General features: G+C 41.9%; 2 protein-coding genes and 1 long non-coding RNA gene across 5 annotated transcripts; 2 read left to right on the forward strand and 1 right to left on the reverse strand.

The window, feature by feature from the left end:
• Positions 1-19,566: 19,566 nt before the first annotated feature.
• Positions 19,567-24,134, reverse strand: LOC131578438 (uncharacterized). Of its 2 annotated transcripts, none has more exons than XR_009277497.1 (3): positions 23,267-24,134; positions 22,640-22,767; positions 19,567-21,888 (listed from the first exon to the last, which is right to left on the reverse strand). It is a non-coding gene; the product is annotated as an uncharacterized LOC131578438 (long non-coding RNA). The 2 variants fall into 2 exon arrangements; XR_009277496.1 differs by having other exon boundaries at positions 19,567-21,907.
• A 476-nt stretch (positions 24,135-24,610) lies between these two features.
• BOD1L1 (biorientation of chromosomes in cell division 1 like 1) lies at positions 24,611-61,555 on the forward strand. Of its 2 annotated transcripts, XM_058837107.1 has the most exons (25): positions 24,611-24,962; positions 25,370-25,494; positions 26,746-26,936; positions 28,092-28,694; positions 29,159-29,302; positions 30,637-30,806; positions 31,648-31,771; positions 32,098-32,242; positions 32,902-32,977; positions 33,852-39,969; positions 42,063-42,121; positions 43,550-43,619; positions 46,105-46,148; positions 47,038-47,125; positions 48,175-48,254; positions 48,884-48,968; positions 50,001-50,074; positions 51,395-51,470; positions 51,551-51,585; positions 53,518-53,563; positions 56,426-56,460; positions 56,565-56,649; positions 57,087-57,240; positions 58,880-59,023; positions 60,183-61,555. In XM_058837107.1, exons 1-25 carry the CDS (start codon positions 24,768-24,770, stop codon positions 60,289-60,291), a joined length of 9,075 nt encoding a protein of 3,024 aa, XP_058693090.1. In that variant the 5' UTR covers positions 24,611-24,767; the 3' UTR covers positions 60,292-61,555. The 2 variants fall into 2 exon arrangements, 1 of the variants encoding a protein (XP_058693090.1); XR_009277495.1 differs by lacking the exons at positions 51,551-51,585; positions 57,087-57,240; positions 58,880-59,023; positions 60,183-61,555.
• Positions 61,556-79,312: 17,757 nt separating this feature from the next.
• NKX3-2 (NK3 homeobox 2) lies at positions 79,313-80,882 on the forward strand. Its single transcript, XM_058838042.1, has 2 exons — positions 79,313-79,851; positions 80,276-80,882. Exons 1-2 carry the CDS (start codon positions 79,455-79,457, stop codon positions 80,752-80,754), a joined length of 876 nt encoding a protein of 291 aa, XP_058694025.1. The 5' UTR covers positions 79,313-79,454; the 3' UTR covers positions 80,755-80,882.
• The last annotated feature ends 22,822 nt before the right edge of the window (positions 80,883-103,704 follow it).

Below are 103,704 nucleotides of genomic sequence, written 5' to 3' on the forward strand. Positions count from 1 at the left end.
AAATAAAAGAAAAAAAATAAAAAGGAAGGAAATAATCATTTTGACAATCTGCCTAGGAAATTCAGTCAGAGGTGGCAGTTGTAGCTATGTGGAAATCCTGGATGAATGCAAATTTCTGCTGCATGGATTGGCTCCACAGTACCTGCACGTCTCCACAGAAAGCTCAAAAGTTTGTTGCTTATCTCCACTGTCTTTGCTGGACATTTTGCACATATATCAGGATCACAGTGCTACTGTGCTCAACACATAGGTGTAAAACCTCTCTTAGCAGCAATAATCATTGTGTGCATGCTACATGACATAAACACACAGCCTTGCCCAGGAGAAATAGAGATGCCCAGCTGCTGTGAAGTGAGCCCCTTAGAAAATACTGACTTTGAAACAATCAGGAATACAATTGGTTCTAAGGCTTAAGAAAATAAACAAAATAGGTTTATCTGCTGCCATTTCAGTTTTGAGATAACATTTTATCTTCTGGAGATGCAACCAGGAAACAGTGCTGTAGGCCAACACCTGGACTGGCCCCGATATCAGTTCATCTCTTGGAACCTTTGTCTGGCAGATGCTGTAGAAAAAATACAGTTTTGTACCATCTACCTCCAGCACATGCAGCTGTGGGTTCAGTGGAGTGGTTCTGATTTACTGTGTCTGGCCAGTGAACAGTACACTGAGCGGGGCAAGTCTCTGCAGCCAGGCGAGAAGCAGGACAGACAGGAACCTGGTGAGGCAGATCATTCTCAACAATAGTCTCTAATGCAGAATGAAGTGGCAGAAACTGTACATTATGGACATTATCATCATTATCTCTTGCTACCTCTAATAGGTTCTTACATCATTTTGCTCATTTTTATAGCTTGCTGGCTCAGAACCGACATTCTCTGTAATTCACTGGAAGAAATGCTTGATTTCAGCTCCCCTTGTTCTAACCATCCACAGAAAGGATGAAATAGGGATGTGACTGTTGGAGTAGATCACCCCTTTCTTGCGTAATTCAAACTAAGAAATTTCTAAAGCATGGTATTGTTTACACAAAAAGGGATAAAGGAAAATTCTTTTTACATTTCTTTTGGTCTAGCCTTTTTTTTTTTTTTTTCCATTTATTTCTGTTGATTAAAAAAACAACAGAAAAGAGAAAACTAGGTAAAGCATAGTCCTCATGGAGCTGCTGGATTCAGCAGAAAAAAAATTCAGAAGACTATGTAAAATGGTTACACAAATTCCTGAACTACCATCTGTAGGATTTTCCCAGAAGATAACTGATAGTCTGCCTCTTTCAAACTGCCTCAGGACATGAAACAGAATGACACCTCATTATAGAAATGTCATAAATTGTTCCAGCATTTTTATCATATGAATATGAAAGCTCTTCAATGAGATGGCTAACAACAGGTTAGCCATCTGTGTTATGATAGAAATTCCTCTGGAAATACAAAATAATTTAAAATCACCACTATTCCATGGTTGTGCCAAGAGCCTGCAGGGGGGCAACTCTGGAGAGCAGGTAATATGTGCTACTTTCTACCTCCTTCTTCCCTTACTGTTTTTCCCATGTATTTGCTGACACAAGCAGAGCCCTGGGTTTCAGCATGATCTGCAGGGGTGCACACCCCAAGGAGGAGGCTCAGGGAAAGCAGGGAGATCCCAGCTTGGGGATAGAGGGAATGAGGGGAAAGGGGCATTGTAGAGCATGGGTGAGGGAAAGCAGAAGCACTGGGGTTGCAGAGTGGGAGCCAGGCTGGAACATAAGAAGGCATGGGTGTGTGGTCTTGAGGGAGGAAAGAAAAGTCTGGAAACCTGGAGCAAACACGGGAGCTCAGTGGGAAAACAGGATTCTGCATGAAGTGTCTGAGAGCTAGGTGGTCTGAGATGAAAGAGAAGGAATCTGCTGTGCATACAGGAGAAAGCAGGGATACTGCCAACAGAACACTCTGCCATGGAAAATAAAATTTAGCTACTGTCATTACTGAAAGAGGCAGTTTCAGGTGTCACATCCACTGATGTCTCACACTGTTCAGTCTTTATTAACCTGCCCACACTCATTTCTTTTTATACCCCAGTCATACAGGTATTTCTGAGCGTTCTGTTGGACCTGTCCTTATTATACTCAATAAGTATTCTTCAAAAGGATTGTTTGCCCTGTTGTGGGAGAAAAAACCAACTCACTGAGGAATGGAGCTGAGTTTTCTGCCTCATTTGATCTGTATTCTTTTCTAGACTGCGTCACTCCCTTTTTTTATTTTTTTAAGTACAGCCAATTCCTTACAGTCTCTCTTCCTTAACAATTTTTCTTATGCTGTTTATTACTGACAGTGTTCTTTGCTGTGTCCCTCTAGTCTTGCTTTACAGCTGGTCTGGGCCAGTGTTGTTCCAACTGTTCTAGCTGACGTCCTGGATGACATGGCAGACAGTAGTCAAACATCCCCTGAAATACCATATACACATACATGTATATGTGTTCAGTGTTTGGTTTTGGTAGGAGTTTATACATCATCTGTACATTCAGTTATGCCTCTTAGACAAGTACAAAGACTTGTACTTGAGGAGGAAGATAGTAGGTTTGGGATTATCCTCATCTGCTGTGGGTGCTTGGTCTAATCTTAGACAGGCTGCCAAGAAACCTCTATTCACAACACAGTCAACATAACCTTTATCTGTAGGAAGTTCTGTTTTGCTGCAGACATAGAAACCTTGCACGTAGTTCTTATCACAAAGCTTTTGTTAGCACTGTGTGTAAACTGAACCACAGCCATCAGAGGTCAGAGCATAAGATCCAAAGCCTTGAATTTTATTTGGGCTTCTGCAGGTTGGTTTGGGGAAGAGAAAAGACATTATGTTGTGTGGGTTCATGTTGTTTTCTGCAATGTGCTGGAATGGTCAGAATGCCAATCTTCTCCATGCTTCCTATGTATTTATCAGAGATAACATCCTGCTACACACTGCTTCTTTTATTCTGGGGTTCCTGTATGCAATGAAACAAACAGCAGCAAGGAAGCACAGATATATCTGCCAAATACTGTTTTCTTCTTCAAGTTCTGGAAAAGTTGTATTTGATGAACAAATATAGATGTGGTTACTACTTTAGGATCTTTTATTTCATTTGAGAGCTGTAAGTTTATGTAAGAAAGTGTTTAGGATCTGTAGTTGACTTTTTTCTGTATGCTTGGCAAAAAGAGGCAGCCAAAACCTCATCGTTTCCATTTCAGTTCTCCCTGTTAAAGTGGGTGTTGAAAACTTGGTTTTATATCTTGTTATTGACAATACATTAAGGTGACACACCATTGGTATTTTACTCATGAATACCACAAAACCAGTGGAAGCACATTTTTAAACTGGTGGCTTCTCACATCACTGGATTTCTCTTCTAATACTGGAACGAACTCCTGATGAAAGGGAGGCACTTATGCAGTTGCTAGACAAGAGCCTGCACCTGTACAAAGCAATTGACCTGCATCCATATATTTCTTCCAGATGCCAGTAAATGCACCGGTCCACGTGTATTTTTCTTGGAGTTACTGATTTTTTCTTGGAGTTTCTGATATACTATTTTTCATAAATGAAAATATCTATGAATCCTCTCTATGAATCAATCAGCTATATTTTAAGCCTCAACAGCGGTACAATGTGATAGATAAAAAACCTTGCCACTCCAATTTCTTGATCACAGCTGACTGTCTTGGACAATGCTGTGAGAAGAAAACAAAGTGTTCCTATTTTATAATAATGCCGTGGTTCTTTAATGACAGTGCAGATTGTTGCTGAGAATCCTCTTTATAATACTGACTTCATACAGCTCTATCTTAGGATATGTTTTTCAAGTCATGATTATCTAATCAGGCATTCATTCAACATGAACTTTTTCTTCACACAAAAAGATATAATATTGTACAGTTTTAAATGAAACATGGAACTGCAACCATGTATTTTACTTTTGCTTGCAATGCCAGAATACAGTCATGCTAGCTTTTCAAAGGAAGCACAAATTAAAAATGCATATTATGAAAGACATAATATGTCAAAATGGCACAAAGCTTCACCACTTGAATAAGCTAAAGAATTAATTTAATATATTAAAAGGAAACTACATAAATTACAACAAAGAAAACATTGGCAGAGTAGCAAATTCAGTTTTTCATTACCTGCTGTCCTACAGAGATTGCCTAAAAATGAAGGATTCTATATTCTTGTTTTTCTACTCTAACTCACCATCCACCCCACTCACTTAGAAATCACTTTTAGTTTAAGAAAGATATAGTGGGGTGGCAGATATAGTTCACACAAGCCTATGGGTGAGCTGTAATGCAGAGTTGTTAAATCTTAGGAGCAACACTGCACATTACAACCTCTGCATCACACAGCCCAGCACTGAGACTGCAGGGATGCTGCAGGGTGAGAGCGCACCAAAGGTACAGTCCTGTTTAAAAGTACTTCACTAATACAAATTACAGTGAAACAGAAAAGATAACATAGATTACCCTGTGACACATTAACAAAATTTCCTACAGCTGTGGTTTTTTTAAAGGGTAAGCAGAATCTGAAATCTGTCACGCTTTTAAAAGATGAGAAAGGGCTAAGGCATCTGCACATGTACAGCAGGTAGCTAATTTCAGCCATTTTCCCTACATATATTTGGGGAAAACTAACATAAGTATAAATAGCAGAATCCCCATTTTGGAAGCTTTTTCCACCACAACAAAGTGTGTAATAACACTATCTCATGGGCACTAAATGCACATAGGACATGTGAAGAAGCTAGAGAAAATAGTTGAAGTAGGAAAGCACACTGAGTTTAACAGTTGTTTTCCTGACCCTGGATCCCATTCAATCCATTAAGTAAGGGCATAAATAGTTAAATAATAGCACCCTCTGAAGCCTCAGGTGCTCAGCTTGCTCCAGAGTGACCCAGAACAAGCTATCTAGCCAATGGCCATTTACACCTTCCTCCTGCTCTGCTTACTGAAATGTTTTTCCCATTGATAAAGGCAGTTGAGCATGATTTTCCATGCACCTGCTTTGGGGACTTGCACAGCTCTGCAACCAGTTCAGCTACACAGGAGGAAGGCTATAAGAAACTTGGGTTTCATAGTTTAAATTTTTTAAGAATTCATTTGGGTCAGGTGAGATCAGATCTCATCCTAAGAGAGAATGAGAGTGAGCAATGGTGAGACTGAACAAGATACAAGTATTTAGGAATAATAGACTTTGTCCTTACAAAGAGGAAATGATAGAGACAGAAACTGCTTTCTGCTGGAAAAAAAAAAATGCACTGCATATGCAAAGCTGGAAGATGCCTAGGGGAAAAGACAAAGTTGATATCAGTGTGAGTGGCATCTTGGGGAAAACCCCAGCTGACAGAAGGAGGCTGCATAGAGGGAAGAGTGCTGGGAACTACTAGACGATTGACTGCCACATATGTGCTTTCTGGTGATTAAAATAAGCCATTTAAAAACAGACCTGCCTGAAAAGCAAAAAAGTAAATTACATTATACTGGCTGGAACAGCTACCAGATGGTCCAGTTACCAGCAGCTACTAGATTTTGTTTTTGTTTTTTTAAATACACACATGCAGTCACACGAGCAAACGCTCATGGGCCAAACTGGACTGTAAAAGCCATCTGGCACTGCCTGTGCAAGTTTACTACACTGAAACCTCATTCTCTCTGACATTATTTGTGGTTAGAAGACTAATTCCAGTTTCAGCCAGGCAACTAGACTGCAATCTGGAGCACAAGAATCAGAGGGCAACAGAAACAAAGAGGGAGCCATAGGGTGGACTTTCAGCTGTGAAGAAGCAACTTCCAAAAGGAAAATGAACTTCATTCTCTCAGTTCCTAAAATGAGTAATGGATAGTAAAGAGAAAATTTCCTCCATTCTTTGCTATAAATCAAATACTGTAAAATACACATGTACTCCTTTATATATGGCAGAGCTCCACAATGCTTCTCTAAATAGAATTTGTATTTTTTGCAGTTGCCTACTGCTTTCTTCTGTCTTCTCCAACTCCTGTCCATTAGGACATCACAGTATTAGGTGAGTCTCTATTCTCTATTAACTCATCTATACTTACAGTTCAGTTCCATTTCCCTGCTCTGGTATATTAAGTACGATCAGCTCCAGGTACATACTAAAAATAAATACCTGCCACCATGCACAAATGATATTTGATATTTGATATGTCATCACAAAGCATTTATAAAATATGCTTATAGCACTCATCATATTAACTATCTCCTATGCACCTTTTTTCCTAACTTTTAAGGAAGGTGTTTAACAATGAGTATTTCTAAAGAATTTCATTCTGGTAGTAACTAGGAATTGTTTTATAAAACAATCAAGACAATAAGAAAAAGGTGAACACGTACCTATCGTTGCACTAGAGACAATGTCCTTGCCCTGAGATCTAATCTGGTAAATAACTCAGACCAGTCAGAATTCAGTTTAGTTTCATTAAATACTCTCCATGGCTATAGAGCTAGTTTTCTACCATATTAAAAGCTACATCTGCATGATATCTGTTATAGGTACCTGTTCCCTCCCAGCTGAGGATGCAATACCAGTGCTTCACTAATGGTGCTAGACCAATGTCCAGAGCCCAAACTGAGATTCAACACACAGTACAAACACAGCCCAAAGTAAATGCTTGGCCCATGTTTACCTTCCAGTCCTCAAAATTCACTCACAAAGCTGTGGATTATGTGAACATGAACATGAACTATTGCTGATCTTCAGAGCATCCTGACAAAGCTCAAAGCACTGCAAACAATGGCCAAGCTACTAACATTGCCATACAGGCCACCTGTGAGGGCAGAGATGCTCAGGTTTATTGAATTCATCTATATAGACTTTGTCTTGCTGTACTTCACAAAGAAAATGTAAATAACCTAAATTGTGGCTGAGCACATTGGATGTAGTTTGGTTTGTTTCAAATATTCTGAGATGGCAGTTTAGAACTCTGAATTAGGAGGTTATAAAATTTATGAGTCTTCAATATGAGAAAAATGCTTGTGAAGGAGATAGTAGAAGCTTCAAGCTCCCTCTTGTAAGTCTTTGTAACCAATTCAAACCAAAATGTTCCTAGGAGAGTACTAAGTCAGATAAAATGTTATAAAAGGCCAATTGTCACTATATAACTCATTCTTAAAATAATTCAAATTACAGATAATGCTCTGGTCACAAAAGATGACACCTGCAATGCTTCTTAGCCATTTTCTCCTCAGAAACACTCTAGAAAAGTAAAGCAAATAACTAATGTGAAAGCTAGGATAGCTCACTGGGATTTCCATAATCCCCTTTCCTTCCCATCTTAAAAGCATTGTTTTCATACTTTAAAACATCTGCTAAGGAGGCTGATCCACAGAGCCTTCAACCCAATTCTCTCCAGAGGTCAGGGTGGGCACAGTCCCACATCTGATTAGTATCTATATTTTAGAACTGAGATATCAGCTATATATAATAGAGTAACTTTAAAAAGCAGAAATATCAATATTTTGATTACAGCAATTTGATTATAATCAGGCTGTAGGTATTTCATTTTACAGCTGTGGAAATATAAGCTTTCATTATGATAATTCTGTGGAATTTTGAGGGAAAGATCTATTCCCCAAGGACCTGTGAATCTTTTCATTAAATGTTAGACCCAGCCTCTGAACTCTAAAACCTGAAACCCACTAAGCCTTCACATACACTTATGATGCCTTTAATGGAATTTTGCTGATGGAGGATAGCTCTTCAAAACTTCATGTGGCAGGACCAGAAGTTGACAAAGGTATTTATTTGCTTGAACTCCTGAGAAGCTGTATACAAAAATTTTCATGAGTCAGACCAGAATTTCTCAGCCCTCTCCCAGTCTCACCACAAACAAAAAGTGGGCTGGAGGTCTCACTTCTTCAACTTGTGATAACTCCTCTCATTTAAAAAATAAAGTTTGCAGGAGATTTGGCGTATTTTGATGATATCTGGTTCATCTGTGCTCATTTTCTGATCACACAAACATTCCTTTGGATTTTTAAGTTTTTGACAAAACTAATCCTTGGGGTGCACTGATAGACACATATAACTGGTAAGCCCTAAAAGATGAAACCTGAGCACATTTTCCCAAGGAGGCCATAATCAAATGTGCCATAGCACAGAATGCTTCGTTCCTATAATCCTGGAATCCCTGGTTATTTGATACACAACCACCTATTTAAAAGCAAGTGCTCCCACTAGAAGAAAATACTAGTATCCACAGTTAACCTACCCTTCTGCAAGCACCTGCCTTGTCTTTTCTACTTGCAGCTACACGCATTTTCTGGAGGGAAAAGAAAGAGTTAAAAGAAAAACAGCCTAATCTCCACTCACACATTTGTCAACTTCCCCAAAATAGCTGCAGAATTTAAGCATAGTATGCCATTTTCCTCCCTGACAGGTTAATCCGTTTATTATTCATCCATTTAATGAAAATACCATGTCTCCATGCTAAGAATAAAACAAAACCTCCAACAATACTGGTTCTCTTTAAATCATATTAATAATCTTGCACAATTTGATTTGTCTTTGAATTCAGCTTCATTTTTAACTCCAAGTTAGAAGCAGGAAACCTATTTCTTCAGATTTCATATTGCTGCCTCTAGCCACATTTATGGAATGTTTTCTGCAAAATTATCAGCATTTCATTACCTGCTTCTGCAACAGCCATGTATCTACTGTGAAAAGGTCAACCAAAAGTTAATGAACCTCATGCTTAGCCAAGCTGCTCTTCTCCAGTGGGACAGAAATTTTCATGAAACTCTGCAAGGCTCATCTTGCAAAGTTTCCTGAATATGCTCTAAAAAAAGAATACTTAGTAAGTCATGGAGCAAACCTGTCTCCTTTTCACAGGCAACTGGCTCCATTAAGCTTTCTGCAAAAACATGGGGCTTGAGTTCAATGGCATTACTTCTAAACACAGCAGTGTTTTGAACCAGTCACATAACTATTATGACCATGTAGCTATACAGAACAACCATACTCCTTTTCAGAATTTAATTCTTCTGCAGGATTCTCTGTCTTACCTGGAAGCACCACTTTTAATACACAACATGTGGGTTTTTTTACAGATTCATCATATTAGAAAACCAGGTTCATGATCCATTCAAGTAGTATGCCTAGATCTTTCTCTCCTTCAGGCATTTCTTCATGATAACTGCTTCAGGTACAGTAGAATTGAATAATATTTAATTTTGAACTAATGAATGTCATCTCCCTTAACTCCAGTCCTCATTTCCGTCCTGTACCCCAGCCCTTTTCCTGTATGAACAGTGTTGCCCAACTCCACCCAGCCAGCATGGGTCCCTATGTTTCAAAGAAAGCATTAATGAAGGAAAGAAATAGGAATGGTCCCATGAACAATATTTTATTATCTCTTTGGTACTTCTTTCTCCAGCACTGATGACTGTTGCCACGATCTCTGCCTTCCAGATCCTTCAAGTAGCCTCTACTCCAGCAGCTTTCACTTCAAGACCATGTCAAAAGTTTGGTTTATCAAGGGGTGACATGAGAGAAGTCCAGCATAATCTATTCTTTTTGAGCCTCTTTTATTATACCTCACTTGTCTTTCTTAGGTCTGAATACCAGAGGAAAACCGGTGGTCATTTATTACACATTTATTTGGAGCTCACAACACTGAAACATCTTTGTGGAGCCTGACACTGTCTCAAAAGTGAAACATTGCTGTGATTCAGATTTTGAATCCAATCTACTGCTTAGATAGAATATGCGCCTGAACAAATTGCTGGGAAAAAAAGATGATGACAGGATGATGATGATGAGGATAAGGATTACTAATTTTTTTAAGACAATTTCTTGTACCGAGGATGCCATTTAAAAGGAAAATGCAAAATTAAGAGAAAAAAATAAAGCTTGAAAGTCAAAGGCAGTTGTTTTGGGATAGCTCTGCTTTGCATTACAGGCAAATTGTTCCAGTAAGAAGAGGAATTTTTTTGTCTTTTACTCTCAGAGGAAATTATTACAGCACTAAATGTCTGTAAGCAACTACAAATGGAACAAGACTGTAGCTGAAGGATTGTTAACTCAACTGAATGCAAATTCTGCTATACTCTGTGGAGTCTGGATTTCATTCCCTGATAACCAGAGTTCCTAGTTCAAGTGAACTTTGATTTCCACCTGCATCAACCACACAGTTCAAACAATGCCATTTTCAAAAGAGACTATGTTGTCTAATGCTTTCAGCTCACAATTAGGAGCTGGTGTCTCCCAGCTAGATGAGGTTGTGGAATTATTATGGAATAAGAAAGGTATTTTCTGATAAAAAAAACAGATTAGCAGCAAGGGAAAAATGTAGTAGGACTAGATAGGTAGACAGGTAGGTAGGTAGACAGGTAGATAGATAGATAGATTTAGATAGATAGATAGATAGATAGATAGATAGATAGATAGATAGATAGATAGATAGATAGATAATTTTTTTAAGAGGGGGGGTGGAGAAAGCCAAGTAAGTTTATAGAAGCTGTAAAAGCTTCTGGTAACCACTAAAAAAAGACTAGGCAAATCCAGAAAAGGTCAAAAAAATCCATGGTGTTTCTCATTGGCCCAGGGATGGTAACCTTGTCTATTATATATGTCCTGTCAGTGCACCTCTCAGTTATTGGTCATTCTTGGATCTGAATTTTTTTTAAAAGGGCCTTTCTCTATCTTGTCTTTGAAATGTCCAGATTTCAGCCTAGTACAAAACAAGAAGTTAATTTGGAGTGGAAAAATGGTTCCTTCTCCAGCTGCATTACCAAATCCCAATCTCAGCCCTCATGTAGGCCTCCCTGTGGCTTCAGCCAAGGTCACTTTTTCATGGTTTTCCCAACAGTAATATAGGATAACAGCTCTCAGAACAACTAAAGGTTAAGTGTTGTCTGAAGCGCAATTTGGAAACGACTAGGACTTGGAGATGGCCAGGACTTGTAGAGGCCTTGTCCAGGTTCAAGGCTTGAGGCATTGCAGAGGTCTATGTGCATGACCACAGCAACAGCACAGGCTGGAAGGGACCTCCAGCAGGCTCCAGACCAATCTCCTTATCTAAACTGGGTCAGCTGTGGGATCAGATCAGGTTGCTCAGGGATTTAGCTACTTGGGTCCTGAAAACCTCTGAGGACAGAGACTGTAGAACCTCTCTAGCCAAAACGTGTATTTAAAACATCTGTTGTTCAGGTGCTGCCTCAGAACAGCAGTTATGCCAGGGCTGAATATCCCACTGGTTTTAAGTCAGCAACCCTTCCTACTTATCTGCCTTGACAGGAGTCATCACCATGGCATCCAGGCACCTGAAACAACTACCTAAGGAACAATACTGAAATTGCAAGGCAGATCCCAGCACAGCTATGAGAATTCAAAGACAACACAATACCCAGTGCATCTGCAGGCTGCCAAGGACTAACAGGATGCTCTCATTTCTCCCTAAACATGGGTGACCCCACTCCTGCATGAAACCTCCAGCTGCCTGCCTGTGGTGAAAGCCAGCAGCACTTCCAGGCTGCCAGCAGATGCTCACTCATCGTCACAAGCAGCACAGAGATACACCCAAGTGTAGCTGGAGCAATGAGGCAGGCCATAAACAAAGCAGGAGAGATTCTTAAAAAAAGCAACTCTCTTTGAGAAGTTACACTCGAAAATGTAATGCTCTGCACTTTTTCCTTATCTGCTGCTGTAACTACAAACTGCATAAAGCTCTCACCATACGTCTTTAGCTGAACAAAAATAATGTTTCATACTCTGCTTTTGACCACCAGAATGAATCTGTACAGATTCATTTGTTTGGGTGGACTGCATGCCCTCAGCATAATTATTTAACTTAACTGTAACTTAATTTCCTAATAATCCTCATCAAATTTCCTCAAGCTGACAGAATACAGACTGTATTTAAATATTTATTTATGTATTAATGTATTATGTTTTATTTATTTATTTATTTATCTAAATAGCAAATTCTAGGTATTAGTAGTCCAGAGAAAGTGGCAGTTAAACAATGAAAAACCTATTTTTTCTTGACACTGCCAATAGACAAGCAATCATGGTATTTTAGTTTGCTTATGTATCTCAGATAGGCTAAGATCAAAATACCTGTTGTGAAAAGACTTACATATATGTCTATCTCAATTTCCAAGAGAAATTCAAATATCCCACAAAGCTAAGGAAAAAAAAAATCAATATTCATTCATTTTCATATGAAACTATGCTGTAAGATTTTGGTATGCAAAAGAGGTCTCAGAATGGGGCAGGGAGAGGGAATGTCAGTACTGAAAGAACCTTATAGCTGCTTTGCCATACTGCACTTACACAGCAGAGAGCTCAAGGACTTGCTGACCTTGGGTACAGATACTGGCCAATTGTTCCACAAGGAAAGGACATTGCATGGCTTGGACCTAATGAGTAAGGCAAACATTTAACAACAGGCATGGAAAATACCTGCTTCTTTTTTTGTCATTTCATTACCTGTTTACAAGATTAATTTAAAATATTAATAAGTAACATTAAGTCTGGATGTTTGAACATGAAGTTTATGAGGTCTGAGTCCTAGCATATTAATTAATGTCTGTGGTTCACAGTAAAAGATATGATACATACAACTCAATTTATATGGCTAAGTTTTAAATTGTGGGAGTTTTTGTCTGTAATTGAGAGCTGGGAATGGGAAAGGAACAATTAAGACTTATAAAGCAACAGGCTTTCTAAGTTCTGCTTTTAGAAATACTTTGATGACTAAGTAAACGTCCAAATGTTAAGAGAGATTTGGAATGAGATCTCGCCCCGCTGCTAGTCAGAGCACACGACGCAGGGCAGAGGCAGCTCTTTGAACACAGAGTTGGTGCTGCGGGGGCACAACTTCCCCAAAGTTCACACAGAAAGTAGAGATTGCCACCTCCTGGTCGAACCCAGGGCAGCGCCGGGGACTGGCACAGACATTCAGGCTCGGCCGAAATTATGTATGGGGACCTTATAAATGCCTCAACCACGGAGGCAAGCTTCAAACTAGAGCCCTTAAATACCAAAGCTAATCACTGATGGATGATCCGAAGGAAATCAAGTTACATCAGAGCAATGTCTCATACTTTAACTGGGAGACCAGGCGGCATTATGTTATGCTGCTAATTCATTTCCATACTGTCAAGAGAGAATGCTCAGGGAAATACTTGTTTTGTTTTCTTTCTGAAACAAAACAGTCTATTCCAACAAGACATGCATTGTACACACTACTAGAAACATATAAAAATATAAAACCTGAAATGTAATTTTTTGTATTTTTTTTCTATTTTTTTTTTTTCCAAAATGATTTTGGATTTTTTCATTCAGGGTTGAACTGAAAGCAAAATGTCACGTTTTTCCAATCTGAAAATGCAGCCTGGTGTGCTCAGGGGCAATGGACACTGGACTTGGCCTCATTTGGCTCTGAGAACACAGTCAAACCAAAGTTAAAACACATCTGGACAGAGATTACTCCCGTACTGCCCCAAAAGACCTTGTGTGGACTAGCACCATGTCATCAGCATCCAGCCTCTGCATTAAACCACAGTGCAGGAACCATGCTGAACTCCCAACTGTGCTAAAAAGTCCTTCCCTTTCTCCCACAACTCAGGAGCAGCTGGAGATCAGCCCTGCAGGAAGGGTCTGGGGGTGCTGGCCAACAGCAGCTCAGTGTGAGCCTCGGCTCTGGCAGCCCCGAGGGCAAAGCCCACCCTGGGGTGCATCAAACACAGCACAAGCAGCCGGTCAAAACAGGCCACTGTCCTGCTGTGCTCAGCAATGGGGGGGCTCGCCTGGAGTGCTGCCTGCTGGGCTGGGGCCACCATTGAAGAAGGATGCTCAGGTCTCTGAATGCATCAGAGGAGAGGAACAAAGCTGGTGAAAGGCTGGAAGGAATGTCCTGTGAGGAGTGGCTGAGACTCTGGACTTGTCTAGTTTGGAGGAAAGGACACTGAGGGGCAACCTCATTGCTCTCTGCAGCTTCCTGAGGAGGGGAGATGGAGATGCTGATCTCTTCTCCCTGGTATCCAGTGACAGGACATGTGGGAATGGCTCAAAGCTGGGCCACAGGAGGTTTATTCAGCCAGCATTTCTTTACCAAGAGGGAGACCACCGGAACAGGCTTCCCGGAGTGGTGGTCAATGCCAGAAGCCTGTCAGAGTTTAAATGGCCTTTGGACAGTGTCCTAAACAATATGCTTAAAAACTTTTGTTCAGCCCTGTACTGGTAAGACAGTTGGAGAACAGGTTTTTTGTTGGTCCCTTCCAACTGCAGTATCCTATTCTATTCTAGTCTGGTCTATTCTATTCAGAACTGTATGTTAAGCAAAACCAGGAATTCCCAAATTGTCAGAAAATAATTTATTATTGTGAAAATAAAGTTGCTGCAATAATGTTCAAAGTGGAAAATAACTTTGCTGCAGGCACAAGCATATATACTGAACCTACTGGTCCCTCACTGCTAACTTGTATTCATGACTTCTAAGCAAGTTCCTCATTTTGTAAGTACATTACTTCTTACAGGTACATATTGGCCATTCACTCAACTACTTTTTTGCACTCTCCTGCCCTCCTTCCTAGCCAACAGAATTATCAACCACTAAAGAAGCTATTGATGTTTGTCTTAGAGTTGCCATTTTGCAGCAAGTGGTACACAAATCCCAAACTGGCTATTATATGTGTTGTTGACAAAGGCATAAGAATTATGCCCGCTTCAGACTTTTGCCAAAACACACAAAGTGATCTGTTGTAAAGGTGAATTTAGGGCTGAGGAAAGCTGGATGAGCTCAGTGGATTACTGCCTATCTCTTCTTACAGAGAATGTGGGAACACCTTCCTCAACAACAAATTTGTCTAGATATTGGAGGGAATGTGCCCCTTTGTATAAATGTTGGAGAGCTTCTTTCACTAAAGATAAAGTTCAAATAACTGTGGCTATTGAATTACACAGGTGTCCTCAATGGCAGACTTTGACACAGCATCTTGGAGAAAACACAAGGAGAAAGACCTAAGAGAACTGTCATCCTGCAAAAACATGTGGAGACCATTGTTATGGACTCGAAGAAATGGAATTATATGGTACTTGTTTGGGAAATAAAGACACTAGATTGAAAAAAATATCAACAGAACTAAGCCTGTACATCGGCAGAAGAAATAAATATTGGCAATAAACAGACCTGCAAATAGTTTTGGTAGAGGCTGTATGCCTGAACTGTTTAAAGCTTTTCACTTCATGTCAAACAGCAGGAACTGTGAAAAGAGGGTTAAATGAGAAAGCACAAGGAAATAAACAATTGGAAAGTTTTAATGAGTTTTTCAGTCCTTTAAACAACATGAAAGACTGCTAGAGATTTACAAATGAACAAAGGCAAGATAGAAAAGGAAATCAGGTGCATGTTAGCAGAGATAAGAGCAGCATGCAGCCAAATAGCAAATACTTAACGAAAATTTTCACCTCATTATGTTTAAACCACCAAGAGAAACTTTGCTCTTTTACACTATCACAATATGAAAGCTTAAAGTAAAATTGTGCTTTGAGACTTTAAATAGATCATGACTCCCTAGCAATTTTAATTAAGATGCTTCTGTTTATATAAATGTGTCTTTGGGAAGCTCATATGAAGAATAGAATAAGCCTAGATAAATATATGGAATAATTTTGGCTTCTATAACTTAAGTTTCTTTTGTCTGCCTAGGAGCAAAAGGACCCAAAAATGCATAAAATTAATATTTTTAAATTACCAAAATCCCTGTTCATTTAATATACTATTTGCATTTTCCTAGCTTGCTCACATGCTAGTGCAAATAGCCATCTTAAATAGCATCGGAAGTACACAAAGCATTATCTCAACAGAATGTAATTGTGAGAAGCAAATTCTAGCTGCAGTTAAACTGGAGTTTAAAAAGAGTATGGGGTAGAGAGAAAAAGGGGGAGGGAGGGAGGGGAGGAAGGAAGGAAGGAAGGAAGGGAGGAAGGGAGGGAGGAAGGGAGGGAGGAAGGGAGGGAGGAAGGGAGGGAGGAAGGGAGGGAGGAAGGGAGGGAGGGAGGAAGGGAGGGAGGAAGGGAGGGAGGAAGGGAGGGAGGAAGGGAGGGAGGAAGGGAGGGAGGAAGGGAGGGAGGGAGGAAGGGAGGGAGGAAGGGAGGGAGGAAGGGAGGAAGGGAGGAAGGAATTCTTAGACAGCAGGCTCTCTTTGCTATTTTGTAACAGGATGAGATTAGCTTTACAGAGGAAACAGGTATTGGAGGCCCCCCCTTCCCAATTCAGTCTGCCTGGTTTAATAGCAGAGGAGTAATCTATAATATATAATCCCAGGAGAATCTAGAAATACTTTCACCTGTCCCAGAGTTTTCGATTACTTGTCTAATAAGTTATTTTAATTCTTCCCTCAGGCAAAGTGAGAAATTTGGCATATGGCAACACTGTCCTTCCCTTCTCTGCTACATAAAGTCCCACTCTGATTTACATGCAGTACTCAACCACCACAATTAATGAAACCCTGTCAGGAAAAGGCATAATCTAGTGTGAGGTGCCCCCCGCCCAGGGAGGCAAAGATTCAGTTTCAGATAAGCATTGTTAAAGTGAGAGGCGTGGCTGTAAAGCCCAGCTAGTGTGAATTCTGAACTTCTGCCTCGGGGGCTGGGCCCTGTGAACCCGGGAAGAACTGCCCCACCTCAAATCCTCGTGGGGTGTCAGCCCAGGAGTTCTGATTGGGTTTGAACCCCTGGGCTTTCTCCCTTGCTGTGTTCCCAGTGGTCCCTGACCTTGAACTCCACCCTAGTTCTGTCCCTCAAAACCCATCACTCTGCCTCTGTTCGGGGCTCTCTGTCTCTGAGTTTGCTCCTGCGCTGAAAAAATGGTTTCATGAGCAGAAGCCCACCTTGTTGGTGTCCCATGCTGGTTCCTGGTAACTGTAGCTTCTCTGGAGGTGATGCTGTGGCTGCAGAACACAACAATCTAGTGCTACAGATTTTTTTTTTTTCCAGGAATGGTATTCACAAACTTTCACTATTACCAGCTTTTACTGAGTCTGAAAGTTCATGTATCTTTCTCCTGACTCCCTTTCTCTCTCAAGATACTTTATTGCAGGCTTGTAAAGAAAGTTCTGTAATGCTGCATAGGATTTTAGTTTATGGGTAGTGATCGTATTTTTTATCATCTTGTCTCTTCAAACTCTTCAACAAGAGATAAATCACAAATTTGGCTATAACAAGCAAGTACAGAAGGATACTTTAAATAGATAGAAAAAAAAAAAAATCCAAATTTTGCCAGGGAGATCTTTGTATTAGTTCTTAAATAAAACTGATATTAACAATTACTCAGTAATCAAAGTTGAAAAAATATCTTCCAAGCTCATGCCAGGAGAGGCACAAAACCAGGATATAGAGATTTGTTCTATTCATATGAACAGACAAATTTTGGGACAATCTAACAGACTGATTTGGAGGCAGTAGTCATGAGAAGCTCCTTTCCTCTTCAGTTTTCTCAATGGCTACACAGCTTCAAGTTCTCGCTCCTTTTTACTTTAGAAATCAAGAAAGGAAGACTGAAGTAACCTTGTCTAATGTGGGCAATTGCTCATTCTGTCTCTGTGGAGGAAGAGTTAGAAGCTAGTGATTTTTTTATTAATGGACAGAAGTAAATACAATCAAAACTCTAGAAAATTTCAGACTGTTTTCTCACAAGAGAAATAAAACAGTCCTGTGAAGGGAATTCAGACTTATGGAAAGTCAAAGAAACAAATTTTCATCTATTCTCAACACCCAGAATGAGAAAACTGTCACCACTTTAGATCATTTCCTTTGATGCCAGCAGCCCCGGCAGGACTAAAATATTTTGTTCTCAGTGATAAACACTGCAAAACATCCCACTGCATGTATCACCTGAGGGTAACAGAGCAGCCTGAGGTCCATTGAGAGTTGTTGTTTCTCAGGTTAGACACCTCAGCTACCAGCCTCTGAACTTGACATACATGTTTTCAGCAAGCCAAAAACCACCTGGTCCCCCTGCAGCAATGCAGCAGCACTCCCTTCCCTCTACCAAAGCACCCACATTTCTAACTACAAATTAAATCCACTGAAGTGCAATGCTGCTCTCTTAAGAATTCCTTTTACTAAACAAGCTCTAAGACATTAATAAAGCCAGTCAGGTGATGATCACTAACACACAGGAGGACCTGTATAAAGGACCTGTTTGTGATAGCCAAAGCACAGAAAAGGCTGCACACCGTCTCCTCTCAGAAAAGGCTGCAGCCAAGCCAGCTGAATCCAGCAGAGCTGTTTCAGCCACTCATCCTTCTTCCAGTCAGCATATCCTTAAAAAGGGGAAAAAAGGCTCTTGCAAAGTTGTCTTCTTCCTTTACAGCCTCACTAGCTCCTTTTTACTAAGCACAAATGTGTTTTTACTAATCCCATTGCTGAAGTGAACATGACACTTCTCCATTTCAGGAAGGTTTAAAACCTTGCAAAGAGCAAATAAAAGCTAAAACCCCAGGACATTCTGAGAATAAATTTTAAAAATGCTCTCCTCCTACTGTAGGATCAAAACTGGGATGCGTGAATATTGGGGCTTAGCATTGGTAATATTGTTAATACTTTTTCTTGACCTTCCATTCTCCTCTGGTTAAACAAATTAAATAGAAAACCTTGCATTTCTCACACTCTCCAGCATGAGTCTGGGATTGTTTCCCCCTTGTCTGACTCCTATATCAGTTCCTATTCAGAAAGCAGCTGGTCTCTGAATAGATTCAGAGCTGGTTATCTCCACACACAATATATCATAGTCGATCCAGGTTTCAATTATTTTTTTCCCCAGGAAACAATTATTTCACTATTTGTCAGTCTTTCTCCGACCCCTGCCCCATAACTTTTGAAACGGTTGGCCAATTTTAATGAAATCTGGCAAAAAAGCACAAATCTTTAAGACATTAAATTCATATCATCTTTGTGCAAATCAATAGGTGAGCAGGAAAGATTATGAGCCAGCATTATTATTTCTGCTGTTTCACTGAAGATTTTTTTCCTCACGTTTTCCACATTCTTCAAAACAAGTCCCCAGGGCTGTCCTTGAAGTGCAATAGCTTAGGGGTACTCCTCTGGGTAGGTAGTAAATCTCAACTCCTGTTCAGACACTCCACCTGAATTTACAGTGGTGCCAGCCTCAGGTGGGTAAGACACTCCTCTCTGCCCCCTCGACAGAGAGACAGGCAAGGATGCCAGGCATGCTGCCGGGATATCCAGTGGGATCTGCAGCACACTGGCAATGGGTGCACCTTGACCACACCTGAGCCACTGCCTCAATCTGCAGCCACACCCTGCAGGGTAGGGTTTCACCTACGACACCTTCACACATGCCTCTTCCACACACCCCCACCCTAGCAGTGACTTTGGACAGCGTTCTCTTAATGCTCAGCAGTACCAGGAACCAAGCATGGAAGGTAGGTCAACAGCAACAAAACGACCCATCTCCTTCCCTCCCTCCAGCCCACCTCTCCTAAAATAATGCTGTTGAAATATGACTCACCATTCCTATTCCTCCGGACCCTTGGCATCCCCAATGCAAGAGAAGAAGACAAAAGCCAAAATTATTGTTTTAATTTTTTTTGTTATTTTCCTAAATAACACTTTAAAAATTTTCCACAGAAAATACTATTTTTGCACTAGATACAATAACCCTCATTTTTATTTGAGGATTACAACCAAGGTTGCAGAAATGATGGCATGAGCAATTTTGAGCACCCTATTATTTAGTAGCAAAGTCCTGCTTTGATCCATCTCCCTGCTGACTTCAATGGAACTGCACTAGGTATAAATTAAAGCAAAATTCAGTCCATCAGCTCTACTTTAAGCTTCATGCATTCCATTTAAGCAATGCCTCCACCTTGATTTCACCTTGCTGTAGTCAGCAAAGAATGCTGATATAAAAGGTGCCATGCTTTTGTGTATCCACTCACTCTGCTTTCATGTTTAAGCTGTACCATTTTACCTTAACATTAAAATTACATTTGGGCAAAAGTGAAAGAGTGTAGACAGAGTGTATAATCTCTTGTGCTCTTTCTGGAGAACAAGCTTCCATTAAGTTTTTCTCTGTCTCTCTGTACACAAATTGCAAAAACATGTATTTTCCAGTCAAAAACAAACACCAAAGTAAAAACTCTATTAAATAAAGGGAGCACAGTAACTCATTCTAGCATTTTTCATCAGAATGGAGAAATAAAGTGGTATTTCTCCAGCATGCAGGAACCTACATTTCAAAAAAGAAAAAGGAAAAAAAAAAAAAAAAAAAAAAAGATATGCTGAGATCATCAATCACATTAGCAGAAATTAGATGTCCAGCTGCCTAGATGCCAATAACATTACATCCATTAGTCATTATTTGCTTGTGAAGAGGTAAGAAAGCTGTAGTGTGCCTGGCCCTTCTCTCATTGCCATGAAAGGGAACAGCACAAACATTGCATCACCAGGCACAGCCATGGCCACATAGATGGGCTTTCCTCTCACAGGCAGGTCAAGGCTCCACCTCCCCTTGAAGATTCCTTTCTTGGTTACAACAAAGAAAAACCCAACAAATCGAGTAACACTGTGTATTAAAGTTGTAACATGCAATCTTTTTTTCCTCTCAAAAGTCACCCTTTAAACAGGCTCTACTCATCTCACAGAACTTGGGCATCCAGAAACTTAATTTCTTGGCCTTGACAAAGACATAAAACAAAAAATTAGGGAGAAGATGCATGGTTATACCTTCAAAATAATGTACTTTAAAAAGCATTATATGCAAGTCTGGTGTCACACTGAAGTTCTGAAATTAGAAAATATAATTCTAACATTTCAGATAAAGTTATACTCAGATCTGTAACTTTAAGTGCTTCTGCCATGTTAAGCTACATAAAATAAAATGAGTTAATGTCTCTGTATATCAACAAAAAAGTATTAAAAAATACAGTTTGATGAAATGTGACTTAGAAGACTTCACAACCTTTTCTCAAACTTTAAATCAGACAATCTTCCCAGCAAATAAAACCAGTTATATTAGCTACTGAACATGAAAACTTTAGTATTTTTACAAAGCACTTCATTCTATCTATTTAACTGGCCAATTTGAGAAGCCACCAAATGTCCGTCTCTACCAAACTTAACCATCACTGGCAACAATTATTCTGCTCAGTTCCAGTGGAAGAACCAGGGTCTCATGGTAGTTTTAGTTTTGATCAAGGAATCTCTTTAGAAGTGTCCAAAAAGCTTTAGAGATGTCAGTGCAAGGTCATGACAGCCTACTACAAATAAACGCTTTCCTTTCATCACTTTAAAACATGTTGTCTAGTCACCATTTTCATTTCTGTAACTGCCAAAGGCTTGCCTGTGGAAAACACTTAGGACAGGCAGCCTCCCACTGAAGCAAAATACATTCGCTGTTCCACAGATAATTCACTTAAGTCACCAAGCTTCACATTTTACACAGAGTCTATTTGCCAGCCAAACAGAAAATATAAATACATGTTCAAACAAATAAAAACATGACCAACACCTGGAAGGAAACATGGTTACAAAGCCAGAAAGAGCACTTCAAGCATGCACTACAAATGTTCTTATTTACATACCAAAAAAAAGGATGACAGAATCCTCCATATATCCTCCACATATCCTCCAGTCATGGCATTCCAGTAACATTTTATCTACCACAACTATTTCCATGTAAGGATATGGACATCGCTCCAGTCACATCACAGCTGAAGGTACAGTCTGTGCCTTGGCTATATTTCAGTCTTGCAACTGTAGCTTTTCATGCTGCAGCTTAGCTGAAGCCACATATGCTGTTATTGATGAAGCATAAAACCTCAGCAATGTTGGCACCATTTCTCTGCTGCTCCAAAACAGAGTGGACTTGATTATGATTACTAGTGCTGCTCCTAGGCATAAGAATTTTTCCTTTTTTAGAAAAATCCCATAACAATAAGCATCAGAACATCTGAGGCTTTCTCTAATTAAAGACAATCATAAAAGTATACTGTTTATGCACAGGGAGAAACAAAAATTAAATATGCATCAGACAATGCACATTCATCCAACAAATCAATTCAGCAGTCACAGTTCTGGGGTTTATAATAAATAACATACCGATAAGCTACATGCTAAAAGACAATAAACATCAGAGAATGGAGCCACAGCGGTAACACAGATGCTGCAAGGCACAGACATATGTACCACATAAGTATTATTATATATTACCACACACACACACATATATATATACATATATATGTGTGTGTGTGTGGTAATACATATATTACCACATATGTAGAGGAAGAAGCAAGAAATTCATCCAGGACAGATCTCTTGTTGGTGTCAGGCAGCTTTAGAGCTTATACTATCTAAGAATCTGCTCAGGTGTTTCAGTTATTCCTGGTGAAAAGTCTTTATTTTTACTAGAAAACTCAAAATGTTACTAAAGAGCTCCCCTTTCTGTCTACCCTTATCTGTAAAAGACTATGGTGGTTAAAGAGGGACATCACCTTTGTAAGCTCAATACTGATAGCAATATTTTATCTTAGGAGAGCACAGAATTTTGCAACAGAGTTCATCAGAGGAAGGGCATCTCCTATCACTACCAAACTTGTACAGATTAATCTTTGATTCCCATGCAAAGTGAAGGACTTTTACCTTATATTTTTACTTTTTTTAATCCAGCTGTCACTTGGATTTCAGGTACTTCATAAATTCAGATTCATTATCAGCATACATAGATCGAACAGTTTTTGAGGAAAAAACTACACAAATAAAGTGTTTCACTGAAAGCAAAAACCAGAAAACATCAACTAACCTGTCAAGTTCAGTTACCAATTTTATCAATTATGGTATGAAACCTCAGGAGTGTTTAAGTTTATGAACACTCATAGAATCAGCTGACCATGTTGGCCACTCTAAACTTGATGCCTGTGGTAAGCATCCATAGAATAAGATTTCTGCAACATTGTCTAAAATAGAAAGAGTGAGCTGTTTCCAGTGCTTTATTTTTACTTATGCTACTACGAGTAACAGCATTTCCACATTCATCATAGTAGTTTATTCCTATTAAGCAACAGAATTGCTGCTTCAGGTGTGGCATAATCATGTCATTTATGCCCCCAGTTAGTCAAAAATGAGACAAAAGCGGAGACAAAAATATGTTAATCAGAAGTCACAAGTTGTGCAGCTTGCTGACATTTCAGCAATGGCTGAAATAAGTCCTCCCAGCCTTGTTCTCATATTCAGGGACAAAAAGCAAGAGCTAGAAAGAGAAAAAAATACCTTCACAGTCCCCAGTATCCCAGAGAGCACGCACATTCTGGGCAACAAGAACCTTCCTTGAATTTTGTGACTTGTACTTTCATGTACTTGTCCAGCCTCCTCCTGCAGCCTTGTAAATTTTTTGTTCCCACAATATCATATACATCTCCTTTCCATTTGTCTCACATTTCAGTATTTCTTCAGCAACTTAAGCATTGCCTGAAGTTTAGGAACTGCATCTGGAACTAAGAAACATGTGTTACCTACATTATTTAAAAGATACTAGGAAACTTGCTGAGACTTCTTGTATTAAATGTATGCCAAAAATATTTTTAAATTAGACTGTCTTAAAAGAGACTGCAAAAGCAACTGTAGTCATAACCTCTTTCTAAACGCATATACCAGGGGCTGCAGGTTAAATTGCGTCACACAGTGCCAGGTCCGGATGCCTCAGCTAAAGGGATGGTGACTCAGCCACCTCGCTGGGCAACCCATTGCAATGCCTGAACACTCGAATAATGAAAATATGTTTTCTAATAACTAATCTGAACCTTCCTTTCCTCAGCACATTGGACAATTGTGACTGTAACACTGACACACGAAAAAAACCGGCCAACAAGGTAACCAGGAAACAAGAAATGGGCTGAAAACATTTCTTTTACAAGCGTACATGAAAATGCACTGATAAGTAAAAGCGGCAAGCTTAAATTCAAGTAATTCAAGTATCATCTTTCAGCCGCCTCCTCCAGGGGTGCGGCGGAAGCGGCCCCTGAGGCCAGACGGGGCGAGAGGAGAGGCAGGGCCCGTTATCGGCCAGGAACAGACCCCGGGCGTCCGGAGTGGCCCGATCCCCATCCCGATCCCGATCCCGATCCCCATCCCCATCCCCATCCCCATCCCCATCCCCATCCCCATCCCCATCCCCATCCCCATCCCCATCCCCATCCGCCGCCGGTGACCCCGCGCAGCCCCGCCCCGCGCCGGCCCCGCCCCGCGCCTGAGGGAGGAAGCGCGCGGCGCCGCCCGCACCGCGATGGCGGCGGGCGCAGGAAGGGGCGGGCCGCAGGGCGGGGCCACGGGTCGCCGCCGGGAGCGCAGCAGCGGCGCAGGGCGGCCGGGGAGAGGGGCGCGCCCGCGGTGCCCGCAGCGCCCAGCGGCGGCCGCGCCGTACGGGGGACCGTGGGCGCGGCGGGCGGGGGCCGAGTGCCGCCGCGGCCGCTCCCCTCCCCCGTCCCCCCTCGGCCCGACGGATCGGGGCCGCACCGGCCCGGGGGCCGCGAGCGGCTCCGCCCCCTCCGCCCCGTGCAGGGCCCGCGGCGGCTGCGCGCGGCCGCGCCAGTGCTCGTCCCGCGCCGATGGCGCCGCTCTCGGCGGCGGCGCCTCCGCCCCCCCCCGCGCCGCGCGCCGCTTCCTCCCGCCGTCCCCTTCCGCTTCCGGGGTCAGCGCCGCCGCTGCTCGCTGAGCAGCCCCGTCCCGGGGCTCGGCCGGCACCGCCGGCAGCAGCCGCCGCTCCGCCGCCCCCATGGCCACCAACCCCCAGCCCCCGCCGCCCCCGCCGCCGCCCCCTCAGCAGCCGCCGCCGCTGCCGGGGGCCGGGGCCGGCGCGGGGGGCGGCGCGGCCGAGCCCGAGCTGGTCTCCATGATCGTTAACCACCTCAAGAGCCAGGGGCTCTTCGACCAATTCCGCCGCGACTGCTTGGCCGACGTGGACACCAAGGTGCGGGCGGGTGGGACCGGCGACTCGGGTGGTTCCTGGCGCCCCGGGCTCTGGCGGGTCGGGGATGGGCCCGGCCCGGGGCAGCGCGCTCGGCGGTGCGGAGCGGCCGCCGGGCCCGCGCGGGGCTCCGGCTCCGCTCGCGGCCGCGGGGGCGAAGCTGGAGCCCCGCGTTCGGCGCGGAGCGCGGGCTGGCCGGTCCTGCACGCACGGTCACACACACCTGGTTCGCGCAGGGGCTGGCGCGGCAGCGTTTAACGCGCTGCCGTCGCCGCAGGGCAGAGGCTGCGCCTGCAGAGGAGCACCGGGGGGATCCGACGGGGCTCCCAGCTGTGCCAGCCTGGCCTCCGGGAGGATAACAACCGCTTACATGATCCTTCCGGTTCAACCTCTCTGCTGTTGCTTTCTAGCCTGCCTACCAGAATTTGAGACAGCGCGTTGACAACTTTGTTTCCAATCATTTGGCAACTCATACCTGGAGTCCTCATCTCAACAAGAACCAGCTGAGAAATAACATTAGGCAGCAGGTTCTCAAGTAAGTGATAGCTCTGGGGTTTCTCTGAACATGCTTGTGTACTCTGATAGGTGACAAAGGTTCTGGGTCAGTGTGAAATGGGCTGCTTTCTTCAGCGAAGCATCTGAAGAAGTTGGGTTGTTTTCCTATCTCAGTGTTTAAAATGTGCTATTACTTGAGGTAGTAAATCACCATTAGTATTGGTCAGAATTAGTCTGCAGATGTTCTTTGATCTGATCCAAGCTTATGTAGGGGTGGAAACCTTGATTTTGACTTGAGATGTAACCCCCTAGGTAAAGACAACCTTTACTTTTTCTTTTAAGGGAGATACTAATAAAATTGCAATTATCGTGTTTAGAGCGAAGGAGAAGCATTTCACTAACTAAACTCTGCAGAGCATAAAGCTAAAGTCACAAAATACAAAAAAGAAAAAAATTTAGCTGGACAGAGAAGCGGTTTTAAGAAGTGCTGTTATGTTAAAATTATGCCAGACACTTTAACTTGATATTACATTATTTCATGAAGGTTCCTCCAGTCTTTTTTCTCAAATCTTAGACTCATAAGAAACATTAGAAAATTTCTTCAAAGTACTATGAGTCTGGCTATTAAATTGGGTTAAACCATGGATTTGGGAACAAACTTAATCAGCTGTGCTATGGTAGTGCCATTGATAACTTGTACTGAGGACTGTTTGGTTTGTAGGGAGGGGAGCAGTTGTTCTTTCTTGTTAAAGAAGCAATGAGGACAAGAGGTAACATATGTCTCACAAAAGTCTAGAGGGATCTAAAGAGATAAGCTTTATAGCTGTTTGTTTTCTTTTCTATTTTATTTTACTGAAGATTAAGTCCGTTCTATAAAGGTGTAGAACTTGCCACCTTATACTGGGCAGAAAGTAACTTCGGGTAGTGATGAGTAGTTTAGTAGTTGTTTATGCCTCATGTCTTCTATAATTCATCTCTTTTTTGCTATGATAATTGTTAATACAAGTTTTCTTCTAAATTTTTTCCAAAATACTGTTTTTGCACTTAGATAACACTTGGAAGTGTAACCATTAATGATGTAATAACAGGCTGCTCATTGTATTAATTCCCTGTGCTTGGATTGTTTTGTTTCTCTAGCACTTTTTATCTTACGGGTGATGCACAGGCTAAATGCATAGCTCTGGGAATGCTCAGAAAACATTGGTGCTTCAGTGGAGCACAAATGATCATATTTCATTAAAATGTTCTTGAAAACTAATTTTTCATACTAATTTATGTAACTTTGTTTCAGGTCTGGGATGTTGGAATCGGGAATTGACAGAATTATTTCTCAGGTTGTGGACCCAAAGATCAACCACACATTCAGACCTCAGGTGGAAAAGGCTGTCCATGAATTTTTAGCCACATTGAATCACAAAGAGGAGGCAGGCCCCAGTACGTCTCCAAGTGAGGAGAAAGCAGATGCTTCTGTTACAGTGCAAGGTACTCTACCATTACTCTGAGCAGTCTATTAACGAAAGAATGGGGTTTGAGAGAGCAGAATTATAGACTAGGTTTTCTTCCACCATAACACTATTAGTATCAGTATTAGCAAGCTGAGGTCCAGACAGCATGCCTGAACACTTGTCTCTTACTCTATGTATAAAGGTAGAACGCAAAAGAGATGTCACGCTGTTATGACTCTTTCACTTCTGCTTGAGATTATGAGGGATCAGTTTACTATGGGGAGAAAAATTGGTCTCAGTATTATAGGATCAGATAAGATACAGGTGTAAGAGAAGAATGATGCAACTTTTTTGTCCATCAGTAGAGGCAAAAAAAGTTACTCAAGAGACAGTTACCTGTGCAGTTACTGTGTGCCATAAAATTTGGATGGCCAAGGTCCTATTACCTGTATCAACTTCTAAACCCTCCTGCAAGTAACTGTCCATTCTTTCCTGTTCTAAGAGACTCCACAACCATCCATCTATTTGGAACCTTTATTTAAGTCCAAGCCTTTTTCCTGTGAGGCCCACTTCCTTTAAAATGGGTTAACAAGCCAGCTGCAGTTCTTAGTGCTAGTCCAGTTAACTCTTAGTCATCCATCTTCAGAGCTGGTTGTAAGATGATGGAAAAGTGATAAAGTATTTCTGATAGTCCTGTTGTTATATAGTCTATGCTGAGTTGATTTTCCATGACATTTATGGAGGTACTAGACGTGTGAGGACCCGACTTTCTCCTGCAGTGTATAAATATATATCTCTATATGTATATATTATATATGTATGTATTTGACCCAGAGTTGTCGTCCTACTTAGGATGTTGGTAAAGTTGAACGAGGGCTGTGTTCAGATGTCCTTCCCATTGACAATCCTCACTTTCTCTAGGCTGACCTCAGTAACAGTGGTGTGTCACAGAGCAAAATGAATCCGTAGTAATCATACGGTGCTTGCTGCAGGAATGCAACGTCTTGGAGATTTTTGTTCTGTTCTTTTTCTTAACCAAAATCTCTCAAGGCAAAATTAGTCAAATATTTCAGTTAACTGTACGTATTTTGTAGAGAGTGCTTACTCTGTTTCTTTCGCTTGTTTAACCTTCTGTCTGAACAGAAGTACGGAAACCATGGTGAAGTAAAATTGTTCTTTTTTGCTATTCAAGGTGTCTCTGCTACAACTCCAAGTGCTAATGTTGCTAATGATGCAATGTCCATTTTGGAAACAATAACTTCTCTTAACCAAGAAGCAAATGCTGCCAGGGCTTCAACAGAGACCTCAAATCCCAAGAACAATGACAAAGTTGCAAAAAAACTCTCATCTCAGCAGAGTGTGGATAGTAGCACTGATAAAGAGAGAAATGCAGAGGACTTAACAGACAGAGAGAAAACAATTTGTGACCTTTCTGGAGAAGGGGCTGAAACACTTGCAAAGTGTGAAGATTTAAATGAGCTTCCCTGCCAAAGTGAAGAAATGAAAAATTCAGCAAAGGATACTAATATTTTGACTTTTACACATAAAGATAGTCAACAGGAAAGTGAAGATGTAAAGAGCAAATTATTGGATAAATCTGACAAGAAACCAGAGATCACTGAAAGAAGAAAAGACAAGAAGGAAAAGCTTGAAAAGAAGTCTGATCATTCAAAGAAAAATGATGATACTACAAAGTTAAAAGAAGAAAAGCAAGCAAAAGAGTCGGAACCAGTAAAACAGTTAGTTCCAGAAAAAAATAGCAATAAACATAGAACATCTGAGAGCACTAAAGAAGGTATGGTGTGGACAATGCCCTTCCTCCAAATATGGATAAGGATTGAGGTTTCTAAGTTTATTCAGGAGTTGAATCAGTATATTTGGAATGTAAGTTTTCTGCTAGTTCTGGCAAACTGATCTGTTAGTGACAATTGGACTTGATCCATCTCTCTTAACTGAGGTACCTGAATTAGGAGATTACCTTTGACTCCTCTGGTGTGTGATTGGTCATCTTAATCTGGCAAGTTCTCTCAGCAATTTCAGTCCTCATTTAAAGTTTATAGTTCTACCTCAGAGTGATTTTTGTTTTGAATAAACCACAGTTAGCCTGGTTATTTCTTTAGTGTTATACTTTTGTTTTCTTATTTCTAATTCTTTACATAGTATTGTTATCAATGACAAAATTGATGTTTTGGTAGGAAAAGTTTCACAAACTCAGTTTGCTGCCTTACAGCTCTTTGTTTTTACTTTTTCCTTTGCAAGATATGTTAATAGATTCTGATATGGATGTACTCAGTGACATCACGGTCAGCTCTGTCCATACCAGTGACCTTTCTTCCTTTGAAGAGGAGAGCGAAGAGGAGCCTGTAATTTCTGACAGTACTGAAGAGGGGGAGATCACATCAGGTGGTAAAATAATTACATTCTTAATTGGCAGTAAAGGAGTATATAATGCTTTTGAATATACCATGTCATTAATTTGAGGGTTTGCAATATTGTACCTATCTATGAGAGAGACTTTGAATGTGAACTGGATAGTATTTGTGCAGTTGCAAAAGATGAGTAGTGGAGTTATTTTTTTTGAATGTTTTTATTCATGTAATATAGTTTGGTGTATTTTAAACGTTGTAAATCTCTTTTTATGCTACCACATTGCACAGATGACAAGAGCATTTAATGGTGAATGCCTCTGTTCTGCAGGGTTTTTTGCCCTCTTGTCTGCCATGAACTTGGTATAACACTGGAGTGCTTTGTGATCCGGGGTAGTGGTTGTAGCTGACTTTGTAGATCAGATTGGATTTAGAGCTTTTAAGATTCAGGAACTTGGCCACAGTAGAAAGAATAGGAATGGATCTAGATTTAAAAGTTCAGAAACACCAAGTTGTTTCACTGACTGTTGCCTTCTTGTTTCTCCCTGTCTAGTACAGACTTCAGATTCTGATTTCTGCAGTTAATAAAACTTTGCACTTTATAATGAGAATGCCTTAGTACCTAAATGAATTCTCTCTAGTATGCTCACAGCTTACCTTTTCTGTTCTAAAAATATAATTTAGAAGCACTGAATCATTTGTGAATTCTCTGGCTTTGAAACATGACAGATTGTGTTCAGTTATGACTAAATATTTATGAAATGAAAGCAAGCCTTAAGTATGTTTCAGGAATACAAATAATTTGTACAGTACTGCTCTATTTATAGTAATCCTGATAAAACTGAAATAGATTTATTTATTTTTACTTGATTAATTCTTAGATGAGTCTAACCAACGGTGTGGTTTTTGTATGTATTTCAGTAAGCCAGCTGGTTTTTGTGTACTCAAATACTGTACTGATATTTTTGGTGTGGGGGAGAATTAAAATTTAATACATAGTGAAAATTGCATTGACTTCTCATACATACCAAGCTACTAAATACTGTATGTAAAGGGGCAGTAGGATTACAGGCAAGAAGGGTAAGCCTCTTGTTGTGTGTCCTCAGTTTTTGTGTCCTGGTTTATTACCAGGTTTGTGTCATGCAATTTTTTTGGCTGAATGATGTATATGAACGCATCAATGCACTTTCAGTTTTTTTCATAATATAGTTATATTTTGACACTAAAAGGATTTAATTTTTTTTAACTGTTTATGATTCTAGAGTAAATAATTGTTGATACATTTTGAGTAGCTTTGCCTTCTCACAAGTTATATTGAAAGCACTGCCCAAATTTATCAATCTATCTCTACGCTCACCAACCTTTCTTTAGATGAAGAGGAGAAAAACAGTCAAAGTAAGACAAAGCCCCATGTGAACGAGCTGAGTGATGGGAAAGCCAAGCCTGTGCGCCATGCTTATGTTCGCAAGCCTTTCCTATACTCCAAATACTTCAGTGATTCTGATGATGAAAAAACTGTAGAACAACGCCGTCAGTCCATTGTAAGTGTGGATTTTGCTACTGCTCACATCCTGGCGCATGTGGTGGGGGCGGTCTTCAGTTTTTTCTCCCTTCAGGGTTTTTTTTCTCCTTGTACTACAGCTGCCCTTTCTTCCATTTTCCATCAGGATGGCATGATCTGCTCTCCAGCACAGCACTCTGCTCTGCTTGTAACAGTTTGAGGGCTTCTGACAGTGAAAGCAATGACAGTTTTCTCTCTTCTTCCTCTCGCCCTAAAATACAGTGACAATTTGGATGAAAAAAGTAGCCTATATCTACTTGTAGCCTGTCTTCACTGGAATCTTTCACAGTCTTTCAGGCTTGTGTTGAGTACTTCAGGCTACCTCATTACCCCAACTCTTTACAAATGTAGTCCTTGCTGACCATGAAATCAGTAGTTTGTAGCAAGTCTGCAGTCACTGAGAATGGAAACAAGAGATTTAAGCATGTGCACTGTTCTGTGGCAAAAGGGCCAGCACAGAGAAGAGGGAGTAGCAGTTCTTTTAGATTTTCTCCCTTGGCCAGATACATATATTCATAGTTAGACATATAATAAATATGTATGTGTAATATATACATGCAAATAAAACATACGTTCTTTGAGAAGGTTACATAGCTTCAGTCTGCAGTGTTGAACAGCAAGGAAATCTGGAACTCAGCTAATTTAACTTCACAAAAATATTAGAGGATTCCATTAACTTTTATATGATTTCTAAGGTGTATTTATGTTTTAGTTTGCCTTTAATCTACAGTGTTCTGTTTTCTATGGGGTTTAGACTTACATTTGTAGTCAGAGTGCCCTTTGAACTAATGATAAATTGTTGTCCTTGGTTTTGTATCTAGGCCAAAGAAAAAGAAGAGAGACTCCTTAGAAGACGAATTAATAGAGAGAGACTTGAAGAAAAACGTAAACAGAAGGCTGCGGAAAAGACAAAATCCCTTAAAACTGGAAATCAGAATGCTAAAGGTATGAGAAGAAAAGTTGTGAGTACCCCACACCACTCTGCTCTCACTTACTCCCCGTAGAATAAAACATTCAGCTTTGAATAATGCTCATACAGATCTGTAGTTGTGTCCTTCCCTTAATAGTTCAACAGTGATGTAAGAGAAAAAATTATAATGCAAAGTATTAATTCTTCACTTTTTCATATATCCATTACACTCTTTAAGCTCAATTAGTACCTAACTGCTATTCTGTGCTACACCTTAGTACTCTCTTACTGCTTTCTGTCATGTTTATAGCTGAAATACTAATATAATGGTGTGTATTTCATCATTTGTGTGTTATTTTAGGAAAAAGTGGCTTGCATTTAGAAGAACCTTCATCAAAAAGTCTAGAGTCAAAAACTACTGGTACCAGCATTAAGGATGTGCTTAAAGAACAGAAATTTTTGGAAAAAAAAGTGGCCCTGAGCAGAAAAAGGAAAAGAGATTCAAGGTATTTATGTATTTGCTCAAAAGGACTTAATGTTTTGAATACTCATTTTTGCAGAGTGGAAAGGTTCTTTTCAACTTTGTACTTAGCCTTATGCATTTAAACAATTTTTTTCTTAGAATATTTGCATAATATTGTTACTAATGAACATGAAATTCAGGCAGAAGCATTACAGCTGGTTAAATATCTTGCAGCTCAAACTGCAGTACCAGTCTTTGTGGTTTTTCATAGAATGGTAATAAAGGCATGAAAATGGAAAGCTTTTACATGTTAGTGCATCTAATGGGGAAGTCAAGTTGTCTTCATCTTTAGATTTATTTTCATGTAGATACGTACCTGTGTACATAACTCTACATGGAGGTGAATATGGGGCAAGGAGAACTCTTACCCATTTTACAGGGACAACAACAGTACTAATGTCATACTGCTTAAAAGCACTGGTATTCAGCGTGTTTTTGAAACTGATATATAGATATCTATATAATTTTACAAGAGAAAAAAGCCTGGGCAAATTGGTTAGTCAGAAGTTGATGATCACATTCTGTTTCTGTATTTTTAGTGGGCATTTCTCTTGTGTTCAGCTTTGAAAGCAGAAGGTTTACAAAGTTATGTTAAGCTGGTACTGATTGTTCTTTGTTAAATTGTCCAAATACCTGTTTCAGGCATGCTGAAGATAGCTGCAGAAAGAAAAATGAGCCATCTGAAGAAGATTCTAAAGAAATGCAAAAGACAAATGAGGTAGGTGTCTCTTAAGTATAAATCTTGCCATCTTCCTTTTAATTCTGATAGTACTCTTCCATATGTCCACACCAAACTGCATATAATTGCATTTGTTCTCACTGTTAAGTTTTTCCCTGCCTGTTGTTTCAGTTGTATTAATGATCTGACATCACTGTAGTAATGTTTTCTGAATTTCAGTAGCCACTGAAATATGGCCTGTGTATTCAGTGCTGATGCAGTTTGACCCCTAATCTGTGAAGCATACTGGGTTTTTGACAAGAGTGGTGTCTTTATATGCAAAGACTTGAGCTTGATCTGTTTAAACCTTACACTGGAAAGTTAAAGGAAAACTGACTGTGCTCCAAACACAAAAGGAAAAAAAAAATTTATGGGGAGAATTTTGTGAATAACATTGTTTAAATTAAAAAAGATGTGAGTGGAAGTTCTAGTAGAAGTCTAGATGTATCTTTTTTAGGTTTTGGTGTGTTGTTTAGTTCCAGTTTTTTAGTTACACCAAATATGTTTTACCAAGAAGCATAATAGCTATTTAAAGTAGCTTAAAGAGTACTTGAAATTGTGATTGTCTGGTCAAAAACCTTTCTTAAGTCATTTTAGAAAAATTGCTTTATGAAAAAAAGATAATAAAGTTCAGACAGCTTAAGCATAACTTCTGCTTTAGATTTTTCCACTATAGCAGATAGCTGAAATGAAAATGGCAATTTTCATTTCCCAACTGACTATAGTTTAGATGAATTTTTATTACAATGGTAAGTGTATTCCTTAGTGTATTGGGTTTTTTTTCAAGAATTTGTGCTTGACAGTTCTGTTCAGGCACATAAGTGAAGGAACTGTGTAATATGTACTCATGTATATTTAAAAATCTCTTTTGTAGACTTGTGAAAAAAATTCTTCCAAAGAATTGAAGCACAATCATGGAAAAAATGAAATCTCTAAACAGCTTAGAAGACTTTCAGAATGGGGGCATTCAGCTGAGGAAAGCAAAAGTGATTCTAAAGCAGAAAAAGAGCATAAAAGAAAAACATCCACTTCTCTTCAGACTGAAGGAGCTCAGCAGGACAGTGAAACAAGGGATCCAAAAAAACAACTGGATAAAGCAGAAGTCAATACTGAAGAGCCACAGAAGCAGAAGTCCATATCTAAGAATGAAAAACACCCCAAAAAAGATACTGACACAGAAATTCAACATATGAGAAATTCTGCCAAAAAAGAAGCCAAGTCTTACAGAGATAAGAATGAAAAGGAAAGAACAGCTTTAGAAGATAAAATTTCTTTAAAGCACAAATATAAAGGAGATGGTATTCACAAGTCAGGTGAAGATGGTGAACTTCATTCATTTGAGCGAAGTTTGAAAGGAGAGGATGGTGGCCAGAAACATAATCAACAAATAAAGGTTTCCTCAGATGACAAAGGTGAAAAGAAAAGTAAACACCGAAGTGAACGGAAAGTATCGGTAACAGGAAAAGATGGAAAAAACTCTTCTGAATCAACCTTAAAAGCTGAAGAATTGCTGCGGAAAGAAAACAAGAAAGACAGACATCTCTCAACAGACAAACCAAGAGCAGAATGCAAAACCAAAAGGTCCTTGAGTGATTCTAAGACACAGAAGGATTCCCTAAGTGCCTCAAAACAGCCTGGTTCAGCATCACACAGAAGGAGCGAAAGCTACTCAGAAGATAAACATGAAATAGAGTCAACTAACTCTGATAGTAATGTAAAACTTGAAGACGGTGTTCATAAAGATAGACGAAGATCTAAGAGCCTTGCAGAAGACAAGATTTTGTTAAAATCCAAGTCAAAGAGTCACAGTAAGCAGTTCAAAGCATCTGAAACAGAACAGGAATCAACAAAACAAGACACTGGACAGAAACTAGACAAAGAAAAGAGCCTGGAAGACAATGATTCAGATAAACAACATAAATCCAGGAATGAAGATAAAGGTTTGGAGGAGAGTGGTGCTGAGTTACAGCTTGCCAGTGGCCCACAGTCAACTCAGGGATCACAAAAAGACTTTAGTCACAGAGTAAAGTTACATTCTGGGGAAAAAGGGGCTGTAAAAGAGAAATACAGAGGTGATAAAGATTTAAGTAATTCCAAACTAGAAAGAAGGTTCTCTGCTGAAGGTCATAAAAGCAGAAACTTAAAGCACAGCAACAAGGAAATAAAGAAGAAGGAAGAGAGCATCAAATTGGAAGATAAAGATACTAAAGAAATGGACAGTGGGCATGAAAGATCTAATGTCACAATGTCAGCAGAGAAAAAACAAAGCAAGAGAGTATCCTGTGAGAATAGAAAAGGCAGTATATCAAACCAAGATTTGCTTAAGGAGGAAAAGCAATCAGCTAGCATAACTGAAAGCAGACAGGTTCCAGCCCCTCAAAAGGCAACTGTGAATAATGATGGCTTGCATGCTGGTCATGAAGAAGAGCTAATGGAACTTGATTTGAAAAAAACAAAAGTACAGGAAGCATCTAACATTAACGGAAAAAACATTCAAAACTCTCTCCAAGCCACAGATGCCAAGTGTGCAGTAAAACAGAAGGGATTTCGTTCTATTTCAAATAAGGAATTAAAACACAGCCTGGCAGATCCTATAGCCCATGAATCACAGTTTCTGCCTGCAGCTGAAAAAACTGTTGAGCAAGATTATACTTCTAATAAACGACTTGGTGCCTTAGACCCTTTGTCCAAAAAAGCTTCCATGGCTCAAGGACCCAGTAAACAAGGGGCTTGTAAAATGAGTACTGTGTATGAAACAAGTGGTAGAACCTTAAAAAATATGTCCACTAAGGATCAGGCTTCAAAAGAGAGCAGAAGACCAAAGAATTTTAAGACTGTGATAAATTCTAATTCAGATGATGTTCCTTTAGCAATTCATTCCTCAAGAGAAGATGCTGCTGATGCAAAGTCCATGGATACAGATATCTCGGATTTTACAGATTCTTTAGGTACCGTGTCTAAAGAATGTCACAATTCAGATGGGACATCCTTATTGGAAGATGCTTTCCTTTTGAAGAATGATACAGCACAGGTTGTATACATGGAGCAAGATAGTGCAGTGCCGAGTTCTGTCATGAAAGATGATGGTGACAACACCATCATGGCAAACAGTATGGAAAAAGTTAATGAGGTGTCCCAGCCTGATGAACAGGCAATGGAAGACAGTACAGCTGGGTTATGTAGGCAGCTAGATTACAATGAAGCAGCAAAGTCAGAAAGATCTCAATATAGAGAGTTAAAAAGAAAAGAGCAAAACTCGGTAACTGAAGATCATGGAGAGGTAACAACACAAGAACTTACCTTAAGAAGAAAAGGAAAAGAGTGCTTGAATATAGATCCTTCCACAAAGGCAGAAAGAAGCACCATGAAGGATAGTGTGGAAAAGAACAGGGTGCATGACACTGATGATATGATCCAGTCTTCCTCTGTTTTAGTGCCTGAAGGAGTTCCTGAGGAAAGTTGCAAAGGCTCTGTTACAGCCGATGGCCAAGAAGGGACTAATGTGGTTGGCATGGAAGACAAAAATGAAAGTAATGCTGTAGGTACCAGTGCAGGAAGTAGTAAACTAAGTTCATTGTATAGCAGCCCGCAAAAAACTCCAGGCAGCATGATAGGAACTAGCACAGAAAAGATCACTGAGAGCACTGCAATGGCAACTAGTACAGAAGGAGGGAGAGCTGAGGGTACATCACATTCTGGAAAGGACAGTGATGCTACAACCACTTGCTCAGCAGAAGAAAGTGAGGTGACAGTGATCTGCACAAGCATAGAAGCTGATGAGGGTTTCACAACAGCCACATGGGTGAAACATGGTGAGGGCTGCAGTTTTATCGCAGAAGCAGATATTGGTGACTGTACTGTTGCAGCAGCTGAAGAAGGTGGTGGCAGTGTTGTCACTGAAGGATTAGCAGAAAGTGAAAGCTTCCTAACAAGTACAGGAGAAGAAAATGGTGACTGTACCATGGCTGATGCAGAAGAAGGTGGTAAGGATTCAGTGAACCTAAGTGAAGTGGAAATTGAAGACAGTGTGAATAGTGCTGGGACAGAAGAAAAAGATGATGCTGTGACTAGTGCAGGCTCTGAAGAAAAGCAAAAGACCTCAACTTGTGTAGATACAGGAAAATTTGAAAGTTCTGTGTCCTGCTTAGGTGAAATGGAGAGCGATGGAGCTGTAACTAGTGCAGGGACAGAAACAGGTGAAGGGTCAACCAGTGGTGATAATTTAGGTGAATTTAGGGGCAGTGTGACAGCTGGCCAGGTAAAAGAACATGAAGGTACTGTGACTTGCACAGGTGCAGAAGAAAGAGGTCATAACTTCATCATCTGCTCTGTGACTGGTACAGATTCCCAAGGAGAAAACACTGTAACTGGCGCGTGTATTGCAGTGGTCACAAACAACAGTGCCACAGCTGGAACTAGTGGTGACAAATCTGAGGATACTGTAAATGGTGAAAGTGCAGTGACCAGCACAGGTATAACCCCAGAAGATGATGCTGAAATTTCAGCAGTCTGCACAGGGCTAGAAGACAGCAATGAGGGATTTGTAGTTTGTTTGGAAGCTGAAAAATGTGAAAGTCTAATGGACAGTACAAGAGCAAAGGAAGAAGCCAGTATCACTACAGTCAGTGTAGGTCTGTGTGATGATGAAGGTTTTGTGACTAGTACAGGCTCCAAAGAAGAGGATGAAGAAGGTGAGGACATTGTGACCAGTACAGGAAGAGGAAATGAAGAAAATGAGCATGCTTCTACTTGTACAGGAGTGGAAAGTGAAAGTGCACTAATTTGTGTAGGTGCAGAAGAAGGTGAAAGTTCCATTATCTGCATAGTTGCTGAACAAATGGAAGCTGAGTCAGGAGTGGCTGGCACAGATACAAATAAGCTTACTGTTGACAGTATGACAAGTGCAGAGAAAGAAGCTAATTGTGGCACAGACTGCAAAAACTATAAAGGCATTGTTGAAAGCAGTGTGACCAGTGCAAGTGCTGCAGATGAGGGTGCCTTAGCTGCACAGAAAGGAAAGCATGAAGGTACCTTGCTTCCCTCAGATGCTGAGGAATGTGAGCATCCCATGACTAGTGCTATGGCACTGCAGGATAAGACACAGTTTGGTGCTGAAGACAGGCATGAGAATGCCATGACTTCCTTTGACAGCAGAGAACTTGATGCCTCTATAAGTAGTGCAGTTCCAAAGAAAGATGAGACTTCTCTTACTCCTGCTGACAGAGAAGTAAAAGTAAAAGGTGATGTCATCTCTACCAGCACAATGGAAGATGCTCCTTTACATTCAGCCACAGATGCTGAAGAAGGTCCACTTGCTGTTGCAAAAGTAAATGAAAGTGGGGAAAGCTCTATGATCGTAATAGACACTGAAGACACAGTGCCTATGCCCAGCACAGCTACAGAGTTTAAAGAGTGTGTGAATACTTCTAGCAGTAAGCAGGAGAAAGATGAGTGCACTATGATTTCCACAAGTATTGTGGAGGAATTTGAGGCTCCCATGTCAAGTGCAGCTATTGAATATGATGGTCAGCTGCCATCTGTGAAAACAGAGGAAACAAATGACAATGCTATGGTGTCTGTAGATATGGAAGTATATGAAGTTCCCATGCCTAGTGAGTCCAGCACAGGAGGAGATGATAACGGTGATGATGGAAGTCACCCAACTGCTAGTGGTAAGGAGGAAAAGGATGAGTGTGCTATGATTTCCACAAGTGTTGTGGAAGAACAAGTAATCCTAATGTCAAGTGAAGTCACAGAAGAGGAGATTCAACATATCTCAGACACAGAGTCAAAAAATGAAACACTAATGATCTCTACAAGTACAGCAGAATGTTTTGAAGCTCCTATGTCTAGTGTAACTATGCAAGATGAAAACAAACTCACTGCTTCAGAAACAGAAGGAAGATATGAAGCTGCTATGATTACTACAAGCATGACAGAAGAATGTGAGATAGTCCTGATCAGTGCAACACCACAAGCTGAAAGTCAGCTCATTGTAGCCGGAGAGGAAGGTGCCATTCTCTCTCCAAATGCATCAGAGGAATGTAGGGTGGTAGAGACCACTGCAACTGTAGATGAACAGTTTGGACTAACTGCTTTCAATGCAGATGGGAAAAGCAAAGGTTCTGTGATTTTTGTGGGAGAATGTGGAGCTCCTGTGCTGAGAGTTGCAACTGACAGTGAAGATCAGCACACTGCTTCAAATACAGCAGATAAGGAGGAGGAGGGGGCAGTGATCACTCTGAGCACAATGGAAGAATGTGATAGTCTGTTCACCTTTACAGTCATAGAAGAAAGTCAACTTGCTGCTGAGAGTACAGAAGTAAAAGGCAAAAGTGAAGAAATTTTTAATACTGCTAACCAGATTGAATGCATCCTTTCAGCTACAGCCCCAGAAAAAAGCAGGAATTCTTTGCTTATTGGTAGAGAGAACGAGACACATGAGAGTGGGGTGAGGACAGAATCAGCAGCATCTCAGGCCACAGTGACAGACAGTGAAATCACAGAAACAGATGAAAATGCAGTGAACCTCATGAGTGTTGATGAGGCTGTTTGTGTGGAGATTAGTACAGAGACTGCTGAGAGTCCTTCCCCAGAGGCAGGTGAGGACGATGAGCAAGTTGAAGATGTTCTGCATGAGGATGTTACATCGGAACTCTCTAGTACCATTTCAGAAGCAGTGGGAGAGAGTGAAGCTGTAAAGAATGTAAACTACAAATTAAATTCAAACATGCTTTTAGAAAGTGACTTTTCTGAAACAAGGACTCCCCTGCCTAAGACACAGGCTCCTTCCTTAGTTTCTGCCAATGAAGTGGCTGTAAACACCAACCATGGTGATGTAACAATAGAAGCAGAACTAGGGGAAAAAAGGGACCTCACTTTGTTGCATGTAGAAAAGCTACATGATAGTGATGACAAAACCAACTTGATCAAAACAGATGATACTGGCATTGAAGTTACTTTTCAGAAAAGTAATGCAACCTTTAATTCAGGTGAGGATTTCTTTTTTTTTTTTTTTTAATTCTTCAGTTTATAAGTTGTCATAAACAGATTCATTTTACCATTATTGTTAGAAAAAATTTCTACTGTTCAAATATACCTCACTTTTTCATTAGTTGCAAAATGACTACTAATGCACTTAAGAATTTGGTGACATAAAGAAGGATCTGATTCTGGACAAATGAGCAACTGAGCGCAATTACCTGATTTGTGTTGGAAAACAAATAGTAGAGTGCAAAAAATTTCTAAAAAACATTGACTTAAAGTTGTCAGCTTATATATAAAGTTATTTACAAGGGGCAATTATTGTGGAGGTACATATGGGTTTTGTTATTAATATGTTACGAGATTCAAAAAGGTTTTTTAGGAAAGAGGGTGCATTTCATTTTGACACATGTTCATCATTTTAGAAAGGTAACTTCATAGTGATTTTTAAGGTTGAGACTGGTCATCATTAATCATAACTGCACATTTTCTCTGGACCATTATTTAGGGGTCACGTTCAGATTCACTGTATTACACTTAATTTTGTCTTGTGAATACACTTGAAATGATTCTGCTTTGTGTTACAAAGGACTCAACCAGTCATCCTAAATAAGCACTTTAAGTGAGCGGTAGATGACTATTTTAAATAGAGCATGATTGTATATGACATTAAGGATATCATATTGTATATTCAGATCTATTTTTTACACTAACATTTGAAGTGAATCTGCATGGTTGCTGGTTCCTAAAATACAGTGTAATGAACATTTTACTATTTTTGACCTTGCATCTCTTTGACCCTCTGAAGTAGCTAAAGCACTAATTTTTTTTAAAATTTATGAATTGTGTAGATGCTCTAATGAAGTCAAGATTGTGACTTCATTGTAAATTTTGGGGAAATTAAACTGTAGAAAAATATATTTATGCCACAGGAAGTGGAATGATGCTGATCAAGTACTATTTTTTAAGTATTTTCCTTTTCTTGTCTGTCTTTGCTATAATTTCAAAAAACATTTTGTAATATGGGTTTAGGTCCAGTTTCTCAAAGACTGGCTTTATTCTCTAGTTTTATTGACATTTTGGTTGAGAAGGCTGTCTGCAAATTTTGGCATTTTAGGAATTTTTCTTGGAAAGATGCTGGTTTAGTAAGCTTGAAAAATGTTATTTGCTGTTTATATAAGAGGCAAATAAGCCATGAAAGTATAAAATGCTGTACAGTGAAGTATTCCTTTCTCAGTGCTTGCCTCAATCCTTGTTGTCCATTGATTTAGCTTTTGTAAATGGTAATGGTACTTATTCTCTGAACTGCAACCATAATTTAATCACTTCACATGCATTATTGGTGAATTATCATGTTGTAACTATTTATTTTTGTTTAGGAAAAGCTGTCTAAACAGACTTCTGAAATAGGTTTCCAAAAATGCTGTACAAGTGACGTGATGATGCTGTTGCCATGGCCTGTTTTTAAGATGTTATGAGCATACAGTTGTTCCCCTGGGGAATGAAATGGGAAGGGGTTTTATGATTTTCTGAAACCACATTGGTGCTAACAGGAACTACTGAGTTTTCAATCTCCATAGAAATTGGACATTTTCAATGATTGTGGTTCTAGAACTGATAGATTTAGACCTAATTATCACCTAAAGCAAAATATATCCTTAATATTAACTCTTAGCCCTGCATTTATTAATACAGGAGGTAGTTTGCTGTTTGGAATTTGATCTGAAAAATCTGTTGATGGTTTCTTTTTGAAGGAAAAGCAAGAAGAAAAAAACAAAGTTAGAATTCGTAAACAAGCAAGGAAAAAAAAATCAAAGTCAGAATTCATAAGTAAGCTGTGGTAAATCCTGATACCCAATATTTTCCAAGCCTTTTGTCCTTAAGGAAAACACAGCAGTACTTGTGTTCTTGCAGATGCCAAGTCCGGGTTTTATGCTCTGGTTTGCTGTAAACAGACTGGCTATTGTTTCTGTTGTCCATGGGAAAGGTTTAAATTCATGTGCTGTATTCATGAGGTAGTACCGAGACATAACATTCTACTGTAGCATGAGATAAATGCATAATGTAATCTGATAATTTTAATATATTTGTATTCCATTAGGCAATAATGCAGCCTTACCAAAGTCGGCAGAAGTAGAACGTACCTTGAGAACTGACAAGGTATTTATGTTATTTTAAATTTTTACTGCACTGTTTATTGCTCGTTCATATATCTTGCTAGGGTTTCTTCCTGTACCTTTTGGTTTTTGTGCAGCAAAAATGGAGATTTAAAAATTTAAACTGGAGAACTTTGAAAGAGTAATTTTTCAGATTATTCAGCTGTAGATTTTTGAGCAGCTGGCTTTTAAATTGTGGGCTGTCCATGTTATTCTTTGTTAGGAATAATTCCCTCCTTCAGCCCTACTCCTTCTGTGGCTGAGACATTGAAGTTTGTTTTTTTAAAAATTGGTCATACGGTGTGCATGTTGCTTGATAGTGCTTGTAAAATAGTCACCCACACCCCAGATCTTAGACTTGGCAAATTTGGCAAAATTTTGGCAAAAAAAGGTTTAGTCGTTTGAACCAGTAAAGAAACCCACCCTGCTGTGCATTGCGTCACATCACTTCCTGGCCAGTCTTCCGACTCCCACATCCATGTGTGTTTGAGCAGCACTTGCTGCTGTTGTGTTCTGATAACTACAGCCCATTATCTGCTGTCACAGAAGAGTGGGGCACCCTGGATAATCCAGGGTGTTTGGGCTCGTGGTCACCTATAGCTTGTGTAAGACCAAAGCTGAGTCTGTGTGTCTGGGCTGTGTTCCATAGTAGGCAGGATTCCACATGGTCTAATTCTTCATTCAGATGCGGGACCGCATTCATGTATTTTGCCAAGCTTTGAGAATAAGATTTTGAGGGATAACATGGTTCAGAGATTCAAGCATCTGTGAAAGGGTGGACTTCAGGAAAGTGGAAGTCAGCTTCAGTCTGTTGGGAATTACTGATAATTCCACCTGCAAACAGGTGGGATCATTGTTTACCTGCATAACATAGTTCTAGAGTCAGTACAGCCATAATGTGGAACTGTAGCTGAGTTTACAATGTTCAGATCTGACTTAATACACTTAGCTCCATATAGCATTATTTATGCAATGGTAACGTTGAGCTGATCTGCAGCTTCTTTTTTTTCAAGAGAAAAAAAGCAAGCAAATCTAAAAAATCCACTCAAAACACAAGTTGAAGGAAGATCATTGAACCACTGAATTATGCACAGCAGATCCCTTTTTTCCTTGTATAGATGAACATTTCTAGGCTGCAGCTTGTATTTGGAACTCCGAATCTGTGTTGCACCATGAATTTATGAAATCTTTTCAGCTAATTTTTTCAGCTAATCTCTGGTACTAATGTTAAGTCTAAGGTCAAATCTAAATAGTGTACTGTTGAACTTGGCTCTGTTCCTTCTTAATGTATCTACTGATATCTTACTAAGAAAGCTTTTGAAAACTGTTATAGTTCATGATAAGACAATGTTCATCATGACATGAAGGAATGGAGTGAGATATACTTGTTCTGAATATCTGCAATATTTGTTTCTTTTGATTTTGTGTTTAGTCACAACAGCCTGAAAGTGCAAGAAATGAAGAGGGATGTGTGGATCTTCAAACTACAGAATTGCAAAAAGGTGATTTTTGTAGTGATAGCAACTTGCTTTCATGCTAAATGGACTATATACTTATGATGGGAGCGTTGCAGATTTTTTTGTATATGACGTACAAAGGAATTGAAGAAAGCCTTCAGAAATCTTTAAATTTATCTAGGAGCTCAGGGGGCCTTGAATTTGGTTTGTGGAAAAGGAACATCAGACTTTTCTTTCAATATGATATGCTGAAAGTAGTAAAGGATTTTAAAATTTGAGATTTAAAAAAAAGGTAGACTGCTAATATTCTACTTAAAATCAATAAATAAAAACATTTGTGCAGGAAGAATACAGAAATTTCCCCAAGGAATGGCTTTCTTCCTTATGGCTTCAAAACATCCTGGTTTTAGGTTGCTGTGACAGGCCTTGTGAGGATATGAAAATAAGTACTATATGACAAGTCACAGAGACATTAGAGAAAATATTTGGGGTTTTTTGCCTTCTTACCCTTCAAAAGATTAAAATAATTGTGGCCATCCACTCAAATCTGAAGAGCAGTTATAAGTAGGTAATCATCTAGTTAGAAACCACAATTAGTCTGCTTGGATCTGCCCTCAGTAATTCCTTTTCCATGTACTTAAACTAATCTTCAGTGGGACCAAAACTAAAAAAGAATCCATCCAAATTATGCATTGCAATTGTTTGGCTTTCCTGTTAAAGCAGAAACAAAAGCCTGCTTTGTGCCTATCTTGATGGATTTTGTGCTCCAGATGCATTACAAAGATGTTTACACTACCAGATGAGAGCTAATCCGCAGTTATTGGAATAACAATCAGAACTAAAATTAATCCCAAGGGGTTCCAGTGTTACTGCTGCGTTTATTGTCCAGGGAGGTTAAAGATGCATTTCCTCTAACAGAAAGTTGCAGCTGAAAGTCTACGTGCTATGATGGGACACACTGTTAAGTTCACTTCTAAATTTTTAGACATACCAAATAGAAAACAAAAACAGCAGTAATGTCAGATGTGAGCATTGGCATAAAACTTTGGAATTCTCTTTTTATTCTCAGGGCAGGTCAGATTCAGATACCTGGTTATAAGTTGGTTTGTATTCAGCTGAGTGGTAAGAGACATGCTCTGCTCACAAGAAAGCAAATGTAAACCCTAAGAATTGATTAGAAGAATGTAGACTTCAGGAGAGCAGATCTAAATTTTGAACAGGTTTTTCTTTACTGTGAGGTTTCTTTGAAGAGTCTTTAGAACTCTGCCACTTCCCATCACTCAGTCACCCAGACAGACAGTACTTAAAATGTTAAATGTGCAGATTGAACTGGCTGAGATAATCTTGTTTCTTGTAAAATGTTTAACAAAAGTCCATTTGTTGTGTAAATCATGTTGGATATGACATACTGAAGACTAATGCTTTGTAGATCTTGGTAGAGAGGTTTTTTCTCGCCCACAATAATCTCTTATATGTATATAAGCATGCATATATACATACTGCTCAACATACGTAAAAGGAAGTTGTTTAAAAGACAAATGTGTGTCCTGTCATGAGTATGAACAGCAGACACAGTAGTTTAGTAGTCCAAGATTCTTTGGAATGTAAACAAATCATTGCTGTTTGAGTGGGTAGGAACTAGCTCTTCATTTGACACTGCTTTAAAAATTGAAAGATGTGCAACTCAGCAGTATAGCTGTGGAATAATCATTGCTAAAACATGGAGATTTAAGAAAAGAGCTACAAAAGAGATAAAACTGGATGTAAAAAAAATAAAAGTGGGTTTATTTGATTTTAGGTTTGTTTTTGCTGTAGCTGAAGGGAAAATTGGTTGGAATGTTTTACTGGCTTTTTTTAATCAAGGTATTAATTTGGTGCTGTTGTGAATCAGATTTTAAGAATACTCAATAGAGCAGCTTCTTTATAATTCTCTTTGTGTATTGAAAGTTACAGAATTCTTTAAAAACTACAGACCACTCATCAGCTCTCATAATTCTTTTCCCTATTTTTGTGATATGGAAGGCTGAGGCTTCACTTCATCAGAGTTAGAGTATAGTAGAGTTTAGCAGCTGGACACTTTCCTTATGTGTATTCTGTCAACTTCAGGTCTCAGTAGTACAATTATGCTAACTTCAGTTCTTTAGTAGCATCATGTAGCTTAATCACATTTTACTTCATCCCATGATCCAGTATCTAAGATTGTGATGGAAGAAATTCTGATTCAAATGATAGAACTATATTTGAACCATCAAAGTTGCTATAAATTTCAAAGATAACAGCCCCTTCATTGCTGTTATCTTCAACCATAAAGTGATTTTCAGTTATCCTGTGCTCAGAAATTCATATTCTTGTTTAGTTGTGTGGGTATATTGGTAAAGAGAAGATTGGATGCCTCTTACTTGCAACATTCGATGTAAGTTTTACATAGTTTCAGGTTCACTGGAATCCTTTGAGGGAGGTGAAGTAGAGGATACTGTGATACTGTGTGCTTGCTTAGCTTTTCTAATTGTGTTAAAATTATTTTTAATAGATGTGCTGCAAAGGAATATTCCTTTAGAAAGAGAAACTTCTCATGTAAGTACTTGCTTTTTAGATTTATTATCTAAATCTGTGCTGCTTTTCTCATACTTGAATTTACTTCTATTTACATTAAATATTCTCTAAAGGAAAATACTATTTTTGTATATGCAGCGCCTATGTTTGTTGAGATTCTGCAGCTGTATAGGTTGATGTCTAATTATTATTTCAGATCTATCAGTGAATAAATCTTGTATTTTTGTTCCACAGTCTATGACTATTTCAAGACTGTTAACTGGCAGAAAAGAGAAGTTTGACCTCCATGAGAGTAGAGGAAAAAAATAGGGATTATTCTTGGAGGTTTTGATCACAATTAGAAACCTATTTTAATGCAGCATGCTGTCTTTCACAAGAACTTATAAGAGGGATAACACTGGCAAACTTGGAAATGTAAAGTGTACCTTATGGAACAAAACCAAGACATTTAATAGGTAGCAGGCTGAAATGGTGTTTGTGGTTGCTTAAACTTGGATAATAAATTTATTTATTACTATATTGAAATGCTGGCTGGCCACATTTCTGATGCTAATGAGACAATTCTATTGTTCTTGCATGTAGAAGAATGTCCTTCAAATCCAAAAATATTCTGTGTGATTTACTGTGATGAGCTACTTTTAAAACATATAGTAGGGTGCTTAATTCTGAGTCTTTTTTCAATAAAAATATCAGTCAAAAATTCTGAAAATATTGCAAGTTTGAAGTTTTTGGTTCTGCTGTTCTGTAGTAGGAAGATTACTTGAGTTCTAGGAATAAATTCCTTTTGTAACGGCTGTTTTCCATTTTCATGTATGTTGTACTTGGAAGTAGCAAGTAGGGAAAAGTTTCTCCCTTCCGTGTTTAGAAACTTAATGGAAAAAAAAGAGTTCTCTTTGTGTTTTGTGTGTAGGTGGAAAACTTGGCTATTCAGACAGCCAAAGAAGTTAGATCTAGAGGAATGCAATGTAAATCTTCAGAAACAATGGATAAAGAAAAACGTAAGTGATACAGAAGTACACAAATTTGTGCAAAGCTTTTCTGTGGCAAAACCAGTTTCTACTGTGGTTAGGCCATAAAAGGGTATGTTTGAGAAAAAAATAGGGGAATAGGGGAAATTCCAAGCTCCAAAGCAGTTTATATTCCCAAAACAACTTCTAATATTACAATTAATATATTTGATAAAATATTATAACAAATTTCATTACTGCACAGAAGAACATTATAGTTTTTCCCATCATTAGTGAAGAAATATGTTGTTTTGTCTGTAAAATAATTACTAATTTTGTCCCTTTAAGATGAAAGATAAGTAAGGTAATCATCAGGAAAATCTAAACACTAGACAGACTTTATGGGGATGGATGCTTCCTTTTCTTAGGTTGGAAAGAAATAAATTTTAGCATAGCCTTTCATTTGTCTGGAAGCAAAAAGGGAGAAGGAATTTAGTCCATTGAATGGCATAAACATTTCTAAAATAAATTTAGATGCAGTTAACATTGAAATAAGTTGGGCAATTTGTTGATACAGTAATTACAAGACTGACAATGTAGTACCTCTTCAAGTTCTGGATTCAACTTCTTTTGTCTTTTCAGTATTAGAACAATTTAGAAAAACAGTTAATATCATTAATAATAATTTTTTTATAAGAGCTTTTATTCCTCTTCTAAGAATTTTGACTTGATGGAGTGATTAAAAGTCATGTATTCATTAGTGTCCCACATAGCATTAACTGCTTTCCCTATCTCTGGGCGAGTTGAAGTTGAGATTGGTGTTCAGTTTCTTGATGTGTTACCTACCAAATTTCAGTTTTGAGCTTATTTTTAAAAGCAAACACCTGTAATGTACAAGAAACACGTAATTCTCTTTTGTTACTGTGTTGTCCTCCCTTTTCAAGGAGTGATTAGAGTAACTTTCTGTTCATATCATTGTAAGAGACTGCTTTTCAGACTTTTGAATCTCAGTAACAGTGAGCTGGTATAAAAGTGACAGGAAAATATGACAAATGCAGATGACACTTTTTTAACACTTCAATTGTCACTTGCTTTTGCAGGCAACCAGCTGATTGCTCAGGATGTGCTAAAAGAGGATGAACAAAGTCAGCATTCCAAAATGAAACCTGATAACATCAAGGTATTTTCAAGAACTCTTCTATGTTCTGCAATTGTAAATAAGATGAAAATATTAGTCACTATTTCTTTGAGTTTATTTTGGGAGGTGTTTCCATATTTAAGCTACTTTTGCATTGTCTTGAATACAAAAGAACTTAGTGGATGATACTTTGCAGTGGGAGAGACAAAAAAATAAAAAAGGCGGGGATCTGTGTTGAATCTCTGAGGTTTTGAAAACTGAGAGGACTGAGTTACACAGCAGTTAGGAGTTTGGGATCTCATGGAGCATTGTGCAATGCCAGCTCTCCAGTCAGTTCAGTGTCTACATGGACATACTGATCTGAGATCTTCAGGGGAGTATATTGCACTTTACCTGAGTTCTGACTTTGTACTGATTCCTGCTAAATCAAAACAGGAATTAGGACAAAAAAGATGTTCTTTTGAGGAGTACATGGAGTATATTTGGGACTGTCTCACCCACTTATTTGTGATGAAGCTTCTCAGCATCAAAGCTTTTAAGAGACAGTATAAAATCTTGATGTGTGAAATAACTACTCATATATTGGGGTGGGGTGGTTTTTTTAGTGTAACTGGCAGTGATTTTTAATGTGTAGTAAAACATCTTCCCTCTCTTGTTTCAAAATAACGTAGGAAGTTATTTCAGGTGATGCAGCAGGAGATTCCAAAGAAATTGATGTAACACAAACACCTCCTAGATGTACTGTGGAAGAAAAAGGTAATTAAACTGCCCATTATAGCAGATGTTCTGAACTCATACTGAATGTTCATTTCTTTTCATTTGAATGAATTTTGAGAGAAATTGGGAACTTGATTCTAGCAAATATACTTGCATGTATTTTCTAGTTGATTTCTGCTCTATTACTGCTATCAAATAATGCATTAATCGTAGTTTCTTTAATGGTGAGAAAAGTTTTGATATTTCTTCTGTTAGCACCCATTTTTTCCATTATTGCATCAGTGTATATCTTGGGTAGGAAAGCTAATGGGAAATAAACAGGTAGGTGGGGAAAATAGAAAAATCAGCATTGCTAAGAATGTGCATGTGAAAAGAATCAGCGTGTGGTACGCTGATTACGAGAACATCTCGTAATTCTGACCACAAGCAAGAGCTGTCCTATGTAAAAATCCATGACATAACCATCAAATCAGTTTTGTTTCTGTAGAGTAACCAACCAGAAAAGAGTGCAAGTTGCACTGTTGTAATTGACTTAATTGCACTAAAATAAATAATAAAAGATGGTGTATCCCCATTATTAATGTGACTTTGATGTTACTTCAGTCTGTCTTTGTGGGAGCAGTCTGAGAATATTCCCTGATGTTAGTGTGACCTGTTAATAGTTTTGTTTCTCATGCGAGCAAGTTGACAAGTCTGAATCTGTTCTGCAATGTGCTTGCATCTTCAACTTCCTGTTTCATGGAACATGTGAGAAAATCAAACGGGGCTTGTATTTGTCCTACCATTTTATAGTGTGTCACAATTATGAGCTTTTGTTTTTACCTTAAAATAGAAGACCTCTCTAACTCACCTGGTGTTAGGGAGATGTATTTTGGCAGACCAATACACTCTTGTTACAAGGCAAACAGTGTTGATTTCTGATGGGTGTTTTTATGGAATTTTGGGATAAAAAATGTAGTAACATTTTCAGTGTGGAGGCTGTTGCTTTTACTATATTTCTTTTGCGTAATAAAACAAAGGTATACCATTTCATTTTTTTTATTTCTTTTTTTTTCTTTTGTCTGCATGAAGATGAATTTAACGTTGAACAGGAAATGTCTGAAAAGAAAAAGCACAATCTAGAATCAAATGAAAATTCTCCTGAGGTGAGTGGTCTTACTCATGTTAAGTCACTGAGATAGTGCAGGTTCACAGTACTCTGTCTTTGCAGTAAATAACTATTTTGTATTTTGTTGACAGCAATATTAAAATTGTCTTCACCTACTAAGAAATAGTTGTTAAGATTTGATTGGAACTGTAAAGTACCAAGGATTTACGTAGCTGTATCACAAAGTATAAACTCACAGACCTTAAGACATCAATGACTTGTTATCAAAGTAGAGCTAACCCCCTTCCTTGGCTTAGTAGTGCTTACAAAATGCCAAGAAAGCAATTATATTGAGTTCTGTTGTATAGAAATCAGGTTTTCTGACAACTTTGCAATTGATGCAGACAGTTTAGTCACCAAAAAATACAACTTGCCTTTAAAAAAACAATCTTTCTCAACAATTTTTGAAGTCTTTATATTATCTTCTAGGCATGTACTTGAGATATTCTACAGTACAGGTTGTAAACAAATATCTGAAAATGTTAAAATTAAAACTGATGCTGGCCTCTAGAAATAGGCACTGATCTCAGGTGTTGGGTTTCATCATTTGGGGTTTTTTGCCTCAAATTTGGAAGTAGAAGAAAATTTAAGAATGAATTTTTATTTTTGTTCACTCAAGGCTTGAGTCTCTAAGAACCATTCTGGGGGAAATACTGCTAAACTTCAGTAAATGCTGAACAAGGCATTTAATCTTTCCTTGTATGTAAGAGAAAGTCTCTTGGGGATTTCGCAAACTGAGCATCTGACCATATTTTTTACTTAAAACTTCTCTTTCAAAGCTTAAAACTTCAAATGAAGTTGTTTTTGTTTGTTTGTTTTTTTCGTTAAAAATCCTGTTTTTATAAAGAATATCAGCAATCTGTGTATTGGGATAATTAGTATATGAACTGTTTGAAGCACTTGCTCAACATAGAGGATGTAGCCCATGCTATGTGGCGCCAGGAAAAGGGGCTCATGGGATGTAAAGTCTGGAGTTCTTATATGGGGAAAGCCAGCAGCATTTGTGAGACCTAGTGATAGAGATTTTGGGGCTAAGGGAGCAGAAGGCACTGCATTCTCAGACATGCTTTGTGCCTGAGCTAACCCACTGAGAATTTTGTATTGTTGGGAGTTGTCTTGTTTCTTTTCACCTATATTAGTTGATTTCATAACAGGCAGTCTCTTGCTATTAAATTTGCCTTATCTATTTTTTAACTGGAAAGTACTACTTCTGCCACTGTCACATTATTAATTCAGTTAGCAGTCTTCATATTGTATTGCTCAAATGCCAAATGTCAGTTATAGTAAGTAAAATATTTTTGTCCTTTGTTTTTAATAGGAAAATCAGCCTGTGGTAGTGAAACGCAAAAGGGGAAGGCCTCGTAAATACCCTCTTGAAGCAGTACAACCTGGTGGTAAGTACTGCATAATTCCTGTGTGGAAAAACAAGGATAATAATGACATTCAAGTTCTGAACTCATATTTCTTCCCTCAGGTGGGGAGTCAAAAGCTGATATGAGCACTGGGAATGTAAGTGCCTTTATTTTGTTTGGGTGCATTTAACACAGTATTTCAAGAGCCATTTATCTGTTTAACAGTTAAGAGCATTTCAGAAACATCTTATGGAAAACTTGATAATGGAGTTCAGTCTAAGCAAATGAAAATTATTAATAGTATCTCTTAATATAGCTAAGCTTTTTAAGCAAAATATAGAGTTAAGTCAGAATGTGGCAAATTACCTGTAAGCTTCACACTTAGTTTGTTTAACACAAATGTAAGTGTTACTAGCTAGCAGTATATATACACCTGTGTGCAGTGTGAATTTTTGGTGGTGTGCATATGTGTCTTTCAGTTTGTGCTGAGAGTAATTTTGAAAAGCAAGGGTGAACTTATTTCAAAAACAAATTTTCTTTCCTCTACTGAATGTATCGTAATAATAGCACATAGAATCCTTTTGTAGCTGTAAAATAAAATATTATATAAAGCAGTTGTATTACATATATATTGCAACATAACAGTTCATGCAACTAGAGACATACTGTCTCTAGGTGACATACCTAGATGAGTAACCTAGGAGTTCATGAAACATGTCTGTCTTTTAAAGCTCAGTGGTAGTTTTACTTCCTAACCCCTGTGAAGGATATTCACAGCTAAGAAAGTGGTCTGTTGGTTTTGCTTCTCCTATACAGCTGGATGACAGCACAGGGCAGTGATGGGTCAGGCATGTTTGTGGAGTACTGCCAGTGGGATTTATTCTGGTTAAAGGCTTCTCTCTAGGAAATTCCTCTGTTTTAGAATCAACATTATTGCATAGAAAAGGGGGGAAACTTCATTTTAAAAATGAAGTTGTGTTGAAACACAGATTTTTCTTCCTGCTTGCCTGGTGAGGCACCAGCTGGTATTGCTGTTGAAAATCTTGAAAATTTACCTAGTTTATGGATAAAAGGAATTACTGTCTCTACTTGTTCTGTCCTCATATTTTAGGCAGCCCTTTGAGTCCTGTCCCTTCTTACAGGTTGGCTTGAATTCTGTTTCAGAATTCCTAGTCTTAATAGATTTTTTTTTTTTTCAGTATTAACTTAATGAAATATAGTTTGAACTGGTATAGATTTTGGTATTTCATTTCTCTATTTTGGTGTTGTGGGTTGATTTTTGTTTGGCTGGTTTTTGGGGTGGTTTTTTGCCCAATTAAGGATTAAAATTAATTTTAAAATCACCCTCAGAAATAGATGTACCTTGGCATCCTCAGTACTGGAACAGAATCATCTTGTTGTGGTTCAAGTGTTTAAAGGTCTTGTACTTCCTGGTGATGAGTGAGTGGTTGGTGTCAGCTGCAGGCTGGCTCAGGGAGGAGTGATACCTGCCCTACATGTGAGACAGGGGCTCTCTAAGGTGAGATGCCTTTGCATGACAGTTTCCCAGGGCTGCTTTGGGAACACCTTGCTACTTTAGAGGTACCATAAGCATCCTGGTGTAGTCATTCAGTAGGGAAAGCACTGAAGTTTTTGGACAATTGTCATAGGATATTGTGTAATTATATATAGTTTTTTCTGCATTCTGAGTAAATAAACAATTTCTGTTGATTTGTAGTTCTGTAAATCTGTATGTGGGATTACATAAAGTGACTGTACTAAATATATTCCTGATTTAAGTATCAACAAAGAAGTTTGTTTGACTGAAACTACTTTTATCTTTCATGTCTTTTATTGCAATGACTTTAGTGTCAGGTTACTGAAAGTGCTGTGATTTGTTTATGTGTTGATTTGTTTCAGTTACCAAAATGGAAAAATGCATCCTACTCTTAAACTCAGTACAAATTTCGTGTGCTCATTAGTGTTCATGTTTTCTAGATTTACAGATTCATTCTACAATTAATGCAAGCCAGTTTCTGTGATTATGTAACACAATGCCGAAATTTTCTGATTTTCTTTAAATTAAAAAAGCCCACTTTTTTAATTTCAGCTGCAGTCTTCTACCTTTGCAAGTAGAGGGAAAACACCTCAAACGGGTAAGAAAACATATAAATATATGCCTCAACATATAAAATGAAAGATGGAAGAAATAGAAAAGGGTTTTCACAAAAATCACATGGGTCCTTGTTCTTCCTGACATCATCTCTGGCAGTCAGTGTCATTCATGAATGAAAACATCTGAAGAAAGAGATGAAGTGAAAACTTGTCCCTAATTGCTACCAAGTTTTTCTTTTCAAAAAAGAACAGCTTGGTAAGAGCTTAGTTCAAAGATGCAGCAGCACTGCTCAGTGCTGAACAATGCATTGCAGAATATACCAAATGATTGAGTGAGGCAGAGCTTCAGAGGAGGGTAGGTACCCTTATCAGACTGGCTCTTGGCGACTGTTTCCCATTCCTGCATGTTTTCTTTCATACAGTGACTAGCAATCACACTTACTACATTACATTTCAAATTTTGTTCAATTAATTGTTTGATCTGTGGATATGTATTTAAAGATCTCAGGGATATCTTGAGGGGATATTTCTTTCCCTTTTCATGGCTGCTGTAAGAACTTTGGAACACAGTTGCTTAGCTTGACTCAAAAATGTACTTTAAGTGCTTCAAACTAAAACAGAATTAAGTGAAATATCTTTTTTTCTATTTCTCTTTCATTTTTCTTGTGTATAGAATCCAAACTGCACTGGTTGTTTAAATGTGTCTTTTTAATTATGGACATTCATTAAAAAAACTTTTAAAACTCATTTTAGGAAGAAGGTGAACTGAAAATTAGGTTTAAAAATGGTTTGTAAACAAATGTGCAAAAAATCTGAGAAACCAATTCTTCAAAACAAATCTTCTGGAGTTTCCAAAAGCTTAGGTTTCTGCAGATAGACTAATCTGGCTGCACTGCACATAAAAGGACTGTTTCCTATTTTCTTCACATATGTTAAAATGTCAGCTTTAATCCATATGCTTCAGAATTGTCTCTGGAGGGTTAGCTCGTTGTGTGGTACTTGACTTCTGTGAACTGCAGAGAGAATAGACAAGAACGTGAGCATGAAATCCAAGTGCATTCTGCTTTGCTTTTTATTCAGAAGGACACCTGACTGTGTATTTAAAGTTCGAGTGTGTTATGTAACATTTCTGTTTTCTGGGTAGAAGGCTCTTGATATCACAGCAATGTTAAGAGGAGCATATAAAGTGGAATGTACTGTTGAGTTTTTCATCCTGTATTGGCATTCATGGGCATAAGGGGTTGAGAACCCCTGGCAAGGAAAGGAAAAGGAAACCAAATTGAATCCCTCTGAGCAGTTCCCTTATTCTGATAGTTTCTGGGTGATTTGCATAAGGATTTGCAGTAAGGACAGACCCACATGTGGAGCAGGATGCGGAGTTTATTTCTGGTCACTACAGCACATGCAGTTAAGTGACATGTTTTCTGAAGGTATCATCCTCCCATAACACTGACACTTGAACTTGAAACTAATTACTTAGCACTAATCAACAGTTGCTGCTTTAAAATTAGTGTGATTTTTAGATACTATGTCTTACTATTTTTATATTTATCTTTAAGCAAAAGTACTACATTTTCATCTTACAGAGGGTTGTCTGTTAAAGGCATGTCATGGATCTAGATGGGATTATTTTCAGTCAAAAGCCCCTCTGCTACAAATTTACCAAGATGTACCAGAATTATGAAGTATCTCTTTTGAACACAGTAGAATTAATACATGCTGGTTGATTATGTATATGCTTATGTTGTATGAAGAACCTAGTAGAGTGGACAGTCCTATGCTTTATTTCACTTATTTCTTAAATACTTAAATATATTTACGTTTTACTTAATTTGCTTTTGTGTAAAAGTTTTTTCCCATAACCTTACAAAGGAGTGCCAAAAAAGTTTTGTGTGAGTTTTAGAATGTTTCTGCTCTTTGAGATCTGATTTGGATCCTTTGCATTGACATTCTTTTGTTTGTTCTCTCAGTTTAATTGGTGAGGATGTTAGAGTTTGTGTCCTCTTTTATTTAGTTTTCAGAAATCAGCAATTTTATGGCAGGAGAAAAAAAATATGAAAACTTGCCTTTGTTTAGGTTGCTTCTCTTTTCTATTGCTAAGGATTTTTATCCTTGAGGTGTTAGAGAAAATTTTGTTTGACAGAGTTCAGAAGCTTTGTAAAATAATCTCTCTCATCTCAGAATTATGGTAGAAGTGGTAACCATGGAGAAGAAGCCAAGTTGAGACGTGGGATGTAGAGTTAAAAATGTATTTTAACAGATATGTGTAGGCTAGCCTGTAAAAATTACTGAGTTGAAAGTAAGAAGTATTTCAGCAGAGGAAATCATGTCATTTGCATACTAGAAATGTTTTAAATAGTGTCTTTTTGAGCTTCATCTCAGTCATCTTGGTGCTTTAGCACGAGCACAGTTAAGCACTAGAACAGATCACCTGAAGAGACCATGTTCTTGGAGACTTTCACAATTGGACTGAACAAGTATGTGTGTAGTATTGTGCAGTATGATCAGATCAATTAATTTAGCTGTGCTTTGAACAAGAGATTGGACTAGGTGACCTAGAGGCCCCTTCTAAGCCAATTTTTTCTGTGGTTCTGTAATTGGTTGACAGTAGCTAAAGAGGATAAGTAACTTCTGCTTTTCCATTAAAACAAAATATCAAATCTGCAACAAAGCAATAAATACTGTCAGTGATATAAAGCCCTAGTACTTGCAAAAAAAAATTAAATCATTGTCCCAGTCTCTGTATATAACAAAACTATTTTCTAAATTAGAGACTTCAAATGCTTTTTGAGCTACTGTGATATTTATGCAAAGTTGAGAGAGTACACAAGAACTCGCTTTTAAATTGATTGGTGAAAGATTTGAACTTAAGGATCAACTTTTGTTCTTTCCTTTCTTTTTAGGCACAGACATATCTAATAAGAAAGAAACAACAAATGTAAGTGTGATTTGTAAATTTACAAGCAGTATATAATGAAAAATGCTTGTCTTCTATGTAAAGTAAATAGTTCTTGACTTACATGGTTCCATTTTTTTTTTCAGGAAGATGAAGCTGATAAAGTAGAAATGGTTGTGCGTAAAAGGGGAAGAAAGCCTAGGCGTTCTCTGGTTCAATCAGAGGAAATGGGTAAAAGCATGAGAAACTGTGCTGTTTCCAACAGAATAAGAAAATACTGCTGTGCTTTTCTGTTTACTAATAGCAACAAGATAAGCTTTATTCAATTTTCCTTTCTTGGGGAAAAATCATTGAGTTACAGCTAGTGTAAATATTATGTAAATATGTGTAAATTGCTGTAATCTCATGTCAGAATTGCTACATTCCAGATGCTTCTATAAAGCGTCATGAATTTTCTATGAATTCTGGCTAGGAGCTGTGTAAGTAAACTGTGGTGAATGTGTTAGCAAGATTAAGTCAAACAAGTGTGAATTAAAAATGTTGAAATATGAAGGAAATGGAAAATTACTTACTGAAAATGGGTGTTATGAGTAGAATACCTTTTCTAAATTGAGTGTTTGAGGCCTTTTGGAAAATTATAGCCTATGTGTAAAATTTTAAATGGACAGAAACACTGGAGCCAGAGAAGAAACGTCGGAAATTAACATCTTCTGAAGATGAACTAAAAGAGCAAGAGGAAGGTGAGGAAGAGGATGGTGAGGAAGATGATGATGCATATTCTGGGGCCACAACTAGATCAGCCACAAGATTAGAGGCTCAAAGGTAACTGTGTAGAGACTCAAATAACAAGCTTCTTTCTACATTGTTCTCAGTTGTGGGGTTTGTTGCAGGGAAGAGGTTGTTGCTTCCTCTTTTTGCCTTTTTCAGTTTGTTTTAAATTGATAAGAGCTTCCCAAATAATTTTGATTCTAATTCTAGTACTAATTCTTCTAAGAATGAAGAGACAAAAGGTGAGGTTAAGGGAAACTGTTAGGGTCTCAAAAGGCATACTTGAATATGTAACAAGGTAAGAATTGATGCTGTTGGCACTCTCATCCTGGTGATGCCTCAGAATTTGAGTCTAAGGACACTTGGTTACAAAGGGTAAAATGGGACATTGGAGTTGACAATTCACCATTTGGTATTTGGTGTTGGAACAAGGTGAGAATGTAATTATCCCTGTCTGTTTCTTTAAGTACTGTCCAAGTTAAATACATTAATGTAGAACATTTAATTTCTAGTATGGTGATCTGCAAGCTTGGAGAGCAATCTTGCTGTGAAAAACTAGTGTGAGTAGCAAGAGTTCTGTTTTCAGGAAGCCATTCTTCATCTGCCTTAGCACTGGTCAGCCTTTTGTAGGCATACTGAACTCTAGCAGAGCTCATTCTCTTGATCTTATTGTGGAAACAGTGAAATATAACAGCTATAATTGATTTGTGTTGCTGTCTTTCAGAAAATAATTGGAGTCCAGGGGTTTTTTTTTTGTATTGGTGGTGGGACTTTCAATTGACCATATCTGCTTCCCTCTTAAAGATATTATTTGTTATATTGTATATATTATATGTTAGTCTTTGGGCAGTACTTGAAGCACAGTTGCCACTGTGCTTTTGAACTGAGAATTCTGGAACTGAATCTGAAAGTAGTGACATGATTCTTCATTTACATAAAAACTGTGAAGTTTACCACTACCACTTAGTAAACAACGGCTTTGTTTTGGTAAATGCAGAGTGACTTCCTTTAGTCTCACATCATTGTTAGCTATAAAAGGTTTAGGTGTTTGTGGGTTTATTCTGGTTGCTTGTGGAAAATCTACTTTTTTTTTATAGATTTGGGGTTGTGTCTCAGATTTCTAATGCTACCTTTCTAACTCTGATTGCAACAAAGCATCTCTACCTTAAGGTGCTGCATACAGTCTGCATTTTATAAGTAGCATTTGGGAATAATTTTGTGGAAGAAGATGCTTCTTCATATTCAGCATTGCTGGATTTCTCTGACTTAAGTCACCTGTTTTCTAAACTATGAAATTAATCACCAGTAACGAGTTTTTCATGTTTCTGAACTTGCAGATAGCAAAGCTTATATGAGTGAATTCAGACTATGAGATGTTCTTTCAAACATAGACTTGCATACAAAAATTATAACAAGATTTGGAATGGGTTGCTTTGGGGTTTTTTTGTAAATATCAGATACTGTCAGTAAAGCGGCCTTTTGATTCTACATTTGATACAAAAATGCACAACTTGGCATTGCAATGTGTCTTGAAGCAGGCAAATACATTTTTTTCACTGTTTCTTTTGGCAACTTTGATTTGCTTGTCACAAATACTGTGCAGTCTTAGTTATCTGCACTTGGAGTGCAAGAAGAAATTGACTCAGTAAAAGTATTTTCTTATATATAAATTCATCATTCTTTTGTATTACAGAAAACAGTCCAGCAAGCCAACCACACGTGCAACTTCTAAAGGCAGCAGTCCAAATTCAGTTTCTCCTAGAAAACAACAGAAACTAGCAGCTAAAAAGAGATCTCCAAGTGATACAAAAATTAATAAATCTCCTTCATTGACACAGTAAGTATTAAAGTTGAATCTACTTTGAGTATTTGTTTTGGAAGCCACTACAGTGGTCTTTCCCTTATATGTAACGTACTGCTTCAAAATCTGAACAGCAGACTAGTTTTGTTCTGTTCTCGTGTGATATATAAAAAGCTTTTAAAGGATTTTCTTCTGTTTACATTTTTTCTTTTTCTTCCTTTATTTGACATTTGGAAGACTAGATTTTTTACTTTATATCCTTGGAAACCTCTTGGGAGAATCTGAAAATGCTGTTTAGGTAGTATTTAACTTCAGCTGTGATTCTTTCTTGGGTGGGGGGTAAGAGCATTGGTAGTTCAGGTTAAAGTTAGATACAATGACACAATTCTAATGCTTCGAAGATCTAAGATCAGCTGATAAAAAGAGGATAAGCTCTGAGAGCCCATACACCAAGTTTTAAATATGTTTCCCTTTCCCTCCTTTCCTGTTACACTTTTTAATTGGTAAAGCTGAGGTCACAGTGCAGAATGCCAAGGGAATAAGTAATAAATGTGATGCACAGTAAGTAATATACTTGCTCTGCATCTTGTAGTTTACCTGTAAAATGTTTTGTATTGGTCATTCTTTCTGAAATGGAAATTTCTGTCAGTGTCTTCAGGCTGAACCTGGAGAATTGTGCACTGATGGGTGTCACAGTTCACCTCAGCTCCATTATTTTGTGTAGTTATGAATGGCCAAGAGTTTAAACCCATTTACAGTTATTTGCAGCTGAAATATGGTGAGCCTATAGATGGGAGTGTGAATGCACAGGGTAAGTGTATGTGAAGTCTGCCCTTTACTCCCTCTTGTGTATGCAGGCTTGAGACACTATTGCTGCTATTCTGACTGTGTGAGATGGGGGAAATGAAGTCCATTATGTTTTGTTACAAATCCACAAATCTTTCCAGAGAAAGAGAAGGAAGGAGAATTCTATCCCCAAATTCTACATATGGAGCACTCTCCAACACACAGAATTAGTACCCCATATCCTATTAAGAAGTGTGTTTTAGTAGTAAGCTTTTATATAATATATCAGAGATGGACAGTTCATCAGAGATGGATGGTTTCATTCAGCCCTCTGAACAGAATTGTGCCTGACCACTCTTTTCTTTACAAGCTCTACCATTGTGAAAATAATGATTAATATGCTTTTCAGGGTAAAGGTGCAGTCAGCCAAGCGTAAAAGGGAGGAGAGCCCAACAGTGGTACGGAGAAAAGGCCAGCAGAAAACAGAGGAGACGCCGTTAAAGAAAGCAAAACGATAATCTTTACCAGCCAGTACTGTTCTTGGAAGAGTCAAAAGGAAAACAAACATCTGTGCTTCTATTTTTTTTAAAGCAAAGGGATTTGCACGTGCTTGTTTCAGAGCTCTAAGTTAAACAATGCAGTACTTTTAAGTTACATTTTAAACAGCTTTATAAACTATTGTTTATACAGAATATTATGTACATTTATTTCAGATGAAAAATAAGTTTACTTTGTATCTGAATGAAAAACAAAGTAGTTATATATTTTATCACTGACTTGGAAAGTTGGAGTTTCCCAATGTGACATGCTAATGCAGATGCTTCCAGCCCATAAGGCACCCATGTGCCTACTAATACACTTTGTACATAAACTTGTAAAAATAGGTTGTATTTTACTCTGTGTATGAATTTAATCAATGATGGACATTTTATTTATTATATGGAAAGCATTGGTCTGTAAACTTTAGTATATACCTTAGGGTTTTTTAATTATATATTTTACATTCTATGCAGATGTCAGTAGGAAACTTCCCCTCCGCTCCCCCAGGGCTGTCTAAAATCTGAAGTTCTCTGAAATATGCTCAGACAGTTGGTAAAATATTTTTCTCGCATGCATTAAAGTAGTTTAGCATAGTGAAAGGGACTTGGCTCCTTTCTGTTCACATTTGTGACAAAGTATGACATTTAAAATGTAATCTTACTAGATTATATTTTCACTTGTAAATTTACTACCAATTAATAGTCCTAGGTTAGATTTATTTACAGTCAACCAATACCACCCTAAAATGAAACAGTTTTATTTTGCAGCTAAACACCTGTTCTTTCAGTATTTATCTTTTTCAACAAAGAGGGACCCATTGAAATCAAATATCACTTCTAACTATAGAGCTTCAGCATTTTATGTTACATTTTATACACAGGTATTAAAAAATAGAAGCTGGTTTTATTGCCAGAATCTTTTTTTAATGTATATTAACTCTGGTAAGAGCAAATGTTCAAGTGAAGTTGTATATAAAGTTAAACTTTTCTTATGATCAAATGTGTCTCTTGTTATGATGTGATGAATTGCCAAACAATCTGAGATTATTTTAAGTGTTTTGTTGATATTCTGGTTTATAATTAAAAAATATTTTGGGGGTTGGAATTTTACTTTTTTTTTTCTTCATTTCTCTTTTTTTTGTGAGTTTTTTTTTGAACTTGTTGTAAGGCAGATGTTTCGGTCAGATATTCTGCTAGGTTTCTTACTGAGATTTTTATATAAAAAATATAAAATGTTTGCCAAAAACCTGAGTTGCCATATTTTATTTTCCTTTAATTGTTTTACTGTGGAACTTGTCTTTACAAATGTGTCTGGTTGGAGTCATGTCTATAAGCTTTACCTGGTTAGTCTTTAAAAAATGTTCACAGGCGCTTATATTTTATATGCGCCTAAAGTAGGGAAAGTGTGTAACTGTTTGCCTGTCTCAGTACACTATAAAAGTGCTCACATAATACTTTTCCAAGCAAATTAGCCTGAAAGAAGGAAATATCTTAGCTCTGAAAATTAGTTCATTTTACTTTCTACTTAGCTGCCATATTCACACATACCTTGCTAGCAAACTGACTGATCCATTCCTGTGTTACTAATACTGATGTTTATGCACAGTTGTAGGATAAGTTGAATCTTCCCTTTTTCCGGTTTTTTCCCTTTGCCCCCTGCAGTATGAGTAGACCAAAGTTGTATATTTTGTCTCAGCCTTAGTTCTGTAAGGCTAAAGAGGCTGAACTGCTTGTTTTTCCATGGGTCCTTTCCAGAATATAGGTGGAGTCCTTCCCTGCACCTGTTCCATTTGTTTCCTTACACCTGAATTCAGTAGTGAAGTACTCAGGAGGAAGCCTCACCACTGCACATTATTATCATTTATTCTCTCTGCTGTTAGTCCCTGTCCTGCCCTGGGACAGTTGGTATTTGCCTGTTTCACAGGCAGAGCTCCTCTGATGGGTTATGATTGACAAAGCTCTGACTTGTGTCAGGTCCTTTTTACTGATCTCTCAGTAGACAAACAGAGCTCTGAAGATCAGTATCAGTCTCTCAAAGCTAAGCTCCTAGGAGCTGGCCTACTGTCCTTTTCCCTAGTGATGGATAACATTTAGGAATAACATTTGGGAACATCTTGTCTATGGAATGTATCTTTGATCATTGATTAAGTTATTCTGTGAAATGAAAGCATTAAAAAAATTATCTTTCTGCAGGACAGCCACTTTTAAAGAGAGGGTGAAAACTCCCAATTCCACAAACTTTCAGCTTATGCATATTTCACTTGTTGCCAGCTTCTTTCTTGTCAACAAAATAGACATTTATGCTAGGCCACATAACTGACAATCCATATTGGGAATTTTTTTAATTTTTTTGCTTAGTAGTTTCAAAGTGTCATGTAAATTACTATTGCACTTCACAGGAACAGTACTAGTCTGCTGTCATTAAGTTAAACATGAGAGGTTCAGGCTGAACATAAGGAGGAGTTTCTTCACTGAAAGGGTGGTTAGGCATTGGAACAGGCGAGTCACCATCCCTGGAGCTGTTCCAGGAATGACTGGACATGGCCCTGTGCTATGGTTGAGTTCACATGGCAGCGTTTGATCAGGGGCTGGACTCCATGATCTTTGAGATCTTTTCCAACCTTCATGATTCTATGACTGAATGTTCACAACTTCCAATTCTTTTGTACCTTCTGTCTCCCAGAGCCCTTCCGAGCACAAGACAGGGAGAGGAAGAAGAATCAATTTTCCTTGGGTGCAGCAGGAGTCACATTGTGGCAGAGTAGTAGAGAGGAGACTTGGGTACAAGAATTCTGATGCTGGTTATGTGGATGATTATGATTGGATTTATTGCTGATATAGTATCTAAATATTGCCAGTGTAAGACAAGCAGGTCTGAAGAGTCTATAAGCAGGAAGAGCTAGAAATGTTTACAGTCTTTGGGTTTACTGAATGCACAATTACAATACAACAAGCATCTCTGGAACTACTTTAGGATTTTATCTCCTTATGTCACAGTTCCTCCTGTAATTCTCTCCTGGTTATCATCTTGGGACAAATCATATTGCCCTTCAAAGACAGTTGCCAAGTGGGAGAGGGGGGAAGTGATCTTTTGCCACAGTCACACACACCCATCTTCAGAAGTTAGGTTTGTACTGCAACTTGAATATTGACATATGTATAAAATAATGATACTTTCCTAGCCCATGCAAATTTAGAGAGATCAGGAGAAAAATACCGTCCTGCACAGTGATTAAACAGAATGTCCTGGAAGTGTTTCATGGAGAGATTTGCTCAGGGGCTTTTGGTGCAATAACATGGCTAGGATTCAATCTCAGTAAATTTCTAAACCGCTTGGCTGGTTTTTATGTTTTAGTGGCTGTTTCTTCTCTTGGAACAACTTCATTTCTCTGGATATTAAAATACCAAGTGCACAGAGATGTGCTGGTGGAAGACTGAGTTCAACTTCTCACAGAGTTGTACAGAACAGGACCTTGAGTCCTGCTTGTCATACCTGAGCTGCCTGTCTTACAGCTGGCTGTTAGCTAATTCCCACAATTTCTCCATATTTCTGATGCCTTCTACTTAAAGGCTATTTACACCTCTTAACTGTCTTCAACTTGAAATACTATATAGATTTTGAATCACACAAATGTGTTTTTTTGTGGTTGGTTTTTAAACCAGCTAGAGGGTCACCAGTTACAATTTTGCAGTTTTCATTTTTAGGTGGGGTTGACAAGCTTGTAAGTCTTGCAACTGGTGAAATTTCCCTCTAGAGCCTGATTCAAAGTCAGTAGGTACACTCAGCAGCTGAGGCAAGGCTTTTGCTGATATTGGCAGATCTCTGGGTGCCTCAGCTTTCTATTCCAACAGCTTCTCTAGTAACGCATCTACTTCTCTCTTGAGGGAGCTGGGGGTTAATCTGGGACATCCATCCCAAATACACATCTACTCTTCCTTCTCTCTCAACCAATGTTCCAAGACCGTCCTACACAGAACAATCTCTGTCCCTGATGTGGCTGCATAAGGTCCTGATCCACTTTAATCTCTCCAGAAACTCAGGGACTCAGTAAAAATTTGTCGCATAACACTTGGCAAACAAGAGCAGCAAGTGCTCCTGGTCACAGTGACAATCAGCAGATGTCCACCGTGATGCAAGTCCAACACCAACTTGGGTGTCTACACCTAAAAGTGGCCTAAGTCTGATACCTGTGTCAGGCTCTGCATTAGGAAAAGATCATTTGCCACCACAGACTTTCGGTACTCCCTTGCCTTTGGAAGAGGTAGTGGCACCTCTGCAACGCTGAGTGTCACTGGTCTGAAGGGAGAGAGTTGCTGCCCTGAATCTGGGATGCACCAAGTCCCTTTACAGATCCTTCCAAAGCAGCATTCTATTTCCTTGGAGCTGTACCTGTTTATATTGTAGAGTGAAAGTAACTGGTATACTATTATTCTCATTAAAATTTTCAATTTTAAGGTTTAATGGGACCATCTTGACAAAGGTGACTGCACATTCATACAGCATACACCTACTTCCAACTCTTGGTAACTCTGGTATCCTCATAACTGCCTACTCATTCATTTTGTATAGAGCTCAGAAGACTCATACCTTCAATTTCAACAACCTTCCATCTATTTCATTTGCCTGTAGCTTCAGTTTGGAGGAAATTGCCCATGTCAGCCTTCTGCAGGTCTTGGCAACTTCTTAAAGATACTGTGCTCGCTTCTTCCAGTATATTCCTTGTCCCAGCTATGTATGTCACACTCCATTACTTCCATCAGCTTCTCAAAAATCTGGGGCCTGTTTCAAACAGGGTGGGTTTTTTCCTACTAAAACATGAAAGTTTAAACATCAAGGAAATTCTATCTCCATTCTAGTCTCTGTTTCAAAATGTTTCACCAAAATTCCATGAAAGGGTATTTCTCATTTAAACCCCCTTTCTCCTTCAAATCTCAGCTTTTTAGTTATCCTTGCTGGCTTTGTGAATAAAGCCCAAAAGAAAAACATAATAAAAATAAATGTCTTGCTGGGAGTCCCTGGATAGTTGTATTTAAAGCTAGGAACATAACACTCTTGCCAAACAACTGGGAAAGAAAAATATGATTTGAAATGGCCGTAACTTAGTAGGGCAGGAATAGATTTTTGGCACTGACTGTCAGAGGGGTGGGGTTGCATGGTCAGGCTGTGATTGCAAGGCACTTTTCACCTTCCCTTTTCTGCCCCTTGGCCAGTGCCTTTCTCCATGCCATGTTGAGTTGTACACAGACTACTGGATTGGGGATCTTGAAATTATCTCTACAAAACAAAACTGCAAATTGGTTTTTAATGTGATCATTTTATTAAACCAGCTGCTGATGAAACTGGGTAAATTCTGCTGCCTGCACAAAGATGTCCATGTGGCAGAGAGGGGCTGTGAAATCACCTCCCCATTGCACCATGGATTTGAGTGCCCCCGTGTTGAACAGGTGCACCATTAACTTTCCCATGGATTTATGGTATCTCTCTATCAATAATTGTATATTGTATAAATGAACAGTGAGGAAATTTGTGGGGTTTATCCTTTCTAGTGACAAAACAAAGAGGCTTCTTGAAGGAAGGATGGATTATACATCACCAAGGATGAGGTTCTGTTTTTTATTTTGTGTATTTGTTTAGAGTTGACAAAAAATTATACTGGCTACTGAAAGGCGTGCATCTCTGCCCTCACCATCAACACCTCATATCAGCAAGCTCAGGTCCCCTGAAATGTAGGAAAGCTGCCTCAGAGCCCTGGTCCCTGATGTCACCAAATACTCTGAAAATAACTATCATCTCCACTGGGAAAACATAAATCTTTTTGTCAGTTTGGAGATCAAGTACCTGCTGCAGTCCTGGTGAGCTCTGTTTGGGGCTTTTCCTTGTGGAAGGACAATGCTTACATGTGGCTCCAGCTAAGCCCTACACAAAGTGCAGCTCTTACCCAGCTTAACTAGCTGGTAGGAATATAGCTAAAGTAGAAAAAGCTCTACAACATATTTCAGAATATTTTGGACCCTTGCAAACCACATGAATAGACCAAAATTGAGCCATATTTTTAAACACAGCTCTTTTGCTGATCACACAGACTGCACAGGCTCTGGCTGTACCTCTGTCCATGTACTGAGGATGTAACTGAGAATGAATAACAGAGGAGTATCAAAGCTATCAGTCCTACTGTCAACTGGAGAGCTCAGCCCTCCAATGATGTCTTTCTCTTCTCTAGATTTCATTGTAACATGTCACACATGCTGTGCAATGATTTATATAAGTCAACATACATTAAAATGAATGAATTAAGAGGAATACATGAAAGAAAAATGCTCTGTGATCACATTCATGATACCCCAGCATCAGTTCCAGTATATAAACTTGAAAATGTTAAAATTAAATAGTCATTCCCGCTTTGGTGCCCAAAGCAAGCAGGGATTTGGAATGTGACTTTCCTTTCAGACAATGATAGGTTCACTCTGCTCTTTTTATATAAACAAGGGCTAAGAATTGCTCAGTAATATAGTGCTTATTTAACTCTATTTATTCAGGATTTTTCAGGCTAAGTAAATATGCAATATAAGGCCATTTAAAAAAACAAAACAACATACAATAAAACTTCTTTCAACTAATTTTGAACTTAGAACTCTATGTGGCCCTCAATGACAGGAAATATCCTCTTGGGGAAGCTCTAATCAAAGTAAAATGGTCATCATTCACTCCCAGTAAGATGCCACCTCCTTTTCTGGATCAAAGGAGGGCCTAGGGATGAAGACTGTCATGAAAATGGAAAAGAGGAGCCACCAGATAAAAGCATGAAGGGTCACTGAGCCAAGGAATGCCCTGGAGGTTGTGCCCTTTCCACACCCTGCTGCTGACCATGCTGGGTGGAACAGGACCACCAGAGAGGGGGCTGGAGGCTGTGAGAAGTCGATCCATTTCTTTATGAAGGCTTGGCACCAACACCTCTGGAAGTCAGCCACAGGATAGCCACTCTCATGGGGGAGGAAAAGACTGGCTGAAGAAACCTGAGCAGATTGCTCCAGGTTGTTCCAAGTATGTGATGTCTAACCAGATCCCACAGATACCCAGTGACGGCAAAACACACCGCTCCCATGTCACTCAACCCTTGCTGCAGATTAGATTTAAAGAATTTTTTTTCTGACCTGAAGTTCTCAGTTGCAATTTTTTCCTTTTGTTCTCTGTATTACCATAGCTCTTTACAGTAGGGTCCCACCCCCCTAAGACCTGCATTTTGCTTTATCTAGTTTTGGTACTTTTCTGTTTTCAAAAATCAAAGATGTATTTGTTCTCAGCTTCAAGTGGCTCACACAGTTTCGTTTCCTCTTTTCCACTGGGAAAAAAAAAAGAAAAAAGAGCAGCATGAAACCCTCAGTTTAAGCAGAAGCATAAAGCAAAGGTTTCTTCTGTTCTGAAATAAACATTTAAAAAAGGACAGAATTCTGCATTTAAAAAAAAAAAAAAAGTAAGGTTGGGATATTTTTTCACTATAAAAGACCTATGCTGGGGGCGGTTTCGTACAACAGCTTCAGATTTTTGCCCCGCAGTCACAGGAATACATTGCAGGAATACATTGGTTTGCCTTAGCCTGGAGCTAGCAGACACAAGGATGCTCTTCAAGTGCATCCAAGAAAGAAGAAAGGCAGCTGTGCCATGTAACACATGCACAAAGCTTTGCTGCTACAGACATATTGTGACATTCATTTTTCTTGCATGAACAAAATACTGTTCAGTTACCGCTATCACCTCGTGATGGATGTTCATATGCTTTTATTTCCAGAACTGGGGAAGTTTTTCTTCTGAAAACAATAGGCTTAGTGTGTAAGTGATAAGCACTTAAAGTACAATTGGTAATTATTTGCTATGATAATTATACACCACAGTGGCAATAGCCCAAAACTGAATAATCCACCACAAGTGAACACAAAGGCAAGTAGATGCTACCACAGTAAAGGATGCAGGGATGCTCTGTATTGAGGTACTAGATGAGGCAGAGAAGGAAAATTCTTCCATTCCTTCATAGTGGTCTTCCTCCCAAGAAAGTAATCAAATGGGAAAGGAAGGTATTCCACCTTTCCAAGTAAGTTCTCCAAATTATTTTCTTAAGATTTTTCCACTTGATCTCTTGAGATAATGAGACTGTTCAAAGACAAGAGTGAATAGGGGGCATGCTTCACAGACCTCATTCCTTTATTCCTCTCCATCTTTTTTCACCTTTCCCAAATTTTCTCAGCTTTTATCACCTCTTTATTTTAGGGGGGGCGGAAAAAAGGAAAGTGACCGGCAGCTCTAAAAGGAAAAGGGTTTTCACTCAAGGCCATCAGTCTTAAACTGCCCTTCTGCACCATGTCTTCAATTCTCAGGTACCAGGGAAGAGCCAGTGCAAAAGACTCATTGGACCAGTATTTGCTCTGGGCTTGCCCAGCACCTGGAGTATTTTGTCTTTGTCTAGCTGGGATCTAGAAAGAGTGAAAATACTAAAATCTGCTGACAAAAAACTTCCAGCCTATTCCAATAATCTGGCCAGAATTATCAAAAGTGAGAGGTGAAGATCCTGGTGCTGCAGAGATCCCATTTGCCAGTAAGGGAGCCAGCCCAGCAGGGCTGGGGTCTCATTCGGTGGCCTTTGAGATTTTCCAACATTCTCCTTCTGTAAAATGCACACCTAGAAGGCAGGTGAATAACCTGTCTAATTGCAAAGCAAGGCCAGACTCTGGCTGCTACAGAAAGGGACGCCTGCTCTCCACTCCAAACATCAGACCCTGTGCTTCTGAGCAAGTCACTCAGTTTTGGGGGGCAAAGAGCGCAAATCTTCTCTAGAAGAGCAATTGCTGGGTTGCAATTTGGTTGGGAAAAAAACTGTTTTCGAGGCACAGAGAGTCCTACGATAGCCACTAGATGGCAACGGGTGCCTGGCAGGTAGGCTGCGGGCACGGTGCGCACAGGCAGGCGCGGGCAGCATCCCTCTCCTGCCGCCGGAGCGCCCCGAGCCTGGGGCAGCTGCGACAGGAGCCACAGGCGCTCGACAGAGGAGCAAGGCAGGGCTGGCGTGCCATGGTCCTGAGGCCACCACTCCTGAACAGGCCGAGCCACCCACCCGCCGGCTCCTCCTGAGCTGCTGCTCTGCACAGCACAGGCAGGATTGATTCACCACTTTGAGCAGAAACACCTTCCTTCAGCTCTGCATCCATGAGAATGCTGGGTAGCATACCATGCAGAAGTTCAAATCCATACAGCGTTTTGTCTCCAGATGCAATATTAAATTCTATATAATACTGGTCTATAGGCACATCAAACTTCTTCAGGAACAGTGTATTTAACATTTTTTTTCTCAAGTGTAATGAGTTAGATTTAGTGGTTTAATAGAAGCCATTCATTCCATTCCAATTCCATTCTGTTTCCTTGCTTAGGTCCTTCTCATTTCTCTCATTTTCCAGCTTCCCCTTCCTAGCACTTTTCCAGTTCAATTCCCACCATCCTCACTTCTAATTTCACTTTCTAGTCTTTCACTACTCAGTGTCCATTTGTTCCCATCCATGCACTTCAATTCTTTCACAGGATCCCTCTCAGACCTTAGTTCTCTCTTACTTTCCACTTGTCCTTTCCCTTTTCCCTCCCCTCATCAGTTTGTTGTATAACCTTGAATCACATATAATATGACCTCTCCCTCTGCCCTTGTCCTTCTTTTATTTCTTAAAAAGTCCTTTCTTCAGCTCCATTCCTCCCTCCTCTCAGTCTTCTTGGCATGACCAAGAGCTTTAGTGGATGAAAAAAGTACATGGATGCACTGACATTGAACCAGGTTAGACTTTACCCAGAGTAACTCTACCTGTACTAGCTTCTCCAAGTCAATATGGTGAGAGAAGTTGTGCAAATATCAAATAAAGTAATCATAATCCCCTATTCCTTAGCCATCCTTATTCCTCATTTCTTTCCATTAACTCTGATGTGTCTGGAATCACCTTTTGGATTTCCAAGATGTAGGAAAAAAGAACTGGGACAGACTCAATATTAAAAAGCAGCTAAGCCAGAAGTTGGGAAAATAAAGCCTGTTCTTCAAGGAAGTTTTTGAACACTCTCTGCCTCTCAGAGAAAAAGCACAGGATTTTTCTATCAGCTGGGGCCCAGAAGCTGGAGCACATGATGAGGGATATGTATCTAAGCTAGCTACAGCCAGTAACAACCCATTATATCCATAAACTGGTCTTATCATGAGTCTCAGGATCAAGACTTTCTGAAAAGCGGTTTATTCAAAGCAAGAGTATGGCACTGCCATGCTCACAAGTACCACTACCACATACCATGTCCAAAGGGCTGGGGCTGTTGGAACAAAACAATGCACAGATCCTTGCCATGACATTGATTTGTCTTTTCAGTTCCACAGCTGCTAAACTTGCCTCCTCCTCACTGAAAGGATCTCACCATCTCATTATCCAGGTGTTCTGACGTTTAAAATAGCCTCTGTAAAAGCAGCCATTACCTTATATCAAAGCAGGTACCTGAGCTGCCTGGGCCTGTCTCTGAAGTCACCATGAGGGAAGGAGCCCAGGAGCTGTAGTGGTGCACCTGGCTATATGCAGGCCAAGGAGCAAGGCATTTGGGGTTGGAAGGTGGAAGTTCTTCCATATCCTTCACAGACTGCAGGATGTGCACTCTGCCCTCCAGCATGCTGCTGCTCTTCCAGAGCCTGCCAACAGCTCAGGGTCAACATTCAGCTCTTTATGCTTGCAGAGGTTTGTTGCAGCTAGATGTTGAGGAGACACTAAGATCAATGAAACCCTGTGAAAGAAGTATTATTGTAGGTGAAGGTCCTTTGCCTGTGGGGGATTTTTTTTCCCTGCATGATATCTATGGGTAAAGTCAGAGGTATGGGTATCCATGACTGATCCATAGATATATGTACCGTCTGTGTTTGGAATGTTCAGTCAGCCAGACCAAACCACCACAACAGTACAAACATCTTGGACTACAACAGCTTTGTCACTTATTTTGCAGAAGACTGTACTGCAGACATCTTTTTGGAGCTATAAATCATAACAATTCATTTTATCGAATTGTATTTCCTGATGAGGGAACATACCTGGTGTAAAACAGTCTTTGACAGAGAGGTGTTGCACAAAGTGTACAGTGTGTGAAAGAAATACAGACACATCTGAAGTCCTCCAGAGGTATGAAAGGAGAGTTGATAGCAACATTTTTGACCAAAGCCTGTGTTTTAATGCTTCCTACAGGCAGCAGTTTACTATGGTCCTGTACAGGGTTGGAAACCTAAGAGTACATGGATAAAAGCATGTTAATCAGCTCTCATGAAATACAGATTATACTATAAAGCACCAGAAGGTCACACCACAGAGTACCCTCCTTCCAAAGCAGGGAGACCAGAAAGCTCTCATTTGTCCTGCCAAAAATAACCTCATCCAGAGTGCAGGATATCACAGTTTGCCATCTTGGAAATATTCCTTCCAGACTGCACTCCTCTACTCCGTTTCACTTGCAGGCATATGTCTGCATCCTTTAGTTGTGAAAAACCTGGAAAAATAAAAGGGTTTTCTTGATTTTCCAAGGAATCCATAGCTGATGTTTTGTCCACCTACATTTCTGTCCATCTCTCATCACAAGAGTTTTCCACTAAGTCACAGGAATCCTTTAGTACTGGTTACTTTTCCAACCTTCTCATTTACACTCGGTCATGTAGTGGGTAGGGTACAAACTGCTTTTGTATTATTACATGTTTTTATTTGTCATGTCTCACCTGCTCTAAATTTTTTATTTTCTATTAGGTAAATCCAAAACCATGCCTAGAAAAAATTCTAGAAATAGATACTTCTATGACAAGAATACCCTAAGAACCTGTTCAGGAGACAACCTAAAATTCAGAATATCTAAAATCAGGCAAAAAAAAAAAAAAATTACTGATGAAGAAAGAAATTCTGAGAGGACAGAATTTATCATCATAAGGAAAAGATGGTGCTTATTTGTGGTCACCCACAACCAACATGTTCAAAGTCTCTTTCCTTTAAGGAACACTCAGAAAATGCAAACAATACTTGTATTGCCTGCAGACAACTTTTGTCACATTTGATTTTCTGGTCTGTAGTTTTCAGGCAGCCAATTAAATCTGCAGGTGTACTGAACAAAACAGAGTCACTGATTTATTTGTGAAGTTTATGTAAGTATTTTTATTCAGAGCAAGCCAAAAGAATTAGTGATTTAATGTAAAAGCTGTGTTTGGATGAAACATATAGTCACTGTACATACAAAATCATTGCCAGCGGAAACAACTCACACAGTGAACCTGCTAATTGCCCTAACTTCATAAACTCAGCCCTGGATCCAAGCTCTCCATGCTCAAGCTGCTTGGCTTGGCTGCTCCACCGCAGGCAAGGCCAGGGTTGTGAGCTCGCAAGGCAGCTGCAGGCACAGGCCCCGGTCACACAGTGTGTACAGCTGGGGGTCTTCTCTCCACCAGAGCTGTCACAATGCCCCCAGAGAGGGGGTCCCTTCAAAAGACAGAGTCTCACATGGAGTGAGACTCTTGGTCCAAGCTGCCTGGCTTTCTTTCTTCTCTGCTGGGCAGCACAAGGGACACTCCTGGGCCCAGAGCCATCACTCGGTGCAGCTGCTGGTGCTCTTACACCTCTGATTGCCCTTCCAGCAGAGAAAGCCAATCACATAGGCCTGGGTCCACAGCAGGACGGATACTCCACAAGTCTCATCTCCACAACACACCATGTTTGAGACACTTGAGTCAGTACAGGAGCTCCTGAGTCAGGTCTGCTCCTCAAAGCAGCATCCCAATGGCCAGCACTACCAGCAGGAGACTGCCCAAAACACACACAGAAATGCCACATCCTACCTCCATGGTTTACACTTCCTATTCAGTGTGAGGAGGATGTGAAACAAACAAGTCCTTGATCTCAAATTCTGAAATTTTTGAGTAATTGGTGACCTGTCTAAATTTATAACTGATACGTCCCAAATGCTCACAGATTTTAGCTTTGGTGGGTGTCTGCTCCTGATATGAATAAAAAGAGAGAGAAATATTAATATAAAATTACTATTGACTTGCTATCAATAAAGAGGTGACTTTCTTAGACTTTAGAAATGTAAACAATGCCAGTACCCTGAGAGGCTCACTTGATTTACCTAAGCACCAGAAGCAATAAAAATATTTAAATGTTACTCCAATGCAGTAATTGGTTTAGTTACCAGCTTAGTCCATCATATGTGAAAAGTGAGCTCAACTACTTCAAACAAAAAGTAGGAGAATTTATTATTTCTATACAAGTGGAAGAGCAGTGGTGAAGGAAACCCGGACTTCATATGATGTTGTACCAAATAAACATCAAATGATTAATCTGTGGTAGAATTCTTAAAAGCCTAGAGACTTACACACAGCAAATTCATAATATGGTGAATAATCATTAAAATGTTCTACTAAATAATAAGGAAAAAAATCAGAAAAAGTAGATATACTGTATGGATGGCTAACACATACAGGATATAAGTATTTTGATCCATTTCTACTTCCATTTTTCTATCAGGGACTACAAATAAAACAGATTGAAAGCTAAATACAGGGTCTACAAAAGCTTTACTTAATGACTGTGAGAAGCACCTGGCCATTTGCATATGTGGGTTTGGTTTTTGTTAGCAAAACAAGCTAATCTCATCTAGGTTGTATTGCTCTCCTACAGATAACTACACCAGAAAATAAGGAATATATAGCCATTTACATCTTTAGTAGGAAACCTAGCATAGAAATAAGGAGAGAGTCAAAGGGAAGATCTACTTCAAAAAGTACTATTTCAAAAAGTAGTAGATCTACTTCAAAAAGTGGTGCCAGAAGGCAACTGTGGGACAGGGCTCTCAGTGTGTACAGAACTTGTTGCCTCCTGGCACCAAGCATCAGAGACAACCATGCAGCTTCACTCCTTCCTGAGAGCATGATGTGGTTAGACAGCCCATATGTATTTTCCTTTTCAAGGTCTTGAAAGGAGGGATAATTCAGGAGAAACTGCCGTGCAGTAAAATGAAATGTTGGTAGGTTTATTTTCATGCTTGGTACTCTGCATGCCAAGCCTTCACTTGTTAGTGTAAAGATGAAGTAACAAGAAGGAGATTTGGGTTGATTTTCCCAGAAATATAATCTCTGAGCAATAAAACTGGGAGGAATTGTGTATATACACAACCAGAAAAATTCAAGCATTCTTTTTGGTGTTTGGTTGTAAACTCCTGCAGGAGTGTTTTTGTTTGAGCCTCCCAGCCCTAAAGGACATGGGCTTTTCCCCATATAAGGAATGAAGGGGATTGTAAAGCAGCTATTAAAACTTACTGAGCTAATTTGCTAAAAGGTTGTCACATTAGTGAGAATAAAGTTCTCATTGTCAGCATTATATTTGCACATATTCAGTTGAATTCTAAAAATCATTCAAATTTTTCTCTTAATTGTAGAAAGTATATTCTTCTCTCACTCAAGTTCGGAAACATCTTACAGCTGACATCTCAGCAGCTACACAAGATCCTGATGTCAACTGCAAAAAGCAATTTGAAGAGTGTAGCAGTTACTTTTATGAGGTCCTTCATGAAATACATGGAGAAATCTTGACAGTAATGTGATTTAGAGATGTACAGCTCTCACCTCTTGTGTAGTTAGAGTTAAATTTGTTGGAAGTAAACTGTTATTATTCAAGAAATAGTAAAAACCTGTTCAAAAGCAGATGACCTAAGATTTTCCTGCAAAACCAGGAAGTTGTCGAGGATATGTTTATGTGCCTTTGTTGCGCAGCCAGAGAGCAGCACGGCTGAGGTAAAAGCCATGAAAGAAATCTTCCCCATTACCAACAAGGGATAAAAATTCCTTATAGAAGGAAGCCCTGTTTGCACCACTGCCATCTTCCACCTAAGTCCCTGGAAGACCCAGCAGGAGACTCAGCAAAGATTTGCATTGCTCTGAGTATATCAGGAGGCAAACTAGTTTGGGGAGACAGCATGTGTCTAGAAAAAAAATCTCCTCTAATAAGGTATGGCAAAAGTAATACCTACCACCATGCAGGCACTGGGAAGTGCTGCCAAGAGGGCTACAGTGTGTGGTAGCCCCTGGCCATGAAACTCTTTGGCCTGCCTTAGAACTGAGAAGAGCTTGGAAGGCAGAAGTGGTACTGTGCTTGCTTGGCTGTGCCCCAGAACTGGCACATGGAGATTACACCACTAATTATTTTCCCATACTGGGCAAATCCTACCCTGAAGGAAAAGTTATAACGTTTCCTTTTCCCAGTGCAATGTACTCCCACACAGGGGATCATCTGGGTCTTTTTATACAACGTTACATATTATGTAGAAAGTCTGTGCTCTTTAAAAAGGCTTTTTTGAGGTTTTGCAGCCACCTTTCCTTGTGCTTTCACATGCGATAAAAAGGCTTTCACAAGCTGCCCGTGTGCAGAACATACCCTTCCCCATTTCATCGTCCCACATGTCAGACGCAGTGCTTCTGTGGAAGGGCTGCCTCTCTCTCACCTGGCAAACAGAACCGCTCAGGTGGCTGAGAGAAGCCACCTCACGCTGCAGCCAGGCAGGCTCCCCTCCCGCCGGGCAGCTCACGCCGTGGTTTGTCCCTGGACTCCGGGCAGCGGGGCTGTGCGAGGCACCCGTGTCTCGGTACGTTCTTGCCCTGACCGCCCCAGCCCCGCTGCCACGGGCAGCCGGGCAGTGCGGGACCGAGAGCAGCCCCGAGAGCAGCCCTGAGGGCCGGGCAGTGCGGGGCCGAGAGCAGCCCCGAGAGCAGCCCCGAGGGCTGGGCAGTGCGGGACCGAGAGCAGTCCCGAGAGCAGCCCTGAGGGCCGGGCAGTGCGGGGCCGAGAGCAGCCCCGAAAGCCGGGCAGTGCGGGGCCGAGAACAGCCCCGAGAGCAGCCCTGAGGGCCGGGCAGTGCGGGACCGAGAGCAGCCCCGAGAGCAGCCCCAAGGGCCGGGCAGTGCGGGACCGAGAGCAGCCCCGAGGGCCGGGCAGCGCGGGGCCGAGAGCAGCCCCGAGGGCAGTCCCGGGCCGGGCAGTGAGGCCATGCCGCCTCTAGGTGGGGCAGCCCGGCCACCGGCAGCGCCGGGACGGCTCCGCCGCTGCGAGCGGGAGATCGGAGCGGCCGGGCCCGGGACAGGGAGCCGGGGCGCTCCGGTGGGCGCGGGGAGGGGCAGCTGTGGGGCACGGCGGGTTTGGGCTTTCCCCCGCTGAAATGTAATACACGTCTGTGAAACGGCGGATCCGTGTGTTATGGCACATCACGGTGTATTAGGGCTCGTGGCCGCGTCCAGACGGCGAGGAATGGGAGGTGCGGAGCCCTTGTCAAGGGTGGAGGCAAGCTGGGAATCGTGCCCCCTCAGACATCCCCGTTCCAGGCGCTGCCCTGCCTCCCGACCGCGCTCATCATGTCCACTCCGAGCCTTTTCAGCGAGGAGAGTTTGTGCCCGATTTCCCCCTGTGGCCCCCGCACGCCGTGGCCGAGCAGCCCGTGCCCTCCGCTGCAGCCCCGGGGGCGGCCCGGAGCGGCTGCTCCAGGGTGGCCAGCGCCGTGCACTGCCGGGCCGCCGCTCTCCCCCATCCCTCCCTCCGGCTGCCCGTCTCCTCGGCGGGGTTGGGGGCCGGGCGAGCCGGGACCACCCAGCTGGCCCCCGGCAGCCACGGCCTCGGCACGCCGGCCCTGCCCGGCCTCCCGCCGCCGCTCCTCTGCGCCTTACCCCCGCTGCGGCTCACTCTCCTCCCGGCCTCTTCCCCAGGCATTTCCTCCGCCAAACAGAGGTTTTCTGATCAAAAAGAGGGTGCAGAGATCGCCCGAGTGGCGGAGGAGAAAAAGAAAAAATAAGAAAGAAAAAGAGAAAAGGAGGTGTATGTGTGGGGGGAGAGCTGAGTACATTAGCAAAGAATTACAGCCACTATCAACCATGAGCAGGTATTTTCAATAGTTTGGGTACGAAATTCTGTAAATCGGGGTCTTCGTGTGCTGGAAGTCGCTGTGCCGGAGCACGGCGGGAGGCTGCAGCGGGAGAGGCTCGTCCTCCTCGCCGCCGCTCGCCGGCCCCAGGCAGCCGCCCGCTTTCCTCGCTCTCGGCCGCACCTGAGCAGAGCCCGACAAAAGAGACTCCCTGACCGGAGCTCCCCGTCTCCGCCGTGCCCCGAGCCCCCTTCCGGCCGTCAACCTAAACCACGACTCCCACGACCAGCACCTCCAGCCTTTCCCCTTGGAAGAGCGGAGCCCTTCCTCTGTCCCCGCTTCTGAGGCTACTCATCTCTTCTGACATCCCAAATTTCATCTCTTGGCCGTTAAGCAGCCTTTAAAATACTCTTGCAAGGCACCTTTCCTTGCCCCCTATATATCTCCTCTTAAGTGGATTTCTCGCAGCTTCCTAGATGCTTCTTGTTTACCTCCAACTCTAAAAAATTCCCTTTTGGATATTTTTTTAGTGTATTGTGACACCGAAGTCTACGGTGGCAAAGTGATGGCTTTCCTGGGGAAAACTTAGGTAAAAGATGAGTCCAAGGAAGGTTATTAAAATGGTCTGGGTTTATGCAGAAAGATAAAGACAGTTCCCGCTTAGTCATGCAGAGGTGCTCTCCAGCTTCGTGCTGTGTATGAAAGAGTGATTATTTATTTAATTGATTTATTTTAGAGGTAAAAAATATGATTGAAAACATGTGATTCGTGTCAGAGTCGTTGATATTCAATTATTGTCGCTTTGTAGTCTACTGCAAACAGACGTTCATCTCTGTGAGATCAAGTAGGGAGGTGTTGGAGGTGGCCACAAGCTTGTGTAGAAGCCCGGTGACACACAGGGAATTTAGTTCATGGAGAAAAGAGGGTTTGCGGTTATCTTTCATATATGTTTTATCTCCTTATGTTGCCACGTTCTCCTAGCACAAAACACCCATGTTCGTGAAGCACAAGCGTTTCATTTCTCGCGTACCTGCTGGATACCCTTGCCGGTATTTTTGTTAACTCCAGTAATACCAGTAATATTTGAAAAAGAGAAAAGCATGATGCTTGGGGGCATATTGTGGTTTTGACAACGAGTCGCATATATGCAATTCACATGCGTGTAATAGTTTCCAAAGCCTTCCTGTGTAGGGCCGTTTTCTTTTAGGGAAAGCGTCGTTTAGGGAAAAGAGTTTAATCTGCGAGAAATTGCTTTCCTAATACGGGCTTTATAAGCCCCATGGACAGAAGACCGTACTTAATATAAAGCCGACCATGTTTTTGAGCAAACGCAATGGTGAAAAGGTCGAGGCTGATTTGCGTTTACCCCGACAGCGCGGGCGGCCGGGGGCTTGGGCGCTCACCCCGCCGCACGTACAGCCCCGCACCGGCACGGCCCTCAACAGACTCAAAAAAGGCGAGTTCCGGGGCTGTTCCCCAGCGGCACGCAGCGATGCACACAGCAATGCACGCAGCAATGCACGCAGCAATGCACGCCAGACCGCGGCGTTGGTCCCGTCCCCGCGACTTTTCCCGTCGGGACTGGACCTTTCCCCGGCTCCAGGCTGCAGCGCTCTGCTGAGGCGCGGCGAGGAGGAAACACCCGAAACACATGTGAACTACGATCCCGCACTCTCCAGGTGGAAGCCGCCGCTTTCTGCCATGGAGAGGGACCGTCCCTTCGAGGGTCTCCTCGGCCGGGGCCGGCGCGGGCGCCCCGCGGGCCGCAAGGGGTTAAGAGGCGGCGCGCCCCGGCGCGCGCCCCGCGGAGCCGCTTCGTCCCGCGGCGGGAGCCAATGGGCGGGCGGGCCGCGCGGGGGCTGCCCAATGGGAAGGCGCGGGGCCGGCGCTGTCAGGCGGCCGTGAGGGATGGCAGCGCCGCCGGCAGAAAAAGCGGAGGGCGGGCGGGGGCGGGACAGAGCGGGGCGGAGGCAGCGCCCGTGCCGCCAGGGACCCGCGGCGGCGCCCGGTGCAGCGCGGTGGCCCCGGTGGCCCCGGCCCTATGGGCGGGCGGGCCGGCAGTGGCGCAGAGAGGCTGCTCCCGCTGGCGCCCGCCCTCCCGGCGGCAGAACAGGGCCCGGCACCGGCGCGGCGGCGGCCGGCGATGCGGTCGCCCAGCTGAAGGTGCGGCGCGGTCCGCTGCTCGTCCGCGGGGCTTGCCCGTCGCCGGGCCATGTCCGTCCGCGGCGGCAACGCCCTGACGCCTTTTTCCATCCAAGCCATCCTCAACAAGAAGGAGGAGCGCGCCCGCCACGCGGCGGGGCGGCCGCCGCCTCCGGGAGCGGCCGGCGGCTGGCGGCTGTGCGGCGCCGCCGAGGACCCGCCGCTCCCCGCGCCCGCCGCCCGCGCCCCGGCCCTGCGAACGCCGGCGGGCTGGGACTCGGACTCCGCGCTCAGCGAGGACCCCGAGGGCGAGCGGCGCTCCGAGGAGGAGGGTGCCGGTGGCAGCGCCCGGCCCGCAGAAGCCACGGGCGGGGGGCGGCCGGCGGAGGAGGAGGCGCAGCCCCCGGAGGCGGCGGAGCGGGACACCGCCGGCCTCAGCGACAGCGAGATGTCGGCCGCCGTCTCAGGTAGGGGCGGCCCCGATGGCGGCTCCTCCGCACCCGCTCGAGGAGGGCGGGAGGGCTCCGGAGGGCTGGGAACGGGAGATGATCGTGGCTTTTTGCCGGCTCCCCGGGGTTGTGCGACAGGCTCGGTTGTGCCGGGTGGGGGAAAAAGCCCGAAACGCGTCCCGCGGGGCGAGGGAGGGCGGATCGGGGAGGGCCTTTGGCCAGGCTGATCCCGCAGCCCTCCAGCGCGCCCGACGCTTAAAGGCGAGCGAGAAGCCCCAGCTGCCGGCGGCGGCTGTCCCGGCGACGGGACGGGCAGCGGCTTGGCGGGCTCTCAACTCTCCCCGTCGCTGCGGACTGGCCGCACGGAGCGCGCCTGGCCGCCCGTGCGCCGCTGTCCCGGTGCCTCCCTGCCCTGACCGCCATGCTCTCGCCCTGCCCGCAGATCGCAGCCCCCCGGACGAAGAGGACGGAGCGGGCAAGTGCGGGAATCTGCTGCCGGGGGAGGAGGAGGCGGCGGCGGCTCCGAAACCGCGGAAGAAGCGCTCTCGCGCAGCCTTTTCCCACGCGCAGGTCTTCGAGCTGGAGCGGCGCTTCAACCACCAGCGCTACTTGTCGGGGCCCGAGCGGGCCGACCTGGCCGCCTCGCTGAAGCTCACCGAGACGCAGGTGAAGATCTGGTTTCAGAACCGGCGATACAAGACCAAGCGGCGGCAGATGGCCGCCGACCTCCTGGCAGCCGCCCCCGCCGCCAAGAAGGTGGCCGTCAAGGTGCTGGTGCGCGACGACCAGAGACAGTACCACCCTGGCGAGGTGCTGCGGCCGCCCTCGCTGCTCTCCCTCCAGCCATCCTACTACTACCCCTACTACTGCCTTCCCGGGTGGGCTCTGTCCACCTGCGCCGCAGCGGCCGGCACCCAGTGAGAGGCACACATACACACCCCCCTGGCCCCGACACCCCCACCATACACACTGGCAGCCAGGAAACCCATCTTCCCTCTGCCACCCCCCCATCCATCAATCCATCCGTTCAGCTTCTCAAGTCCAGAGCCTCAGCTGCAGCTCTCAGTGCCTCGGACAGTATTTATTATTATTTTATTGTTATTTTTATTATTAATATTTTTGGACGGTTCCTCACCCTCTCCTCTTTCAACATAGGACTTCTCGGCCACCCCCACCCTGACCCTCACCCCGTCCCCATTCCACCAGCTGAGGACTCTCGTGATTCGGCACAACTTGTTCATGGTATCCATGTTGTCAGTGTATCTGGTGTAGACTTTTTGTTTGTTTGTTTTATTTTGCTTCGGATCGGTAGAGACTCGATCTTGTGTGGAGAAAATGAGAGAGAAAACAAAGGAGAGGAAAAAAAAGTACAACCCGCAAAACCAAATGCAGCTCAAAAGCAGAGATCAAGGACTCCCTCAGTGGATTGTAAGGAAGATTATTTTTGTCGTCTGAGTCCTTGGTCTTCCAACTTGTGGCAAACTGAGTGTGCCTTGTATGGTGCTGAATGTATGGAAGCCTCTTTCAGGTCCCCCTGCTCTTGTAGCCCATGTTATTCCTGTACTCCATGATCCCTGGCAAAGGATAAATATGTCACAAAAGGGTGAGACTTATATTGACTTTCCTGACTTCTTGTTTTCTTTTTTTCCTGAGATCTTTCCGTGTTCGGGGAGGGAGGAGTTATGGATTTTTCGCACTTTCCAGATGTATTAAAGTTGTTGTTATTTTTATATTCAATGTGAATATTTCTAGTCAGGCTTTTTAAAAAATCGATGTAACAGGAAACTTTAATACCATCAGTGCCTTTTACAGTTCTTCTGCAGAGCTCTCCTCCAGGGGTGGGGATTTCTGATCTGCTCAGCAATGTAATTATGGTCTCTTTCTTCCAAGGTAGCTCGTTGCTTTTTTTTCCCCTTCTTTTTTTCCCCCCTCCATTTCTCTTTTAATGGCACTGTGCACTCAACTAGATTATTTACTTCAAAAGAATTGTGAATGTTTGTAAGCTACCCGCTGTACTTGTTTTGTTGTTGTTTTTTTAATTTATAAACTTTAGTTTAACACTTACCTCTGCTGCTTGTGTCGTTCCTGAGAGCAGACATGGATTTCTCCAGTGATATTTTTTCCCCGCAGCAGACCTCATAGCTCAGACCACATCCCTCCGTTTCCCACTTGCACGGTGAGGATCGTGGGGCCTGATGGAGTGGAGATCTGGGCCGCCTTACCCGGCTGCACCGCTCAGCGCTGATGCCCGTTCCCTCTAGGGGAGGCGGAGGGGACCCAGGAGCTCTGGCCGGGCGCCTTAGTCCCTTCTTTGGTAACGCTTGTCCCGGATGGAGTGATCCCCGTGTGCCGGAGAGCCGGGATCACTGGCTGAATTTACGGGTGCTGGTAGCGGTGAGGACGCAGCGCAGTCGGAGGAGCCACTGGGACCTCGAACTGCTTTTCCCGGTCGATAGCGGCCTCACCATGCAGGCTGCGCCCCCCTCTATCGCGGGCCGTGCTTGTTTAAAACCTTGGCAGACCCTGGGGAAAGTGTGTGGGAAGGTGGATTGTTTTCTCTCTGCTGGAACGTGGCAGAGAGACCGGGGGCACGGGCTCAGGATTGAGTTGCAAGAGGGGGCCGGCGACCTCGACGAAACTGCCCAGGCCGTCTGTGTCGCGACACAGCCGCGATAGCCACTTGGGGCGGCCTCCCGCCTTGCACTGAATCTCCTCCAAGCCTCTGCTGCGAGCCCGGGCCCTCGGCGCTGTGCTGCCGTCAGCTGCGGTCCTCGGGCGTGTCGGCCGAGGCCAGCGCTGCCCGAAGGGGAGGGCAGGCTGCCGTGGGATGGGCGGCTTCACCCGAGGGGGCCTAGGCTGGCCTGTGGCTCTCGGAGGCGCCGGACCCGGTGATAGCTGCAGCTGTTTCTCTGCCCCGATGGAGCCCTGCCCGGACCACGCTCACGGGCGGCCGCGTTGCCTGAGCGCCGCCGATTCCTCATCTCCTCCGGCTTCTTTCCTTTCCCGCTGGTTAGCTCGGGCTTTCGCTGCGGCTCCCGGGTATGGAGTGGTTTGCAGGAAGCCCCTGCTGCCCCATCGCTTCCCTGCCGCTATGCTTGCAAGCCGCCCCAAGGTGCAGCCGGGCTGTTTCCCTGTCAGCCCCTCGCTCCGGCCCTCCCTTGCTGTTATTTCGCTTTCCTCAGGCTCGGGCACCCCGCAGGTTAGATGTCTCACGGCTGGCACCTCCAGCAGCACTCGGCGGCAGTGGCTGCCCGTGGGCTGCCCCAGTCCCAGCACGGGCTGGGGACGAGCTCTCTGTTCCCAAAGCCGACAGCCGTCGTGACACCGGGGAAATACTTTGGGTTTGGTTTTGCTCTGCCGGGCGCGTTGGCAGTCCTGCTGCCGAAAAGCGTGCTCCAGATGTAGCAGTCCCTTGGCAGATACGGGAAGATTGACATTTATTTGGCCAGATCCCGAAGCTCCTGTCCCTTTCTTTTTTTTTTCTTTTTTTTTTTTTTTTTTTTTTTTTTTTCTTTTGGTAACTATTTCCTTCCGATATTCCCAACACTTTACTTTCTGGAAAACTGAAGCTTTTGGACTGCAGAATCTGGACCCCCGTGCACTTAGGGAGGTAAAGAGATGCCACTGCTGCCCCGCAGTTTGCCTTCTCCTGGTTCCTGGGGACGTTTCTCTGCCTGCAGCCCTGTACAAGACACCGAGCCGCTGACTATCTCACCTCCGATGGTACCTCCACACCAGCGGAGGTTTTGTCCCCAGCGAGGGCGGCTTTTGGCAAAGCCGGCTGTGGTTCCTATCGGGCCCCCTGTCCGAGGGAGCGGACTATTGCTAAGACTAATTTTTTTTCCCCTTAGGTCACCGTGTTGAATTATTTTGATTCGCGCTTGTTAACTGATGTAGTGCTCTAGGGAACCGCCTGATATAAAAGGGAAGTGATGGTTATTAGAGATTCCTTGGGTTGTAACATTGGGTAACAGACAGAATAAAGTGTCAAACTATTTTGCTATGAGCCAGGTAAAACTAATGTGCATTTTACTCGAGATAGAAGTTGCTGGAAAAGCTTATCCGAGTAAAGTTGTCCGGAATTTTAGTACTGGTGTTTAATATCGAACATTTATGCACTGATATATTATGCATCTTCTTTTGATGTTGACAAAATCTGGTATTTGAGAAACGTCAGTATTTGATATTGGGAAATTTAAATCGATAATTTAATGGATTTTTTTTCTGGAATTTGAGGCGTTTCTATTACTGTTTTTCCTTATAATTTTGATTTTTCAAATATAAACTCTCTGCATCCTTTTTTTTCTTTATGGCAAAATCCCCATTAACATGCGTGTAACTGTACTGAGGCCAAAGGAATTACTCTGTATTTTTGGCGTTTAAGTCATCAGCAAAACCTGGGCTTTAACATGCTCTCTTCACACATCCTCAAACACACATTCAGCTCATCAGCACTTACACGGCTGCTACGTAAAAATAATCTCCCTAACGAGGTGTCCCAATTTCGGCCTTTCTCACAAATCCCGAATTGTACAGGGGCCGTGGGAATAATTTTCCATCTGACCATGGGCAAGCTGTAGTCTTAAAAGAAAATTCTTGCAAAGACAAGGGGGAGAGGGGGGAAATACCGCAGCTCCAAGAAATTCGATTGTTGAAATGTAATGTAAATTGTGTATATCTTTGCATATGTCTCCATTGGCGCTTGTGTTTGTGTATTAAACAATCGCACAGGCGCAGGGTCCAACTCTGCAGCCGGGAGGCTGCCTATATTTAGCTACCTCCCGCTCGCTCGCAGGGTAATAAAACAGGAAACCACGTTGATTTTCCCCCCCTCCTCACACACACATTCACACAAACACACTCAGGTAGAAATCAGCGACACTTTCCCGGGAGGAGGAGCAGCAGCAGCAGAAGATACCGGGGCACAGACAGCCCCCCCGGCAGTGCAGCACCTGCCCAGCCTCCCAGGGGCTCTCGGGAGCAGAGGCCAAAGGTGGCCCGAGGTTAAGGGCCTCTCCCCGGCAGGCCTTGGCAGGCTTTTTTCCGCTCCGTTTCTCCTGTCAGTGGGACGGCGACGCGCCCCGAGAGCGGCCCCGGCCGCCTTTCCAGCGGCTCTCCCGGGTGTGCAGCACCAAACCAGCGGGGCAGCCGCTCCTCTGGGGCGGCTCCGAAGACAAAGTTGGGGTCCTCCTCCGGGCGACCAGAAAGCCAGAGCCCGCGGCTCCTGGAGATCCAGGGCACTGCCGGTAGTGTCTCCATAGAGCAGCCTGGCTCTTCCCGAGGTGACGGGAAAAATAAAGGGCAGGTCTTTTTGTCCCGGACACATAATCGGGGATATTACCTCTCCCAGCCTTTACGAAAGCCGCAAGAAAGTGGACCGCTCCTTCGCGTTGTCCGCTGCTGCTGGGGAAAAACGTGATTAACTGGGAGCAAAATGAGCAAGGGAGCAAATGACGCGTTTCCCAAGCTGGTGTCACGGCGGTCAGTGCCGGGACACCGCATGGCTCCGGGACAGGCAGCGCTCCCTCCTCCGGTGGGCCGGCAGGCTCTGCCCGGGAGCCCCGCTGCCTCCTGCGGCACCGCTCTGCGCCCCGGCAGCGGCACTAACCCGCACCCCGGCTGGCCGGCTCCCTGCCGAGGGACCGCGGGAGAGGAGGGACTCTTACCCGCAGGTGGGGCTTGCCGTTTTCCTAGAACATGCTTAATATCCGTGGTGTGGGGTTTTTGTTTTTTGGTGTTTTGTTTGTTTGTTTGTTTGTTTGCTTGTTTGTTTGTTTTTGTGTGATGGGTTTGTTTTTTAGGGTTTTCTTTGGTTTGGCTTCTGTGGGTTTTTGGGGTTTTTTCTTGGGTTTAGTTCTCTGTGTTTTTTTGGTTTTGTTTTTGTTTTTTGTTTTTTGGTTTTTGTTTGTTTGTTTGTTTTTTGTTTTTTGTTTTTGTTTTTGTTTTTGTTTTTGTTTTTTTTTAAGGGAGGGATGGAGCGGAGAGAGAGGGCGAGTTCACGCACGGGCCGGCTCGGGAGGAGGGTGTCGCCGTGACTGGGGCAGGCCAGGGACAAGGGCTGTCCTCCTCTCACAGCCGCAGACACCTTCCTGGCTCCCTCCTAGACAGGTCCTACGGCCCACAGAGGAAAACCCTGGCAAAGGATGAGGGGTTTGGCTCCTCGGTCCGAGGCCCTTGGGGTGGCAGAAAAACCATCTCTGGCTCTTTCTCCGGTGTTCCACCAGGCCTGTTGATCCATTCCGGAGTCGCTAGACGTGTTTGGCATCCCAAGTGGTGCTGGCGATACTCAGGGTGATCCTTGAAAAAAATTAGAGTGGGGAGTGGTGGCTACAAAGCTGCGGTTTAAGACGTTTTGTGGTTCTCAGGTGCGCCTGTGGGTTCTTGTCTAAAATCTGACTCGGTAGTAAAGAGTCCACGGCTTGGGATCCCGAAGGACACGGATGGCAGCCAGCAACACATCCCCTGCTGAAACAGAAACTAGCCAGGGAAGTCTCTCCCGCAGTAGTGGCTCGGCGCTGGGAGAGACAGAAAGGGGCACAGAAGGCGACCCACGAGGACTACCTGACATCTACAGAGGGATGCAAGTAGCCAGCAGAACTGGTGAACCATGTCCTTCCCACCAGAGTAGGGACACAGCTAATAACAATAACAATAACAATAACAATAACAATAATAGTAAAAAAAAAACAGGTTAAAATGCTTGTAGGTATTTTAAACATTTTTTTCTTTATTTAAAAAAAAAAAAAAAGAAAAAAATAAGAAAAAAAATAAAAGAAACATGAGATCTAGGAAGGCCACACACAGCCTTTTCATGCACGGCCGATTGACAAGTAAAACAGTGCTTCCACACCGAACAAGAATGGTAGAAAACCATAAAACTGTTGGAAAGGAAAAGACGGGTCTGATGTTCAGCTTTCCGGGTCCGGAGGGTATCAGCGTGCGAGCAGGGGAGCCGGCGGGGGGCAGAGGGGCTGCGGGGGGGTGGCGGCCAGGCCGGGGCCGGCGCTGGGGCGAGCACCCACGGGACAGGAGCCGCTGCTCGGGGCGGGGGCGCGGGATACGGCATTGCTTCCTAAATAGCTCCGTGGGGAAAGCAAATCCTGCAGGCAGTGACGGCTCTGAAAAATCCTCTGTCCGCTGCTTCAGAGCCCGACTCTGCCTGTCGGCTCCGGCGGTCTGAGGACCCCGCTCGGCACCGGTGATCCCCTCTCCGTTAAAGCCGTCCGATGCGAGAGCCCCGCTGCTTGTCTCCCGGGTCGGGGTAAATCACTTTGCCCACGAATCTGCGCCGCGCTTAAACTGGCCAGAGAAACGCTTTGTGTCGCAAAGGACTCGAGTGATAATTAGGGATGAAATGCGCGTGGAGAGGACTAATATTATTTTTGGCTTGTGCGGGAATAATACAGATTTGCAAACTGTACGAATAAAGCTGGGTAGGCTGGAAGGGGAGGGAAGGCGGTTCTGCCGGCTGTCGGCAGAACTAGGACTCGGTGGTGGGGTTTGTGCCGGGCTCCTCTGCTCAGGAGGGGAAAAAGAGGGACAGGTCGCGTTTGGGACTTGCCTTTAGGCACTCGACTGCCATACCGGGGGGCGGCAGGGGAGTGGGGGTGTGCGCAGCCCTCAAGGCACACCCGAGAAGCCACGGGGACATTTTCCTTCTTGTCGTGCGGGGATTTACCGAGGTGGAGGCATTGCCACTCAGCTCTGCACGGTAGCACAGTACTTCCCAATGACCTCATAAGACAAATAGTCTTTTTACTTGGCTTATTAATAATAATAAAAATAACAATAAAAATAATATTAATAGACGATTTGCGGTCCTCTTTATTCAGTTAAGAATGAAAAACGGTGGCAAATGGGAAACTTCTATAGACATGCTACATTTTCCCAGCGACCAGAACAAGAAAAGAACACATGTGCTCATTCGCTGGTTATAAACCCCACTCTGCAGGAGTGCAGACTGTGATTTTGTCAGGCAACTGTGAAGGTTCCTTTAATTTGTCTGAAATTTTACTAACTTCCCGGATTAAAAAAAAATAATGTCTGGAAGAAGCAGACGGGTTTTCTCGGTCTTTGAGGAGAGCTTTTGCTTTATTGCTGCGCAGATTCACTGCCGCTGGGAAGTTGTGTTTAGGTGTCCATGTCAGGTCATGGTTCGTGGGAGCACAATAACATAGTTTCACCCAAAATACCTCCAAAAGATACTGAAATAACCACTTCGTTTTTGCGAACAAACTATTTCACTAAAAAGGAACAGAAACGAAGGTGCAAGACAAAAAAAATCTATCCCAAGTCTTCTCTACGGGGCGAACTTTAAAAGGAAAACCCCGACATTTTTCATCTTGGAAAATAATATATGAAAGATTTGCAACATGGAAACTACTTGTAAACCGATCTCGCCTCGGGATGAATGTTGTTTTCAGTGGGGTGGCAAAGCCCTCGGCCAGGCAGGCGCGGCGGGGGCGAGCGGGGTGCAGCGGCTGCTGGAGAGCGCCGAGGGGCCGGGGCCGCTGCACCCGCGCGGCACCGGGGGAGCGGCTCCCAGGACATCTCATACCAAGGACAGGAGCAGCTACGGGGGATGCAGCGTGTGCCTGGCAGAAGACATATTCCAGAAGGTCTCCTCATCTTTTCTGTCCTGCACCTCCGGGAGGTGCCTGCTCGAGACAACCTCCCATGGCTGCTGCATCCCTCCCGGCTCTCTGCTTCTTGCCTCCCACTCCCTGCAAAACCTTCTGTGACTGATCCCTGTTCCCTCGCCATGAGCAGGGCCATGCAAGCTCTCGGCAGAGCTCTCGGCAGCGGCCGTAGCGGAGAGCGGGGCGGGAGCTCCCGGCGGCCCGGCCCCGGCAGCGCAGCAGTCCCAGCGCCTCTCCCGGGCCCTGCCAGTGCCCCGCGGGGCTGCTCCCGGCCTCCCGCGGCCCGGCAGGGAGGCTCTTCTCAATGCCAGGCCTGTGTATTTGTAGTCTGATTTCGCACGTCAAGGATAATTTCTTCATACAACTTAATGGACACGGCTTGACATCCATAATGATCGCTAATCATTCAAATTATTTTTGCTAGCGCCCAGACATGTTCCAGTTGTTGTGATAGATCGCGTTTCACCCATAATGACGGACAATTACCATTTCTAATTCGCCGGCTTTTGACACCTAAATCCACCCACCATATGTGGCTGAAACGCGCCGGGCTCGGCGGCGAGGCCCTGATGACATTTGCAGCGAGCCCCTCTCTTCTGAGCGGGGCACCTGGGATGCCACCCACCCCCCGGCACCCCGGCCCTTCCCCGGAGCCCAGCTGCTCGCCCCCGGACGGCAGCTCCGCGGCAGCGGGTGTACGTGAGGCGGCCCGGCGGGGACCGGAGCGAGTCCCACGGGGAGCAGCCGAGCCCTTCTCTCCCCGCTGCCCTTCGGGACAGCCGGGCTGTGCTCGCCCCCGAGGCGCTTACACACCTCAGAGGAATCCCAGATGGAAAGCGGCTTAATCCAGGAGCCAGGGCCGTCCTTGCGGGTCGCTCCCTTCCCGCTGCCCTTATCACCATCGCGGCCAGGGAAACCCGAGTGTATTTGTGCTTCGATCTTCCACAACCCACGGCCTTGAACTGTCCTCTGTGGGAGAGACAGCAAAGCGTGACGGGGAGGTTCAGCTGCCTTTCAGGGCGCGCAGAGCCTTTCCATTGCTTCTGCCACGTTTCCTGGGGTATTTGTCTCCGCAGTTCCCCGAGAACTAGATGGACACGATGTCAGGTGTCTCTGTGGGACCCTGTGCAGCCAATGGGAGCAGAATCGGCAGCTCCGCGCCTCCGTCCCAGCCCCAGCGCCAGGCACCCGGCACGGCCCGGCCGTGGGGCACCCACACGCTCTGCGGACAGATGCACCCTGTACCGGGTGTCGTTCGGCGAAAATGAAGAGTGAGAATTCACCCTGGCTGATTTCTTTGGGGTTGTTTGGTTTTATTTGTTTCTGTTTGTTTGTTTAGTTGTGTATGGTTTTTGTTTTGTTTTTTGTTATTGTGATTAAACGAATGAAGCCGCTGATGTTTGACTTTAATTCCCGCACGAGGCAAGCGCCACCGCAATGTCGATGGCACAACATTCCTGCCCAAGTGGTGCAAGGCAGAAACTCCACGTTTCTACAGAGCAGCAGGTATCGTCTCCGTCTTAAACTCTGGGTATTTCTGCTGCACTAACATTTGACGAGTCACATGAAACATTTCCTTCGTCAGGAGTAACTGCCTGTGGATACCCCAGTCACAGTTACAAGGAGGGGCAGAGAGGGAGCAAAGTCGGATCCTGAGGCTGGTCTACTCTGCCCCACATTGATTGCAGTGCTCCCTGACGCCCAATAAACAGTCAGAGTGACAGAGAAGCCCGGACAGGGCCACGGGGCACGCGTGTTTCCAGCGGGACAGACAGGCGGCTGGTGATTACCGGGATGAACACATCGGGGCGTCACCCGGGCCTTCTCAGCACCCCTGGTGAGATGAGTTCCCAGGCTGTTCCCCCCGAGTGCTTCTACAAAATCCACTCCTGAACTCGTTCCTCCGCTGGGCACTGACACAGCGGCTGCCGGCCCCGGCAGGCGAGAGGAGCGGCGGGCGAGACAGGGATGCGGACGCGGGCACCGCCGGGCCACAGCCGCCGGACTCCGGCTCGGTGTGGCGAGAGGGAACTGTCATCGTCGGGAAAGTGCTGAATCCGGCCTGGCAGCCCCCCGGCACCGCCCCGGCCCCGCTGCACCTTCCACGGCAGCAAAACGGCCACGCAAAGGGCAAACACACCGACCCCTGCTTTAGACAGGGCAAACACACCGACCCCTGCTTTAGACAGGGCAAACACACCGACCCCCGCTTTGGACAGGGCAAACACACCGACCCCCGCTTTGGACAGGGCAAACACACCGACCCCCGCTTTGGACAGGGGGAGGAAATGGGTTCTCAAAGCCTTTTTAACCGAGCAAGTGCAAGGATTTAGCCGTCCAAATACTTTAAAATAAAGACTAGAGGGATTGCCTGTCTGAGGTTTCTCGGCTCCCGAGGAGGTATTTTGATGAGGAGGTTTATTTCTAGTTCAGCTTCCAAGGCATGTCTGAGGTGTTATTGCACTTTCCCTAAGAATTAAACAAAATACTTTCTCAGCCCTCGAATTTGAGGTAAAGATGATGGAAAAAAAAAAAATAAAAATCACCCGCCCAGTACTTACTGAAAAAACAGAGCAACAGCGTGTCAGCAGGTACAGCCTGACTGCCGGGAGTGGGGCTGAAACGGCCCTTCCTCAGGCGGGGCCAAGCACACCTCCGGGGGACCCCGTAGTTCCAAGATTTGGGGTTCGAACAGCATCATGCAAAGGAATAGACCCACGTTCCTCAGTGGAAGCGGGACTGGGGCTCAGGGGCTCGGTAGTACTAAGGAAGTAATGAAGGAAAGCCCAGTAAGAATCCCTCAAATTCAGGAGAACAGTAATTCCTAATGACCTTCCCTCGCTTTGGACATACAGGTTTGATTAAACGGTCTTTAAAATTATTTCCCCCCAAAGTTTCTGCCAGGCGTCTGGACTCAGCTCCATTTCGGACAGGTTCAGTCTGAAGCTTTTGCCACGGTTTAGATCACGCTCACACCTTCTCCACTCTAACCTTCACATGCACGCCCTCATTGATTATGGTGAGTTTCCTAAAACCAGGAAAAACACCATGACATTCAAGAACTGGTAAATAAATTTTCCTATACGTTTTTTGACAAAGATTATCCTCTTATTATATGTATCGATCTAGAGAGTGATATATAAATTTGGAGGGGAAAAAGAAAAGAGGAAAAAAGAACCTATATGTTCATTCTCTGCCAGGATAAGGAAAGAGATGCAATGTTTCAGAGACAGAAGGTCCCTTTCCTTGATATCTTTGTAAGAAACAAAGGTCTTAGCACACCACCTTAGACCTGGAGATCCCAGTGAATTGTGTAGAGCAAAACCTACTCTGCAGAGTGTACTGTATCTTTATTCCTTCTGCAGAGTATTTTCTAGGTACTGTTGGAACAGAAAGTCTCCTCGCTTCCTAGCAATTGTTGAATAGTAGTGTTAAAGGAGGAAGACCTCAGCTCTTCTTGCTTGTCTCCTGTCTCAGGAGATCCCGCTGGACCGCCCCACAGTCCCCTGCTGGTACGTGGTGTCTGACACTGCCATCTTGTGTTCTACAATTCCAGCTGTTATTTGCGAAACCAATTTCAATGAAAACGTGTAGCTGCGAACATAAAAGGTGTAGCTGAGTTGAGACTGTTAAACACATGCTCTCAAAGGCAGGTGCCAAGTGTCTGTTGTATTTAAAAGGTAAAATTTCAACATTTTAGCTTCTTGTTAAAGAGCAAAATTTAAACATATTTGAACCTGTGAGATCTTCATGAAGATGAGCAGGTTTCTCTGTCATGGTACAGCTCAGGTACTCTCACGTCTCACCAGTGTCGCTTTTCTTCTAGTTATGTTTACCATTCTCTAGGAAGAAGGAAGCAGAATTTATTTATCCTGTGCAGACCCAAACATGAAGGTCATACCAACACTTTACTGCTTATTTTCTGATTTTGCTACCAATGCTGTAACCTAAGACAAATCTCCGCAGACTCACCATGCTGTTTTTGCTTCAATAGCTAAAACTGCATGAAAGAGAAAACTAAGGAAAATCATTCAAATGAGGCAAGACAAAGACATTTTACCCTGTCTTAATCACTTGAACTGATAGGCACAGACATCAGGCCACTGAGGACAGATGGAGGTAAAGTGAAGTTGATATACAGGTTTTATAGCCAGTAAGAAATGTAAAAAAATTTTGGGTAGCTGAAAAGAGAAGAGCAAAATGGCAACAAAATGAGCATCTCTGAAAATACAAAAGTGCTGTCAAATTGTACCTTTAATTTTTGCTTGTTTTTTTCTTGCAGAGAAGGCCTTATGGCAAGACAAAGTTTATTTTATGTTTCCAGACTTCTTTTTTTTTTAGTGTTATGACTTTGATTACTTAGCCATTGTTTTCTTTCTTCATTAAAATAAGTATAGATTGCAAATCACTGTAACCCTTCAAAAATATTAAAATCATGTAAGAATGGTGTTGTTAGAGTAAGTGAAGAAAACTTTCTGGTCAGGACTTCAAAACATGTCAAATTAATAATGAACAACTTGAGTAAGGTGTTCCAAATAATGTTAATTAAAAATGTCCATGCACAGTCCCTTTGAGGGCATGTGAACAAATATCTAACAGTTTCTATTGGGGTCTCAGTTCATACTGAAAATGAGGAAGTCTTTATAATTCATAACTATTACAGTCTTTATGAATGCTCTTTCTCATATTTCTCACTGGAAACCATTAGATAATCTGTTTTTATTATATAGAGCCAAACATTTGGCTTAATATTTTTGTTTTAGAACAGACCACAGAATCATGAGGATATTATCCATCCCATAATTTTTAGGGGTGCCTTAAAGTCATGTACATTTATTCCTGTCCTGAGAGTTTCTTTAAATTACAATCTTTGATCCTTGTTCTTCTAGAAATGTTACCCAAGATACATATAAAACAGAAGTTTCCTACTCTGTTTTTTCATTACCATCTACCTTCTCACCCACTAATGCTGTGAATTTAAGAGTCTACATAATTAAGTCTGTAAATTAACAAAAAAAAATCCAGACAGCCAGCGCAACCAAGCTTGGTACATTTGCCTTAATGTTCTTATATTAGCACATTAAGCAAGAAGAAAGGGAGATTTTCATTATGCTTAGGTTTGTCAGTTGTTTTGTTTTGTTTTCTTAATGGCAGGAAAATGTATTTCTTTCCCTGACCTTCCTTCAAAGCCAAGATATTTTTGGGGCCAAAGATGAATTAAAAGAGATAGGAAAAGTGCATGATGGATGGATTATTCTGGGTGTCTGAGAAAGATTGTAAGTAGGAAGCAATGGACTGCAATAGTAATTCAAACTGGTTTTCAGTATTCTAAACTATGAGTTATTCAGCATTTCAAACTGACAGCTTGTAAATGTAAATTTTATTAAATGCAGAGCAATAAAATTTTGTAAGTTTCTGTCATTTTGAATTTTACTGGTTCAAATTGAAGCCTCCAGCCTTTTAAATCACAACTTGTAGGAGCACAGCTCTGAAGCATCCATTACTCTTAAATGTGTGCTTTTCAAAACCTCATTATTGCCTTTGCTCACAAGATATCCTTGTCAGGATCTAGGTCTGCATGTCTCGTGTCAATGATAGGCTGACAGGCTCATGCCCTCTGTTATGTTTACAGTGTATATTGTATAAAGTTTTCTGCTCTTCATTCTCACCAGGCAGAAAATAAAACAGGATTAGCAGTGATATCACCCTTCAGACCATCCAGATTTTCTCCTTTGATCTCAAAAAAATTTCTTTGCATGTGCAGTGCAAGAGTCTGGCTCAAGGATCCTTGTTTTGCTCTTGAGACAGACATTGCCTGATTCAGGAAAATGAAAACATACAAACGCCTACCAGTTAAAGCTGAAATCTAGCAGGCAATATCTTGGAAAAGTTCTTGCATGACAGAGTGAGATCAGTGGAGAACTTTCGTAATATTTTGCTGGATAACAAAGCTCGAGTAGAAGGCAGTTTTGCATAGGCAAAGGATTTCAGGAACTTAGCCAAACAGCTCAGAAATTTATGAGACCAATTTTTTTTTGGAAGATTACAACTGCCATTGAAGAACCAAAGTGAAGTGACAGAATTGCACAGCATCCAACAGGTTTGTGTTTGCCAGCAGGGATCTAAAATCCAGCCACTTCATTTGATGTGCTCCAGCAGTCACTGATACATACTGTCTGTGCCTGTGGATGTACATTTGTCCACTCAAAAGGAGCACTAGCAACTCAAATATCATATTTCCTTTAAAAATCATTTATTCTAGTTTCAAGTAAGAATGGAAAATCTCTCCAAATGTTTCAAATTGCATTGAATCATGAGAAGGATTAAAGAGACACCACACCTAATTATAAGCCTAAACCTCAATTCTCATAGAAGTCTAGATATTTTTATAGTATTTCATTAAGTCTATGCAATAAGCTGAGTAACCTCTCAATTCACTGAATATATTGTCAAACTGAATATGAATTTCAGTGTGTTATTAACTGGAAAGAATTTTACCTAAATAAAGTAAGGTAAAAACCACAGAAACTGATCTGTTATAAGATGCTAGAAGTATATGTGGTAGAATTCTCAGGAAACAGAAAATAATACCTAATCTTTCACTAGTAATAATTACATGTTCTCAAAATCTTAATTGCAATGTTTCTTCTTGGTCTAATTGAGTACAGTACTAGATATGCAAATCCTGTCACAGTTTTCTTTCAGCTTTTCCTGGTGTGCTTCTCCTAACTCTCTCTTCCTTAGTATTTTCTATATTTATCATGTTGCTAATACATCTCTATGGTTTGGCCCAATGTAGATCTGAGACAATCATGCTATAAAGCACTTCATCTCCATCAGAAACACCTACAGTTTTGGCAGCAGTAATAGAATTCCCCTCAAGATGTAAAGTTTCCTGGGAATAAATTAGTTTGGAAGCACATAAGCTAGTGTTGAGGAAAAATTTGAGTGAGTCACAACTTTTGATACCACATCAGGAGAAAATTGATACAAAGTAGGGGTTTGAAAACCAGTTATCCTGCAGATGTAATTCTTCTGGTCATAGCCCCTTATGGAAAATAGGGAGATAGTTCTGATTTTAGTTTTTCATGTGCAATAAGAAAGACAAACAGAAAAACTATCAGAAATACAATTTTTTTGTCATTCCAGCTGAGACACATTGACATTGAGCTGTGAACTTTACTGTCCTAAATGACCTAAATAATGTCTAAGAAAGCATGTTTATTGGAGCTATGACAGGCCAGCTAATGAATTGGTACCCAGCTCCCAGCCAGGATGTCAGCTCTCCAGTTTGCTGGATGTCACAGCAGCTGAAGCAGCTGGAGGGACTTGTGCCCTGCCTGATTGCTCACGTCGTGGCTTGGGTTGGTGAGGAAGATCACTCAGGTGAGGCTGTGGTGTGGGTGAGGTGTGGGTGCACGTTCATTGCTGCCAATGGTGGTAGCAAACCACGGAGAGGGTGTGGATGGTGACATCCTGAACTGCTGCAGCTGTTGGCTCCCGAACACAGTCGGAGCCTGCTGCCACAGTGAGTAATGACACTCATGCCTTTTGGGCACAGAAGACATTTCAAAGCTGACTAAGATATTACATTAAGCTATTCGGATGGGGATAATTTTCTGGCAAAGCACACTGGGTTAGTTAGTGCTTTGCCTTCATTTGCTGATGTGGCAATGAAATGGCACATTTCATTTCATTCACAATTCATTTCAGCTGATGGCTGGCTGGATGGTTTGTGGAGGAAACACTAGGCTTCATCCTCTGGAGTACTATATCTTATATAGACTCGAACAACAGGACATAGCTGAGTTGGAGTACACTAAATGTCACTTCACAGATATTTCAAATTAATTTTGGACTGGAATAATTGTCTGCTCAAGAAAATCAGTCTTGGATGTGTACAGTCAGTGTAAACCTCCTCTCCCATGAAAGTTTCACAGGAAATCATGCATCCAATAACTCCAGAGTGAGCTATACATGAGTGCATTGCTTGAATGTTCACAGCAGCTAAAATCTGTAGTCAGACATGAGGATCTCAGTTCACCAGGTGATGTTCATAGGTATAGCCAGTAGATCATATCTGCTCCTTAAAACTGCAAATTGCAATCAGGGAAAAAGAAAAAGAAACCTGCCACAGTCATGGGGGACAATCAATGAACAATGAGTCAATTTTATACAAAATGACAGACAACTATACTGGATCATCAGTACCTTTCAGCTGCCAAGTACTTATAGATGAGGTTGCACAGTGAATGAGCAGAGGAGTAGAGGCTCTACAGCAACCAGTATAATAAAGACTGGAAGTCTGGGGAACTAAATAGCTTTGAGAACTCTGAAAGCATGGCTGGCATGTGCTGCAGTGAACACAGAGCTGCACCGTCATGACTATGACATCTGCAGTTTAATGCTGGAGATAAATGTATATTTGGAGAGGTCAAAGTAGGAAACCCTGAGCTCTTTTCTTGCCTTTGAGGCTGACAACATATATGGCTTTGAGCAGGTTGCCTAGACTTGTCAGAAAAGGGATTGCAGAGGGTTTCCAATGTCAAGATTCATTCAATTCATGTGTGTGCAGTTACTTGCATGAAAATCAATAGTGATTAATTATTGCTGTGAAAACTGATCATAAAAGTGCCAAATGGGATGTACTCACTACCATATTAATGTCAAATTATATTAAAAAATCGTTTTTAAATTAATAATTTATTCAGAAAATTGAGTTTGTTTTCTTATGAATTGCTCATATAGTCTTCACAGACAGATTATACAAAGGCTTTAATTGACATATTTCCAAGGGATTTCTTTTGGCATATAGTTCAGAGTGAAAAAGAATGCTAATAAGGACCTCTAGGCAAGTGAAAAATAGGATACATTGCAACACAGGTTTACTTCACGTGTCATATTAACATGATAGTTGATTGGTTGAAAGGTTTTTAGACATGGGCAATTTAGACATGATAGTGTATTGGGTTTCCATGTCTGGCTTTTGGTAGCAGAGGTGGTTTCTCTGAGAAGCTGCCAGAAGCTTCCTTCATGTCCAACAGAGCCAATACCAGCGGCCTCCAAGATGGACCTGCCACTGGCCAAGGTCAAGCCAACAGCAACAGTGGCAGCACCTCTAGGAGTTAAGGACGGGGGGAAAAAACCTGCACAAATGCATCTGAAGATAAAAGTGAGAATATGTGAGAAGAACGAATGTGCAGACACCAAGGTCAGTGAAGACAAAGGTGAAGGAGGTGTTTCAGGTACCGGAGCAGAGATTTATCTCTCTGCAGCCTGTAGTGCAGACTGTGGACAGGCAGGTGCTCGGTTGAGCTCCATGGTGGAGCAGAGATCCACCAGCAGCCCCTAGAGGACCCCATGCTGGAACAGGCAGATCCCTGAAGGAGGCTGTCACCCTTGGGAAACCCACAGAGAAGAAGGAAAAAATTGTGAGGAGTCATCCCCTGCAGAGGAAGGAGAGGTAGAGACAATTTGTGATGAACTGACCACAGCCCCCACTCCTTATTCTCCTGCACTCCTCAGGGGAAGCAGCTAGAGAATTTGGGAGTGAAGATGAGTCTGGGAAAAAGGTAGGGGTGACAGAAAGGTGTTTTAAGTTTCTACTCTGATTTGACTGGTAATAAATAAAACTAATTTTCCCAAGTCAAACTGGTTTTGCCCATGATGGTAGTTGGCGAGAGATCTCTTCCTGCCCTTATCTCAACCCATGAAACTTACATAATATTTTCTCTCCCTTGTGCAGCTGGGGAAGGGAGTGATAGAGTGGCTTTGGTGGGCACCTGATACTCAAGGTCAATCCACCTCAGGAAGATATCTGTGAGGATTTTCACAGAGAGTAGCTACACATTAAGGCAGAAAAGTGGAAATCAGTAGATAAGGTGAAGATGGGAGAATTAGATATAGAGAAAATTATGATGGATGTTACTGAAAACAGTATCAGGTTGCAGGAGATGGGCTACCTAAGAAAAAAGTTTCAGGTGCAACATTGTGTAATGCATTTCTTAAAGACAGCCCACAAAAAGCAGGATCAGGCTGATTAACTTGTAAGAGGATTTTGGGAAGCTACAGCAGAGGGTCAAGACACTGGGCCAAAAGAACTGAATAACTGTGGCCTCAAACCCTTGATGTGGGGTAACATTCAGCCATATAGAGTGCAAAGTCATACATTTGGAAACTAGTAGCTAAATCTTCAGGAGAAGATAAGATTTAACAGCTAGCAGACTAAGAGAAGAATGGGATGGCTACTACATCTACTGGAAATGTGATTTCTGTGTAAAAAAAGCAAATGCAATTGTTGTGCTCAGTAAAAAAATGGAGGAAAAGGAGAAGAAAAGTGGACATTTGAGATTATTGCACTTGTCTTCCCAAATAGGCATGCTGAGGCTCTGCCTTCTGGGAAGCATCTAAATATCTGCCTGCTGATGATAAGTAAAAAATTAATTCCCTTTAAAAAAAAATCAGTTTACTGCTCTGTATATTTGTTTCACTTATTAAACTGTCATTATATCAAGCTTTGTCTCTTGCTTTTGTCCTTCTGATTCTCTCCCTGCTCCTGCTGAGGGAGAGTGAGCAAGTGATTGAGTGGAAGCTTCTCTGTCAGGTGGGGTGTTGTGGTTTACTCCAGCTGGCAACCAAGCCCTATGCAGCTGCTTGCACACTCCACCATCAGCAGGATTGGTGAAAGAATTGGAAGAGTAAACCCGTAACACGGAATAAAGCCACCAGGCCCTAGAAAAACTTGCAAGAAGAGGGGTGAGGGTAAATGTCTTTCCTGCTTTTGTGATGGAACTCAATGGTTTCTTTCAGGAATTCAACAGCAGGACAGCAGTGATTCAGGTGGGTCCTTCCAAAGCCGCAGTACAGGCTAGAAAATAATTCTAGATTTTCCATGTTGTTATAAAAGGAAAAAAAAAGGCTTTTTTTTTTTTAACTGGTGACGGGTCAAAACTGCGAAAAAGACAGTTTTCTCCATTATTCCAAAAAGCATTGCGGTTTGGGAACAAGAAACAGGAGTTCCCATTGGTCTTCTGTGTTCGTGTGGGAAATTCCAAATTTGCATGACCGTCTCAGTAGAAGTTAGATGTACTTCCTTTATAAATCAGTTCTTACTCTGTTGCTCTTTTTGACCCTTTCTCCTTCTGTAGCTGTTGTTAGCCTAGCTGTTGCTGGACTTTATACTCTGAGTTACATAGTGTGCTTTAGTAAGAAAAAGTATGCATCACACCAAAAAAGCAGTGTGGCTTTATTAGTAAATTCAGCTAGTGGAAAGACAAGAGAACTTGTTTGTCCATTCACACAACTGGAGAGCGGGTTTCCAGTGTGGGTTTTTCATGTTAGCTGTGGCTATAATTACTGCTCATGACTTAAATACTAACCAGGTGTCAGTGAGCTATTTCCCTTTCCACAATACAGGGGAAAAGGTAGCGCCTTACACAAATTAAAAAGTTACTGCTGACATTTCTCTCCCTTCCCCAGCACAGACAATGTAGGAGGAGATAGCTTCAGTGGGACCACATACCATGGTCACTTTTGCCAGAGGGAGGATGCGGTCAGCTTTCTCTTGAACATTTAGCTTGGCCTCCACAGTCTTGTGCTTGGTGAACCTCACTGGCCCTGTTTTACTGGGTAGTTTGTGAGGAACAGCTGGCTAGTGGTTCTTCCCTGTTTTATTAGGCAATGTAGTTCATAAAAGTTGCAGCCTTCAGCTTAACCACATTCCTGCGTGGAAAGTCTTGTTCACTGCAGTGTCTGGGCCAGAGACGTTTACATCACTGTAATCAACAGCATTAAAAACAGTTACTCCTTAAGTGACCTTAGGTTAGCAGGAAGAAAGATGGAAGAATGTCCTTCCAAAAGCAAGGATTTCCAACTTGAGTAGGAACCGTTTCTTACGTGTACAAAAACAAGTCATTATTTAGCATTTCCACTCAGTTGTCTGTCTAGTCAGGCACATTAATCACAGGGTTTCACTCGGGGCACAGTCATCAAGCAGTGCAGAAGAAAACACTGTCTGGTAAAGACATTAGAGATGATACTGATGATGTAGAAACAATTTGGGTTTTATTTGAAAATCTGTACTGCGATTAAAACCAACATCTGCTCTCTATTCTGCCCGAGGTGAGTGGCAAACCCAATATTATAATGGAAGTAAATATATTTTCTTTTTGAATGCACACCACTTTTGTGGCAACAATTTTGCTTTTCTTTTCAAGGACATTTTCCTCATTCAAACAAATGCAATGTCAATTTCCACCTTGAAGAAGAGGAGCATCTACAGATCCCAGCTACAGAGACTTGAAAGAGAAATACTGGTATGAATGGAACTCATAAGAGCATGAATATTTTTGTGTAAGCATGGGCAGAAAAAGCAGAACAAAAGTTAAAAGAATGTCTTGTATTGGTAACAGAGGACACAGGTTGTGTCAGTCACTCTGAGAAATGTGTTGTTTCCATCAAGCACTGTAAGGACAGCACAGATGACTTGGTAGCTAATGACCCTGCATTCCTAGAGAGGATGGCAAAAAGGTTGAAGGCTCTCACACATGCTATTCCTTTTCTCTCAGTGCGGATTCCATCTCATTCAGCTTGATTCACACCTTTTCTCAGAGCTTGGAAGAAGCATGTATCTCTTTCCTATGTAGGCTGTGATTTTTGGTGCTTTTGTAGATACTTGCATAAGGGAATGCAACCTTATACTATATTCTAAAAAAACCTCTCCCACATTCAGAGGTCTAGTTTGCATTTGCACAGTTTGCATTTGCAAACATGGTTGACTGTGTATGCCACAATTGCTTAGTCAGGGTAACTTAAATCAAGGGGGTAAAGGAACCAAAACTGGAACTGTGCTATTTCTTCTTCAAATTGAAACTGATTACCAAAAAATGGTTTTCTAATTAAACTGTAACAAAATGACAGGAGAAAAAAAAAGATAGTATTTCTGACTGCCAGCTCAAATCATGAGCAGAAATGAAAATCAATGGCTTGCACTAACAAATTTAACTGGGGTTTGTAGGGGAAAATGTGAAGAAGGGAACAAATGGCATCCAAGAGCAGTACAAAAATTCACAGGGGCCAGGAAGAAAAGTTCCTTTAGATGAGATCACCAGATGAGGTGAGCTGGGTGCCTGGCTCTGTAGCTTGAGACAGACAAGGATGTTGCAGAAAAGTTGTGGACTGTGAAGAGTGAATACTAAAAACTCCCACACTTATCTCTGGCCCTCAGAAATTCCCACAGATTTCCCCTTCCAGCCCTCCTTCCTCACCTACATTGAAGCTCTGACTCCTCCACTGCTGCCTGTCTCCTCTCCTAAACATCTCTGGCACCTCCTGTCACACTTTATTACCTCTGTCTCCCAAAAACTCACTCAGCAGTTGCAGTGATTCTACTTGGGAGAGTCACAAAATAAATAGTTGAGTCTTTGCAACTAAAACTGAACTGAAATAACTTCAGTGATAGTCTGAAGAACCAAACCAAGTGAAAACATTTATTAACCTCACTGCCTGGCTGATAAGGGTGGAAGACCTAGTAATGGCATTGAGCAGCAGCAACAATTGATCTTATAGACTCTTCAAAGTCCTTTAGTGAATGTTTATGTGGGTTAAATCTAAGTCTTCTTGGTTTACTTTTCTCAGTAACCTTCCATGGACTCCTGAGAGGCGTTTTCAAACACTCACAGCTCCACTGATCAAGAACTATTGTAACGAAGGGGATTGAAATGAAATAATGTAGCTCTGCTCTTGCTATTTTTGAAGCACAGATATATACACATATAAAAAAATATCAATTTAACTCAGTGGAAAATGGTCAGGTAAAGTAATAGGCCAAAACTTGACAGAGAATGAGGATGCAATTATTTTCTTGTTTGTAGCTTTAATGAAATACAGGAATTTAAAGATTGTTGTCATCTCAGTTATTATCCACAATATTCTCAATTACCAGTGGATTAGCAGTGAATTTTTATCAAAAAGAAATAACATAAAATATATAGAAAGTATGATAAAAATCCAAAAGAACAAATATCAAAATACAGACAGAATGTCAAAAAATATACATTTAATTAACAATATATTTTTATTTGATGATATGTATTTATTTTCTGTGTCCCTGGGTGACCCAGGACTTTTCAGTGAAAACTCCATTCAAAGTAACTGCTCAAAGATTTTTTCTTAGTATTTTAAAAATGCATGAGAGTTTCAAATTATTTCTATGCTGCCATCAATGATTCTTTTTTACTGCAGTATTTTGTTTGTTAATTCCAGTGCTTTTCAACACACTTCATATATTTCCTTTAACTGTGAAGTATCGAACTAGCTTCCTTTAATCTAGAAAATTCTGTCCATATTTAGTAATGACGGCAATGACAAAAATAGTTCCATTTGAAAGCCTCCCAGAGGGGATGTGTTGGTAGCAAAAATTTGTACCACACTGTGTAAAATTACCACACCACACTGTTAATGTGCTTGCTGAACACTGTGAACAAGATGTGTGAAGATCTGCAGTAAAATTGTTTGGCCTGTTATGCTACTAAAGTTAAATAATTGTAAACAACACTCTTTGGTACTACTATTGTTAAAGCATTAAGTCCACGAGGCAGCTTTTTTCTTGTACACTGATCTTTTATACAATAAAAAATTATTTTAGTAGATCCCTGTCATTCATAGATTTAAGCAAGGAGGCTTTTGGGAGCTGAGTTGTCCAATTGCATTACTATGGCATCTCCTGGGGTAGTTTCCATTAATTTTTCTTAGTCAACACCAAGCATGCATGTTTATCCATGCCAAGTCTTCATTGTATTTCCAAAATTATGCTTTAATTTATAACTGCTTATATTAACAGATCACATACACAGGCTCAAGACAAATTTAAGCCCATGAATACCACATTGAAGATGAAAAAGAAGAATTAAATTAAATTTTTGGATGTTTATTGTAACAGAGGCATTTCTTTGCGGTATTGCAAATGAAAATACACACAGTCTGGACACCTGGAGCACCTTGCTCTCGTCATCCTGCTTTCACACATGCAGCTTCTCATCTTGTGGGTTAAATAGAACCTGTTTCTCCTCAAAAGCATCAGAAAGCTTTAAATTCATCCTCTGTAGATCTTTTTCTTAATGTGACTGAGGCAGAATTTCAGATATATGAGCAATTCCATCAACAGTGGTTTATCAGTCACATGTCTGCTCTGGAGCTAGATGTGGAGCTCTTAAATGTCTAATGCCATTGTACA

This window comes from Poecile atricapillus, chromosome 4 (genome assembly GCF_030490865.1).
Source record: "Poecile atricapillus isolate bPoeAtr1 chromosome 4, bPoeAtr1.hap1, whole genome shotgun sequence".
In the NCBI taxonomy this organism is placed as follows: domain Eukaryota; kingdom Metazoa; phylum Chordata; class Aves; order Passeriformes; family Paridae; genus Poecile; species Poecile atricapillus.

Coding starts and splice junctions, on each gene's coding strand:
- BOD1L1 (XM_058837107.1), top strand. CDS start 24,768: ATGGCCACCAACCCCCAGCCCCCGCCGCCCCCGCCGCCGCCCCCTCAG. Junction 29,303..30,636: donor AGAGGGGGAGATCACATCAG/GTGGTAAAATAA, acceptor ACCTTTCTTTAG/ATGAAGAGGAGAAAAACAGT. Junction 48,969..50,000: donor ATGTACTGTGGAAGAAAAAG/GTAATTAAACTG, acceptor GTCTGCATGAAG/ATGAATTTAACGTTGAACAG.
- NKX3-2 (XM_058838042.1), top strand. CDS start 79,455: ATGTCCGTCCGCGGCGGCAACGCCCTGACGCCTTTTTCCATCCAAGCC. Junction 79,852..80,275: donor GATGTCGGCCGCCGTCTCAG/GTAGGGGCGGCC, acceptor CCCTGCCCGCAG/ATCGCAGCCCCCCGGACGAA.